The following is a 136,299-nucleotide window of genomic DNA, read 5'->3' on the forward strand; positions in this document are numbered from 1 at the left end:
TAATAAAGATGTTTTATTTGAAAAAAATGTGTATCGTTTATTTCGCATTTCATAGAATTAAATTACTACCAGAAGCTAAACTGATCAAAACACAGTGTTTTAAGAGCTACAAACTGCACAGTTCTATGTAAATGTCATAAAAATATATTTTAAAAATGTCACCGTTTGCTCTTGTTTAAACTCGTATAAGTATATCGTCTAGGAGCTTTGCAGAAAAGAAAGCATTTTACGTACAAGCTATTTATTCTGTTTATCAGTCGGAACACATCGGATATTAACCATTTAGTCAACAGCATTACCCGAGAGGTATCGATACTACAACAAACTTTACTGCGGTCCTGTTGAAATGGCTGCTTCCATAGGAGAACCTGTCGTGCTAGCAGATGATATCAAGGATAATAATATCCTTAATGTTGATACATGTATTACAGAGAGCGATGTAATTGTTACTCAGAGTTCTAACTTGATCAATACATACAAGGTATTTCTTCCTGAAAAACGAAAGAAACTGTCCTGTTAGTGTGGAGAAAACAACGTTCGAATTTCCTTTAATATTGTCAGGGACCTATATACTTAGTATATTGTTCAGTGCATTTGAATAATATACAGGTTGGGCACACACACTACCAAATGGTCATCAAATTGTAAGGTTGTCTTATATTTTTAGATTGATGACCAGAAAGCTACACAGAGCTGGTCAACAAAACACAATGAGCACATTACAAGTCCTGTAATATGGAGTGAACATGACCAGAAATTTATCACTGTTATCAATGAGAGGGTAAGGGCATGCTCAGAGTTCTGTTTGAGCATTGAAAGATAATTATAACCATATTTAGGAAATTCCTTTTGTCACTATGATCTTTTTATTTTATTTTTTTTTTCAGGCATCATTATATGACATGGATAAAACTTATATGTATATGAAATTCTCTATAGCTGTTAGATAATCACATGTATCTTTTCCTAGACTGTTAGAGCATGGGATCAACATGAACAGAACTTTGAGAAGTCAGCCACTAAAAATGTAAGTGTATATAAACAAAAATATTTAATATATATTGATTACTACAATTAAACACTGTCAAAGCAAATCCTTGGATTGTGATTTACTGTTTATAGCTATTATTTGTATCAAAATATTTTTAGTGATTTTAAAGAGGAAGCAAATAATCATTTTAAATACTACTATAAACTCTTACACATAAATATGGATTAGTTAAATTTACCAATATTTGAGCATGATAGTTTAAATAATGAAAGTGTGTTTGGATTTAATACATGTTCTTAGTAAATTTCTCCACAGGCTAAATGTCCAATACAGAAGATCCTTCCAGGTAACACTACAGAACCAGTCGTGGTGTTTAAGAATGGAGCTGTGACCTTTCTCAGTAAGGTCAAGGACATAAAAGAAGGTCTCCTAAGTGATAAAGATGAGATTCTGTTCTGTGATCTGGTGAAGATAAATTCTGATCTATGTGTACTCTGTCTGTTGCGACAAGAGGTAAGATTACTTAATATACAGGGCTCGACATTAACTTTTTTTCCTACTTGTCCATTCGGACAAGTGACCAAGAAATTTACTTGTCCCAATTTCAAATTCACTTGTCCGAAAATTTTCAATGAAGTTCAATAGTTTCAACTTGAAAATTAAAATTAAGTCCATTTATTTATACATGTCATGCAGTTGATTGATTTTTGATGTTATTGATAAATACAACAGACACATAAAACGAAATTTAATTTAGGCTTTCTGTCCTGACAATAACATAAATGTCCACAAGTGAACCTGTCAACATCAAACAATATTCACACTTCAGTTCATATCTTCCATGACTTTTCATTTTAGTATGATTGAACTTCGATCCCGATCGAATGTGAACTCAATATTAATATAGCGACACATTTTGAGATCGAAGTTTGGATTTTGTTTACAGCTTCTGTCTTGAGACTACCAATTTAGCTTTCAACAGTCGTTCTTTTTTTTATTTAGAAACCCCTTTACATTAAAATGCACTTGTCCAATCGGACAAGTGCCCAGCAATATTCACTTGTCCGAATTTATTTTTCATTGGTACCGGACAAGCGGACAAGTGTTAATGTCGAGCCCTGTTAATATATGTCTCATGGAAAGAACAGTTCTAGTTTTACAGCCATTTGTATATGAAATTTATCTTTCTCTCTTTCTATATATAAAGATGTTAATATGGCTTATTTTAAGAAAAAAAAGTCAAAAGCAAAGTTTGCACATTGTTGCCTTAACTGGCTTAAGGGTGGTATGTTGATATTGGATATAACATCCTTTTTACAGAACAGTTTGCAGTTGATGAGTCATTGGTACAGGAATGAGGAATGGATTCGACACTCTGAATCTGTCACGATGCCAGTAAACACAGAATTTGTCTGCTGTCATACTAGTGCTGGTAGAGATAGCATCAAATTATATATCCTGTGTAAGTATGGCTTTAGTCATTTTTCGGTTGATTTTCTCTTTGTATGTCAATGTGAGCAACTGGACCTAAAAAAAAATAAAAATAGCAGGGATAAAATTACTGGGGTGTATACTGTGCCTCATGGGCCTCTTGATGAAAATTTTTTCCAAGACAATATAAGCAAAAAATATTTACCGTGACATGTGTATTTTTCAGGTTTAAATGGTGATTTGTTATGTCAGACTCTGTCATTTCATCAATCTTCATCACAAGTGTTACAGAACATCCCTGGAGTCACCAAGGCAACAAAAATGGTGGCCCTCAATTCAACTCACATAGTGCTAGCTGGTTGTGTCAAAGATAATCAAGGTAAGTTCATCTCTTGATTGAATCTTAAAAGATAATTCATTTGGTAAATCATATAAAATCTTATTAAATGACTCAAAGTATATTCAATAATCTTTTTCTTGTATTTTATTAGCATGACAAAATACTCTTCATTAATAAAATTTTGCTTATTTTCTAGAGATAATTGGAATATTTGACATAAAATTTGGAACATATGAAACTTGGAAGAATCTACCAGCTTCAAGGAAATCAACCATTAAAGTATGATTTTTTTAATATGAAATATTAATTAAATACATGTATTTCAAATATGTGAAAAGGTTTTTTTTTTAAATATTGCAGATGGAAGTGAAATTTTATTTCAGAGCTTTGAAATTGTGAGTTTGGGTACTGTAAGTCATGAGATCCTTAGTTTTCTTATTGATATGTATATGAACATTTTGTTTTGATATGATAGAAAGTTCTTGTAAATAGTAGGGAAGTAACCCATCACAGACTAAAGGTAACATAATTTAATTATCCAACAAATAGAAATAAAGATATGTATCAGAAAAATAAAGTTATGTGATTATATTTGTATACATTTTCAGCTGTTTGTTCTACACGAACATCTCTTTGTGCTGTGCCACAGGACCCTGTATATGTATTCCTACTCCTGTCATCCTTCCACATTATCTAGTATCTTAGGTCACCAAAAGGTCGATGTGCATATTCAACATGACCCAGCTTCCCCTGGACCTTTGACCTGGTCTAAATCGGTAGGTTCAGATTCATATATACTGAGAAAAACAAAAATAAGACTGCTTTAAATGAACTTATTTATATTAATAATCATGGGATTTTTCTTATTTCAAAATATTTTGATATGTGTTAGATCCAAAGCTATACATACTGTAAACCAACTTTTATTCGTGTGCGAGAAATTTTCGCGAAGTTCGCGAGAGCATGGTCATCGCGAATATTTCTTGCCATGAACCGGTCCTTATAGTATATTGGTCTATGAAAAGAAGATGCAAAAAGGTTTGATCACGAAAATTAATTGTTGCGAACTAATTTATCCCTGGTTAATCGCGAAATAAAGTCTTCGCAAAAAAAAGTTGGTTTACAGAATATCATTACAACATTCATACCCTTCTTTTATAATTCTTATGATATCTTTTCAGAAGTCACCCTCACCAAACACTGAAGCTAACAAACTGTTTTCAGAGTTGCAAAATATATGCACTTGCAAGGTAAATCAATTACCGGTAACTAACCTATTATCATTTTTTACTCAATAGAAAAAAGAGACATCACCCAAAAACCCATATTAAGCAATTGATTTTTTTTAGAAATACATAATTTTTCAGTAATTTTTAAATATGATGACTGAAACTATGCACTAATGAAAGACAAGTTTTTTTAAAAAAATTCAGACACAGAAGGAATTTGAGAAGAAATTTTCAAACCTTCTGAAAAGTCACGGGGATGATGCCAGCAGTGTGATCAGTGAGACTTCCACTATGGAGCAGCTTGTCCAGAGATGTGTGTCTGATGAGAAGTTCTGGCCTCACAGCATTTTAGAACAGCTTCTTATTCACAGACTGTTGCCCAGTAGGTTAGTACATATGTCACACAAGTTCTGGCCTCACAACATTCTAGAACAGCTCCTCACACACAGACTGGTGCCCAGTAGGTTAGTACATATGTCACACAAGTTCTGGCCTCACAACATTCTAGAACAGCTCCTCCTTCACAGACTGGTGCCCAGTAGGTTAGTACATATGTCACACAAGTTCCGAATACTCAAAGTATTGTAGAGCTCCAAATGTCAAATACATGTAATTATCATGATACAATTGTTTGATATTTTTAAGTAAGACAGTTATTTTGTAAATTTCATTTAATATTTATCTTGATAATCTTTCATAATGCAAATATTTGCAAGAATAAAATTTTCATGAGCAGTCAGTTACACTAAATGAAAGGGAAAAAAAGACTGACTTACAGTACATAAAATACTAGAAACTGGCACCCAGTATGTCAATTATGTATGCAGGATCAACCTCTAAAACAGAGACTTGTTTGAAATATTCTATCTTCAATGATCTGACAGAAGATTAATATTTTCAGATGCATTAAAGACATAGCAGAGGGCCTAGTGAAACATGGGGACTTGACTCTGCTTTTACAATGTCTGAATTCTGTAGAAGATATTCCGGAAGAATCTCTCTGTGTGTTCACAAATTTTGTTCTCAGGTTAGTTTATGGTGTGTTGCAATGAGGTTTTGTTTGAAGTAATGTTGATAGTTTTAAATTATAAATATCCTTTATCTATTCTATGAGGATGCCACAGAAATCTTAAAGATGTTTTTATTTTCAGTGCTGATGATGCAAAGGTTTCAGAGGCAGTAAAATTAGATGGATACTCAGGAACCAGCAAAAGCAGCCAGTCCTTATCAGAGGGCAAAGGTCACATCATGTATCCTTCCTAACATAATAAACAAAATGAAATGAATACTTTGGAAGGATATTAGTATCCATGTCAACTACAGGTTATGGGGGTGTCACTCCTTCTGTAGAGGGTTACTCTGCTGTAAACTTGGATGCCTATTACATAATTTTGAACATGTTCTCCTTAAAAAAGTCTCAAAAGTAATATATGAGGATCCAGCTTCTTGGTATTTAGAATTATTATAATTAAAATGATTTAATATCTTCCTTTTTCCTTTTGAGTTATACATTTTCAGTCTTTTTCCCAGATCCTAAACAATGGCATCATCACAAGTAACAAGTATATTATGCATAATAGTGGCTCAAAAGAAATCGGTATATTTGTATATAAATCATGGTTTTGTACAAATTATTCTGTTGATGTTATTAATTTACATTTTTTCCCCTTAATTGTTCTATAGAAATAAGATCGTTAAAAAGTCCTACAATGATATTTTCATCATTGAGTGTCTCCATCATGTTACCTTCCAAAATGTTCTGGTAAGATTTTTGCCATCCATGCAGATATGTTAAAGAGAAATTGAGTTTAAGGGTTGTGTTAAACCTTTGGTGTACATGTATTATGTTTTCTTCGTAGATGTTGCTGGAGTATTTGTGCTACTTGCTCAATAACCGGGAAACAAACAGCAATGCAGCACCAGATCTTACACAGGTATTTTTAGTATATTGTGTTAATAAGGGGGTATCATTGTGCAAATACATGTATATCTTATCAATTTATTATAAAATAGACAATGTCACAAAACAAATGTTGATACTTATTACCATATCATCATATTTGATGAAATACTTTAGAGTTGTTAGGTCACCTGAGTAACTCAGGTGACCTATTGCTATCTGTTTTCGTCCGTCGTCGTCCGTCGTTTGTCATGTGTTAACATTTGAACATTTTCAGCTTCTTCTCTGAAACCACTGAACCAATTTCAACCAAATTTGGTATACAGCATCTATGGGTGAAGGGGAACATAAATTGTGAATTTCATGGTCCCTGCCCCCCTGGGGCCTGGGGGATGGGGCCAAAACCACCAAAATTATTGCAATCTTTAAAAATCTTCTCCTTTACTCCTGGACATCAAGCAGGCAAACTGTCGGCATGAATGTATTGAGCATTGAGTCCTCTACCAAAATTGTGAAATTCATGGCCCCAGGGTCAGGGGTTCTAATGCTAGGGCGGGGCTATATAGATTATATAGTGAAAATGCATTATTTCTTTAAAAATCTTCTTCTCTGCTCCTGGGTATTAAATAAACTAACTTCGTACATAGTTATGATGAGCAAGAGTGCCTCTTCCAAAACTGTGAATTTTATGGCCCCAGGGTCAGGGGTTCTGGTGTTTGGGCGGGGCTCTATTGATTATATAGTGAAAATGCATTTATTCTTTGAAAATCTTCTTCTCCGCTTCTGGGTATTAAATTAACTAACTAAGTACTTAGTTATGATGAGCAAGAGTGCCTCTTCCAATATTGTAATTTTATGACCCCGGGGTCAGGGGTTCTGGTGTTAGGGTGGGACTCTATTGATTATATAGTGAAAATGCATTTATTCTTTGAAAATCTTCTTCTCCGCTTCTGGGTATTAAATTAACTAACTAAGCACATAGCTATGATGAGCAAGAGTGCCTCTTCCAAAATTTTGAATTTTATGGCCCCAGGATCAGGGGTTCCAGTGCTAGGGAGAGGCTATATAGATTATATAGTGAAAATACATTAATTCTTTGAAAATCTTTTCCTTTGCTCCTGGGTTTTATGCCAATTATCCAAGTATATATACAGTATTTATGATGAAGAAAGGTGCATCTAGCAAAATGATTATTTTTTTATGCCCCCCCATCCCTGGGGCGGGGCGGGGGTGTTACGTAGTCTGAAAATAAATTAATGCTTTGAAATCTGCTCTTTGGTATTAATCAACCATTTTATGATAAAATTTGCAAAATTTTGAAATATATGGCCCCAGGGTCCGTGGTTCCTTTGGGGTGAGGTGCAAAACTGGTTATAAAGTGGAAGTGCATTTTCTCTTTGTTACTCTGATCAACCTCTGGGTATTAATTAATAGAGTAAGCATGCTAAATTTATAATTATGATAAGCAATGGTGCCTCTTTCAAAATTATGAATTGTAAATTTCATGGCCTCTTGTTTAAAACACGAACCAAAGTTATTTGTTTGAAAGTTGTTACACGATACTCAGGTGACCTATAAGGCCCGTGGGCCTCTTGTTTTAAGTTAAGCATTGACCCTTTTCTGTTATGTCTTGCATTGATATCTTTGTTTAATATACCTTTGAGAATTTTTTCACTCATATGGGGATGCTACCACTTGCCAGTCAAGGCCTGCAAATTTAGACCTGTTCTCAGACTTTGAGCAGTGGGGGTCTATTTTTGTGCCAGCACCCACTGCAACACAAGACCACAGTTTATATGGTCTCATATAAATGACCTGTCTCCACGTTCCACAGTTGCATTCCAGCCCACAACATGAGAACCAACTCCTTACTCTACAACTTACAGCACATGTTAATATGTTTTACAAATACCCTCTATTTCATGTACATAGTGTATGTTAATTGTGGCCCTTTTAAAAATGAACCTTTTTTCTTAATAGGTATGGGGTTGATTTTTTTCATTTATGAAAAATAAAGTAATCTTAGGTGCCTGTTGGTTAATTTTATGAGCTGGCTGACACATTTCATGCTTAAACAATGAAAATAAAATAATTCAGAATAATTCAGTCTTAGGGAAAATACATTTTCTTTCCATCTTGGTATGTGCCCATGGTAAAGTTTGATTTTATGCTGGTTGGGAGGTGCCCTATTTTAAAGTGTGTGTATTTGTGTGTTCCTGGTGTCGTACTTCATCACATTCTTCTCTTCATATCACAGATTGTGAACTTTGTCTGTGTGCTGATTGATGCCCATTACCAGCAGCTGGTTATCTCCCCTGATTCCCACCATGTGTTGATCAGCCTTCATAGCACTGTGGAGAAGCAGGTACATATCTCTGATGAAGACAGAAAATCATTAGGGTTTTCTACTTGCTGAATAATGGTAATATCATATATAATGTCATTATATCTTTAGGCTATACTAAAACCTTGCTCTTGTGCATATATACATGTTGGCATGATATAATTTGTGTCAACTATTTCAGAAGCTTTTTTTTTTAAGTTTGATGTTTAAATGCCATGAATCCATCTCAGCCTCTTATACCAGTGGTACAGAGTGAAGACAATAAATAGAATGAAAAAAATCAATAAACTTGTGTTTATTTGGATTTATCTAGCATTAATTCTTGAATAGCACTAATTATTTTTTCCCATCTGTGCGTCCATTTGTCTCTCCAGGTTTGCATATATATTGGTTTTAAGGAGGTTTGCCACATATCAAATGATAGATTTTCTCTGAAAAAAAGGCCAAAAAATTATGTAAAATGATTAAGAGCTAAATACATGAGTTTTGTCTTCTGATGATGATTTCATATTTTCATCTTGCTCTAAAACAAGGGAGATGTGGTATACTATCTTATATCATATGATTCACTAATCTCTCAAATTACAATAAATATTCCTAGTTCTCCCCTTCCAATCCACCTCTTACAGTAGTTAATACTTTAGGGAAGTGATTAAGGTCCTTTTTGGCACATTTATGCACTTAAAAATTCTCTAGTAACTTCCTAGAAAAGTACTTGACTTGTCGATAACACAAGGAAATTCCTTCTACCCCACTGTTCCGTAAACAGCCTAAAACTTAACATTTATTATTTCTTCCTCAGTCCTTGTATGTTTTATTTGTAGAGGGAATACTTTGCGGCGTTCCTGACTTTGGACGTCCTACTCTCACAGCTGAAAAGACAGTTTGCCATTCCACGCCCTCGAACCGTAGGGAAATACTGCATGGAAGTCTTGCATGTTTATTGAAATGATACGAAGGACAATGGATGATTTAGCTAAGCTCTTAGATTGAATCAGCTGCCTTAATTATGTATTTGTTATAGGTAAAATCTAAATATAACAAAAGATTGAACTAATATATATATGTATTTTCAATCAAAGTGTCAAAGTGAGTTGGAAGTCCCAATTATTTTTTTCCTGTATATATTTTAATCTCAAAATCTTCAGATATTTCCTTTTTTTCTACTGGGTCCAACTGAGTTTGAGATATTAAGAATTGACTTATATTGATACTACATATTATGTTATTAAATTTTTGCATTTGTAGTGACTATGACAAAGTTTAAATATAATTTTCTGTGAATTTATCTTGGTCAATTACATAGCTAGTGAATACACATGGATTAAAAAATAAAATATAGCTGATTTTCTGCATGATTAAGGAATAGTGTGTGGCATACAGTCCAACATCAGAATATTTTTTGCATTGATTTATGTACAAAAAATGTATTTATAATTATGTTAATTATCAAATTTTGGACACCCTTGTTAAGTTCTTCACAATAATTAACTACAATGTTCCTTAGAGATGGGCTACCTGGTTTGTAATAAAGTGAATTTTATACAAACAGATTAATTGCTTGTTTTACTTTATTGTCCGTTGAAAAAAAAAAAATTCGTAAGAAAATTTTTGTCTGGAAAAAATGTTTGTTTACATATTAACAAATTTGTGGTGGAAATTCACTAGGTCATTTTATTAGTTTGCTATTAATGGCCGCTAGCAACAAAGATACCATATCGCATTGAAAATAAACTACGGGGCCATCAAAATAGATCATTAACACATCGCTTCAGCTCGAGGCGCGGTAAAATTAAAATTTTACCGATCTTCTTTTGATAATTAAATGTAGATAATTATATAATAATAAAGCGCAAACAATTTATCGGGGATAAATATTAGTGCAGTCACACTGAATTTCGAAAAGTGAAAAACGTTGGGTGTAATTTAAATATTTACTATTTACAGTGGGATAAAAAGTTTGTAAACAAAACATATTTAACACATGTGTGTCAGCTGTGAAATCGGGTTTTCCCTTCACACTCTCTCGAGGTGGCGCACTGAAGAATTACACACTTGGATGTGCGCGACGATTTGACCATGCTTGGATAAACTCGAAAAAAGGTTATGTTATGAATGGATTTACTACACAGGTAAACGTGTTTTGGTATAAGCAGTGTCTCTGCAATGGATTAATTTTTAACTTTCTGGATTTTTACCCTGTGTTGTGAATGAAAGATTTTGTAAGGGCATGGACCAAAAGGAATCGGGTAAGTTTGCGTTTTAATTTTATTTCATTGGGAGGAGAAAGTGATATGATTAACCTGGGTCGGGATTTTCCGGGTAGCATATGTACGTGACACGGTTCTTGTAAACATCGGACACCACCGGTTGACAAGTTGATAATTTACAACTAAAATAAACCGTAGAAACTGAAATTGACAACTGAAAATTGTGAAATAGGTCTTGTTAAACCTGTTTATTGTAATGTTAATTTATTCAAAATACCCAGCGTAAAAAAAGTGATTTCTCACCGTAAATCAAGGTATTATATATGCGCACTGAAGTTCCATACTCTTTCAGTACAAAGCTATGATTGTGATGGAAAGAAAATCGTATTTTTAAGGGAGCAGTTTATTTGTAAAGGCAAAAAATACTAGTATTAGCAAGCACCTTGTAGTATAAGAACTGAAGGTTTGGGGTTTATAATTTCATCTCTGTTAATTAAAATTTGTTTACAAGGAGACAGTGAGCAATATTTTGTCAAATATCATATTATAAACTGTCAAAAATTTCCATTAAATATGCAGTTAAAGATGGGTGTCTTTTGGGCCAAGGGTACCAGGGGGAGGGGGGGGTCTACATGTACACAGGTCTTTCAGGTTAAATTCAATAGGTGTGAACAGAGCAGTAATGAAATATGTCTTTCTATTAAAGGAACAGATTTATTCAGATGTTGGTCGATTTTTGCTTTATGATTATAATTCTCTATAACATGACTGTCACAAAAAAATCAATATGTACATGGACAAAGCTAGTAAAATGAATGGATCAAGAAACACATAATCACAGTTCAGCTCAACTTACTTAATTACCACCATGAAATATACCTTATTCAGATTATTTCAAGCAAGAAAAAAAAATGAAATTCATAACTTATTTGCATCAGAACTAATTTAAATTTGGAAAAAATCTATAAAGTAACAGTACCAATCATCAGGTTTTTGAAAAGATGTGTGTGTGTGTATAATAGGATGTGTGTGGATGGGGTGGGGGTAGGTCTGGGAGGGTATATAAAAATTGTTGGATTGCACCTCTCAATATTTGATTTTTTGGACTGATTTTCTGTGTAATATATGTAACAATATTGAATTAAGACAATATAAAAATGCTAACATATATATTTTTTTCATCAGAGGTTGAGGTGTGGCCAGACATAACCCCCTCAGAACTGATCCAGCATGCTATCCTGTTCTACAGCCAGGGTCCACTGAATGGGCACCTCACAGGTAAAAAAACTACATAGAGTAGGGAGGGGTCAAGGAACTGAATTCTTATAGTTACCATAACTTGCAGTGGCCCCTTTACCTATTGTTCTTTGGAACCAAACTTTGTCAAAATACTAGCTAACATATCAGATAATTCTATGTACTACACGCTTTCGTTGGAAGGTTCGTTAACAGAATTAGAAATATGAGTTTTTGAAAATTAAATATTAAATACATGTTAGTATATTAATGCCTATTATGTAGGTATATGTATTATATAATGCAAGTTCATTACATACACATTGTGATGAATGGCCTCTGAAAATTACTGCTGTTATGGAGTAAGAGTAACATTAATAAAAGTTGTAATTAATAATTAAGTGCCTATAGTAACATAAGTAAATGTTAACAATGAATAATTAAGAGCTTAACAAAAGGAGCAGTAATTTTAGACTTGGTGTTGGTTGAACAAATTTTAGTGGTGTATAGGGACACAAGACTTTTTTCTGCATTCTTTAACTTTGATGAAGAATTACAGTGTATACACCATCAGCAGTATGCATGGAACTGTCTGACTATGTTTCATAAAAGTTTGGAGATTTAATAAAAATAAAGAAAAGGTCATCATTAACTAAATTTAATGTCAATATTAATTCAGATATTTATTATTTTTTATAGAGGATCAATTGCAACTCAGTTGGTTTTAGGGTAGGGTGGTGTAATTTCGACCACCTGGTTAATTTCGACAGTTCATAAATATCTTATTATATTTTGTTTATGACGTATAATTGTGTATGTACATTTGTAGTATGCAGAAAGAAAACATATTTTGAATATATTGTGTCCAAAATAATTTTATTTCCATGAGCGTTATTAAGATCATTATTGGAAAATTACATCAAAGAATAGGCTTTATCACCCGAAAAATTACTGACGAGTATATTTTTTGCCACTACGGTGAACTATCACCTCAGAAATATCTTGTATGGAAAGACAATCAATGGATATCCCTGGCGTGACATTTATCAAATATTATTTTGAAAATGAAATTAATACCCTTATAATTTATAGTATTTAGTTTTTTACAAATTAAATTGCAAATCAGCTTAACAGAAATCGGCCAAAGTTATCCCTACATGAATACGGCGTCACTGGGTAACTTCGACCAATGTAAAATGACATAATTTACTAATCTGTCACCAGAAAGAATTCATGATAGTCCGGAAAAAATAATAGAATACGTATTATATACATTAATACCTGGTAGAAACTAGTACAACAATAGTGAAAAATCATTTGTTTTATTTACATGTGGTTTAGATGCCTGCACATGTACATTTGTAGCATACATTAACCAATTGGCAAATCGGCGCCATAGATATCTGGTGCACTCGATGTCTTCAAATTAGGTACATTTTGAAAATTGTCATTTTTTTGGTCAGTATTTTTACTTGATCTTTTATGCTATACAGCAGAAAAATTAAAATTCATATTTTATCAACTAAATTAGAGCTGATGCTAATTATGTCCTTTGTATTGGCCCCATCGGTCGAAAATACCCCGTGTGCGGTGGAAATTACCCAACACACATATCTTGTAAATCGAACGCATTTATTTCATAGAATGACCAAAAATATATGAAAAATCAATGTAATCTGAAAGATTAAAAGTATTTCGAAGGTAAAAGGATCCAGTAAAAGTTGTAGCATAACATTACAGTGACATACTTTAACAAATCTTAAGTACAAAAAAATAACCGGTCGAAATTACACCACCCTACCCTATGTGTGCATGTTTTATTGCATGCAGTCACATCTGTGCAGATTATGCATTGACATGATAAATTACCTGTGCTTCTTTATTGCATCTGTTACCATGGTTAATAAACTCAGGAACTTATCATGGAAATATGCTCTGTTTTGCAACTGAGCATAATTTGGGTGGTAATACATACTCTTTGGACTTCATTTGGAATTAAAAAAAAATCTTTTATAAAAAATGTTTAATTTAATCACCAACTCCAATTTGAATGTACACTAGTTCACGCAACAAGTCAGAAATGAAATATTATATCATTAGGCACATTTAAAATATTTTTGGGTTGATTTCAGGAATGTATGAGACTATGAGATAAATTAACATGAAGGAAATTGGGGCACGTACATGTACCTTTTTATAAAATTGATCATTTCAATATTTAAAAATGTCATTATCATGTTCTACTGTAAATTATAAATTGATATTTGCTTCTACTCTGTACAAATTTGAAAAAAAAAATAAAACTTTCAAAATGATTGCTAAGTACAGATTATTAAAAATTCAAATTAACTGGGAGTCTTGGTAAAAAGAAAAAAAAGATTCACAATTAAGAAATGCTATCGCAATAGGGATGTAACGGTACACTTCCTCATCCTGCTAGGTGTGAAAGCCTGACCCCCCAGGATATGCCTACAACATGTTACTCTATATTTGTATAAACATGATGTACAGGCTTGCCTCAGTGTTATGTTCATATTGCCAAGCAAATACAATTTTCATCACTTTTAGTACGAGAATGGTTGGGTGATATTCCTGTTACAGAATTATAAACCTGAGTTTGTCACACATCCATGCAAGAAGACACCCATCTCTCACTTTCTATTTTTAGGAAACAATTTTTTATTTTTATTTATATATTTGTGGTTGCTAAAATTAATTGTACCATTGGAGTTCAGTGTTTCCAAATTAACAATTAAAAAAATGTTTATTTTTCCCCAGATCATTGTAAACATTAAATAGAAGTCCATCTGATCTGTTGAACAGATCAACACCTTTTGTCCTCTGATGGTATCCAAAGGTTCCCCTATCCTTATACAAATCATGCTGATGCACGCCTTCTTTGGGCCAAAGTGATTAACTGTAATTTTACAGTAATTTTGACAACTCTATTATTTAGAGGGCTGTAGAAGTTTAAAACCCAAGGGATTGTACCGATCCATTCAAAAAAGGTCTCAGTTCGATTTATAAGACATTCAGAACAGAGAAAAACAGATTGCTATCAATTTATTCCCAAAATCTATTAAAGACTGACCATTATGTAATATTAATGTAAGTGAATGGCTCAAGATACCCATGGCTCAGTATAGCCTGTATTTTATTTTGCTGAGATGTTAGCACTCTCATAACCTTTTAGATACCCTATAGTAGTGTGATGTGTGCTGTTGACAGCCGAGACAGTGTTGACTTTTTAGGATTGTACGTTTAATGGGGACTGCTAGGAGTGACCAGGCAGATCTTTATCTTTAGACACCTGTTAAGGCTTTAATTCAGTTCCTCTTTGCCATTTTTATTGTGCAATTTTCATGATAAAAGTTTATCAGAAGAACAAATATGAATCTTTCTAATAGGAAGATAATGTGTCAGATGTTATTGAATATAAGATGGACAAGCGGCCTTCCTTCATAATTATACATAATGACTTGTCTTACCAACCTAGAAGAGCAAGGTTTATTTTTTGTTTGCCTTCTATGTATATTAAGTACTCCCAGTCAAAGTTAAGGTCATGTAAGCAAGTTCATAGATTCAAATATACATAAAATTACATGAGTTGAAGATATCTAATTTAGCAAAATTTCTTCTTGAACAATTTAAGAATTTGGATCTCCAAACTTTATTAGTGGGTGCATTTTTGGGCCAGTCAGTCTGAATGTAGGTCTTGATGATTACCCTCCCCCCTTCATTCATTTAATGTCAAATATTTTTTGCTGCATAGGTAGGGCTCTTTGAAGTTTAGGATCATTAAATTTTTCATCAAGAATTTAAATGAAACAACTCCAAACAGGTCACAATGACCTACATTTTAATCTTACTTACAATTGATTATTATCAAAACTTTTTATACTGTAGGACTTTAAATTATCAAAACTTGTCAGGTAATGTGTCTTGGGGCATTGATGTGTAGCTCACAGTTCTTCATCTGACTGTCAATAGCTACTACACGTATAAAGTTTATTTTTGTGAAGCAACCCTGAAATCTAGGCATTTTTTACATCTGAAAAAGGGGTCATAGTGAATTTTTAGCTCTACTGGTCAGAGACAAGAAGAGCTTATGCGATAGTAATGCGTCCGGCATCCGTCCGTCTGTCTGTCTGTCCGTCTGTCTGTAAACAATTTTTCAAAACGCTACTCCTCCTACAGTTTTGGTCTGATTTCAATATAACTTGGCACACACGTAGACTACACTAAGATACATAAAATAGAGCATCGGTTTTTGATTTCGATGAACGGTCATGCCATGGTTACTAAAAATAGAATTTTCTGTGAAATTCCTTTCAATTGCTACTCCTCCTACAGTTTTGGTTTGATTTCAATATAACTTGGCACACAAGTAGACTACACTAAGATACATAAAATAGTGCATAGATTTTTGATTTGAATGAACGATGTTGCCATGGTTACTAAAAATAGAATTTTCTTTGAAATTCCTTTAAAACGCTACTCCTTCTACAGTTTTGATCTGATTTCAATATAACTTGGCACCCAAGTAGACTACACTAAGATACATAAAATAGAGCATCGGTTTTGATTTCGATGAACGGTGTTGCCATGGTTACTAAAAATAGAATTTTCTGTGAAATTCCTTTCAATTGCTACTCCTCCTACAGTTTTGGTTTGATTTCAATATAACTTGGCACACAAGTAGACTACACTAAGATACATAAAATAGTGCATCGGTTTTTGATTTCGATGAACGGTGTTGCCATGGTTACTAAAAATAGAATATTCTGTGAAATTCCTTTTAAATGCTACTCCTCCTACAGTTTTGATCTTATTTCAGTACAACTTGGCACACAAGTACACTACATTAAGATACATAAAATAGTGCATCGGTTTTGATTTCGATGAACGGTCGGGTGCGTAACATTACCGCTACATTTTCAAAATTTTCATTACCGCTACATAGTCATTACCGCTACAAAACACCTTACGTTACCGCTACATAGAAAAGTATACATTACCGCTACATTGCCTCTTTCGTTAGCCAGCCACTTATGCGTGTACAGTACAACCTATACATGTACATGCATAAGACCCGTTCCTCCTGCTCACCACGGGGAGGTGAAAGTAGGACTTTGAACAGGATGGTTTTTTTTTTTAGCTAAAATCATCAAATAATTCGTCGAGGTCTGTTTTGCAGCTGCTTTTGCAACTCTTTTCAACGCATCTCCACAATTTTGAGTTTTTGAAAGTCTTATTTTTTTCTATATTTATATAAAAAAAAATCGATAAGTAAGCCGGCATTCCCTCGATTTGTAACAAAGTTCAACTGTTGATTAGCACTCATGTAAACCGAACTATACCTGGCTAAATCGATATGTAGCGGTAATGAGTTGTTTTTGGCTGATTCAGTATGTAGCGGTAATGAGTTGTTTTATGCCGGAAAAATGTAGCGGTAATGATCGGTCGAAAATCTGACAAAATGTAGCGGTAATGAGTTGAAATTTTTGGCAATGTAGCGGTAATGTTGACCTCCCGAACGGTCATGCCATGGTTACTAAAAAAATAGAATTTTCTGTGAAATTCCCTTAAAATGTTACTCCTCCTACAGTTTTGATCTGATTTCAATATAACTTAGCACACAAGTAGACTACACTAAAATACATAGAATAGTGCATCGGTTTTGATTTCGATGAACGGTGTTGCCATGAAAACTAAAAATAGATTTTTCTGTGAAATTCCATTAAAATGCTACTCCTCCTACAGTTTTGGTCTGATTTCAATTTAACTTAGAACACAAGTAGACTACACTAAAATACATAGAATAGTGCATCGGTTTTGATTTCGATGAACAGTGTTGCCATGAAAACTAAAAATAGATTTTTCTGTGAAATTCCTTTAAAATGCTACTCCTCCTACAGTTTTGGTCTGATTTCAGTATAACTTAGAACACAAGTAGACTACACTAAAATACATAAAATAGTGCATCAGTTTTTGATTTCAATGAACGGTGTTGCCATTGTTACTAAAAATAGAAATGTCTGAAATTCCTTATAATGCTACTCCTACAGTTTTGGTCTGATGGCAATGGCTTCTTTTCTCATCCTTTGTTATAAGTACAAACCAGTAGAGCTACAGTCTCGACAGAGACTTCTGGTTTTTTCATATTGTAGGTATCTTCATTGTCACGCACATTTTTGATAGTATGGGACTCAAGGTCATCAAAACTTGTCAATTTCACACATCAGTATTTATATAAACACTTGTTCATTTTTTAATCTGTTCTCCAAATTTTTTACATGTATACATTACATGTGTACATATGAAATTCATATTGCTTTGTTCGCTTAAAAATGACAGATGGTCAAACACCTACAAGTCATATCTATAATGTACAAGAAATTTGTGTTATATGTTCAATCATAATTACAGGGGAGAGGGCCAGAGACATCTTTCTTCACTCCAGACTACCATTGACAGTGCTCAGCAAGATATGGTAAGTTATTTTTTATTGGGTTAGAGAAATGTCTAGTCTAAAACCAAGATGAAGTTAATTTGAGGTGTTGAGGCCTACTTGACTTGCAAGTCTCTTTTACTTGCTTTGGAATATCCAGTCTGTTTTTACAATTGCTACACTGTTTCCTCCTTGCTTGCCTGTTTGTTAGTACAATTCTGCAAAGTATTACAATTTTTGATCAAGTGGGACCCATAATGGCTACCACTGGTTTGATTTATGGATCTGAACAAATAAGTAAATCTATCAGAAAGAAATGTTGGGTGTCTTGTAATATCAAATGCTGAGACTTGCACTTTGTTGTTTTGCACCAAAAGAAAAGCTACTGTACTTTTTTGACTTACTAGACTTAATTTGACCTTTTTAGATGTAAGGCAAGATTAATATAACCATACTGGTACTTTATTTTCTCCTGGTGAAATAAGAGGAAAATGATCATTATCTATTTTGCCTATGACAGGATATGATCTTTAATAAAAATAGAACACACCAAAAATATTCATTTTGAAATAACATTTTGTTTCAAATTCTGTACAAAACTTGATCATTTTCAAGGAAATGCTATCTTATGTACATAGATAAGAAATATATAGGTAAAAAAAAATACAATACAGATGAGTTCATAAAGTATTGATAGGGAAGTAAAATTTTTGACATCCCCTATGCCCTACCTAACGAATGTAACGATTACTTACAACAGTTGACATGCTATCATTGCAAATATTTATTGTATGTAATCTCGTAACATAGAGACTGGTTGTGTGAATGCGAGACATTCACCAAGTCTCAGGCATCTTTGGTTGCTAGATTTTTGTCTTTTCATTCAAAGATGAAATATTTTGTAGGACTTTATGTTCCCTTTCAAATTTTTGTTTGATGAAAAGTATTCCTGACCTTTCTAAGCTCATTACATACCAAGGAGAACTGAGTTACATGTTGGATATGCCATGGATATCCTAATTCTGTGCCTCTTATATCTATATACAACATAATTTAATATGGATACTTGAGGATCAATTTTGGCCACCTGTTTATTACATGTCATGCTTAGAAAAATTAAAACCAAGTACTGACAATGCATTGGGTTTTCCTATGAGTATCTTTGAAAAAATGCAAAGTACAACTACATGTTCTATTAAAACTTTTAATCAGATCTTAAGAACTTTTACTTGCATCTTTTAGGAATAAACGAGCATTTGAAATGTCAATTATGCCAGTATTCTATACTGGAGAGAGGGAAAGCTTGTTTTATGTACATGTATTTGTGAAAATTTTAATTCAAATATTTATGAAATGTGTCATCCTTTGGCACAAAGAATCCCAGTTGGCATGAATAATGAAAGTAGAGAGATGTCATTAATATATGGCTATAAATAAAGTTGTAACTTAGGTGGTAGTTCAGGGAGAATTTGTCAAGCCTGATTGTTGCAGGGATTTTTTGTGACTATCTCATTAGCATTAATTCATTTGTAACATGTTAATCTTTTGAGTAGAAACAGATTGAGTCATGGTGTTCCATAGAATGGACTTAAATATTTCTTGGAAGACTATGTAGCCAAGTTTTTGTTTTGTGCATTATAAATTCAACATGATGAGGCTCTTTATCAGTAAAATTGCCAAAGATGAATTTTCATGCACCCATAATGATAGAGTCATGTGCATGTTCTTTTTACTCTGTCTGTGTGCAAAAAGTTTAATCTTTACCATAGCTTTTGATTACCCATGGCTTTCATATCTTGCATGTGTATTTTTGAATGACAATTAAGACCTCTCCTTGGGTACCAATACTTTTGACCTCTTTACCTTGACCTTGGATTTTGACCCAATTTTGACAAAAAAATGACCTAGGTTAACTTTGGCAATAACTTTTGAATGGTTGAAGAAAGGACTTTTCATACTTCATAAGCACATTCCTTGGGGACCTGAATAAATTTGACCCTTTGACCTTGACCTCAGAGCTTTAAAAACACTTTTGCCATAACAATTGAATGTTAGGTACTATAGCTGTCATATTTCACTTATTTAATTCTAGTGACATAAGGCCTTCTTTTGGGCACCATTAATTTTGACCTTTTCACTTTGACCTTAGAGAATGACCTACTTTAAAAACCTTAACATTTGCCATAATTTTAATTGGTTGGTGCTTTCACTGAACTAGTCCATATTAACTGCATGGATATTTATGGACTTTAATGGAATTGCAATAAAAATCATAATCCCAGTGCCTGATATTCTGAGAATATATGAATTTTCAAGGCAACATATATAAAGATTCATGACATTCTTTATTTTATAATTCCCTTCCTTGTTCTATTTTAAAGATTCAGATTTTAAGACAAAAATCTTAATTCATGCAATGTGTGCCATACATTATGCGAATGGTTTTACTCCAAATATTTTTTTCCTTGAAAAGTTGTAAATATTTATAACATCTGGTTGACAAAAATGTAGCATTATAATGTTACCTCAGGGAAATAATGATTGGGAAAAAAATCTTAATCTTGTGAAATAAAATGTATTTACAGTGTCTTTAAGTATTTCTTAAAGTGCATCTTATAATTCTAAAGTTATAATATTTTTAAAGGAAAATATTTTTAAGTTCTCTTTCAAGTTGAAGTCCTGATAGAAATACTTTGATTCAGGACTTGTCTCCTTGCAGACTGTCTTCAAAATGATTATGTCTCCGAGGGCCTTATCAGGGACATCTGAGAGTTTTCTGTTGTCAGTCTTTTGTAGTCTATCTAAAAATTATATCATACCGAGGTATATAAAAAAAGACAGGCAGTAAATCAAAAACAAATTCCACTGCCTCATTCACCGGCGAGAATTAGCACACACTTGTCAGGAAGAGGACCATCTGCATATTAAATTTTTTTATCAGTAAATACCTGTATATAAAGTAAAGAAGTAAATTTGTATAGGTTATTTGTAAGGCTTTTGTTCTGTTTTTCCTGTCAGGTATGCAAATAATCCCGTATTTGAACATCATGTTCATGGTACGTTAAACAGACTTACTATGTAGAAAACTGTGAATAAAAGTTATCTTAGAATATGAATGGAAGAAATCAGGCATATGCACACTTTTGATCATGTTGATCAGTTTATTCCCCTTTTTTGCAGTTAAAGAAATATTAATGTGCATAAAAAATGTTGACATTTCCTTGCAGAAGTTTTTTCAAAGTCAGTGAACATGTCTGATAATTATTTTTATGAATTAAACAAAATTCATGTACATTTGAATGAAAAATAAAAATAGGAAAGAATTTTTAATGTAGAACGTACAATAAAATAATTTACAGGCTTGATTACTAGAAAGCAATTATTTTGTAGATTTGATTTGTTTATATATACTTTTTGTATTTTGTACTTGAATATTTTATTTTTTTTGATAATAAATACCTATTCGACAATTAATTCTACTGTCATGTTTCGGGAGGACGTGTTTTTGTTTGGTTAGGATTATCAAGGTTTTATAAAGAAAACTAAGGATAAAATGATTTGATGAATTAGAAATTAATGAGTGGCACTTATGAGAAACCTGGGCAGGACATTGGGCAGAGGTTAGACAAATTATAGGCTGTTGTTTTTCCTCGTATAAAATTAACACAGGAATTGTTTTCCAGCAGTCCCTTTTATTTCTATATCTGTGTTAATGATTCTTTGACATTCATTATACATGGATAAGAATTTTAAGTGCTGTATGAAATTAACCAATATAATAAAGAATATGAAAAGAAACGTTTCAGTAAGTAACCTTGAGAAAATTTTCAATTTTTTAAACTAGCTTACGATATTACAGATACATCGATCGAGACAATATTGTTTGTAAAATTAGTGGATCCAGTTTGTTATAATTTGTTACGATAAATCAGTTTTTTAAAACTTTGTCAATAAACTTTATGAAGAAATTAGAATATATAAAACAAAAGAAAATTAATGGCACTTTTTGAATGTTTTCATTCTATTGACAAAGGAGCTAAATTAGTTTAAAAGACATATAATTCTAGTCTCAAGTTTTCACAAGAAATTATCATTTCAGATAATCAGTTTGGTTTTTCCCTTCGTAAAGTAAAATATAGTAAAATATGTGTTCAGATAACAATAAAATGTTGTTTTTGTGTAATAAAAATAAATTTCTTAGTAAACATTTATTTGAACAATCAATCATGGATAAAATTATCCCGATATTGACATTTATTTTGTTTTTGAGCACTTAAATTATACACTTCTACCCAATTGTATCTCAGTCCTCTTTTAAATAGGTTAAATAGGTCCTGTATTGTGTGTTAGAATGAATGTTATCAGGTCTTAGTTGTACTGCAATAATATCTAACAAGGAACATTCACACCTATTCAATCTCGTAAAAAGATCAATTAGAGTTAATCAGTTAGTGGGCTGAAAAGACTGAATAGTATCGATGAAATGTAAATTGAGTACAATGTTTAAATATCTGTCTTTTTTAAGTTGGGGATTTGTGATTGATTGAGATTGAAGGAGTAATGATTTGTATGTCAAATATTTGTGTCAAGTTACGGACAGCCCTCGGCTATTAGGGATTCCTATCGGAGATTTACATCTTTACATTCTGTTGACTGTGGCATCCGAAATTTCACGGTACTAAATTTCTCACATGACTGTGTTTCTAAGTCTCCTGTCTTTCAACTGAAGTTGAGATGTTGGGAATTTCTTTCAGAATTTGAATTTAAATAAAAGTCGATGATTAATATTTATATTTTGTGCAAAAATAGATTTTGAATATAAAATGCAAGAGATCAGTTATGGAAATAAGTAAAATTTTGACTACCTGTGCATCCTTTTAGATAAAGACAAAGTTAGCATGCATGTATGTATATAATAGACATGTCTAGCTTAATTACATGTACAGTTACCAGTTTTAGCGATTTAGATTAGCAGTTTTGGAGATTTTGTATGTCCATTCCAATTCAACCAAGCCAATCAAGACCAAAGATTCCTATTCATGTGTATATAGGAGTGTTCTTGTTACAGTTTTTATGAAGCCTTTTTATGAATTTTTAAAAATATTCTTTTGTTTTTAAAATGTCTCTTTTCATTATTGCAAAGAAGTTGTATGTCTATTGGATTCTGCTTGTGACCTCACCAAGTTTGGGTTAATAATAGGAATAGATGATGTCATTAATTCATGCTGATGATGTCACCATATCATTTTTAATAAGCAACTATTATTTTTTATATAAAACTCAAACAATGTTACAGTTACCAAGTTTATTATATACAAAACACATATTGGATCATGGGGACTGACAACTGACTTACAATGTGTTTGAAGACCTGAGTAACATAACATACAAACATATAATCTTTAAACTTGACAGCCAACCTCTATCTCCAGGACAATTGGTAAAAGATAGGCTATAAATGAAAAAGCATACTTATATATACATGGTTATAAGAATCAAACAAGTTTTTTAAACATAAAGAATGCACAGTGTTAGATGACAATTTGTTTTAAAATACAAATGTAGTAAACAAACATACATATAGAAAACACACACATTAACACCCAGGAGAAAACTTGGGGATTATTGGTTAAAATATGGAAATTTTCAAAAAGGTTTTATCGTCTTTTCATTACAATCATTACCATGTATGGGACGCGCTTCTGTATATTCAGTTTAGATATCATATTGAAGGACTAAGTGTGTCTTAAAAAGTACATAATTGCTGTAAAAGCTACAAAAGTGTAAACCATAAAAAGAAGCTATTTTATTAAGCCAATACCTTGATAAAATATATCATTTCCCTTGTATTTGAAGTCTCTTTTCCATATGATATAACATACAGATTTTATATTTAAACAGCCAACCTATCTTTTTAATTGAACAAAATTTAAATCACAAGACTTTGCCCCATTTGTTTCTCAATGGTCATTTATCATTTTGTTGATCATGATGCTTGTTTCTTATTCTTTTTGGAGCAAAAAAATAAAATAAAATAAAAACTTAAAAACTATAAAAAAAGTTCATTTATAACTGAATTATTTGTAATAAAATGAAATATATTGACATCACGGCACATTTAACAATGGAGTGTGACAGCAATCAGATTTCAGATGGTAATAGGTTTTTTGTAATGAGGCCGATATTCCTTGACACCTTTATATACACATCAGTCTATATATATATATATCTGTATATAATATCACCAAAAGATAATAATTTTGATGCTATTCATCAGTCTCTGTTATTGTTAAAAATTTTGAACATGAAATGTGGTGTTCATTATTTTTTTATTACCCTTTTGTTCAGTTTCTCATTTTGTATTTTAGACTTTATGACAATTTGTTTTCAAATGGTCACAAAATCATTCATAATATCAGTGGTCAACTTCAATGTGTTTTTTTGTTTGGGTAATGTTAACACCCCAAAGAAAAGGACTTTGCTGTGCTAAAACCAGATTTTCATCTAACACAAGAGGCTCAATTCTCTTTCATTAAATAGCATTTTATTGTATATGAGTCACTTAATGCTTTTGTAGGTTCTGTGTTTCAAACCAGAAATTTGAGACTTGCTAGAAATAAGGTCATTCCAAGTTTGTTTTTTCCCTGTGTTTAGCCCATGTACACTTTGGTTTTTGAGCCCCCCCCCCCCCTCACACACACACACACAAGTCAAAAGTCCAGAAATTGAACTATTTGTTGGAAACCTCTGAATTCTTTCAATTTCTTCCAAATCTATCAAGCTTTATAATATTTGGCATTTATCACCTTCATTTGCAAATAACCATCTTTCTGAGTACACAGCAATGTAACTTAATGGTGTTCAGTTAGAGCAAGTGTCTAATGTATCAAGGGGAAAAAATGTTATATTATCTACATTGAAAGCCTTAATAAAAGGATGAACTAAAGAAGATCTCTAGACAGTGTGATACAATATGTATAGATGTTATCAACTTTTGTCACACCTTGTTGGTGCAGACCTGCACCCCGACTTGTCGAGTACTTTAAATCTTACCCAGTGATTGGAAAGAGAATGATGTTCCTGGGTTCACTAGGTTATCTGACAGAGATGTCATCCAGTGGATCGATCCAGGTTTTTTGTCAATGGAAGTGGGACGCAATGTCTGTAGGCTAGGGTATGAAATAACCTGCATCGGTATTGGCCAAATATAGAATCCACACCTGTTGTTCAATTTGCTCAATTAAAAGGGAAAAGAAAAAATTTTGTTAATGTCTGTTTAAAACTCTGACAGTAGCATTGGGTGGAAAAAGAGACCATATTTGATTTGATTTTATTTCCTGATTTTATTTTCACCTTAAAGGTTCTGATTTTCTTGGTGTAGTGATTTTGTGGCCAGTTAACCCATCTATTGCTTCAGTTTATTAAAAGCTTTGTATTTTCTTATATTAACATTTCCAATGTCTTTGTCCAAGATAAAATTACAATTAGTAAATGTACTTTATTTCTACATAAATCTACTGGTTCATCGATAGGCAAGGTTAAAAAAAATCCCATGCGGGGCGGGACAATTAGAGACAGAAGTGGGGCTTAGAGCACATGGATTGGTGGAATCAAGAGCAAGTAAATTTAAGGAATAACTGTCAAATTTTTGGTTTCATGACGATCATGATCAATCGATTGGCTTGTGTGATAATTTTATGCATAAACGTTTGCCTTCAGCATTTATGCAAATTATCACGCAAACTACACGATTGATCACATCATGAAACCCCAAAAAAAATGACAGTTATTCCGTAAATACATGTATCTTTAATCCTTAAGACGTTGTTGAATGAAAAAATACAGCAAAATGAGAATACTTTGTGGATTAGGTTAATTGGTTAAAATGATGGTAGATGCTTCAGTTACCATTGAGAGTGTTTCAGATTGGGTTGTATGATTTTGGAATTTTTTTTTCAATGAAATCAAGGGTAACATACATGTACATTTAAAATTTCATGAAGTAGCTAGTATTAGTTAAGTATTTTACATGACAGTTTATATTCCTGTATATAATTGATTTTTTTATGACGATGTGTCATCTGTCTCCACTATGAGGATGTACGATACCGTTAAGCTGCCTGTATAACACAGGTATGTGGCCATTGATTAGAAACCAGTGTAGATTTCCCATTAATAATCAAAGTCCTGATAGATTTTATCTACACACACATAATTGACTTATTGGGCAGGGGGAACTTAATGGTCTGAGGCAGAAAAGATTTTGGATACCTTTATCATAGAAACTTCCTGTTCTTTATGGTTCAGTATCTGAAGGAAAATGATAAAGAGCCAAAGGGTCGCAAGTGTCAATTCCTCCATACATCGCAGCTACCTCAATATAGAAAGTTCTCTGTGGCCTCTCCATTAGTTTCTCAGTCTAGGTAATTGTCAATGGCTCGATTTAGTCCAAATTGATTAATTTATGCTATAAAAGGCTTATGTTAAGGCCCGTTTCATAAATAGAGCCTTATTAATTTTCATGAAAATTCAGTCTTTTCTACAATGAACCCATTACCCAGGTGTGTAACAAATGGCCATACATCTTGGTGTGTGACCTTCTTGATTCACTGGAAGTAGAAAGGTGTGTGATTGAAAGTAATTTCCCCATTAGGATAGATATCTACTGAAAGAAACACATTAAAATTTAACCAGGGCATAAGGTATTGAGCCTGAGAATTTTCTGAACTAATGGGTTCCTATATCTCTGTAATATTTAATGACCCGGTTATATGTGATATCAATAGACTAACTGCAAAAATCACTTCATTATATCAGTTATTCCCAAGACCCATTTAACTTTTTATTTGAACTTATTGATGACACAATATATGTCAGTTTGTTATAGATAGAAGTTCACAGAACCTTTTTTGTTGTTTTTCTGTGTTCGGTAAAAAGTCCCCTTGTCCTTGCTGTATTTGAAGTAAGGTGTTGATCATGAAGATGTGTGGCAAACTGTTGCTGGGGTCCTTCTTGTTTGCACATGTATATGAGTGAGATGTTAATGAAAATATTATAGCATGTTATATAGATTTGGATGTTATCTGCTTTCAGATTCTTTGAAACCTTCACAAGAATTAAGATCAATTTTATATAAAGTCTGGCAAAAAAGATTGAACCTTAAAGTCTTAATAATCTTTATTGATAACCATGCAATTCTGCTGTGGAAAAACAATCATCTTGTTTCCTGGACACTTTTAAAATTACTTCACTTAAAGGTTAATATAGTGATTAAGGAATGATTGAACTAAAGGACCACTTTAACAGTGTCTTCTAAAAAGACATTAGAGCATGCAGTGCCGTGCAACAAGGATTAGAAGAATTGCAAACTAACTTATGTACCATACTCAAAGTCAATTCTTGCACAAGTCTCTTCATTTATAAAGAATGAAGTTTTCCGGGGACAGATTGCTGCAGGAGGTTTTATTGATTTCTGTTATTGACACGTATCCAGTTATTACTGTCCTGTGAGATATTTTATGGACCAACTTTAAAGTTTTCTTGTTTAATGTATTTGTCCAGTACCTAGCAATGAACAAGTGGCCTCTGTTTTTTATATCTGTTTAATGTTGACACAGACTTTTCTCTCTAAAAATGCCAGTACTGTACCAAGAGATATAAACCTGGTTGTTTGGAAAAGTCCTACTTCTAGTTTCACATGGTGGTGATGCTCAAGATCTTGCATTTCAAGATTTAAATATTTGTTATAATTAGTCAACTTCACGCAAACTTTAAATAATTCTAACAAGCAATTACTGTTTACCCACTTATTTTTGAAGGTGTATTATCAACAGTTCTACTAAATATTTGATCATTTATCTCACTTTAAAATCTGTACTGAGTGTTGACTATTTGAGTCTTATAATGGTAAAAATTGCAGGCTGATATCCGTTAAATATACAAATATTTTAGTAAGGTAGAGGGTTTTTAAATGGCAGTATTGACATATATATTGGGATTCATTCATGGAGAATGGGCCACCTTGCTAAACCTTAAATAGGATCTGTGAAGGCTATTGTAGAACTGCCAATCCCTCACTGATCCTTCCAAAAGTGGATGACTTCTCTTGGCCTCGCGTCAACAGAGCTAGTCTTATCCACAGAAACTTTAACTGTTCTGAAAGAATTTGATCTAATTACTGTGAACATTTGAAACTTAGATAAAAGATAATTACTCAACACAACATTTAAAGGCATATTTTAAGATTGCTATTAAAAGAGAGTGAAACAAATTGTGTAATTTTAAAGAATTCATCAATTATTACAATTGCTTAATAGTCAGGTATCTTTTAATGGTCAAAGGGAAATAACTCTCTTTTTTCTTTGTCAGGAATCTAGCAGACGTCAATAATGACAACCTTTTAAATGTTGGTGAGTTCATGGTAGCTGTGCATCTCATCAATGGAGTTCTCAGAGGAAGACTGGTTCCAAAAGTTTTACCAGAGAACGTCACTGTCACAGAACAAGCTGAGGTGCCAGTTGAGGTCCCCTCAGCCTCGGAAAAGGAGGCGTACAACAAAGTGTTCCAGAAATATGACCAATCAGGAAAGGGGTTTATTACTGGTAAGGTCAAAGGTTGAAAAAAAAAGGGTTACCTTAATAATTGTTGTAGTCCTATGAATTGCAATCATTGTGAAATTTATGGATATTTATACCCCACGCAACTAGTTGCGGGAGGTATAATGTTTTTGACTGATAAGAAATGGAAATTAGTCATCAAAGTCTGTCAGTCAGTCCTCTTTTTAATCAACTAGTTGCGGGAGGTATAATGTTTTTGACCCGTCCGTCAGTCAGTCAGTCAGTCAGTCAGTCGGTCAGTCAGTCAGTCAGTCCGTCAGTCAGTCCTCTTTTTTTTGTCAGCGCAACTCCTCATAAACCGCTGGACAGAATTTCGTCAAACTTTGCAGGTATTTAGGACACAATGTGTAGATGTGCATATTACTAGGAAATTCCATTCCATTATTTCTGAATTTCCGCACTTTTTAACTTAGGCATTTGGCCATACCTTGAATATAGAGATGAACAGTTTGTCAGCGCAACTCCTCATAAACCGCTGCACAGAATTTCGTCAAACTTTGCAGGTATTTAGGACACAATGTGTAGATATGCATATTACCAGGAAATTCCGATTCCGTTATTTTTCCAGGAATTTCCTCACTTTTTAACTTAGGCATTTGGCCATACCTTGAATATACAGATGAACAGATTGTCAGCGCAACTCCTCATAAACCGCTGCACAGAATTTCGTCAAACTTTGCAGGTACTTAGGACACAATGAGAGATGTGCATATTACCAGGAAATTCGATTCCGTTAGAATGTAGCACTTTTTAACTTAGGCATTTGGCCATACCTTGAACATAGAGATGAACAGTTTGTCAGCGCAACTCCTCATAAACCGCTGCATATAACTTAGGCATTTGGCCATACCTTGAACATAGAGATGAACAGTTTGTCAGCGCAACTCCTCATAAACCGCTGCACAGAATTTCGTCAAACTTTGTCGATATTTAGGACACAATATGTTGATGTACATATTACCAGGAAATTCCGATTCCTTTATTTTTCCAGGAATTTCCACACTTTCCAACTTAGACTTTTTGGCCATATTTAGAATATAGAGATGAACAGTTTGTTAGCACCACTCCTCTTAAACTGTTGTTCATAGTTTCTTATATCCCAAAGAGTTTTGCCTATTATTCAAGAAAATTTCTCCCCCCCCCCCCCCCCCCCCCCCCCCCACCACCACTTCAAATTAATGTTTGGATTTGTATAATGCCAAGAAATTTTTATTCCATTACTTATCTAGAAACTTCATTCCACATTAAAATGTCCTCATATGTAAGACATTTTGATGTAAAGATTTTTTTTGCAATTACTGCCCTTTTTGATCTATACTATATATTTAAAGTGCACTGTGCCTTTCATTATGTGTTTCCCCGTCAAGTTTTGGGGGAGCGTGGGGTATTTAGCTCACTTTTTCTTTCATTTGTCACGCAACTCCTCATAAACCGCTGCACAGAAAAACTTTGCAGGTATTTAGGACACAATGTGTAGATGTGCATATTACCAGGAAATTCCGATTCCATTATTTTTGCGGGAATTTCCGCACTTTTTAACTTAGGCATTTGGCCATACCTTGAATATAGAAATGAACAGTTTGTCAGCACAACTCCTCATAAACCGCTGCACAGAATTTCGTCAAACTTTGCAGATATTTAGGACACAATATGTAGATGTGCATATTACCAGGAAATTCCGATTCCCTTATTTTTTCCGGGAATTTCCGCACTTTTAACTTAGACATTTGTCCATACCTTGAATATAGAGATGAACAGTTTGTCAGCACAACTCCTCATAAACCGCTGCACAGAATTTCGTCAAACTTTGCAGGTATTTAGAACACAATGTGTAGATGTGCATATTACCAGGAAATTATTCCTTTATTTTTTAAGGGAAGCACTTTTAACTTAGGCATTTGGCCATATATATAGAGATGAACTGTTTGTCAGCGCAACTCCTCATAAACCGCTGCGCAGAATTTCGTCAAACTTTGCAAATATTTAGGACACAATGTGTAGATGTGCATATTACCAGGTAATTCCGATTCCTTTATTTTTCCGGGAATTTCCGCACTTTTTAACTTAGGCATTTGGGCATACCTTGAATATAGAAATGAACAGTTTGTCAGCACAACTCCTCATAAACCGCTGCGCAGAATTTCGTCAAACTTTGCAGATATACAGGACACAATATGTAGATGTGCATATTACCAGGAAATTCCGATTCCATTACCAAATTTAAAGACTTTTAACTTAGACATTTGTCCATACCTTGAATATAGAGATGAACAGTTTGTCAGCACAACTCCTCATAAACGGCTGCACAGAATTTCGTCAAACTTTGCAGGTATTTAGAACACAATGTGTAGATGTGCATATTACCAGGAAATTCCGATTCCTTTATTTTTTACGGGAATTTCCGCACTTTTAACTTAGACATTTGGCCATACCTTGAATATAGAGATGAACAGTTTGTCAGCGCAACTCCTCATAAACCGCTGCACAGAATTTCGTCAAACTTTGCAGATATTTAGGACACAATGTGTAGATGTGCATATTACCAGGTAATTCCGATTCCTTTATTTTTCCGGGAATTTCCGAACTTTTAACTAAGGCATTTGGCCATACCTTGAATATAGAGATGAACAGTTTATCAGTGCAACTCCTCATAAACCGCTGCGCAGAATTTCGTCAAACTTTGCAGATATTTAGGACACAATAGGTAGATGTGCATATTACAAGGAAATTCCGATTCCTTTATTTTTTCGGGAATTTCCGCACTTTTCACTAGGCATTTGGCCACACCTTGAATATAGAGATGAACAGTTTGTCAGCGCAATTCCTCATAAACCGCTGTGCCTTTCATTAAATGTGTTTCACCGTCAAGTTATGGGGGAGCGTGGGGTATGTGAGCTAGCTCACTTTTTCTTTCATTATAATAATTCTTAATAGAAGATTGAAAGTTTAGTAAATTATCCTCTTTTTGGAAGACAATCCATTATCTTTTTTAGACCCTTTGCAGAACTAGTCATTGGCCACCATATATAACAAAAAAAAAAAGAGAAAAAGTAATTAAGAAAAACACTACCAGAAAAAAAAAAGAATTACCATGAACCCTCCAATCATGCTTTTTATAAAAAGCAATTGAGAGTATTAATCTTCAAAAATCCCCAAAAGAAGATACTTCTATCTTAACCCTTAATAGTGTGGTCTATCGGATAACTTAACAGTTATTGTCTGGAGGTAATAAAATGGTCTAGACATCCAAAAATTCACGATAAGCAAGCATTTAACACTTTAAGTCAATTAAGCTTTAAACATAGACTAGTGTGAAATTGTATGTGTTGAATAATATTTCCTAAGGAGATATTTTCTTGTACTAGTAATTTGATGTATTTACACTTCATTGTGTGATTACTTTTCTTTGTCTAAAAATATTTTGACAAATCCATGAGTGAGAATATCTAAGTTGGTTCAATATTGAATTAAAACATCATCCTACACATAAGCCATGAATGACTGTGTAAAGTAGACACATAGTCTTTAAGAACCCTACTCTTAGGAGTTTAAATTTTCCCCTAGATGTCAAATTCCAACGATAGAAGAAAAATTAATGATCTGGAGATCATAAAATTTTAAACATTGTGAAAATCAAGTTTCAATAGTAGATAGAAAAAATAATTTGGCCATTTAATAAAACCCATGCATGCTTATTGGAGGCAAATGCACATCTCTCAAAAATAGAAAATTTAATGATTTGTAGTATACCATCTTCTTGATTCTTAAAAAGGAAATTAAATAATATGGTTATTTTCTTCAATAACAGGTGAAGATGCAGTTGAAATTTTCAAGGAGTCTAAGCTGGAATCGGAGAAGCTGGCCTCGGTTTGGGATTGGAGTGACCTAAATAGAGATGGACAGTTGAGCAGTGATGAATGGCTTGTTGCCTGCCACCTCCTTAGATATTTAAAAAGTGGTTAGTTATTATTTCTGTCAATAAAGTCTATATGTGTTGCTCTGACCTCAGTCTGATTAAAATCTCACTTTTCACTAGCTCATTTATTATATTTGTCAAGTGTCCATCAGAATAAAGCAGTTAATGGAATAAACTTTGATTTTAATCAGACTGCAGGAACCTTTATATTTTATCAGATTTCTTATAAATTCTACCAAATTGCTAATTAATGTCATTGCTTTTTTTTCTGTGTTTCACAGTGCAAAAAGTTACACTCAGGTGCCAAAAAGAAAAAAGAAAGATATAAAACTTGCATTTTTAAACCATTTTAAATGTTCTCTCTAACATTTTGTCATTGTGAAGTTACAACTCAGACGTACACATATGCATATACACTTGTAGTATATACACCAATATAAGAGAAACAAATGCGGAATATGAAGTGAATTTGGGGGAAATTTAAAATAAGTTTATCTCAGTTTAAATTGTCTTCAAACCCTTACACATTTTTAAAAAACTAAAATTCTAAAACTTTTACTTCAAATATAATAATTATTTTCAAAAAGAGTTGATATTGATTTGAATGTATAAACATGGACAAAACATTCAAGCTACATGTACCAGGGTATATTGATTATTAGAAAACTCCTTGAATCAATACAATCACACATACATATGTACAACAAATAATGTTTAAGGAAATCCTTGGTACTTTATTCATTGTAATGCCATAAAATGGTAAATGAAGAGAGAAGCAGGCCCTATAAGTTATCTAACTAATCACTTTGACAGCATTATTGGTTATGTCTAGCTTGATGTAAACGTATTGACAAATTAATCCAATGAATGGAAATTCATAATCAATACTTTCAGGGGGTTATAGATTTTCACTAGATAAAAGTAACTCAAGGTTTAGTGGGATCATTATTAGAATTCAGTTTTATGAAAATTTGGTAAGAATTTATCCTTTGGTTTTTTGTGATTATTGATTTTTTTGTAAGTAGAAAAAAATATTTATAGTGGATAAGCTATCAAACTTTTTACTTTGGCACTAAATGGATTTTTTTACATCATAAAAAATATGTACCGGTTTTCTGTAAATTTAGAAAAAAAAAACATCAATTAGAATTTATTAAATATGTCAAAATTAAAAATTAAAAAGATTTTTCTTCAAAAAATAAATTTTGTTTATATAGACATTCATTCTTAAGTAATTTTCAAATCATTTATCAGGTAAATGAATGCCTTAATGATTTTCAGTTGCTAACATGATATAAATTTACGCTTCGATGTTGTTTCATCACAATTTATCAATTTTCATTGTCCAGAGTTTAAAGTCTTACACATTATAAATAGTTGGATTTGAGGCTTATCATTGCAGAATCTGCCTCCATTAAATGTTTAAACCCTTTATCAAACAAAGGCATCAAACATTTCATTAGAATTAAATAGAGGGGTTCATGACACAGGACAGATATATGCAGTTTGTTTTTATTGACAAACTAAAAAAAATATTCAAGTTTGTGCAGATTTGGGTGAATCATTAATTGGCATGTTTTGTATATCTTGCAGGAAATTCCTTGGATGGTATTGTAAATCCATTTAATGTGGTTCCTCAGAAGGTTTCTCCAAATTCACTTTTGGCCCGAAAAACTAGGTAGGTTTACGTTTTATTTTGCAGCAGTTTGTAATTTTATATTCTGCAGTGACATCCATTATTCAGCATAATTCTATCACAACAATTGATATTTTTGGCATGATAAATTTTTAAAAAAATTCAAATTTAGTGTTACATTTTGAATCGGTAATTTATATTGAATGGTGAGAGATCGGATTTTATAGATGATAAATGTTCATTACCAGTAGGTTTGGTGTCACTTTTGTTCACACTGTTTATATCATTATTCCTTAATGAGCACTTTATATAATGCATAAATTTTTGTAATTTTCAGAATTGAAGAATATGAAAAGCACAAGCAAAGGCTTATGCAGTTGAAGGTATGAAAAACATAACAACTTTGGTCCTTATAAGCAACCCATTGTTCAGAGTTAGCCATCTTTAATTAAACAGATTTGCATGCTAGAACAGTTGACTAAACTGATTTTTAAAAAAGGAGCAAAAAGCCATGACCATAGTGTCTACTTTTTTCAAAGGGACATCATCTGAGTTAGTAAAATTTAGTGAAGATCCATTTTGAAAATTTCAAAAATTAACTATATAAAATAGAAATGAATTAAGGGAAAATATGTACTTTAACTAGCTTTTAGCAATGACATTAATTATGGTAGACTAAATGGAGTTTTAGGGGTTTTGTTTCTAAAGATTGATGTAGTACTCTTGGTATCCATAAATGTTCCAAAGTGTGAAGGGTATGGGAGGCAAGTAAAGTTTTCTAACCAAATCAAATAATAAAATGTGTACAGATACCATAAAAATCCAGAGAAACTTGTAATTGTTTTCAGATGTCATACATAGGGAGCTCTGATCCAATGCCCTTATCCATCAAACTGTGGTCCCAGTAATGTTAGACCAAGTGATCCCCATAGAACTATTTATAGGGTCTTGACCTTTGATGAAAATCTTATTGTCCCTCGAAAGAGTTTTTTGTTTGAACATGGCTGGGTAAAATATGTCTTTGAACCACGAGCTGTTCCAAGTTTTCTCTACATATTTGAACATTGTACTTTGCCTCTCAGTGGGTAAAAACAAATATGGCTTAATGTTCCCAGATGGTCATTTAACTTCTAACTATTGACTTTGGCTATAAAGCTCTTACAGAATAGACAAGCTATTCATATTATCACCAATGTTGCAAGTCCCCCTCTGAAGTAGATATTATTTGAAGACAAAATGACATATTTGTTTTGACCAAAGATTTACAATCTCTTTGAAAACTTATATGACATTTGAAGGGCATGAAGTGCCTGATTTTACAATGTTTTTAAACAGGAAAAGCGAAAAGTACAAATCCAGAGAGAAAGTCAAAGACTAGAGCTGGTGAAAGAAAAGAAACGACTTCAAGAACAATTGGTATGGATTTTTTTATCATTTACATGCATGTTTCAAAATTGGTTCTCATGTGATTCTTTTTTCTTCAGTTTGATTTCTTTTCTGTAATATATTTGGAGAGTAACTTGTACATGCAAGTCAACCTACTACAGATTTTAATGCATTATTAAGAATACATTGATTCCATTTGTGTCTAAGCCATTTTTTATGAATCTTTGTAATTTTTTTAGGTCACTTGTCTGAAAAGTAACAACAATAACCCACTAAGTGAAGAAGAAATCAACCATCTTGTTCAAACTGACAAGGATAATTTGGAGAAACTAGAAGAAATAGTTGCAAGGTATATTGAGTTAAGTGGTTATGTAATATGATATTGATTTTTTAAAAATGTGGTGGTAAGGAAATACATTACCTTTTTAGGGGGAGGGGGGATGGTACCTTAGGCAAAAGCATCGATATGAAATTCCTCCACTACTTAGCAAAATTATATTTAGATGCATTCGAGTCTACAATTTCATGCATCGTTAAATAAGTTCAAATTTTCTGTAGAATTCTTGGTATGTTTTCTTTGCAGGTTAAAGAAAGAACATGAGCAGATCAGACAGGAAACAGTTCAGGTGATTCTGGGAGAGCAGAAGTTACAGGTGGAACATCGTCTGTTGAAAAACGAACTGGACGAACTCAATAAGGTGAGAGGTCAAAGGTGACTTCAATGTCAGAACAGCTCTTGATGGCAAAAATATCTTTCTTTTTGTTAAATAAACCTTTCCTGTATTTTAAAAAAGTAAAATGCCTTTAAAGGAAACTTAAACTACAACAGTAATTTGTTAAAGTCTAGCTCCAAGAATGGGAGATTACCTATGCCAATTCAAGGGTTCTCAATATAAATGTAACCCAAGAAGGGACAAATCATTAGTTAAATCTGAAAACATTTTTGTCTGCCTAATTTCTAAGGTAGATTCCAAATTATCCTTAACACTTGTAGTGTTTACTTCTAAGGTGATTAAACTTGACTTTTGACTCCTGAACTTAAATTGGTCTCCCTAAATACAGTAATTAGGTCTTACTTGGCATACCTTGAAGAAGTTACTCCAAATGCTTATAAACCACTGCATGCCCATTAAAACTGCTAATCTTATTACAAGGAATTTACAATTGTAAAACTCTCAAGTTGCTTGTGCAGTAGGTAATTTTGATTACTATTGGAACACTGTGTTGTATTTTGCAATCATTGTTTAAAAATATTTCAATATTTGCTATATTTGTTAGTTAAAACAATTCATTTAGGCAGCATAGTATGATTTTTGAAACCTTAAAAATGGTTTTTGCTCAGTTAAGTATATATCAGATATAAATTCATGGCTTACTCTATTTGAATGTTTGCAGAGGTTAGGAAGTCAACACACAAAGGCTACCAAAGATCCTGATCCATTCCATCAACTGTACGAACAAAGAAAAGGTTTGTTATTTTATTCCGTGATCATGTAGAGCCATAGTTTAATACAAAAAATTTACTGTCTCTCCAAAATTTTAAAGTTGATGGAATTTTTATTCAGTTTGATCAAAAGATCAATACAGTAAAACTCGTTTAGTACAAACACAGACAATGTGAAATCACGGATATAGCGAAGTTATCTTGGATCCCCAGCTATATAAATTTGATTTTACGGATATAACAAATTTTAGCAAAGTAATTTTTTGTGACTTTGTTATAACCGAGTTTTACTGTAGTATCCATTTTTTTTTTTTACAAGAATTGTAGTTTAGTTGGTTGTTTTGGTTTTCTTTCCTTAGCATTTGCTCCTTCTATTTACTACCTTTTTTTGTGGCTGATATATTTTACAGAGGAGAGAAAGAAGAGTAATTTATCTGAGGGGGAGGAGCCCGAGGTCCATCTGCCATTCAATCCATTCGAGACCGAGTCCCTCCATCACAGTTCTGTCTCGGGCTCACACTTATTTCTGAGTCCAAACTCACTCAACAACAACAATACAAAGCACCCACCGGAGACTCAGGCTTTCCTGGAGAGTCTTCACGAGTTTGGGGAAAAATTTCTTGGATCCTGGTCAGACGAAGAGTCAACCTCAATGTCAGCTACAGACGAGATGACAAACCAGGGGGAGGATCCAGTGTTTAAAACTGTAGAAGGTGTGGAATTTAGTTGTTATAGTAAAAACTCACTTATTACACAAAGCAAGGGATGACAGATTTTGCTTTGTTTTAAGTGTAATTTGGTATATCAGTTAAGTTTAAAATGAAAATCACTTTGCTTTAATTGTCAATTGATTATAAGTGTGTTTGCTATTGAGCTTGTTTTACAGTAGTTAATACATAGGGAATGAAAATCATTTTGTGTAATACATGTTAGAAAAAAAAGTATCAATATATTATTCCATGTTGTCTCTGTTGACCTTGTCTTTGATCATGTTGTAAGTTGTCTTGTATTATTACCCCACTGTTGTGTATTTACAGTCTCGGACGACAGTGACCCGTGGATGGGTCTGAACTGGTGCCAGAATAAACTGGCTGCCCTCAGTGACCAGAAATTCCATGACCTGCACCGGAAACTGGTGGACCTCAAAGCAGAATTCCAAAAACTGAACCAGGAGTCGGGTGGACAGCTAGTGTTTGTAAGTACATGTGTATTGGATTGTAGTGAAGTACTTTATCTCTTTTTGACTACTTCAGGTTACAAGGGTATGTACTTCAAATGAACAGATAGTGGAGTGCATCTTTGTTTGGCAATAAGACATGTCTCTCTTTTCATCTTGTGGAAACTGGCATAACATGTAGCAGTTTTAAAAAAGGATTTTACTTTTTAGAATGTACTGCTACTATTTTCTGATTTTATAGATATTAATTGCAAAGTGTAGTACTAAATGCTTTGTTTCAGTTTCCATTCTTATGGTCCAAGAAAGTCTTCATTATCAAATTATAGATATTTTATTTATTTATTTTATGGTTGTTGATGATTTTCACTGAAACCAACCAGTGAACAAAAGAATAACAGATAAAATGTCTTACAATCAAATGCCAGATTTTTATGCAAGATGTGTGCAAACAGCTTGTCTAGATTTAAATTGCAGAAAAGCAAATAGCTTACAGTGTGATCTATATTATAATGATGTATTTAAGCCTTATGTCTGTATTTACAGACTTTATTTCTCTTGTCATTTATATATAGAATTTTTTTTTTTTCATTGAAAATATGACCCCTTTAATCTGATCAAGCTTATAAACAGAGCCAGGTTAGACACATCTATCCCCTCTGTCTTCCATTATGCCAGGATAGTATCCACTTATTATATAACTTACAAATTTAAATTTTATAAATGTCTTTTTTAGTAATTTATAGACAGAGAGTCTATTTTAAAATTTTGAAAATAAATCTTTTTAAGATTTTAATAAACTTTTGCACCTGAGGTAAAAGGGGGAAAAAGAAAGAAATAAAAAACCTGGATTTAAAGTGTGGAATGGACATTTTATCAAACAATGTCTGAAGAAATAGGACAATGCTTGTTTCTCTCATAGCAACACTTAAGATGCCCGTAGCCAGAATTAGAGATTTAGTTAGATATGCCCACTCTTCTGTAGGTATAGACTTCCATTTAATTTATTATCTATTTTGCCCTAGATATCTTTTCTACTTGCAATGCAGACCATACATTGAATTTGTTCAGATCTGTCATCTTTTTTATTTTTTGCTTTTGCAATTATATTTGTGGGAAAATGGGACCGTTTTCTTGTATATCAGTTTTTTGCAGCTTCTTTTCTTGAAGACTTATTCTTTTCATAGTAAGGTTATATAGCCCGTATTTTTATCTGATGTTTTTTTTTCTTTTTCAAAGTTCTTGAGATGGGCTATCTTGTCTTTTTAAGCATAACATGTATCCATCCAGTATTTTTTTTCTTTTGTTATGCCGGTACTGTAGGTGTAAGGTTCAAATACTTTTCAACAGACTTAAGAAAAAGGATCATTGTAGAGATAAAATAACACCCAAACAACCACATATTTGCGTTGTACTGATTTTGACCAAATTTGGCATTTCTCCTGGTTGGGACAAAATTACGCGCATTCTCCTGATTGGAAGGTTCGCAAACAATTAAATAGACAATGGCACTTCTATGCCTTTTAAAAACACAAAAGAAAATGGAATTATAGTCTTTGCATACATTATTCTGGCCATTGTATCAAGCATTTAATTTTATTGAGTAAAAGACCCAGTTGGCAAGAGCATATTCAATAACGTTTCAATTAATCTTTCCTCACTTTCAAACTTTTTGTGTGAATGGACTTGCTGGAGAGATTTGGGTAGGTATACACTTGTTTGGGCAGCATAGTTTTGATCATTGATTTGAAGTTGAACATTTTTGTTGGCTTATTAATGAGAAAGTTAAGGTATGTAAATTATTTGTTGTTTTGATCTGAATATTGCGTCAACAACAACACTTTTTTATTATTTACATAATAATAAAATTTTGGATCATACTTTATATACATGTAATTTACTGTAATGCTTAAACTATTCTACCCACAAATTAAAAAGAAATGTTAATTGTACATGGAAAAAAATTCAGTATTGAATTAAAAACCATTAAAAAGCTGTAATGCTAACTATTCTCTGCTAAGAAATGTTAATTGTACATAATTCATTAAAAACCATTAAAAAGCATTTATGAGTGGACAGGATGCTGTAATCCCCAGCATTCTATGAATATATAAAATATACATTGTGATTTCATTAACTGCTGTTTGCTGTGCCACTCAATTTTTACATTTTTAAATTGTTTGAATTTGTTGCTACCGGTATATTAAAGAAATAAAAGTTAAAATATGATAAGTTGCAATAAAAAAACCCACATCTATCCCTAAGCAGTTGTCTGTGGTTTATTCTGTAGGTCATAAACCAAAATATTAAGAAGCCTGACAACTGAGGAATTGTGTATTATCACTTTTATTTACACACCTTTAGATTTATCAATCATTATTTGAAGATTTCTCCATGACTAGTTAAGTTCTATACAAAAATTGATAGAGTTATTCGCTTTTATATCACACAGTGTTATGGAAAACCATGCACTATTGAAGAGTTTGAAAGACCCAATCTCTGAGCAATTTCCATTCTCTTGTCAGCACTATGGTAAACCTCTAACCAAGTTGACATAAAATGAACAAAACAATCTGTCACAATCTGGGAGTAAAATTGTGCATGTTTATTTGATTTGTTGTAGAGATAAAATATTTGTCAACTAAACTTTCCCTTTGCAAAGTTTAAAGACCAGTGGTTTTAACTGGGGGGACAAAGTCTTATCAAAAATGTTAAATTCTTTAACCCCCTTTTGAGAAGAGATTTTGAAACTAAAAGCTCATAATCCAATATTATGACCAAACAAGCATATTCAGTTTGACTCTAATATCCCTGGGGTTTCTGAATGGAACTGAGTCTCAGTCTGATTCACTCGAAAGAAGAGACGCAAGAAGAGAATATTTTACTATCAAATTGAATATAAAATACAAGCTGTTGACAAGAAATAGCAATATTTGATGGGTTTTCTTTGCACGGAAGTTTCATTGGTTGTAGACTGTTATAGCTAGGTGCTCAATAGGGTGTCACATTACACCCTTTTATCTACATGCAGAAGTTCAATACCACATATGTTTGGAGTGAATGATAATATTTTGGTTCGATATATAGCCTTTAAAAAGCTACAAGTGTTTTGTATTGAGCCTCATTTAGAATAGAAGAACCTATATGACTGATATACAAAGTCGTTGAAGAGAGACGTGCTACTATTACAAATCTAGATCCACAAATGCAGGATTATCTGAAGAGGGCAGATTTCTGTTTGTTCTTTTGGATAAACTTTTGAAACTTTGCTTATCTTTGAACTGGACTCAGGCCAAAGACATTTTTGAGGTTGAGAAGTGACAATTTTTACATTGTAATCTATAAGGAATTCAATGCAGATGGTTTTAAGTTAAGGATTATAATAGAGTGATGGAGATCGAGCAATGTGCATTGAGCTTGGATACAAAGAAAAGAAGTAAAATCCCTGTCAGGGTAGTTATTATTAAATTTTCATTCTATTTTTTAATAAAATTTTGAATTAAGATTTGAATATCACTGTTTCCAAGAGATTATGTCATATCATGAAAATAATGAAATATCTTTTTTAATAGGTAAAGAATTGGGTCTGTATTTTTCTTAAAAAGATTTGCTAACATTTTTTATTCTTTTTCAAAAGAGCATTTTTTGGTTGCCCAATGATGTTTTTAACTCTAGAGTTTTATTTTTTTTAAACAAAAGTGTGCAAATTAACTTTAGCTTTGCATGTTGAAATAAAGGGTGAAATAGATTCTTATTTTCTTGTGGACTTGAAATGGGAACATCTAAGACTTCTCAGGTTCCCTGACTGCTATATTTTTTAAGGAAGAAGTTTTATATCCAATATGTCCACTGCAAAAATTTAGATAATTTCTAATATAAACTAAACGGATTGCCATACTGGTCGATAGTATATAGAATATTCAAGTACAAGTATAAATAAATATGTGTACCTTTCAGTGATAAATATGCATATAACATTTCTTTAAGTTACCACAACTGTTTGAATGCTATGAGAAGTTAAATTTAAAAATTGCATAATCTTCCTTAATGTGCCTGTATGAAGTAAGCTAGCACATCCCAGAGAACTTTTGATTCAGATATATTTTCTCAATTCTTTGACATTTTACCTGTGTGTACAATAACTTAATCTCTAGTTATACGTTTTCACACCTGACATTAGATTGCATGTGTGCCACCAAGCTAAGGAGTTTGTTTGATAAATGGGGAAATGATGTTCTTGTATCCTGTGACATATGCTTTACACAGAGTTCCCAGTCTAAGACATTGTAATACAGTCTGTATGTAGGTATATACCAGCTGGAACTTTGACTGACAGGTAGGCAAGGACTCCTGTGTTTATGGCTTTTTATTTCAGTCACATCATTTTTTTGTTTTTTCAGGCATATATATTTAGGCATACTGCTCGACTTTTCTTACTCTCCTATTTCAATTTATCGGGCTGTTTACTTCAAATTTTCAAAAATATTGGTTTAATGTATGCATGAGAGTTTTCTTGACATGTAGCTTTGTTTGCAATTCTTAGCAAATATTTAGAACAGTCAATAAATGATTGATGAAGTTGTCAAGTCAACAATATTTCTTATTTTTTCATGTCATATTTCATCAAATAAAATCTCTAATTTTTACAATATAATTGGTCAATTTCTTAAGATTTTGTCATATTCTTTACATGAACCCGTTAATAATCATTCAATAACTTTTGTTGCACTCTGCATTGAGAACAGGAAATGTAGTTTTGATGTCTATTATATGGGTACTTTTGCTTCTCTTGTTGCATTTTGTTACTGCATTTGTGTTGGTCCTTTAAATCTTACATAAAATTGGGAAGAAATTGATTTGAATATATTGCCTAGCTCTTGCAAAGTAATTCATCTTCTTGCTTTGTACGTCAACAAACAAAAAAAAACTTCATATAAATGTTTAGATGAACTAATTAAAAATGCAAAACATATGCATAAAGCCTTCATTGAAGGAAACAAAGATTTAAGTGTTAGCATCAAGATCAGGTGTCTTGTGTAATTATATGTTTTTTCGATCTGAATTTATTTCAAATTCTAATGAATATAAATATTTGGGACAATAGTATTTTTTTGGTTGTTTAGAACCTATGTAAATTCAACACCTTAACTACAACACATTAAGGACACTGGTAAGAAGTATTAGGTTAAAAAATTAATTTGTTTTTATTATTTGCATGTAAACGTCAAGGTAAGTAAAAAAAAAATGTAATTTAAGAAGAGTTAGTGATCAATTAAAGTGACCAAACACCTGTTAAGTAAGCCAAGGGCTCCTGATGCATCATATTTCATTGAGATAGCTGTCACATACGTCGCTCAGTATAACATGCATAGTGATATTGAAGTATTTGACATCATTTCTAAACTTTCATAACTTGACCGCTGGTCAGTTTTGTAAATTTACATTGGGATTTGAGTAGTCTTTGAGGTTCCTATGTTTCTGATGTCCAGCGCCTTCATGCCGTTGTTGTACAGGAACAGTTACATGTACCCTGCCCCGATTGCTTCGTGAAGTGTCAACAATCTGAACTTTATAACAACAATACCATACAATGCCTACAAATGCTCCACGGTTGAATGATTTAACTGAGAGAAGTAAAAATTCAGTCTTGGCCTCTCCCCTTCTGAGATTTTTTTTTTGACAGTACTTGGAAGAAGCAACCGTTTTTGGACTTTGGGAAATTTTTTTCGCAAGGAAATGTGTTGATTAAATTGTGTTATATAATTAGGGAAAAAACAGAAACATGGCTTTATCTGTATTGAAAGGATTGACCAAATTAAAGGTAACTCAATTTCTTTTGCTTTTCTTAAATTTAAATTACATTTTTAAAAATATTATTTATGTTTAGACTGGGTATCATCATTTGATCCCTTTTCCATTTAATAGGATTCCAGTACTTAGACATATTCAGCTACAAAAAATAGATTTAATTTTGTCAATATTTAAAGAAATTCTTTGAAAATTATGTGGAGGATTTTTTTTCAAGATGTAAGCTCTTTTGAAGATTTTGTGAGTCATGTCTTCTTCCTAATTTTGTAAAAATTTGAAGATTTTGCAGCAGATGGTAGATAATTTTTTTCATTGACCTATTTAGCAAAAAAAAAACTTAACAAACGGTTCAATTCAGGATATATAACATACTTTCGGAATATCAGATGACTTGTGTGAAGAATTTGATTGCTTCGCTAAGCAGTGCGTAGAGTAGTGTATTACGGGATTGATTGAGGGTTTAATTGAAATGCTAGGGTTAAAAGACTAGAGGGAGTTTTGCATGATTGGTTTACTTTAAAACTAATTTACAAGTAAAATCAACATTAAACAAATACATCTTTCACCCGTGCCTGTTTCTAAACATGGAATTTAAAAAGTAGGACAGGGAGAGATTTATTCATTAGCATGCTTGGTTGGAGAGAAAGAGAGAGAATATTCCCTCCCCTAGAGATGAATGAGAAACACAAAATAGGATTTTTCTTCAGCATTTAATATGTAGTATATAGCTGTTTGATTCATATGGACAATGCAAAGGAGACAATGCAAAGTGTTACATGTATTAGAAAGGAGAGAGAAAAGGAAAACAAAATGAAAAGAAACAGATTTTTTAGTTTAAAAAAAAGAAATCTCCCTAAAAATGAACTGCATCCTTTCGTGATTCTTCCTTTCATTTTAATTATCTCACTTTGTTGAATACTTTTTCTGCTTTTCATCTATCTGCAACTTTCCATATTTTTTACTCTGTCTCCAGAATAACTTAGCCAATGTCAACACAACTTGCCACAAAGCATCCTTGGCTGAAGGTTTGTTCAAATGATGGGCTACACCCTCTTTTATAAGGAGTTAATTAGTATAAGAATTGATGAAACTTGGGTTGCATCTTTTAAAAATCTTCTTTAAAACACCACTGGGCCAGAAAAGTAAATTTATGTGAAACCTTTATAAAATGTAGATACAAGTTTTTACAGTGCCTGACCACTAGGCTTAAAATAGGGCAACAATGGGTGATCAAAGTTTTGCAGAGGAATATGTAGGTAAAAAAATCTCAAGAATAGGACATCAATGATTAGTCCTTTTAAAATCTTCTGTCGTTAAACAACAGGGCCATATTCAGGTGAACATTGTGGACCATGGGGCTCTGGTTGTTTCTTTACTTTGTAAATTAATTTACTTTTATTTCAAATTTTTGAGCAAATTCAATCATTCACCTTTTTTGTTATTTATATACAATTAATGTATTTGGGAGATGCATGTGTTTGAATTGTGCTAGTTATAAGAAAAGATGCCATTTTTGTGGCAATAGGATACATAGGAATTTTGTACATTGATAGCTTTGCTGTTCAATCAAAAGAGTCAATCTGCAGAAGAAAATATCACCTCATATGGTGATTAAATCTTAAATAATATCTAGACTGATAAATCCTCATACCATTCTAACTAAGAGAAAAATATCAGATGCAAGTACTTTTGGTCTTCCTGAAATGATGATGGTTAAAGTAATACATGTATTTGTTTGTAAACTAGTAGCTGTCTGATTGTCTATAGGACATTTAATTAAGTATAAACCTATCTTTGATGTTGACTAATAATGACTGTAATAAAACGACTGGTTATTGATTTGACAAGGGGCAGACGATCTGTGATTGATTCCTAATCATCGCTGTGCACCCGAGGTTACGAAGCATTACAGGGAAAGTTGCACCTACTTAGGTGTATAATAGCCCTGTAACTAGCTCTGTAGTATCCAATGATCTCTTAATAATAACTGTGAATCATTGTCCGCTGATACACAGTAAACTGTACTGTAAGTATTTAGTGGAAGAGGAGGATTTTAAATGTTATTTTTTCTTCTTTGTCTATTTTTTCAATAGTAGGAAAAAGAATTATTTTTTTATCATAAGTTTTGTAAGCTACCAGTTATAAAGATATTCTTAAATTTTTGAAATTAAGGGGGTTTTAAAAAATGTATATCGCCTGTTTATGTGGAAATTCTAAATCTGTCAACAGCCATAAATCAGTGATTAGTTCCCTTTTGAGAGTTAGCGTTACCTTTCCAAGAATTTTTAAAAATCTTTGAGAAAATGGTGATATAGCTTGAGTATTGATTGTTGTATATGTCAATCCTTCCCCTGAATTCCTGCCAGATCATAAATTTGGAGAGCACCCTGTGTATTCATTGTCACAGGTAGATAGCTTGCAGCTAGCTATAGGTAGGAATTTGATTCGGATTACGTTTACCATTATATTTCTTAGCACGGGTAAGTCATTATAGTGCGTGTAGGTTTACTTCACTTCTTTTGACGAATTTCATGGCTAAGTTGGTAAACGCCACATATTAGTTTAAAATGAATTCATATATTTGTAATTCTAATTTAGTCTTTGTCAAGATGTTTGTAAAAAATTTAAATGGCATTCATAAGGTCAAAATTTTGATAATTAACAATTCAAATTACATTTGGTCAGCTTTTGTTCTAATATTGTAATCAGTGGAAAGAAAAAGGGCAAGTTTCGTCAAGTCTTGAAGAGGTATTGAAATATGTGTATAGAGATTTTTGTTACCCAGTAAGAAAGACCAGGTATGTTGACCTAGCCAAACGCACCCCAGTTTTATTATATCAGTTTAAAGAAAGCCTCCAAATCAATAACGCATTCCATCTATGTATTGAGTAAGTAATGTCACTATTCAGGTAGCACAATAACTTTGAATGCATTTTATTATGAACTAAATTAAAAAAAAAAGTCTTGGCATTTTCTTTCTTTTTTTTTTCATGCGGTATAAGGAGTAAAAAATGAGGTGACAAATTTAAATGTTGAAGTCGTATAGGAGGAAGTAATAAATTCCTTTCTTACTTGATTTCGTTTTAGTGATTTCTGATAGATGCATATATCTTATAGGTTGGTAACACATGTTGAGGCAGAATTGTGTTCTTTTTTGTGATAAATAGATTTTTTTCCTTCATTTGTATCATTGATTTTGACAAGAAGAATATTTGATATCTCAGTGGATATAAATTTGCTCTAAGCTTAAAATATATTGTGATATAATGCTTAATTTATACAACTTTGTAAGCTGATTTTGTTTTGAAATTATCACACAAATTAGTGTTCTATTTATGTACATGTAATAGGAAATATTATTTCTGCATGTTGCTTTAATTGGGTACAATTTCTCATTACAGAGGAACCCGTCTGACTATTTAGCCAGGAAAAAGGAAAAAGAGGAAGAGGAACAGAGAGAGAAACAAAAGTTCCCACGACGATCCAAGAGCTCGGCCGACAAAGATTACACAGCCAAACGCAGAAGTTACGTTCTAGACAGGAAGAATGAAGATAGTGAAGCAGCAAGGGAGAAGCGATTAAACCGTCGGTCCCTAAACCTCGAAAACAGAACCGAGAAATCCAGGGCCCCTGACAGGCCACTGTCCTCGCCTTTAAAGAGTGATAAACCTGAACCCAAATCTAGAACTTGTCCAGAAACCGAGACCTCAACTTCCACCAGTCCCACTCGCCTAGCTTCTACAAAGAAAACCCGAGCTCCCCCTCCGCCCTGTTCTCCAAGTAAAGAATCTAGAATCCCGGTACCATCTGGAGCAGGAAATCCAGAGAGACCTCCAAGAAGAAAGAAATCCAGCAGCGGTGAAGAACCTGCATCCCCAAAGACTACAGAAAACAACAACCCTGGGTCTCCAAGGTCATCTTTTCTCTTCAGCGAAGATCAGAAGGAGAAACCTGTCGAATCTGCTCCTGCAGAAGAAGTCTTTGAGTCTGCTGTAGAATCTAATGTCTCTTGTTCTCCAGAAAGTGTAACTTTAGAAAAAATTCCAGAGGGTGTAATTCCAGAGGTGTCCAAAACTGAATCTGAACAACTTAACTCTGAAAGAGCAAGTGAAGAATGCATTACTGTGATAGAAAATAAAACAAAGGGTGAAACATTGAACTCTGAACTTAATCCCAATGAGAAGGAGAGTATACTTGTGAATCATTTAGATATCAAACTCATTGAAATTGTTCCAGAAGTTTCTGAAGAAAAGGAAGCCCCAAGCAAAGCTGTGTCTTTCTCTAAAGAACATATTGAAATTCCCAATCCAGACACGGTATCTTTGTGTAGTATAGACTCGATTCCCCCAGATCTGCCAAATTCTGCACCACCTCCACTTCTACCCAAACAACCGGACACTGCTTCCATTGGAGAAGAAGCTGTGGTGATAGCACAGGAAGTCAAAGTCACTGAAACTTCTGCTCCTGTCATAGAAGAGGAAATTTTAAAAACTGAAGAGGTTGCGGTAGAGAGTTCTGGACAGCCTGAGCTTAGTGACATTAGTGATAAAGACAATCTTATTGAAGGATCCATTTCTACCAAAATGTCTGTTGAGGTGGATTCAATAGTACCCAGGGAAGGATCCCTGGAGATCAGCTTGAAAGAAGAGAAAGAGTTTAAGGAGGTGGACTCGGATGCTGATTCTGATTTATCTGACCTTCTCAATCAGAACGGCTCATTCACTCCAGGTAAGCTCATTATTACTGGGACGAAAGCTATGTGAGGTTAAGGCAGGAAAACTGAAAGTAGACAGTGATGTATGATTATTAGAGTTTTATGATGAACGGTAGCATAAAAAAGTCATTTAGAGCCCAGTTAAGAGCGTAACTAGATGATTTCTGATTATTTATGATGTTTGGAAAAACAGGTTATTTTAGATAATATAAAATCAAGGTTTTATACATACCATAATATTTTGTCATCGATATTAAAAAAAATAGTAAAATAAAATTGATGGATTTCAATGACTTGCATATTATGAATGATATGAAAGGTGTCTAGTCAACTTGTAAAATAGCAATAGATATTGAAGTTAAATGTTTAATGGAAGAAATCTGTATTTTTGAATCAGGGGATGACAAAACTGACCACCATATTCCTATGAACCTGCTGGATGGTGAGATAGAAGAGAGTGGGGATATACAGCTTTTGTCTCACAGCACCTCTGTCCAGTCCCCCACATCTCAGGCAGACTCAGCCTTCGAGGACATGGTCAACTCCAACCAGGTCAGCCTCAGCAGTACCCTGGAGGATGTCAAGGACGAGGTCATCTCTGACACTGTGGAGCAGGTCAAGGTCACTCTGGCCGAAAGTGAGCCAACTTCTGAGTCCTTGCCCTCAGATGAGATCAGTGTTACTAAGATAGAAGCCAAGCCAGAGTTTGTTCCCATTGCCTCTGAAGTCTCCTACCAGACTCATTCATCCTACGTAACAGAGGTACCTAACACAGAGACCAAAGTTTTTGTTAAAAAGGCCCAGCAGTTTTCAGAGACTGTGAATCAGCCCCCCAAGATGACAATCCGATCCACGTCCAAGGAGATGTCAGACGAACACCTCCAGAAGGTGGACGGAGAGAGGAAGGCGGTCATCAGTCAGTCCATGGTCAAGAGGAGGGGCATCACAGAGTTTGCAGTGGTCTCAGCCAATGATGGTAAGAAGTCTTTCTTGTTTTTCTATGCCCAGGGATGTTTTAATGCAAATTACTCACATCCATTGACCTGTGCCATGGAACAAGAATTGATGGGCACTTTCAAATCTATAGTACTTATATTTTTATATTTTACTTTATACCTTGAATTTATTTTGACTTGATTCATCACCTACCTGTACGCAACCATAAAGAGAGATAACCCTTAGGACACAATTTTCACAGCTGATTAATTCTTAGGGCCATACAGAATATAAAGGATTGGCATGTTTGTAAAGAGCTGTATTTATTAAATATCTTGATTCTAACACAGAGAGAGTAATTGAACTTTTATACAGTTTGTACAATTAATTTATTCAGTGGCTAGATCACTTTTTAACTTAGGCATTTCACTTGAATATAGAGATCTTCAGGTGCAGACCATACAGGTATTTAGGACACAATATTTACTAACCTGTTTTCCTGATTTAGAACCTGTATTAAGGATTTGACAATGTCAGGTATTTAGGAAGTGTGCTTACCAGGAAATGCTTTTTTCACTACTGTCACCTTGAGGTCAGCGCAACTCCTCATAAAGGACAGTTTCTAAACTGTAAGTTTTAGGACACATTATTAGATGTGCATTTTCTTCATTTCCTGGTTGTGTTAGAGATGAACAGTTTGTCAGCACCATCTATCTGTTTTGTGTTTATGAATTATGTCATGAAAAGCTTTTTCAAATTAATGTGTGGATTTTATATGCAAGAAAGACAACTTTTTGAAATGTATAAACACTGTAAGACATTTTGATGTAGTTTTTTTTTTTTTGTTTTATCTGGGGTTTTAAGTGCACTGTGCCTTTCATTATGTGTTTTAAGAGATTTGATGGTATTTTTTTCTGATTCATTTTTTCCTCAAAGAGAGATAACAATTGAAATGTATCATGTTTGTGCTGTATTGAAATAGAGAGAGATAATTGAACTTTATACAGTTTGTACAATTAATTTACATCTTCATATGTCTGTTTTCAAAATACAAAATATTGTCACTTTAATTGTCAAGATTTTTAACTTAAGTTTTATTCTTGATTTTCTTCATTTTCTAAGGTGTTGCAGATTACACATTTGTGTTTATGAATATGTATGAAAACTTTTCTATTTAAAATCTTGAATGTATACACTGAAGGTTGGTTATTTTTTTTTGGATATATGATTGGCACAATGACATAACAATTGTGATTTAATGCAATAGCATACAGTAATAATATGTGAACATTATTTTTACACAATCATTTTGTCTGTTTAAAATCTAGGAACACAAAGTGATTTAATGCAATAACATATAGTAATAATGTGTGAACATTATTTTTACAATCATTTTGTTTTAGGAACAAAAGAGTATAATGGTAATATGAATGACTAGTATTCTTATTATGAGTTGGTTCTTTAAAAAAGAGGAATTTAAGTTATGTAATTCAGACAACAACAGTGAAATCATTTGAGTCGATCAGTGTCTAATTCTTGAAATTATGAAAACAGATAAGCAGTGGAATGTTGTTAAAAGTAAAGAATCAAACACTAAGGTCCAGGCCTTGTCTTATTCCTTCAATGACACTATTGTGTGCTAATTGACCAACAAACGTGATTAAATCAACAAGTTGTTTAAACTCCTTTGGCCATTTTCTGAGGGCTAAAGTCTTTGACAAACTGAAATGGTCAACTGTTATAGACATTAGATAACCATCACTTCACATGTCTTATTATCCTCTACACAAAAAAGCCAGTCTTGTCGAGGAGAGTTGGGTCATTGCTTGCTAGGGGGTTGACATATAGAGAGAAAAAATCCCATTTCTTCCCATTCATTTTGAGGAATCTTGCCAAACAGGTTAGTTTTCCTAGGCATGTTGCTTTAACTGATCTTTATTGATGTGCTTTTTTAGATGCATGGTGACCAAAAAAGTATATACTTCCATGAAATTGATTTAGTTCTTTGGAATTTTAATTATTAATTAAAGGCTTTTGCAGGTAAATTTACAGGCATCAATGTAAATAGTTGCCTGATGTTTTGTATTGATTAAAATGTTCACGTAAGTTTACACACTTGTATGCATTGGAGGAATTAATAATACTGCATGCGTTAACGATTTTGCTATTAGGTTTTTAATTTCAAAGAACTGCATTCCAAGCTGTAGAAAAAAAAGTGACGTTGGGTTACAGTTTGTTAAAAAAAAAAGGTATTGTTTTGAAAGAATTGATTTCATCTATTGATTTTGAGGCAGATATACTTAACTTTGAAAAGTCCTGTGTGTGTAATATGGGTTTAGTGGGTATTCTAAGCGGACTTCTGCATTCAGGTGGTGGATGGTCGTATATTATTGGATTCTCTTTTGCTGAGACAGTTTCTAAGTGACTTATCACCTCACTGAATAGCCATGTTTGTTGCCGAATTTATGCCAAATAAGCGGACTGAATGGGAGCTATAGAAGGGTGTGTAAGGCTTTTATGCGACCCAAGATAAAACAGGAACTTTGGCAGGATGCCGGGTACAAACTAGCCGTACCTTTGTAACGTGATTACACAGGGAACAAAAATTAACTGCAATTCACTGGAATTGTGGATCTAAGGAGTCATTATATCCAGATTGTTTTGTTTATTTGTCCATATAAGGAAAATAATATAGCCAGTATCTACCTTCATTTCTGTACTACACCTGTATTAATCTTTTAATTTGTTTAATCACATTACCTGAGATATTAATCTACTTGTCCAAATGTTGATTTTGGCCTCTGTAATCTCATAAATTAGTGTTGTAAGTGCAGGAACATATTCATACGTGGTGTAATATTGTAAAATTGAGCCATTAGTTATGAGAATTGTTCTGTGATCAATATCCAAACCGGTGGTTGGCAGCGAGTGAAGAAGTGCCAGGATGCGGATATATTATGTGCAGAAAACAGGTGAGATAATGGACGTAACTCTGTTTCCAAGATCAACACCATAAAAACGGCACTTATAGTATTCCAATCCTGGATGTCGATATACCTAAACCTCAAGGGTAACGGAACAAAAAATACTAGGCTGAAACATTTGCACTATGCTTAATTTGTAAGTAAATATGTGATTTGAGTTTAATCATACTTCCAATTTATTTCCAGAGAATTATTTGTCAATTAGAAATTATTTTCAAATTAACGTCAATTTATGATGTGCTTTGATTAAAATTCTCCTCTATAGTCCCCCTCAACAAAATTAGTAGTGTAATGCATCCAAATATTTCAATATACAGATAACCCCCAAATTTGTTAGGAAATGAAAATTTTGGAGGTCTTAATTATTTCTCTTAAATAAACACAAGAACAAAGTGAAAACAATTAAGTGGTAATGAGCCAAGTCGTTAAGAAGGGGCAATTATTGTTGCTGACAAGGTAAGTGAGGTTAATTGGCATTTTACAGAAATACAGGTATAATTAGGTAAAGCCTTAGTTACTTATGCAGAAGTTCGATTTCACCAGCTACTGCTAGGCTGGTCAAGGAGTTGGTCACTTTAGTGTTGTAGCGTACTGCAGTTTGGGAACTGAGAGAGGGGAAAAAACATTATTGTCATAATTACTTTTGGTAATTATTATTCTAGTCCCAGATCTACCTTTATTTAAGGTATTGATCGTGCATATATCTGCATCTATACTGGAAGTTGCATGTTTAAGGATCATGGCAGTAGCTGAGGAAAGCAAAGTTAAAATCACAGGTATATATACAGATAGATGAATTCTTATCTGATTCAATTTATTGTTGTGGATGGACAATTGTTCAGTGATAGGTCAACTATTTGTGTTATGTGGGATTTATCTTATCAAGGTATATAGGGGTATGTTCGTACTTTTATACCAGTAGCTATATGGGTCTGGATGTTCAGGAAAGACTAATTATTAATTAATGGACAATCCCCAGTCTTCTCCCTTTCTCATTTATGGTATGTAGCCTGTCTCAAATCATCAGTTACTTGCTTAAAATAACTGTAGATTTAGTTTTATTCACAAAGTAATAAGTTTGATGGAATAATGTAATGCAATTGTGTCTGTTTGTTTGTGAGTGAGTGAGTAAATTCTGTGCAAAACAGAAGTGACATAATTTTTAATTTGATATGGGTATTGTTATTATTATTATAAACACATAATTATCCCCTCGCAACAAAGTTAGATGGAATAAAGTAATGCAGTTGTGTCTGTTTGCAACTCCTCTCATACCACTGAATGAAATTTGATGCAACTTCCACAGAATCTTTATTACATATTGCCATTGTGTGTGAAACATATTTTGGGTTTCCCGGCCACAGGAAAACATAATTTCACCAGTTAAAACCATATGGGAATCAATGTGGAGCTCATCGCTCACAGTACCTCTAGTTTGCATTTGAATCAATGTGGAATGCTCTGCAAGCTCTTATGGTACCCTTGTTCATGTACATTGCACTTTAATGTTGTGAAAGTTTTTAAGTTTGGTAAAATTTTCATTTTTCTTTTAGCAAAAAGATTGTTAAAAAGGCCTTTACATAGTAAAAAGTATTGGTATACATTTTTGCAAGAGTGACTCTAAGTCTCTTATTTTGTTTAACTTCTGATGGTTTAAAGAAGTCATTTTTCGTCAACTTTCAAAAACTAAAAAAAAGATAATTATCATGCTTTTCATATGAACACCATGGGGGAGAATGCTATAACTGCTCTTATGAAATTTACAGATATATAATCCTCTGAATAAATTTTTCATAGAATTAATATCTGCCATAGAAAGCAAGAGTTGTAATTGAGCGTTGAGCAATAAAGTGTCATTGTATACCTACAAAAGTTTACGGTATATATATATCTAGAAATTCATTATCTCTTCATCTGAACCAGTAGAGATATGCGTGGAAATTTAATTTATAGTCAGTCTTGAGGGGTTTTTAAATAATCAGAAAGTCTAAATACCCTAAAATTTATGACAAGTGAACATGAATGAAGGCCTGATCAGAGATTAGAGAAATAAATGTTTTAATCTGTAGACAAATCAAGACATGTAGGATGTATATTATAAACTTTGTCTTAGGGAAAACGCTCGCTGCCCACACTCAAGGCAGATTTAATAAATGAGATGATATTCATATATGTAAGAAACAGCATTTACTGCATAAATATAGTACATGTATGTGTTTTTATTATTCTGTTTATGGGGGATTCTTTTTTAGAATAAGATAGAAAGATGTAAAATAAAGGTCTGGTATCATTTTCACTTTCTCTGAATATCAAACTGTGATCTGATATGACTTCTTACTTTAAAAAATTCTCTGCATATGCAGTATGATATATGTTGCGTTACTTTATATAAAGGGCAAGATTTTTGGCTTTTGTGTTGGTTGTCATGCAAGTTGTAGGGGCTAAGGCAAGCCACTAAGGCCAGATGTAACCTCCAGGCCTGTCGTCGTTATCAGAAGGGTTGACATTCATTTTTTCACCCTTTCTAGACAATATTTCCTGAATTGTCAGAGATGTACCTACATAATTAATTTTACCTGGGCAGATTAACGAAACAAACAATGCCCCAACATGAGGGTGAGGCTTATCTAGATCAGAGTGAAAAGTTTGAACCATTTCAGACCAGGTGCATCAGGCAGAGAGATACAGGGTCTATAGCTACCAATATATACTTGACTTGAAGAGGGAGATTATTGAGTGAAATTCACCTGCTTACATATCAATTTTAAGACAACACACCCGTTTTGCCGACTTCATATTTTCGCTGAATTTTTCTGGCTGAGGAATATTTTCTGTTTAAGTGCTTAACAGTATGAAATTCAAAGGAGATTGCAGTTGAATGAGGAATTGATTTATGATCAAATATTTGGAGAGATTTTATTGTTAATATTACAAAATGGCATACATTGAAACCTTTTCATCCAATGCGACTCTTATTCTTCATATTCCTGAAACAGGTAAGGTAAATACTCAGTATAGAAGTGCCAGGCCCTCTGAAAAAAAAAGTGTTTTCAATGATCCATCAATGGAAAAAAAGGCTGTAACATCTAGTTATTCTACTTTTAAACCATTTGGTTTGAATAGAAAGTAAACAATTGAGGCATTTAATTTTTCAAAGAATTTCATTCTTCTTATATGTAATTAAAAGATAGAATATAACAAGAATTTAAATACAACTAAATAAATATTGAAAATTTCTTAAAGAAGGATATATATGGGTTGAGTGAATTATTAATTGTCCGAGTATGAATATTAAAAAAGAACATGCAGATCGTACCCAAGTGACATGGATCAGCTAGGTCTTAAAAAGTTTTGCCCATTTTTTAAAATGCATGTTTGAGAGCTGAGCTATAAGTAGACTTCTTATCTTTGTGTCTGTCAGACGGATATCCCATCAGGTAGGTAAACATTATAACACCGCCCCGAACAGGTCACCCCCATTTACGTCACTGTCCTCAATTTTGCATTCAATTAAAAGACAAGCGCCATTACTGTTTTAGTGCAATCATAATTTGCCGGAGGTGTCATTGGTGAAGTATTGTGTGCTTTGCTTGTGCATATATATCTCTGACAGGTATTAAAGATTCATTTTTTTTTTTATTTTTCATTTGATGACATTGTGATTTAAACCTTCAGGTGTACTTGCGTGTAATTAATGTGTCTGAGTCACATTCTTTTTTTACTTTGAGGAAAGAGGATATACATGTACAGGTTGTTAGATTACGTTAAAAATCTTCTACGAAAACTTTGGGATTAACTTACCAGACTGTGTTAATTTGAGGATTAAAAAAGGCGTTTAATTTGACTGAAGAATTTTAATGGTATGTCTCTGTGTTGTACAGTTACCCTGAATTGAATCAAAGTTGTACTTAAATGTTAGATAGTGTTACCTGTTTGAACGTCTGCTTCTATTTGTCTTGGGAAAGGTGGCCTGGGATTTTATTGATTTGTTTTAGATCTTGTAGGGTAAAACAAAGTAGGCATGCATCGCTGATGGAAAAATATATGAACTGACAATCTGCCAGTGATCAGTGCTTTTTTTTTCAAAAGTTACCCTTGAAGTAGGTTAAAATTTGAGGTTTTTATTGGAAGGTTAATGAATAAAATTTTGTGTTTCAGAGAGTAAGCAAGCAGACGTCAAAAGCAGTGTTGTGTTAGAGGCAAATGACCAGAAAGATCTTCCTTCACCAGTGAAGTCCAAAGGTACACCAATAAACTTTGATGAAGTACCTCCCAAAGTAGACCTTTATAGTCAGAATGTTGTACAAGAGGATGGAAATACAGACACTGTAAACAGGGAGTCCATAGCAGACTTAAACTCCACCAGGAAACAGTGGGAGACCATCCTACAGAGTTCTAGCAAATCTGAGCCAAGTCCCGCGAAGGTAACTCCCAAGAAATCGAGCACACCAGTCAAACACTGGGAGGTGAAACTTCCGTATAAACCCAATCCGTCTTCCAAAGTGATTCCTCAACCAGAAGTCGAAGACACACAGCCAAGAAAACCATTCAAAATGGAGGAAGACCCTTACGCAAATGAAAGTGCAATTGAACGTGAAATTCGTCTGGCAAATGAAAGAGAGGAGATGCTGCGCAAAGAACAAGAAGAACGCATGGAACTTGCCAAACGACAGAATGCCTCAAAAAATCAGGTCAATACGAAAATGTTTGAAAATGAAAACAACAACACGGAGTTCAAAACAATGTACCACGAGATGACAGAGGCTGATCGGGGATCCGAGCTTCAGAAACGGGAGACATTGATTCAACAGGAAATAGAGGAGCAGAAGGAGAGAGAGGAGGCACTGACAACAAAAGCCCCGCCGGCTGTCACCCCTCAGGTCAGTTAGGGTCAAAACACAGTTAAATTACATATAGATCACAGGTTACTAATCCTATATTAATTGAACATTCGTAAGGTGCATGATTGTGTAGCTGTGTAGAATGGAAAAGTTTTTTTTAGCGCTGAATATAAAGGAATATAAAAGGAAATACTTTAATATTATGAATAATGCATTATAATATATGTGTTACTATAAATTATTAATGTGGAAAAATTTAAAACGACCACTAACTTGTAGATTAAGCTCATAAATGTATGTTAAAATACCCAGTAGTCAAAAAAGGGGGTTTTAAAAATGCATTTAAAATTTGATGGAATCATAAGTTAAAAAATTACTGCGTGGGTGACTTGTTTGTGCAATTGCAAAACTGTTTGATAAATCACCACAGATGAAAATAAACTAGTAAATGGATAAGTCTACAGCAGTTGCACTAAACGCCTGGTTACTTAAAATTCTGATAAAGAAAAATCAGCCATCCTACACAAATTTTTACCTTGACTTGATATGTGTCATTGAACAATTTGAGACAAAGTATTGGCATCCAGTGAAATTTATGACATACATACCTGTTCAATAAAATCTTGGCTGGGATTTGAGCCCAACCCAGGTTTGTGTGAATAATGAAGTCGGATAAAGTATTTGTTGGGTATATAACGAAATACACTGAAAGTTTACAGCTTTTACCTCACCCGATATCATTAAAGATTACTCTTTTACCGGGTAGGTGAAAAATTTTAAAATGTGATGTTTTTTACCAGTGAGAAAGCATGTTAAAATAAATTGTTAAATAACCACTGATGCAGATTAATATTATGAAATTTAAAAAAATTCAATATAAGAAGTTCTCAATTGTTCTAAGACTCCTGCATCATTTAAGAGTTATAAATAGAAACCTAAAAGAATAAGAATTTTTTGTTTTAATGACAACAAAAAGTCCTACATAATGTTATATGTGCATTAGATGATATATGGGTTTTATTTAAGTATTGCATTAGCCGTCTTATTCTTTATCAATATACCTTGAATGAAGCTTTGTGTTCGTGATTGATTTTATTGGCAACTCACACATGTTACACAGTTTTTACAAGGACTGAATATTTTTTTCCACAGGTTGAAGAGAACCCAGATAGCAGTAGAGAGAGTCTCATTGCCAAGGAAATTCGGCTCCAGAAGGAACGAGAGGAGGAAATCGCCAAAAGACACTCTCTGAATAAAGAGCCAGAAGTAAAGGAACCAGAACCGGAAAAGGTAGAACCAGTTTCACAAGAACCAGAAAAAATGGAGGCACCAGTGACAAACAGTAAGCAAGTCACATATGAAGAGGCAATTCAGGAACCTTTTCATCATGAAGGAGAGAGTCTTATTGCAAAGGAACTACGCGAGGCAAAAGAAAGGGAGGAGGAAATTCGTAGGATGAGAGAGCGAATGCATGGAGGCAGCAAGCCTAGTCCTGCTCCTGAAGCAACCAACAAACAACCACCACCACCCAAAACCCCTACACAAGAAACTGTGAAAAAGACATGGCAACTATCTCCAAGTGTTCAATCCCCCAAAGTTTCTAGTCACACCCCTTCACGCTCAGTTCGTGTTCAGCCCATTGCAGACTCGGCAGAAGAGGATGAAACAGACTCCAAACCAGTGGAAAGGAAGGAAACTCCTATTGAACGTGAAATCAGAATAGCAAGAGAAAGGGAAAATGAACTGAGGCGTCAGAAAGGACTGCCATTACTTTCTGAAGTCGTCAAACCAGCAGGGGACGATGTCTCGGAAAAGTCTTCAGTGAATGAAGAACCTGTGTCATATAACTACAGAAACAAGGTCAACACTGCAGAAGGAACAAAGTCCATGAGAAACTTTGCAACATCACGGCTACAAAACGAAATTTTAAAACAGAAAGAAAGGGAACACAAGCTTAGAGATGAGGGAAAGATTATCTCAACTTCTGAGGAACACATAGGGACATTAAAATATGCAGAAGTTGCTGGCATTCCTAAAAATGAAGGACCAGTGAAAAGAAATTTTGTAACAAGGAAAAGTACATCAAGCCTTCCCCTCCCTGGGGATAGTCCAAGTTCATCAAACACCCCCTCCGAAAACGGTGATGTGGAACCCCCAAAGATGTCCCCACAAATCAGCAAGGAAGAGCCAGTCAAGTACAAAAGGCCAACTGTCAAAACTGGTGGAGCCTCTTTTTCATACAGGGAATCTAGAAATCAGGCCGAGTCCAAAATCGAGAAAGAACTGCGGGAGATGAGGGAGAGAGAGGAGGAACTAAAGTAAGTTCTATGGGGAAATAAAGTTTATTACAATTTTTCAATTACAACTATGAATACTTGTTTGATTAAGTTGTAACTGTCATTTTATTTTCTGATATATATGCAGTGATTGATATATTTGTCCTAAGTTTATATAGCTGCGAAAATTAATTTTTGCAAAATTTGATTAATTAGCAGGAAACTGATTTTCCTTTAATTTGTAAATATGAAACTCATAAAGAAGTAAATTTTCTTAATAATTTTCTAATCATTTGCCTGAAAAAAATGTTATCATTAATTTTTGTAATCTTAACAAGCTGACTTTTCATGTTCATTTTTGACAGGAAATCAAGAGGGGGAACACTGAGCCCACCTACGAGTCCGAGAGACAATAATCTCAGCAGTCGGAAGGCCCAGTTTGAACAGGTGTGATCAGTACCCAGACTACAACAAGGTCAACACCACCAATAGCTGTGGGCGAATGAGTCACATGATTCATGTCACATGATCTCTTTAAATTGTCAAAGCTTGGTGAAAAATATATTCAAGACCATATTGGTTTATTACCTTGCTTCAATACAAATATCAAAATTCTTAGCAGTTTTAATGCTGTTATGAATCGATGAAATGAAGAAGAGCTGTATGACTCTGTGATATACTTTATATTTTTTTTTAAATATCAAACTGAACAAAAAAGAGATGTACGTAGTCACTGTGGTCAGATTGTTACAATATTTTTACTGCCACAAATATCAAATAATGGAAATGGCTTTTTTACTGAATGAGGAGGAAATATTTGTACATAGATTTTATTATTTTTTTGATTTCCATATATTGTGTAAATGAATATAACAGTATTATCACACAAATATAATTATGCTTAATTTTTGCAAAACATATATTATGTAACATATGGGTTATAATATAAATATATCAACTGTTATGGAATACAAAAAGTTGACAAATATTTCTTGTTTGCTTTGTGAGTGTGAATACTATGTATCCAGAATAATACTTGAGAAAGTAATGATCATTTCATTTCCATTTGAGGCAAATAAAGTACATTTTCATTTATAGCTTGGACATTCATGAGATAGTGACATGCTTAAACTTGAGTCTCACAGTTTTGTCAAACAGACATGATGAAAATGATTTATTACACGTGTACATCTGTGTATTTTTAGCATCAGAAAAATAGGTTCATTTCAATGTTAAACAGAATCTCTTTCAAACAGGAAGTGATGCATTGGCCATCTTGTCATTTGTCAACAATACCTGTAGTCCAAAATATTAGTGAAAACATTCTCCATTTTCAGTGTTATTTTTATAGCTTTTTCAAGTTTCATATTTATTCAGAGAAAAATTGTGATTTAAATTTTTACAGACCCCAATATGATGCTAAATTTATTTATGTATCACACACACTATATAAAAGTGTAATAGTGCAAATAATCAATCTTTTTATTGCCATGTTATGATATTAAAATAATTATATTGTTAATAAAATGTACAATGTATATGTTATTTTTTAAATAAAATATATCTGCCACTATAATTAGTGTTTTCCATGTCTTAGGATTGCTGAGAAGGGCAGGGGTTCATATATAGCCTAATGTGAACTAAGGAGCTCTAAATTAGGTTTATCTTTCAGGATGGAAAGTAGCATGCATAGGTTTTGATCTGTTCGTCTTTGTGTCTACAAAAACTATAACCTTTCCCACATCTCTTGATTGGTTGGAGCAATGGTTTTTCATATATTTCACAATTGTGATTCTTGTGACAAGACCTCTCATTGGCTACCAACACTTTTGACCTCAGAGTGTAACCAATTTTTGCAAAATTTTACAAAACTTTTGACCTTTAATTTAACAAGCAGCAAATTCAAAGTATAGTTGTCCCCAGCTTTGTGGATATGATGTCATTATTTAAGGAAATATAGCATTTTTTTAAAGGTAGGTCAAATGTCAAGGTCACAGGGTCAACAATCATACAGTGAGGTTGCCAATAACGAATCGCACCCGTTAACGAATCACTTTCAGATGAAAATTCTGTATTTTTCTTATCAAAGTCCAATACTTAGCTTAACCTACCCTGTCATGCTGAATTATTCTTGCTTTTATCATTTATCTTGAAATTATTAAATTCAACTTGTTCAATGTAATAATTTTTAAATAAACATGAACAAGCTTTTTTGTGACGCAGACCAGAAGCGTACAAGCAAGCAGACTACTTTCACTTTTCGGTACCGCTCCAAAGTGAATCGTACATTCTAGGTAAACAAATTTGGTGCAGATGCTTAATAAAACAAGCTAATTCAGAGAATTCGTGTCCCCCGCTTAGGGAAAAAGTCGGCTCCCCCTGACTGAATTTGTAGAATTATTAAATGTATACATGTACAGATGTATACTGAAGCAAATAAAATACATGTATGTCAATATGCATATAAAGATTTGATTGCTTATTCTTTATTATGTGTATAGAAGATTTTTTTTATATGGAATGTTTATCACACTGTAATGATGATTTTATAACCTCATAAATTTTTCATTTCACATGCTGAATACTACCATTTAGTAAAAAAAAAAGTATTTAAAAAAAGAAAAAAAGAAAAGATCGACCGAGATTTGATCCCGGGACCTCTCGCATTTGAAGCGAGAGACATAACCACAGGACCACGGAATCGCTTTACGCGGTGTGAAGTATATGTAGAACTGAAGTCACATACATGTATATATTCATGTTTTCATGTTCGGTATTCTCAAAATTTTACACAATCCATGGTGTTTGATTTATTTAGCCTTTATTAAACAGTTCTAATAGATGTAATAAGAACATAAAGTCCGCCGAGAACCTGTTTTATACGCAATAACTCTCCTCATGCCCCTGCGCTAAAAATAGCGACATGTAATACTATAAATACTGATAAAACAAACGGGGCGGGGCACTTTGAGAGGGGCGAGAGACGTCCTAGGGAGTTTTGGTATAAAATTACATTACATAAGCTCAAAATCTTCTTGAAATATCGCCCGGAAATGATAGTATTACACACAGACAGAATGTGTAAATTTACGACCTTGAACTTTGACCTTTTGACCTCAAAATCAATAGGGGTCTTCATTAGGCCACAGGGAGTTGTTATATAAAATTTCATTGCAATAGCTCAAATGGTTCTACAGATATCATGTGGAAACAAAAGTGTTTTAACAGACAGAATTTGCTTATTTATGACCTTTGACCTTTTGACCTCAAAATCAATAGGGGTCTTCTTTAGTCCATAGGGAGTTGCTATGCTAAATTTCATTGCAAAAGCTCAAAGGGTTCTCGAGATATCGTGTGGAAACGAAAGCGTTACAGACAGAAAGACGGACGGACGGACGGACGGACGGACGGACGGACAAACCCAAATTAATATCCCCCACTTTTCAAGCGGGGGACAATTATGTGTCTAAAAGCACTGAAAGCGTCATACAATTTCTAAATCAGAAATTAATAGTATTCGCTTTAAAGTTGGGGGTATTTAGGTTTCCAATAACGAATCGCTGTTTCAAGATATATGAGATGCAGGGATCCTGCCCAAATTATAATTTTTCGTATGCGGTTTTTTGCACACCAGTTACAATTTAAAAAAAACAACAGAAGATGTCTACCATTGGAGGAAATTTTAGGTGTTGGGACTCGACATTTTGGAAATATAATTGTTCCTTTCAGCTTTAGGTATCTCTGAAGCCAGGCTCGAAGGAAGTAATTTCAGTTGGTGGGGGAGGGGTGCAGAGCCATACATTTTCAGTTGAGGAGGCACTATCAACCAGCAAAATTCCTTGACAATTAATTAATCAAGCATAAAAAAAGTCATCGGACGGTTTTTTTTTTAGGGGGCACAATCATATATCTAGCGATATATTTTCTATCTAAATAGCGGCAAAATTATGGGGAGGGGGCGTGGTAACTCAAATTCAAGGAGTACAATTCTTGAATCAAAAATTAATTCTTCGGCTGTTTGAAGTTCATCACATATACACATGTTTACGTCCTCTTATATCAACTAGTCATTTCCTTTCCCAATATGAGTTCAGTGTTGTTGTTTTTGCATTAATTGTCGGATGCAAACAACTCAAACAATTCCTAGCTTTTCTACTTTGGGGGGGGGGATATTTTAAGGCATAGTAAAACGTTACGTAAGAAGGGTATTTTTAAATTTACACGGTCCCGAACCAGAATAATCAGCTTTATGTCACGTGATTCGGTAATGGAGAAAATGATCCGCTAAAGGATAAAACATCATTCATACAAGTATAGCGATAATTCTTTATTAAATTAGTGGTTATTGGGAAAATATATATGATGTTATAAGTAAAACATAGTACCACCAAACAATGTTGTAAAATGAATTTAACTCAAACTCAGGTACGAAATATCCAAGCAAATTTACTAAGTGATTCGATATCGGCAACCTCACTGTAGTACAATATGAAGCGCATTGAAGTGGTAAAATTTTCCGTTTGGATGAAACGTTCTGAGTCATGTTTTGAACGTCAATTATAACATAATGACAAGCCCATATTTTTTAGAAATGAGAAAGAAATATTCGTCGTTATGTTTTAGGACACCCCACTCTTCGCGACAAGCAACATGAGTTACTGAAATGAAGCTTTAAAAAGATCACTAAACCATCCAATCGGTAGTAGCGACGGGCGGTGTGTACAAAGGGCAGGGACGTAATCAACGCGAGCTTGTGACTCGCGCTTACTGGGAATTCCTCGTTCATGGGGGTAATTACACCCCCCAATCCCTAGCACGAAGGAGGTTCAACGGGTTACCCGGCCCTTTCGGGCCAGGACAGATACCTGAGAAGGGAGAGTTAGAGACTCCCCGCTTCTGTAAAACACAAATTGCAACGAATATTTGGATATTTCTGAATTTATCATGTCTGTTGAACTTACCAGAGCACATGTTTCGGTCGAACACATGTTTACTCAGTGTTTATTTAGACTGTCAATTTGATTGGCTATTATATTTATGGAAAACCTGTTCTACAGGTATTCGAATAAACAAATTGACTGTTTTATTCATTTTTTAAGAAATGGGCGTGTCATCCTACAAACAACATTCTAAAGATAGCTCAAAACGTTCCATTTGAACGGAAAATTTTACCACTTCAATCCGATTCATTGTATATTTGAAAATACCTAGTCACAGGTAATAAATATTTGCAATATGAAAGCCCTATCCTTTCTCTTTCAAAAGTATGACGTTTAAGTTTTTGAAAAGTATGTCAAACTTCAAGTTCATTATTAATGATGTCATTATTTATGGCATTTGGTATCAAATATGAATGCCATATCATATCATTTAAAAGTAATGACCAAAGTTTGAATTAAAAGAAAAATAGGTCAAACATGAAATTCAAGGTCAAAAGGTAAAAAATCATAGCATGCTCGGAAACATCTTGTCACAGGTAATGCACATGTCAATATGAAACCTCTTTTTTCTACTCCATCAATAGTTATAAGAAATATAACATTTTTTAAAGGTGGGTCAAATGTCAAGGTCACAGGGTCAACAATCATAGTATATTTGAAAATGCCTTATCACAGGTAATAAATATTTGCAATATGAAAGCCCTATCCTTTCTCTTTCAAAAGTATGACCAATTTAAATTAATGTTTAAGTTTTTGAAAAGTATGTCAAACTTCAAGTTCACGGGGTCAAAAATCATTTAGTATTTTTGGAAAGGTCTCTTCTATGGAAGGGAATTACCGCCAAAAGTCTATGTATCTTGCTTTTATTCTTATTCTGCCTACTTCTTTATGCTTTGTTGTTATTGTAATTATATGTCACTTTATTGTTTTCATATTCGTCTTTATTACATTTCACTTTGACCTTTATCATTCTTCATTTTGTCTTTACTTCTATGTTGCTTTATTCTTGTAAATTCATTCTACCTTCTTTTTAACTTAAACAGTTTTTTTAATAAATTATTAGCATTATCTCTACTACGAATGTTAATTCAATTACGCTAACAATGAAGTATATTCAATGAAGACGAATGGAAGTTGTCAAACCGTCAAAATTTAGTGCGGCATTATAACGCTAGGTGGCGTGGTGTTCGCTACGAGTGTTGGTAAAACTAGGTAAGCAAACCCGGGTCGGGTTATTTGAGATTCTTCAATAGACCTTAGTACTTTATCAATCGAACTTCTGAAGGCCGGATCCGATCTCCCGATCCAATGATGGAAACTCCATATTTATTTTCTCTGGGCACACAGGAAAAGCAGCTTCTTTTTTTTCAGACATAACTTTATACTATACTGAATATGTCCATTTAAAGGCCGACCCACATTTTGTAAGAGTAAGGGTCAAGTAAGTAAATGTAGTACGTACGGTAGGAAGAAAATTTAAATTTGATTCTATAGAAGAATTTGAATCTAACTCAAAACCAACCCCGCCCCCGAAATAGGATTTCATTGGCGTCGGAAGCTAATAGAAAGTTGGGTGGGGGGGGGGGGGGTAAGTGTAAGAATTTTTTTAGACCTTCAAGAAAAAAACCTGACAAGCAAAAAAAAAAAAAGTCCATTTTCCAAACACAAAAATCCTATTTCGTGAGAAGGGGTGGGGTGGGGGTGGGTTGAAGGTTCGAACTCCAGTGCCAAAGTTTTTTTTTTTTTCCAAATACCACCACTTTCCCCATTTTAAACATTTACTGCATCGTGTCCATGGAAAGTGAGGGGGGGGGGGGCTAAACCTACGCAAGAATGTTCAATGTCTATACTAAGTCTATCTTCGGAAAGAAGTGGAGGCTATATGCCCCCCCTCCCCGGTTTCGACGCCTATGTATTTTAAGTTTGGACAATTTCCTGGGGTTTATTTTGCGCTTGTCAAGTTGTTTTCAGCCGGGTAGCTTGAATATTTATTCTCTTGTTGCCCCCTCCCCACATTCAAAAACGATGCTACGTCACTGTTCTCTCGCCTGAAAAATATAACTCTACTAAAGTTATTTGTTGGATATTTGAATTACAGTTTAATTGTATAAAAATGTTAAATATTTTGATACTAGTTAACCCTTATAAATTGGGTTGTTTTTCAGAACATTCCACTGAACTGAACTTTATTTCACGACAGATAGTAACTGCTGATGCGCGTGATTCTAGGGACAGGGCTTTGCAAAGGAGTGAGGAGCGTTATGGGTTGGCAGGTGCGGATCCAGAATTCTTTTCCGGGGGGGGGGGGCAACCAAGTAAAAAAAAATCCAATCCCAGAAATTTCTTGACAAGCATAAAAAAGAAGAAAAAACCTAAACTCGTCCAAACGTCAAAATTCTATTTCTTCGGGGTTGGGGGTAACTTTTTTTCCTTGTTTTAGTAACCTTGTTAATTCCAGGGGGTCCTAACCCCCCTCTAGATCCGCGCATGGAAAGCGAAGTCTGAACCAGACTACATACACCCAGGCATACTAGAAACCGGTCTTTTTTTCTGCGTTAATATTTTATATTAAAATAGCACTTTTCAATAAAGAAAGAAATATCTTCAGTACGCACCGTGTTTGTCATCAACCAGGAGAGCTAAAAAAAATCTTAAAACTCGAAAATTCTATTTGGTGGTGGTGAAGGGGCGGGGGGGGGGGGTCGTCAACTTATTTCAGTAATAAATTTTACTCATATGCCACTAAGTACATGACTTTTAATATATAAATTGACTATTAGTACTACAACAAAAAGTGTAAGGGATAAGGGATGGGGGGCAATAAGCCTTTCGCTGAACTTTTCCAGCAGTAAGAGTTACGTTTAGGAAAATGTTTCGTGGCCACCCTCCCCTCTACCGATGAAACTTACCACATAGGAGGTCGTCCACCCGGAAGTCAGTATATATATTGAGACTTTGGTGGTGTGATTGTACATTGTATAATTTCCTTTTCGAGAATTTTTCACTCAAATGGAGAAGCTCTTGCTGGTGGAGAGCTGCAAATTTGTCCTATATACTCCGCACTTATAGCCATTGAGCAGTGAGGGATCTTTTTTTCGTGCCAGCACCTACTGCGACACTGGACCTCAGATAATTAGGTCTATAGTTCTCATCCAAAGGACCGAACTCCACATCCTGTAGTGGGATTCGAACCCACGACGTATTGGTCGACTACTTACTATTGTACTTCGTGACTCTATATAGAGCAGACGCCGTAACCACAATGCCACTCTGGCGACTGCATCCAGGGGGGGGGGGGGGGGGGGGGCGGTTATAGAGTCACTATCCGTATGTACTCGTGAAGATTATCTATCTTTAACTAAATGGTTAAAATGATTTAATTATAAAACACTATTAAAATGATATTATTTAAATATTTATTCATATAGAACCAGGGACCTATATACTAGTATATTATAGAACGGATAAATTTTCTTCAAAAACTGAAAACCTTAGTATATATAAACATGTTTTACGATTTAAAAAAAAACTATTCAGGGGAGGGGTTCTAGGAATGGGGGCGAATGGGGGCGAATTGCTATATATAGCGAGATTTCCCACGGAAGACTAGCTATATATTGAAACTTCCTCGGGGGGAGTCCCACTGTATAGTCTTCCGAAGGAAGCATCACTATGTAGTCAGTCTTCCAGGGGAAATCTTACCATCTAGCGAGACTTCCGAGGGAATGGCATGTATCGGGTACATACCTGGACTTATAACAAACATCAGTCTTTTAAAAATTTAAGTTTGATTAATAAAGTATTAAGGCAGAAAATTGAAAAAAAAAAAACTCGAATAACCCCGGCACGGGTTTGCTTACCTAATTTTACCAACACTCTTAGCGAACAACCCTGCCACCTAGCGTTATAATGCGGCACTAAATTCGGACAACTTGTATTCGTCTTCATTGAATATGCTTCATTGTTTGTGTGATTGAGTTAACGTTTGTAAACTTATAATCAATTAAGAAACTGTATCAATTTAAAAGAAAGTAAAATGAATTTACAAGAATAAAGCAACATAGAAGTAAGGGCAAAATGAAGAAGGATAAAAGTCAAAGTGAAATGTAATAAAGACGAATATGAAAACAATAAAGTGACATATAATTACAATAACAACAAAGCATAAAGAAGTAGGCAGAATAAGAATAAAAGCAAGATACATAGACTTTTGGCGGTAATTCCCTTCCATACTCTTCACAGGTAATATGCCTGTGAAATATGAAAGCCCTAACTCTTCTCATTCAAAAGTTTGACCAAGGTTTACGTTTTTTTGGCAGACTGACGAACGACTCAGATTTTTTTGTCCCTCGCTGTCCCTCGCTTCGCGAAAGCAGGGTCAAAAATACCAGAATTCTGTCAGAAAAACTTTGATGCAGAATAAAGTGTGAACATAATCTTTAACTCATTAATATGGCACGCCGATTGGTTCAAAATTATTTTCTGCACAACGATCACGATTTTATACACGAACTAGAAGAAAAATTTACACGAGTAAAATAAAAATGCACGTATCGGTAAAAATTGCACATAGTTTGAAAGATTGTAACACAGACATAACGAAAAATACACGAATCCGAAATTTTTTACACGATTAAAGGGTTTAATATGCTCAAACAAAAATCGAAAATTGCACGAGCAGAGGAAACTAAAAATTACACAAACAATTTTACTGCGCATACAGCTGCGCATATCATTACTATGCACATAGAATATTCATCGTGTTCTTGGTTTTCTGTACTCTTTATCTCTTCATGTATGCTAAGCTGAATGTTATCGAGAATGGAAGTTGCTTTTTTACAATCCGATTTCGAATGAAGTGTTTTCTTCTGATCTATATGCGAGAGTATTTAAAAGCTTTTTGAAAATACTATGTTTTTCTTATATTGACCGAGATCAAGGATGTACTTATATATATGTTGCCGGACAAGAATGAATCGCACGTTTGTGCTACAATGCGGGGTAAAAAAAAAAGTACCATTGCATATGCATGATGCACTCGGCTCGATCTAAAGTACCTAACGATGGACGTACAGTACGGCTGACAAGGATCTTGATTTAAAAAAAAAATCATTTGAGGAGATTTTTTCCCCATTTCGGAATAGGAAAGTATTCAGTTGGCTGGATATATACAAATGTATACATTTTTAAACTTAAAAAGTGAGGATTACCTTAGATGTACCGGTATACACAACGTATTTTTAAAGTCAAACATAAAAATATCTTATTTCCATTTACATATGTATCCAAACCTATAAAATATCCGATATCAATTTGGTTGGATATCTGTAGCCTATTTTTTGTTATGATTTTCTTCCATGATATTTCATATTTTCAGTTATAAACTTCTAAATAAAAACAAGGCATTTCTTGTAAGCGTTGCCCTCATTCGTAATGGCGATTACTTAATAAATGGTTTCATTTTTAATAAAAAGGACCAGATAAACGGAGAATATACTTATATACTCTATGTGCTTTGTACATGAGCTTTTGTGTTTTGTTAATTAAATTTGTCCAAATGAAATAACAAAACTCTACTCAAATAATCCTGGCTATGGAAAAACACATGATCAGTGGCGGACCTAGTTCGTGGATCGATTGGGGTCCCAATATAAATTTATTCAAGTTTCAAATCGTTGGACATTAATGACACACCAAGACTTTTAAAACATTGTGAATTACTAAATACATCTACACACAATGTTACACATAAATAAAATGGGAATGGATACTGCAGTTTGATAATAAATGGAAAGAATGTAGAACTTGTTTTATCATTCTTGAAAAATGCAAATACATCATGTTCCAAATAGAGCACGATTTTTGCAAATATTTTCCAAGACAACAAATTCTCTTTACATTTAGAATTCGTATTCATAAAATTTAAATAATTTATTATTTCCCAAACACTAAATTCAAGTTTTTGTAATAACACTTTTTAACCCAAATCTATGGCCATTATAACAAGAACACGACTGTATAATTATAAAATGAAATAATCGTCAAACAGGCCTGTAGAACGCCCCCCCCCCCTACTTTTTTCTGAGTATTATAGACTTTGCAACAGTAAATTTTCCTTACATGCTGGTTGACCCCCTAACCTCCAATTTTTAAATATTGTTAGGTCGAGCGCAAATTCCAGGATATGGACGGTTAATTACAATTTTTATCGTTATAGTTTTAGGTTGAATTGCAATCCTGATTTCGATCGACTACTTCATGTTCGCTTAAATTCATAGAAAAAAATATTTCAGCCTGTAACAGCAGGAGGGGCATGTCCCTCCCCCTTTTCGTTTTCTTTTCTTTGGCAAACATAACTTTTTCTATCGTAAATATCCACTGAAAAGCCCCATCCCCTTTTTTGTTTGGTAGTTTAAATCTAAGTAATATAAGCTTATGTGTTTCGAAAAGAAGGTGGAATATTGAAGGTGCCTCACTACCTCAACGAAATAGGATTTTCGAGTTTGGACACTTCCCATCCCCCTTCTTTTCGCTTGTCATGCAATAAGGCTTTTCAGGTAATTTTGTCATAAAAATTCTAACCCCCTGCCCACTATCAAAAGCGATGCTATACCGGTATTATATGTGTTAGTATGTTATAATTTTAAATTGTTTTAACTCCTTTATATGCATTTTACCTATTCAAAGCAAACTACATAAAAAACATAATATATTAAGCTTAAATTCACATAACTAAAACGACAACATACAATTTTTCTACATTTACATGGATATCTATGAAATCACTACACATTGTTCAAAATTAAAGACTACATGTTCTACTTTGTCACATGCATAGTTATATTAAAAAAAAATACCGGTAATTATATTCGATCGTTTCAATATAAAACTTAAAGTTGCGCAATTATTTGCCTTATTTTTATTTTTTACTGTTTATTTCCAAAAAGTTTTCTGTCAAATTCCACAACCCAGATGATCGCAACATTGCTTCAAAATCTCTGTATAAATTGCTACTAATCCTTAATCAAAAGGTATTATTGATGTGTCAAATAACTATAAATCGATTAGCGTACAGGTGTCTTTCATTCCATCACCAGCAGGGAGGGTTCGATCTCTCTATATGAAAAGGTCACGCATCCACATCCTTAATTATTACCGACGTACACACAGTGGGTGGTGGAGGAGAAGAGTTTGATTTGTTGTTAACTGCCCTGTATTACATCATATGCTGTTTTTAATAATTTTTATGAAGACCTTTACTATATTAATGTTTTACGCTTTCAAAAGAAATCGCTATATAGACAATGATACAGGAATGACATAATTTAAAAACCTAACAATTAAACACACAACTGGTAATATGCATCCCTTTTACGTTATTTATACATGTGTAGAATGTTTTTAATCGGGGGTGTTCATATTCCATACTTAAGATTGTGTGTAAATTTATACATGTATAAAACACATCGCACATATTCTTGAGAGTATAGCCTCTGGCGGAATTCTAAAAGTCTGAATCCTTTTTAAAAAGATTAAATAAATATTAACAACACGTTACTCATCCTTTAGGATAAATTTATAGGTATATGTTTCAAGCATCCAAGCTACACTGAGCTGTTCTCTAATGAATATTAATGAAATGTGCGCAATGAGGATGCGTCGTATATTATGTCGATGTTGTATTCTCACTCGTGCAGTTTTCGTTTTTACGTTTGTGTAACTTTCTCATTATATCGTCTAAATATTTTGTTGATTGTGTAGTTTTTCTGTAGTATGTGTAAATTTCAATAACTTTGTGTATACTTTCCTCACTTTGTGTAAGTTTTTACTTACTCGTGTAATTTTTGTTTAAGGTCGTGCAGAAAATAATTTTGAACCAATCGGCGTGCCATACATTAAGGTTATTTCGCATAAAATCAGCTCAATGTCTGCAACCTTGTAGAAAAAAAATTAGCTGCTGAAAGCTCAAGTCAAGTAAAACAGACTAGCAGATCGGGGGGGGGGGGGGCGCTGGTGTCATTGGTGTGGGTACTGTCACTAGCCAGCGGTCTCAGAACTGCGTTACGATTCTGAAAAGTGGTACAGACCAGACACTCATGGTGAGAGAAGTTCAGGGCACGGTAACTTTAAAAACATGCACAAAGAATGACAACTCAATTTTAAACATGAGAGGGGGTGGGGGTTACCGAAAAAAGCCAGAAGGTGTCCAATTTTTTTTCAGTTCGAGGAGAATTTTCAAACAATGATGAGAAAATCTAGAATTCTGCTCAAAAGTTTGTTTTTGTTTTGTCCGACGTAGCATCGTTTTTGGAAGGGGCGGTCAGATATGGAAAATAACTTCTACCTTCTGGAAAAAAATTGACAAACAAACAAAAAAAAAAACCTCAAAAATCCTATTTCGGGAGGAGAAGGGGGTTCAACTTCTTTCACAACCAATTTATAACTAAAATATGCATAATACTTCATAATCCTTATTGACACTAAAGACAAACTGTGACATATTTTATCTGCAGATCTAATCCAGATCAGAAAATTAGAACTACCAACTTAAGCTTTTCAGATCAGTTAAGAAATGGTAACTCTAAAAATACAGTTCCACGACATACTAGTATTCAGGAAGTGGTGTTAATCAAACGTGGATTATAAATAAACCTTTTAGAAAATGTGTTTCTTAATTGAATTAAAAATATGATTAAAAGACGTCCGATACAAGTTCTATTTCGTGTTCTGAATTTGTTTTAAGTTAAAAAAAAATAGACTTGATAGGGTAGTTTCTTTAAAAACTTGTTCTCTTTGATTGGAATCAAAATTAATCATCAATCATTGCGTCAAAGGACAGTAATCTGAATAAGAATGGCACTTTATTTCAATGGGCAAAAAATACAAATGCAATATTTCAGTCAAAATATTTTTAAAGTCCAATTTGTTTTACGTAATTTTATTCAACTGAAACTGGCAATCGTTCTAATTTACTTGGATTTGAAAAACAGACGGAATAGAGTATTTTTATTCACATTTTCGAGTATGCGTGTTAATTTGTCTTTGATATACATTTTGTAACCCAAAATTCACAACCCGGTAATTATCATGATTATGTCGAGGTTAAATGGATGGTATGACTGCTTATTGCCAACTGTTCACTGCTTACTGCCAACTGCCCTTGCTTTTAGATGAAATTGTCTGTTTCATTATCTTTAATTTCTTTAATACGCATGCTTAATTGATTAGATTAGACCCTATGCATGATAGATTATATTTGATAACACGAAGTGGAGGATTTTTTAAAAACATTGGAAACAAGGAATGAATAAATAGGAGGAAATAGTATTCCCCTTTAAATACAATATATTAATATATTTAATTGCCATAATTTCCTTGCAGACAAATAATTCAATAGATTTTTTAACGAGGGGGGGGGGGGTATTTAAGGCTTCTAGAGGTCAAAAAAGGGGGCTTAGTATAGGGTCTTGGGTTATATTTGTTGGTATATGCATTTACTGGTATATTAGAACAAATAATGAAAAATCATAAAATGTCTTTTACTCTACGTAAAAACAGTTGATCTTAGGCAAAGAAAACAAAAAATATTACTAGATATTTTACACTAGGCAAAAGTTATATGCTATTATATATCTAGTATAAATACATATACAAACAAATGTGACCCGAGACCGTTCTAAAATTAAGTTTGTTCTTTTGTCATGCGTGACCCCCCCCCCCCTCTTTTTTCCCGCGTCCAAAAAAAAGCTGCCAAAATTATTTGGCTGCAACAAAATACAGAAATTTACGAAAGCCCATTGAGCTCATTTTCGTAGGTTAAAAAAATTAATTTTTCGCGTTATAACGCGTAACTTTCGCGATATAACGCATAACTTTCGCGAATAAACGCGTAAATTTCGCGTTAATACGCGTAACTTTTGCGTTATAACGCGAAACTTTTCGCGATATAACCGTAAGTTTCGCGTTATAACGCGAAACTTTTGCTGTTTAACCAAGACATTTGCATAAGTCTTAACTTTCTTTTGATTTTGATCTAGTTTATTCATTACAAAGAAAAGCAAAAGGCCGTTTTGATCTTGGACCATCACAAGCTACAATTTTAAAGTTTTCTTGCTATTGCATCCAACCCTTTCAGACGTCTTTTTTTACACTCTCAAGAGAATTTGAAATAAAATTGTTAAGATCTCAGAAAATTAACAAAATAAGGTAAAACTGTCAATTGTGTCTCACCACGTGGGTGAAAATTGGATGTGAAATTTTCCATTGCCTCCGTTAGATTCACTGTAGAAATACGACATCGTATTTTGAGGTTGCGCCACGTTGTCATTCCGTTGCTTACGAAAACATTGACAATTAATTCAAAGTGTAAAAACTCTTTGTTTGCTGTAGATCTTTAATTGTTTTGATTAATGGCGCTAGTCCACAAACTTTTCAATAACCTCTCAGATATATAAATATTTGAGAAAATTTAAGAAAAAGTAGACCCCTCCTCCTCGATCAATTTCTAAGTAACAATATCCATTTATATTCATTATTTAAAAAAATCATATGACACGTTAAGCTCATGAAATGACACATTGTTCACTCACTTTTAAGCTATGTTTCTACAAGGTATAATTTTCAATTAAAAACAATGGATTGCTTAATTTATTAGGGGTACAATTGTAGTGAATGTTACCGATAAAAAATGCTTGAGAAAGTGTCAAGTGGAGACTTTCCTTCAATAAAATAATCAGTCTAAAGAATTTCTTGAATTTCACAACTAAAAAACATGTACAAGAAAGTAAAATTCATTTTATTGATTGGTAGGGTTTTGAAATAAAAAAAAATTTGATGACTAATCTATCCTATTCTCGAACCATTCTCGCATCATTTCTCCAAGACATCTTCTGAGGAAATGATAATTTATTGATAAATTCATGAAAGATCTTGTAAGCGTTCATGTTCTTATCTGTCAATGAAGATCAAGGTTCCTGAAAAACATTACTATATGCATATAAATTCGCGAAATAACGCGAAAAAATTATTTTTTTAACCTACGAAAATGAGCTCAATAGGCTTTCGCAGAAATTGAATGATTTGTTTTCAAAAGGAAATACTCTTTTTCCGATTTATTCCTTCCTCGCCTTTGCACTTGAGAAATTCCTAAATCCTCAAAATGTTATTATTGTGAGAACTAAGCACTCTCTGTTTTTAATCTTTAAACACGTGACACCCCCCCCCCCCCCCACCCCGGACGAGTTTGTTGCTTCGCAGGGGGAAGATGTTTTGAAAATAAATTTCCATTTTCCGTTAATTTCTGTATGGAAATATTTTATATCTCTTTGTTTTTACAAGTATTAGTTATGTTTTACATGCACAGTTCAAGAGTCGGGACACCCCTCTGGAATTTGTACAGTTATTTGATGTATAAACTTAACCATCTAAAATTGACCTTGGACCCTCCCCCTAGAAAACGCGGACCCATGTTAAGTTGGAATGAAACGTCATTGATATGAAGATGTCCAGTATAAGAATTCAACCCACCCCCCTTCCGCCGAAATAATTTTTCACGTTTAGGAAAGGAGTTTACGTTTTTTTCTTGTCAAGAAATTTCTGGGTTGAATTTTTAAACTGGAGTGGACCCCTCCTTGTAAAAAATATTGTGGATCCGCGCCTGGTTTTTTGAAAAATCACATGAATATAAATATGAAATTTTATTCAAATACGTGTGACAGTAGGCAGTAAGCAGTGAGCAGTTGGCAGAAAGCAGTGAACAGTAAGCAGTTGGCTGTGGTATATGGAATTCCATAAGCATGGGTCTTTGACTGATGAGTGGAATTTAATTTTATATGTAAGTGATTTAATCCTGCTAATCTTAATAAGAATTAAACTGCATTTTATTGCATTGGACAAGAATGCAATGTCAATCAAATTAAATTAATTTCAAGCTCTGTTGAAAAAAAAATCAACATTAATTTTTGTTCGTTTCTAAAAAATGTATAAAAACAGAGTGGATGGGAACTTTTTTTAAAATACATATGTTACAATAAAGTATGGAATGCCATATACGACAGCCAACTGCATACTGCCAACTGCTGACTGCTTACTGTCAACTGTCAGCTGGTTACTGCCAACTGCTACACATATTTGAATAGATTTTATTTTTATATTGATATTTATGTAAATTTAATAAAAAGGCACGGATCTATGGGACATTTTTTTCCAAGAGGGTCACTCTAGTAAAAAAAATCCAACCCAGAAATTTCTTGACAAGAAAAAAATACGTAAAGTCCTTTCCTAAATGTGAAAATTTATTTCGGCCGGGGAGAAGGGGTTCTTATGCGTCATACCTTCATGTGTATGACATTTTTCATACCAGCTTAACAAGAATCCACATTTTCGGTTGGGGAGGGGGGGGGGGGCCTAAGGTCCCTTTTAGTTGATTTATTTTATACATTAAATAACACAGTTGGTTTAGTTTGTGCATTAAATAACTTTACAAATTTCAGAGGGGTGTTCGGACCCCTCTCTCTAGATCTATGCATGTAAAACATATTCTATTTGTACAAACAAAGAGATATAAATGTTTGATCGGCGTTTTCTAAGTGGAGGGTCCAAGTTCAGTTATACCGGTAGTTCGTTTAGTTTATTTAACATATGACTGTACAAATTTTAAATGCCCCCCCCCCCCCCCCCCGATCTATGCATGTGAAACATTAACACACAGAGATATACATCTTTAATTTGAGGAAATTTTTAACTATAGAATATAATGGAAAACGGAAATTTATTTTCAAAAGCATCTTTCTCTGCGAAACGACAAATCTCTTCAAAGGTTTTGTTGTCTCCGGGGGAGGAGGGGGGGGGGGCTTCTTTAAAGATTAAAAGCAGAAAATAGTCATTTTATTACCTATTTCAAATAGGAAAATAAATAAAAAAATAAACAATGTACTTTTTCAGCCACATATATTGAATATTACATAAGATAAAACATATTGGTCATTTATTCAATTCAATTTTACCAGGGTGACCTCCTTGGAAAAATGTCCCGGATGCATGCCTTTTTTTCCCCTTTTTGTGAAAATTCGCATAAATATCAATACAAATATAAAATTTATTCAAATATGTTTGGCAGTTGGCAGTAAGCAGCTTACAGTTGGCAGTAAACAGTCAGCAGTTGGCAGTAAGCAGTTGGCTGTCGTATATGGCATTCCATAATAAAGGGATTTGTTCTTTTTGATATGAAATAGAATTAACAATCAAAAAATATATCGAAAGGACTTTTCGACAAAGTTACCAATGACTATTTTTTTTAATCCAACGACTAGTTGGGATAAGTGAAAACTTTTTTTTTCATCGAACAATTCGAAAACATCCAGAAGAATCAAACCCTTGTCTTTGACAGAGGAGTAAGTTTCTTTATCTACATGAGAATTACTACAGTTTATCTTAATAAGAATTGCACTTTATTGCAATGGGCAAGAATGCCATTTGTCAGTCAAAATAATTTAGTCCAATTTTGTTTTATGTGATTTTATTCAAACAAGATTGAAACTGGCCATTTTTTGTATCGTACTCGAATTTGAAAAACAGAAGGAATGGAAGTGTATTACTAGAGTAAGGCTTTCTTTTCGTAACTAAAGTATATAGAAACAGGAAGATATCAAAAAATTGAAAGAAGCAATAGAAAATGTCAATTTTGTAATGATCACTGTATAGAAGATGAATATCATTTTTTGCTTGAATGTCCTGTTACTGAACCTTTAAGAAAAATATACCAAAACATATTATTTCAGATCTCCAAATACGTGCAAGCTTACTCAATCACTCAGCTCTCTTGATGTCAGTGTTTTAAATGGATTAGGAAAATTTATTCTCCATGCAATGGAATTAAAAAATAATGAATAATTTAATTGTTATGTAGTCATGTATGATGTATTATAGTTATATTTCATGTAAAATGTATAATTTAGAATACATTCTGCATTTGTTGATGTTTGGGAGTCCGACAGATGGACACTACTACCCCACCACCCCGACACTCGCGTTGTATTCACATATATGTTTATTGTGCTTATACTATGAGCCATATGGCTTAAAGTTATTCAATAAATAATTATATATTATTTCATCTTTATCATGTACCGTATGTAAGGGGTGTTAAGAAAGTTCGTTCCGGGATGAAATATTTTTAAAAATTTCAAAGTAGTGCTTAACTAAAGAGATGAATTCTCAAGTTTGACAAAATCACAAGAGTGTGCTTTAGTTTTATAGCAAATCATTTCTAGCAGGAAATTATAGGATCTTTCTTCCATATGAAAAAAAAATTATATCTTTAAAGCACCCGAATGATAGAATTGTCGGTCATTTTGAGTGAAAATAAAGGATAATTTACTTTTGTTTCTTCATTGCTTATCTTGCATCAGATAAGCTGATGAGCGTAGGTATAAGAACGATATATCACTTTTCAAAAGAATAGGTTTGTCATTTTGAAATATTTCACAGATTTGATAATTTTTGCATAGTATTTGAAAGGATGTTTTGACCTGCGTGCTTAATATATGTCACAAATATGCATCATCCATGATTTTTCTGAAATGACATCATCTGTTTTAATACCTGCCCTCCCCTTATTGATTCAACAAAAGACAGTTAAAACCTTATCAGTAGCAAGAATGGAGTCTGTAAACATGAAATATCACAAATTGTAAATATCTTCTCATCGTATTTCTTTTTGAAAATAAAAGAAAAATGTGGAACGAACTTTCTTAACACCCTTTATATATGAATAAAGTTTTTTTGAGCCACTGAAATATAAATGATTTCCAATGGTAACCGTCACTGCATTCTTGCATGAATATGAGATACTTTTCAGTACATTGCCGCTACAAGATCGAAAAGGAGCCCCCCCCCCCCCCTAACTCTAGTTTTGTTTTGAATTAATTTTTCAAAAATATAATTTCGATGTATCTAATTGAGAGTTGAAATTCATCAAATATTGCATAGCATATTTACAAACAACTTGTTAACGTAAATATAATAACGTGTAATATGATAAAAATAATTTTTCATTCCAGTTGTTGGACGTCATTCTACACTTCACCAAATATTTTACAACAAATCAGTGATATTAAGGTCAGACGACACGTTCTTCAGAAATGTTTGTATTTCTTGGTATTATGTAAAAATAATTCATAATTGTCTTTCTTCTGTGATTTATATAACGCTTTCAATATGTTTTATAAATATAATTACACCAAAAATTACGATATAAATCATTCAAGTACGGAAGCGTATTAGTGCCACGCAATATTTGGAAATTTTAAAGCCAAGATTCAAGTTGGAATTACCAACTTTAGAGTTGGAAAACCCAACATTAAAGTTGGAATTACCAACTTTAAAGTTGAAAAAGCCAACTTTAAATTTGGATTTACCAACTTTAAAAGAAATGTTACGTGGCAAAAATACGCTTCTGTATTCAAGGGCCCGTAGGAAGCACCTTTTTTGTTGGGGGGGGGGGCATAATCCAAGCATAATAGAACCATGCTTTCTATAGTTATTAGTATTCTTTCAACCCATTGTTTCTTGTCCTGGTATCTTTAAGGTATCTTGATTTTTGTGCGGAAAGTTGCATGTTTTTAAAAGTACGTATACTTTATTCTCCAGGCACGTAGTGCTCATCGATTTTGAAAGTAGGGGGGCCAGCCAGAGAAATTTTTTTTTTTACTTTATACATGAAAAAGTTGACAAGCAAAAAAAAAAAAAAAAAAAAAAAGTCGATAATCCTATTTCGGGGGGGGGGGGGGGGGGGGGGGGGGGTAGAGGCAAACTTTTCTTACTACCAATTCCTTTCAATAGCCATTTTTTAACTTTACAATACTATATTTCCTTCATTTTACAATACTTTCGTATAAAAAAGAATGTGTTAACAAAACTTAGCGCCGACAATCCCGGTAAATGTGATAACCAGCCACGTGCTATTTCGAATTGCCTCTGCTCAAAATAGAGTCAAACAAAATGTTTGAATCCTTGAAAAATATTAACAGACTTGAAACTTCAAACATAGATATCAAAGACTATGAAGCTTTTATTCCAGACCGTCTTCGGAATCCAACGGGAAATAAAATCAAGAAGGCATCATTCGAGGAAATAAATCCTCACTTGTACGAAAGTGACGCCAGGATGGCGGCCTTCCGCGTCCCAAGAGAAAAGATTGTACCATATATCCAGGCCCTGCATTACGTATTCTTCGATAGTATTGGCAAAGAACCACAGTATAAAGTTACTTGGAATGAAACACCAAGCCACTGGGAAAAAGAGAGCACAGGTAACGCTATTTGTATTGATGTTCAGTACAAGGATTCAGAAGAAAAATTATTTCGAACTACCTTCTTTATTACAACTGGCACAGTGCAAGTCCAGGGGAATAGCAAGGACATATTTGTTAACCAAATTTTTCCAGTGTTAAAAAACGTGGCAAACAGCATTCCATCAGACTCCACCAACGTGAAAGAAGTTGTTACATCCGAAACAACCTACACAAAGGAATCTACAACAACCCAATCTGAGGTGCCATTAAAGACAAGTCAAATGACAGTAGAAAAAGATACAAACGTATCAATCAATCAGATAGAAACAAAAGATACCCAGAGTCAGACAATTTGTCAAGATGTGAAGAAAGCAGACTCCCTAGAAGAAAACTTGTTAAGTGTTACAGATAAAATATACACTCAAGTCACCAACTTGATATCCAACAAGTTCAGTGAAATGTGCAATGCCCAACATGTTTACGAAACCAGATTAAAGAAAGAAATGAGCGAAATAAAAGAAGATGTGATGTCTCTAAAGACAAAATTTCAGAATCAGAATGGAGATAAGAAAAACGAGTCAACAGATGTAAAATATGAGAAACTAGAACGTGAGAATAGAGGACTGGGTGAAAAAATTAAGATGCTAGAGCATAAAGTCAAACAGTTTGAAGACAAATACAAAGACGAAAAGCAATCTCATGAGGCTACGAAGAATACAATGAATCGTTACATAGAAGAGGCTAAAAAAGAAGAGGAGTATTTAATAGCACGAATGGACACAAAAACTCAGGAAATTTACGAGTTAGAACGTGCAGTCCAAGCTTATAAAAAGATAATTAACAGCAAAGAAGAAGAATTGTATAGCATGAAGCTCCATGTTGGGAGCATGCAAGATAACAAAGCAGGACAGTTTATGATGGTTGACAAAACTACACAGTCACCTAACAAGGCTAGAGAAAGCGATAGAGCGACCGATACGGATAGAGAGACCAAAGATACAAGTGATGCAAAGGAAAAAAAGCCATCGATCCTTTTGATTGGAACATCAAACTTAAAATATATCAACCCCCAGATATGGACCCAATATACAACAGATAAAGAGACCGCCTACACTGTAGAGAGCGCTATCGAAACCGTTACAAAGTATGACTCAAATCAACAGCCTAACGCCATAGTACTACATACTTTGACAAACGAGATTAAGTCCCAGACGATGCTGAGGGATGTGCACAGAAAATGTTAGCTCTAACAGAAATAACAACTAAGAAATTTCCACAATCAACTCTCATCATATCGCTTGAAACACCAAGGAAGGACAGTGTAGAAAGAAACAACAAGGTGGAATTAGTCAATGTTATTCTCAAACAAAAGTTTAGAGACAATGAAAAAATAATTCTTTGTGAAAATAACAACTTCATACTAGATGGGAAACCAATATCCAAGTTCATAGAGACAGATGGAGTGCATTTAACGAAGGAGGGAGCGGCAGTGTTAGGGTGCAATTTAAAAAAAGCGATCGACAAGGCATGCAGCTACAAGAGACAACCGTTATATAAGAGCAAGAATGCTCCATACAAAGGAGCAAACCCATATCGTCCGTCCTGGAAAACAAACCAGTACATGAACCCATATCAAAATAATGACTGGAAAGACTTCCGGCCTTACCATGCTTACCGAGGCAGACCCTGGCACTAAGTTTTCTTTTAGCTATATCATAACACATAGCTTTTGTGGATTTTTAGTCAGTACACAAATCTTTATTAAAAGAGATTGTGAATTTATAATCAGAACAAATCTTTATTGATAGATTCTGTTTGTTTGTTTTTGTTTTTGTTAAAAAAGAAAAACAAAACTGTCCATATAATTATTCAAGATAGCTCATTATATTAATTGTTATAAATACAATGAGTAGAGCTGAAACCTATTTAAACATATGTACATGGAATGTGGGAGGTATGATCACTGACGGCATAAATAAATGTACAGATAACAAATTTATAGATCAGATAAAAAATTTTGATATTGTATTACTCACTGAAACACACATAGGCTATAATACTACCCTTGAAGTGGATAACTTTTCTTACTACCCAGTTTGTAGAGATAAGTCAAAGAATAACAGATACTTTGGAGGTTTAGGAATTTTAATAAAGAAAAACATAAGAAAGGGCATTTTAGTACTTCAAAATACAAACACAGAGTTTCAATGGTTAAAGCTTAAAAAAGAATTCTTCAATTTTAAATCAGACATATACTTATGTTTGATCTACATTCCTCCCTACACATCAGGTTATTTAAGAAATAATAATGATATACTAGAAATACTGGAGAGAGATATTATTAAGTATAGAGATATGGGTGATATTATACTTACTGGAGATTTTAATGCCAGAACTGGTAATGAACCTGATTACATAAAAGGAGATAATACCTCACACATTCCAATTAAAGAAGACTTTTATAATGTAGATATAGCAGTTGGGGATAGGAAAAATAGAGATATCACATTAGATAATAGAGGTAAAGACTTGTTAGAAATGTGTATAGCAAATAAGATGAGAATAGTTAACGGTAGAATTTTTGGTGATTCATATGGAAAATTTACTTGCCATAACTATGCAGGTTCAAGTGTTGTCGATTACTTTATTGTAACAGAGAAATTACTTGACGATATTATGTACTTTCATGTATATGATTTTTTACCATTCTCTGATTGTCATTGTAAAATTTCACTAAAAATACTATCATCTTTTACAAGGGAGATAAATAACAATAATCTTCAAGAAATGCCTATTCGTTACAAATGGAACTGTGTTCACTAATAAGCCACTACCAGAACTTTTTTACACACCCTATTATCCAACAAGACATACAAACCTTTTTAAATAAAGATATACAAATGAATGAAAAGGAAATTAATGAAGCTACAAATGATATCCATAACATTTTTGAAAAAGTAGCAAAATTATCACTAAATAAGAAGGTTCATAAAAATAAACAAGTTAACAAAAAATGGTTTGATTCAGATCTTTGGAAAATGAAGAAACAACTTAGTGAAAAGGCTATCTTAATATCTAAATTTCCTAACAACCCTTTCATACGAGGGTCTTATTTCAAAGCTAAAAAAGTGTATGCTAAATTAAATAAATACAAAAAACGACAGTTTGTTCAAAATATTTTCGACAAGTTAGATCAACTAAAGGAAAATAATCCTAAAGAATACTGGAATTTAGTCGCATCAATCAGAGAAGCCAAAGAGGGGAATAAGGAAAAAACTGAGAAATGTATTGAACCAGATATGTGGCATAACTACTTTAGTACCCTGTTTAAACTGCCTAATAAGCATTCAGAGAGACTACAAATTATTCAAAATAAAATTAAGGAACTTGAAAATGGACCAAACTTTATATCGTTTAGTAAACTAGACTTTAAAATCTCTTTAAAGGAATTACAAAAATCTTTGTCTAGTATAAAATCTGATAAAAGCCCTGGCCTGGATAATATTACCAACGAAATGTTGAGAGTAGCACAAATTTACATGAATCCTTGTATTCTAAAATTGTTTAACAATGTCTTCACTTCCGGAATTTATCCCAGAAAATGGGTAGAAGGTTATATAACACCTATTTTTAAATCAGAAAATCCCCGATTACCCCAAAATTAGAGGCATAACCATTACCAACAGTATTGGCAAACTTTTCAATATAATACTTAACAATAGATTAGATAATTTTTTATCGGAAAATAACATCATTCACGAAAGCCAAATAGGATTTTCAAAAAAAGCTAGAACTTCGGATCATTTATTTGTAATGAAATGTCTGATCGACAAATACACCAACAAAGGTAATAAACGTTTGTATGCTTGCTTCGTTGACTTCCATAAAGCATTTGATACAATAATACACGAAGGCATAAAACTTAAACTTCTTCAATTGAATATAAATGGACTATTCTACAAAATAATATGCAGTATGTACAAATACAGTTATATCTCGATTAAAATTGATAATAAATTAACCCAACCTTTCTCACCTGAACTAGGAGTAAGACAAGGTGATGTCTTAAGCCCGAATATATTCAAAATATTCTTAAATGATCTCGCAAATTTACTAAATGAAGATGTTGTTAACTCAGTCTCACTTTTCAAAAAGCAAATAGGAGCTTTATTATATGCAGACGATTTAGTATTATTATCTGACAACCAGCTAGCCCTGCAACAAAAACTTGATATGTTATACAAATATTGTAAAGAATGGTGTTTGGAAATCAATGTTAACAAAACAAAAGTAATTATTTTCAACAGAAGTGGGCATTTATTAAAAGAAACATTTTCAATTAATGGTATTAATATAGAATGTGTAAAAACGTATAAATACCTAGGTATAATACTCTCAAATTCTGGTTCTTTCAAAGAAGCAAGGTGTAATTTATATAACAAAGCTTTAAAGTCATCATTTAAAATATACAAAGATATAAAATCAACAGATCCACCCATTAAAACTTTACTTCATCTATTTGATCACATGATCAAGCCAATAGCTACCTATGGATCCGAAATATGGGGTGTATTGTCATCATCAATGCAAAGAAAAGAAAAATGTTTATTTGATATATTTAAAGATTGGGAGATTGAAAATCTTCATATGAAATTTTGCAAATTTATCATAGGGTCTGGGAAAAGAAGTACCAATATTGCAGTTCTCTCTGAACTGGGTAGACAACCAATATTTTATTCTATTATTATAGCAATTATATCTTACTGGCACAGACTGGAAAACATGCCTGAAAACTCTTTGTTATACAGTGCATACAAAGAAAGCATTATCTTGGACAGTTGTAATGTAAATAGTTGGTTTTCAAATGTAACATATTTCTGTAACAGAATGGGCATAGATTTGTCAAGATGTAAATCAATGAAACTAATAACTTTAAAGAAACATCTGAAAAAAATTATTAGAGAAGATTTCCTTCAATATTGGTTTAAACAAAGAGATGATGGTTGTCTATCGGGTAAACTTACAACATATTTCTATATAAAAAGAAGTTTTGAAATTGAAAAGTATTTATTATTAAAAAATTTTGAACAAAGAAAAATTATATGCAAATTTAGAGTGAGTTCACATAACCTCAGAATAGAAAGTGGAAGGTACGAAAAAAAACTAAACTCTGCTGGAGAGCAAACCACCCTTGCAAGAAATGAAAGAATTTGTAGAATGTGCGACATGAACTGTGTGGAAGATGAGATACACTCACTGATTGAATGTCCATTATATAAGCATGATAGAGATGACTTTTTTAATATTATTGCTAAAAGTAATAAAAATTTCTATACTTTAACAAATAAAGAAAAATTTTTATGGATTATGTCTAATGAAAATGACATGTTGCTTATCAAGCTGGGTAATTTTTTAATCAATATCTTTAAAATAAGAAATAGCAAATTATGCAATGTTAAACAAAGAAACAAATAAATACAAAAGAGTAATATATAGAAATACTTTAAACAAACTTTTATTTACAGTATATTGATTATGTATGTTGTAATCCCCAACTGCTGTAACATCATTTATCTTTTGTTAGTTACTGCTATCAATTTTGAATTTCTGCTTGTATGTTTTTTTTTCCTTATTACTTGTATGCCCTGATGGGCCCCAAATTGGTATTAATAAATCTTATCTTATCTTATCTTATCTTATCTTATCTATAAAGTGGGGGGGGGGGGGCAAACAGCTTTTCAATGAACATTTTCAATAGTAAAAGTATTGTTGGCAAAAAAAGTGGGGGGGGGGCAGGCCTCCCTAGCCCCCCCCCCCCCCCGGTTGCTACGTGCCTGTTCTCCATAAAATGTAGGCAAAAGCCTGTCCACTTCTCGAAAGAGAATACCTATACTTCAATGAAACTTTGTTGGGAAAATTTACATTTTTGAGGAACATGTCGCCTGACCTTAATTTGTGCATAAATAGTGTTTGGAGAGAGAGAGAGTCTTTATTTAGGAAAGGTTTTCATGCAACCATGAGAGATCACAGGCGCCGGTCGGAACCGGGGGGGGGGGGCTAGGGGGCCACTTTTTTTTGCAAAAATAGGCATTGAAAATTGGAATTCACCTTTTTTGTTGGTTTAGCCCCCCCCCCTTTCAATGTGCTTTCGACGCCCATGGAGATAAACTTAAAATATATTGATCTACAACCAGTCACCACGAGAGATCATAAACATCATGGTGACTGGGGTTTTCCGGGTTGGAATACGGCACCAATCCCACTTTTGTTTTTTTCGCTGATAGAGAAAATTCGGTTTAAAAGCATGTCAACGACTGGAGCTGGAGAACTTCTGGATGGCGATGGTCCTGATAGGAAAAAGATTAAACCAAATGAGTGTATCAGGTAAGCTAATTTCAACCAATGTTATCATGTCATGCTACAGTCTACAGTAAAGAATATGATTTTGTTTTCATACGTGTATTGCACATGTTCAGTACTTGTTTCACTTCACTGATTGCTGTTAATTTTCAAATCACGTAACGCTCTACTGAATACAAAAATATAAAAATCCATACGCTGAATACAATTTGTACACATACCGCGTTTAGATAAACAGTAAAGTACCTTTGCTAAATATAGCAAAGGTGTTTAGTTATTGGCCAGTTTCTGAATTGTCCCATTTATGTACACGTCACAGGTAAGTACAGCACACGTGTACACGGAAAAATTCACAATGCCGTTATAAAAGAACTATTTCTCTGCTTGACTTTAGTTTGCTGCCCGGGTGTTTATTTCTGAGAGAAAATAATTATTTTTAGCTTACACATGTCATGTAATTAATGACACCTCCATTTAAACCCCCCTCCAAAATGAGATATTCTGATCCGTGATGGCTTATTTATACAGTTGATAACCAGACCGTCACTCTTTCTAGGGCAATCATGGCTAGGTAGGCATGTAGGATGTCAAACTTTATGCATTTAAAATTTTTCTTTCTTTCTTTTTTTTTTTACATATCCAAATTTAAAAGATAATTTTGATATGTGAGCTACATATATGATTGTGCAATAGAAGTATTTGAGAAAAACCTATTTAATTTTACATTTAGTTTGTACATTGTTGAATTTCTGATAAATCTTTTTTAATCAGTGCATAGTAGGAGGAGGATACAAGATAAAATTTGGCTTTAAAGTGGTCATATTATTTAGCAAACTTGACAGGAAACAAAAAAAACATGAATATGCATGTAAAACTAAAAAGACATTAAGTGCAGTGTAGGATACATAATGTACAAGAAGACATGCATCCTGAATAATAACTTTATCATCATTGATAAAATAGAATTGTTTGCAATTAAACCATATCTCAACAGTTTTAAAATATAGTATCTTGAGGGATGATCCACCACTATGAATTTATTTTTAAGGTTAAATGTTCACAACTTTTTTTTTTGCTAAATTTGTTTTAAGAAAATGAATAGAAAAAACTAGATTTTGTTCGGTAACGGGTTCGTTCGCCCGATCTACCTGTTCGCGGGAGTCCGTTCGCGCAGGGTCCGTTCGCCCAAAAATTTCTTCGCCCAAAATCCTGTTCGCCTTATAAAAGTTTCGCCCAATACTTATATATATATTATATACTAACTTATTTGAAATAAAAATTAACATATATTCTTATTTCCTTTACGAACTTGCGTTATTTTTTCTCGAATTATTGTACCAGGAACAATGTTTATTTAGTCTTAATTAATTTTTGATTTGATTCTAATGTATTTATTAATGACTTAGTGTTTGCACAACAGTTAATTAGATGACTAATATCAATGTTAATCGGAGGGATACACCCGTGTTGTTTTTACGAATATTGGGGGCTATGTTTTGACAACAATTAAGTATGACCCTATGTGTCAATATGCATAATCTTCTGACAGTCTGTTTTATTTCGAATGTACCAAAAATGTAAGAAGAAATTCATTATATTATATTCTACATAAAATTTGGGCGAACGGACCCTGTGCGAACGAGAAATTGGGCGAACGAACTCTGGGCGAACAAGAAATTGGGCGAACGGGATATCGGGCGAACAATTTTTTGGGCGAACGAACATGAAACCATTTTGTTCTATAAACATAGTATAGAGTACTATAGACACAACCAGCTTTGTTAGACCAATTAAATTTTTTATTTTGAAAAAAGGGAAACCAATACCCTTTTGACATAATTTTTTTGTAAAATAATGAGAGGGCATGGATCCAAGTATTTTCTTAGGTTCAGATTACTGAACTGTATTATAACACACTCAGGTACATAGGAAAAAAATCAGAAAAAAGGCTTTTAACTTTGACATTGAACCTGGGAGAATCTGCATGAAAATGGACAAATATTGATAATTCTCCTGCATCAAATACTACAGAAATTCCTGTTCTGATTTTTGGTCCAATGCAGAAAAAAGTAAAATGTTATATTCAAATATACCTAATACTTTTTTAAGGCTTTCTAGAATGTTAGATTTCAGCATAACAGAGAGCTAGATGATATCATTCAATTATGATTAAATTAAAATATTTATCTACTTGCATTAGTACATTGCAGGAATTCCTCAATCCTGAAATGAAGACTTTTTTAAATTTAAAAAACAATTTCCTTCATTTGCTAACTGTTTCTTTGACAGGGAGGGCATACTTCTGGGATATGGAAATCCTCTGTTAGACATATCTTGTAATGGAACTCAAGAATTTCTTGACAAGTAAGTTTTCATAGATATAATTTATGCCAGAGTAATTGCTGAAGCCTGAATTATCTCAACCATGAAATCAAAGCACTTGCCATTTATCAGTAAATCTATCTGGCCTGATAAATATATAAATTCATATTACAATACTCAGTTACTGCAAGTTAATAGTGATGATGTAACATTTAAAATCTTTTAAGTAATGTTTTAACAGAGTAGTTATTTCTATAAGGTATGGCCTGGAGAGAGATAATGCAATCCTCGCAGAAGAAAAGCATAAGCCCATGTAAGTAGTTCCAAATATGTATTCTGGTCTATATAACCCTTCAAGTAACACTTGAAAGCTTTGCTGTTGATAACATGTCCATAGGAGTTCATTTATATATAATATATCATAGTTTTGCAATAGATCCCATAACAGGTGGGGAAGGGTGGGATAAACAGGAGAAGGAGAAAGAGAGGGGATTGAAGATGAGGGAGAAGGGTGGGATAAACAGGAGAAGGAGAAAGAGTGGGGATTGAAGATGAGGGAGACGGGTGGGATAAACAGGAGTGGGAGAAAGAGAGGGGGTTGAAGATGAGGGAGAAGGATGGGATAAACAGGAGTGGGAGAAAGAGAGGGGATTGAAGATGAGGGAGAGGGTGGGATAAACAAGATTGAAGATGAGGGAGAAGGGTGGGATAAACAGGAGATGGAGAAAGAGAGGGGATTGAAGATGAGGGAGAAGGGTGGGATAAACAAGAGTGGGAGAAAGAGAGGGGATTGAAGATGAGGGAGAAGGGTGGGATAAACAAGAGTGGGAGAAAGAGAGGGGATTGAAGATGAGGGAGAAGGGTGGGATAAACAAGAGTGGGAGAAAGAGAGGGGATTGAAGATGAGGGAGAAGGGTGGGATAAACAAGAGTGGGGGAAGAGAGGGGATTGAAGATGAGGGAGAAGGATGGGATAAACAGGATTGAAGATATATAGAACAAATGGGAAAAACAAGAGTGGGGGAAAGAGAGGGGATTGAAGCATGAGGTGTAGAAGGATGGAAAATAGAAAGAAGTGGGAGAAGGTCAGGCCCCATACAAGATATTGAAAACATTTTGTGTGAAACTGTGAATGGAATAGGAGATTTTATGATATTTACATGTTTAAAATAGGTACAAAGATATGGTTGACACTTTTGGGGACCATGTAGAGTATGTTCCTGGTGGGGCCACCCTTAATGCAATCAAGGTAGCACAGGTAAGTCATGGATCTTCACATCTTTGTTACACCTTTTCTACTCCAGGTAATCAAAGTAAACAGGTGAATGTGTAGGGAAATATTGCCAACAAACTTGTTGTTTCTTTTTTATACCTAAAATCTAGATTTAAACAAGATGTGTTTGTGAAACACTATGCCCCCAATGGTAACACAATTCTGAAGGTCACAGCTGAAGTCACATAATCAAAAATGTCTGTACCAATGGAAAGGTCTTGTCATAATGAACAATCACGTCAAATATTAAAGCCTTACCCTTGACAGTGCAATAGTTATGGGCTAGGTTAAAGTTGACAACAGACAGACAATATAACCAAATATTGGCAATTGTAAGATTAATTGGATTAGGGCATTATTTTCAAAAAACTATGTTGATGAACGAAAGAGAATTCCATTGTTCATTCAGAAATGACTATTATCAAAGTGGTTAAGTTATATGATTCCTACCAGGGTAATATATTAGTTTAAATTGCAAATCTAGTTCATCAAATAAAGTTTCTCTGTCCAGTGATTTATAATTATGTTCATAGCTAAGCTATTTTTGGTTTTAGTGGCTATCAGGAGTCCCCCAGGCCACCACATTCTTCGGGTGCATCAACAAGGATGAGTTTGGTCAGATCCTGGAGAACAAAGCTAGAGAGGCGGGGGTCAACACACAGTTCCAGTACACTGACAAGGAGCCTACAGGAACGTGTGCTGTCATCTGCACTGGAAACTTCAGGTAGGTCCCACAGAAAACCTGACAACAGGGCTAGCTTTGTCCTGCTCTGGAAAAATAAGTCATGTGATGATCAGTAGAAAGTATGCCTGTAAATGTGCTTGTTAGTATAAGTTTTGGGGCTGAAAATTTGGCAAGGTCCTGATTTTCCTGGGCTCCCTGAACCCCTCCCTTGAGAAAAATCCTCCATTTATTTAGGATTGGCATCTCTAACAGATCCATCAGGAAGTGTGTAGTCTTGATTTCTGGAAGTACATGCCAGAAATGTACTCCCTTTAAACAGAATAAATGGCATAAGTATGAAAATAGTTTTAGACAAAATTTTATTCCCTTGGATTAAAATGTCAGTTTTCAGTGAAATTAAGAAAGAGTTTCAGTTTTGAGAGTACATGGAGGTTTAATTAACACTTGATGAAAAATATTCATAAATGACAAGTACATGTATCAGGTCATATCCTTGGGATCTTGGAACTAGTCCATTTATACACCTACAAGTTACAAGTGAAGTGTGTAAAACCTGTGTAAAACAATTACTTTTCCCTTGAGCTTCATGTGCAAATGTCCAATAAGTGACAATAAATAAGTCAGACAGAAAATTGAGCATGTTTTTGCATGTTATATGAAGCTTGTTCAAAACAGTTATTGTAGATTCCTTATTTTTTTGTGAGTACTTATTATCGCTTAAGGCCTCTTCAAAGTCAAATCGCGAGAATAATGATTCGCAAATGGATGGTTTGTCAAATTTTCTGATTTTTTATTTTTTTATTGTAGTCCAATTAAGTTCAAATTTGGTATGGTAAAGCAAAAAGTAATTTTATATTGTTTGTTCTGGTTTGGAGCTGGGTGGTGGGGTAGATTCCTTAAGTTTATATAAAAATAATTTCAGACATATATTTAAAATGTTACATTGTAAAAATACTGGTATGAATAGGTGGAATAATTAGCTTTCCTTTGAAGAATCTTTATGTGTGCACATTGAGATTAATTACCACCTCTGTCTGCAAATGAAGTTTTTTTGAAGTTAACATTTGGAATGCTATGCACACTCTGAAATGTGGATTTAAGTATAAATGTTTTTTACTTTATTTTTGTTGAAATACCCTACTTTATTTATTTTTTTATTTATTTATTTATTTTTTTATTTTTTATTATTTTTTTTTTTTGGCTTCATGAAAATTCAAGAATCTGTGTGTTAATTTTTAAGGCAGTAGGATAAAAACTTCATTATTATCATTACTGAAAAAGTTCTTATTATAAATTAAGAATAAAATGATTTGTCTGTTAATTAATCCCTTGGGATTATTATGATTCAGAAAATTTAGAAGGCTTATCTTTATCTGTCACTTTAAGATTAATGAAAACCTTTGTCTGCAACTGCTGTTTGTTTTGAAGTTCAGATTCCTTCATGATATATATTTGCATTCAATAAAGGCTGGCATTTTATATAACACAAGCTCCATTATTGTTTAGATATACATTTGGTGTGTTGTTCTTTACTGCCTTATGTAAAATAAATACAAGGATATTATTTACAGGTTTTTGGATATTCAGGAGTTATCTTGAAATTTTAAGAATACAGTTGCTGTTTCTTATTCGTCATATATTTTTTAACCAGAGAAGCTGCAACATTTACATTTCATGGCGGGGCCCTTCTGACTACAGTTTTCTATTATCGCTTAAGGCCTCTTCAAAGTCCCTAATGATTCGCAAATGGATGGTTTGTCAAGAGATTTTTTATTGTTTTTAGCACCATAAAAATAAAAGCAAGTAATTTTATTTTGCGAGTTGTGTTCTGCGAAATTATACCAAAAATAATTTCACACATATATTTAGGATTACAGTAAATAGTGGTATATAGATGATAACTAGGCGTCAAAGCCATGTGTGCCAATTTAGCAGCAGCCAACTGTTTTACAGAGGAACATCTGGAGACACCAGCACACTGGAAACTTGTAGAAAAGGCCCAATATTATTACCTTGCTGTAAGAGAATCCTATAGGTCTGTCTCTAGATCATGACTAATATTATTACCTTGATATAAGTCAGAATCCTATAGGTCTGTCTGTAGATCATGACCCAATATTATTACCTTGATATTGTTAATCCTATAGTCTGTCTGAATCATATATTATTACCTTGATATAAGTCAGAATCCTATAGGTCTGTGTGTCTGTTTGTTAGTAACCTTGAAGAGAAGGCCCAGTATTATTACATAGCTGTAAGTCAGATTCCTATAGGTCTGTTTGTCTGTTAATAAAGGCCCAGTATTATTATGATTCAGAAGCTATAAGTCAGAATCTTGTTCGTCTGTTAATAAATATATTACTACCTTGCTGTAAGTCAGATTCCTATAGATCTGTTTGTCTGTTAATAAAGGCCCAGTATTATTACGTAGCTGTAGGTTAGAATCTTGTGTGTCTGTTTGTCTGCCTGTTAATAAAGACCCAGTATTATTACGTAGCTGGTAGTCAGGAATCCTACAGATCGGTCTGTCCCCTCCTATTTTTTGTAAGAGAAGCCTCAACATTTACACTTTCATGAATTGAGACTTCTGATCTACAAATCTATTTCAGGCATTTCCCCTTACTGTTAGTCCCCCCACTGTTATGAGAATCGGTAAACACGCCCAGGAGTCTGGTAAAGTGTTTTGTATGAACCTGTCTGCACCATTCCTTTGTCAGTTCTTCAAAGAACCCATGCTCAAAGCCATGCCATTTGTAGATGTTCTGTTTGGAAATGAAACGGTAAGTCATGGTAATGCATTGTCCATTATAAGATCCTTTGTGAAGAAATTTGCAAAGAAATTTGTAAAATCTAGCATGACTAAATATAATATAACATCTAGAGTAAAGAGACTTCTTTTCATCCTTGTATGTTTTGTTAACAGTTGATGAATTAATTATTATCTTTACAGGAAGCAGAGACCTTTGCCAAAGAGAACAACTTTGGGGTAAGTGTCTAGTGACAATAAAACAGTAGCCAACCCTTTCTGTCCACACCATGTGAGTGTTTAACTGTAGCAGTAATCGGTCGATATATATTATATTTCAGACCACCGATATTGCACAGATTGCACTAAAGCTAGCCGCTCTACCGAAGGAGGACAACAAACCCAGGACCGTGGTCATCACTCAGGGATCCAATCCTACTGTTGTAGCTAAAGGTCACCTTTATTTATATGTATCCTTGTTTGTCAAAAACTATTGATTTATTGAATAATATATTTTCAAACTTTTTCATATAAGCCCATCATAAAGATTAAATTATCAATGTTTTATCGTTTTATCTTTTAATGGAAAGTTTGATAATAAGAATGGAGATTTAATTGATCTTTCCAATTATTTTTTTTTTCAAAAATAAAATGGTACCAGTATTGCAAAATATCCTTCTGACATCATTTCACTTTGCAGTATTTTAAAACATGTACTTCATCAAAGTGTGTATTTGTTATAACAGATGGTAAAACAACAGAGTACCCTGTCATTCCTATTGCTGACAAGGATATAGTAGATACTAATGGAGCTGGGGATGCCTTTGTTGGAGGTAGGTGACATTACTGTAAAACACCAGTATTAGTATTCACATTTCTACAGTCTTCAAGGTTATGTCCCTTGACACAGCAGTTACATACGAGGGTTGATCCAAAAGTTCGTGGAATTTCTTAATATTTCATTCATTTATAAGTGAAATTGGTTGAAAATTACATATGAGAATAAAGACACTTGTTGAATATTTTAGATTAAAAAATATTTTAAATATTTTAATAGTAACTCTTTGGCAGTTGCCATAGAAACGGATGTTTGGAAATGCGGGGGAGACATCAACGCGTTTATTATCATTTTAATTCTTAATACTTGAAATGAGAATTAAACCGATCTTCGTGTTTTTGAAAACAAAAATTATGTCATTATTACGATTGCTTGATCTTTTATAAACCTTTGTGTGTGTATTTTACTGATTTTCCTGGATATTTTGTTTATTAGTTAATAATTTATTGTTCATCTTAAGGTTGTTAGACGACGTCAAATTTCAGTCAAGTCATAAGTTTTGTGAAAATCCCGGGATCGCTCTATCTTAAATGCGTTTATTATTGACATAGACTGAGGAAAAATGCATTTAGCCACTGGTTTTCCAGTGGCGTAAGAAAATGAAGAAAAATAGAACCTTCATGGACGTTGATTAAAGGTGTGGCCGCCTTTTTGAGGCTCTGTTTTAAGTGTTGTCCCCCTTGATAAATTGAAAGCGTTAATAGACGTTGTCGGCTGACGTACTGTTCTTGACATTGCTACTGAAATCGGAACATCATATGGAAAGATGGGGGGTATTTTGAAATATGAGTAAAAAATGAAGATAAATTGGTGCGAGAGCATACCCAGGCTTTTCTTGAGAAAAAAAATGGAGAAAAGGGCAGCATTTTGAAAAATTACGTGTTCGAATTTGACATTACGGTAAGATGATTCTATAATGTGACGTGACATACCTAACTTGACGTTACGTCGAAGTCTCCCCCGGGTTTCACAACCATCCATTTTCAGAAAGCTCTTGTGACCTTATTAGTAATTGGAATGTGGTGAAATTTTCCAGTATTGTTGCATTATGACTCTATTTTATAAATATGCCTATTGTTTGCTCTTGTCAAATCATGATAAAATTTTAGAAAGAAATTCCACAAACTTTTGGATCAACCCTCGTATTTTAATGGTACATGTATCTTACACTATTTCTTGTTTAGAAATTGTATCATACGCTTGTCAGCTGCATTTCACTCATTATGGGAAACTCAACTGGCATTGTGTATACCTGGATAAAAAAACTGAACATATTTTGGAAAAAAATTAATTTAAAAGTTTAATAATGTCAGAATTTATTATAATATATTTATTAACAGGTTTCTTAGCCCAGCTTATTAAAGGCAAGCCTATAGAGGAATGCATTCGATGTGCAAACTATGCAGCTAACCTTATTATTCAACGATCAGGATGCACCTACCCAGAGAAACCCGATTTCCACTGAGAGCTGTACCGCAGTGGAGAAGAGTATTAAGGGTAATGCATGGGCATGTCCAAGAGGTTGTGCAAATCACACACGAAAAAATCTCTCTCTAGTGAATCAAGTGCAGAGACTATCACTTCTTTCAATCACCTTAGACATTAAACAATTAAATATGACTAGGACTCTCTCATACAAAGACAAGTCATGATGCAATTAAATTATTGAAATTTTTATCAAGTACTATCTATGGTATATATTCTGTTCACAATTTTATCAGGTATTATTTATGGTCTACAAACTGTTGTATATTTCTTTTTTTACAATATGTTATTTCTGGAAATTATGATGACATCAGTGCAAATGAACTGAATGTATTAAGTATGTTTTGTATTAAAATCTGAATAGTTTTGTTGTTTACCTTGTTTTTAAATATTCTTTACACATGTAAAATATTGATGACGCAAAAATATGTAATTGCAATCCCTATCAACTAGGGATGTCAAAGTGTTAATTTTCCTTAGTGGAACATTCGATTGCATTATTCGAACGATAGTTGACTATTCGGAACTTTTTTTGATTGCAGTTTTTTTAAAAAGCTTATTAATGAAAATAAATTGGTAAATTGAAATAAATTATAGAAAAGGGGAATTGTAAACACACAATATCCACACCTCAGGTGATATTGTTAAAGATATATACTGTTCAATGAATGATTGCCCAAGCTATAAAAATGCCTTTTATACATGTTAGATTATTGTTATTATAATTATCGAAGCATAAAAACTTCACGGCTATGCAAATATTGTGTGTTCCTAGCATTTGAAATTCCTAGAGTATAAATAGAATTGGTACAAGTCAAATAATATTCATAATCCAGTATAGTGTGAGAGCTATTTAAAAAAAACTAGCCTGTTCGAAAAACACATGAAGTATTTTTGCATAATGTACTACAATTAATAACAAAAACGTCAGTGATTGAGAAATAATACTGTATTTTCCATATGTACAATGTGGAAAATTATTGATATAATTTGACTGTGTTTGAGCTCTTATAAATTCGTCTGGGGACGTACACTATATAGTTTGAAGAAGGACGCTTTTTCAATTTTGAGATGAAAATTTCATTATCACCTTTGTGTTTTTTACATATATCTAATATTTGAATGTTGTTTCATTATTCAATCGTCACTGTATTTTCCATTCGATTGATAGTCGAATAGTTGACTGTTCGTTGACATCCCTACTGTCAACCAGTCTCACCAGCTGTGTGCTTTCTGTCATGATCGGTCAATGGAAAAATGCGTAAATGAGTATGAAATGCCTTTAGTCAGCAAGATAGGTTGTATTTGCCAACATGATCAGTGTATCAATCATAGAAATTTTGAAATGCTGGCTTAATCAGACTAAACAAGACTGTTGATATCCTTGTTTAATCAACTTGTTTGTCAATAGCTTGCCTCCATTTTAGAAAGTTTTCATACATAGAGCATGCTCATGTTTATTGAATCAGCTGAGAATCATAAACCCCATGTGCAGGTGATGTGTATATTGAAACATAAATTGAGGGAAGTTGATGATAAAAAAGTCATATCACATAAGTTTTGTTCTTAGGGTATCTCTAATGTCTTTTTCTGGTAAAATATCCAGATGTGTCAAACTTTGTTGTATCTATTATTTCAATTTCACTTGCAAGAGATACATTAAGTGGATATTTGAATAGAATTTATTAATATTATTACTTGGTACCTGGTGATAGATTTTCAAATTACATGTATGTAATCTAAATGTCAAGTTGAAGGCCACAGCAAGTCTTTTCTTCTTCTCATGTATAAGTTTTTGAATAAATTCTGCTTCTTGTGAGTGCAATATACATTGTGGTTGCTAACAACTGGTTCATAACTACATTGATAACAACCTAACAATGTCAGGCTTAGTGATATTTAATTCAGAACTCTTTGAGCATATGTTGAGTTTGGGATGATACCTCCAATCAGAAATGCAGGCATCTTTTAATATAAACTTCAAAGTACTCTTTGGTGTACAATCAGAATGTTTTTAAGCAAAATGACAAATGACAAGGTAAGTAAATTCACTAGTTCTATTTTTATTGAAAAAGCAACTGTATGTATCATAATAATTATGATGCCAAAAATCCAGGATTTGATTTATTGTATGAAGTGTTGAATAGCCAAACGTTTTAATGCCATTGGTTTGGGGACCCAAAAGGAACCCAAATAATTTTGGATATATAATGAATACTTTCATATTTGCTTTTCAAGTTCCTTAGAACATGTCATTAAATAAACTTATTTCTTTATTTATCAAATATCATATAATAAGATATAATAAAACAGAAGGAGAAATAGAATAATACAGTGCACTTTGTTAAATTCAGCTAAAAGAAATCAAAGCATATCTGACCAGATTTAATGATTGATGTGTTATAAAAGTCGTATGTTATTTCTTTAAGAAAAGTTGCCACAATATAAATGTATGTTTTTGCCAATTTTTAGGTAAATTTATAATATAATATTCATAATTTAATTCAATTAATTAATTTTCAATGTATTATAATATATTAATTCGAGTCCTTTTGATTTCCTTTTGGGTCCTTTTGGGTTCCTTTTGGGTCCTTTTGGGTCCTTTTGGGTTCCTTTTGGGTCCTTTTGGGTAAATCGACGCACCCCCATTGGTTTGGGGATAATTTTGTGCTTTTCAAGTTCCTTGGAGATTTACATCTTATTTTCACCACTTCTCGAATAGGCCTTTTCTTTATTTTATCCAATTTTAGCAACACCTAAACCACCCATTGCGCATGCTCAACTTTGTACACGTATATTTCCGGTGGTATAGTAAACAACAACAATACAAAAAGCCATGCTTAAAAAAGTCTTTTTATCTCTTTTATTAGTCACTTTGGTGGCAAAAGGCAAAAGGAAATCAAAAGGACTCGAATTAATATAATTCCATTGAAAATTAATAATTTGAATTAAAAAACTTAAACTAAAAATTGGTAAACTTTTAATACGACTTTTATAACACATCAATCATTAAATTTGGTCAGATATGCTTTGATTTCTTTTAGCTGAATTTAACAGTGCACTGATTATTCTATTTCTCCTTCTGTTTTATTATATCTTATTATATGATATTTGATTAAAGAAATAAGTTTATTTAATGAAATGTAAATGATTCTCTTTAAAGGATGTTTTAGTTTTAATAAAATATGAAAGTATTCATTATATATCCATTTAATCTCTACATGGTCCGAATAGTCGAATAGTGAGGTTATTCAAGAGTTCACAGAAATTCGTCATGATTAGTTTGTGTTCATTCTATTTGATCATCCTACACTTTAAAATACACTATAAATACACTACATTATAAAATGTATTGCATTAATTTAAGAATTTATGTGCTTTGATTCAGCAGTGATTTCTATCATAACTTTTATCTATTTATTTTGCAGCTGGCCTTTGTGCAGGATGTCAGGCCACAGTAAAAGGTATACATTCTATCTACTTTAAACATGTTAAACATACTGAAGTAGTTCTAAGACAAATTTATTTTACCGGGAGTTAGAATTTCTGTTTGAAGAAACAAACACATTTGTTAAGTGTCCTTTATTGAAGTTTAAACTTACTGAACACTCCTGATATTTAAATCAAAATTTACTTTAATTTTAGAATTGTCAAGGACTTTGAAACATACAACAAATGAGCCAATCAACAAACGAGTTCCAATGCTAATGTCAACTGTCTGCAAGAAGGAAAACTTTAAGCACTATGAAATTACTCCTTCAGTCATTGAGGAAGCCTGCAAATTAATAATGAGTATGTACAAGTTTAAGGAAAGGATATGGGTACTTAGCTAAATTAATTAAGATGTGATATCTCAGCTGGGCTTTTATCCTAATTATTTCTGTCCATAAACTTGGCATTTGTTTATTTGCCTTCAAAAGAATGTGACAGGTGTCAATGAAATTGTGACAAATCTGATAAAGCACTAGTCAGGTGACAGTAAATATATTGATAATTATGCTTATATCCCCCCATTTAGTGAAGATCAAAGTTCATTCGAAGACCCTCAGATGGGTCCCCCCTCAGTCTACCATTTAGGGCTGGACCACATTTAACATTAGAAGTCAAATTTTGCATTATAGTATGGAGGGTAAAATTGTTAAAAGAGTCATCTTCTCAAGCCCTCAGGAACTATTAGTCATGCATTTGACAGTATAACAATGTAGCGTTATTGAAGTTCTTCAAACTATTCAAAGATGTCAGTAGAAGTTGAAAGTATTGTTGTCTTGTAGAAAACAATGGAACAGCTATAGAGTCTACCCTAGTGAACTACTACAATGCCAAAAATCGTAAGCACCACTCTTACCTGGATATAGTTCAGACGATCTGTAACGAGGTCACCAACTCCTGTCCTGGTGGAGCAGGAACCACTGAGGAGGTCCCAAAAGTGAGTATATCAACACGCCCCCAACCCCCCCCCCCCCCCCCCCCCCACCCCCCGGGAGAAAATGGTTACTTATCTAAGAATTACCGGTAAATGATTACTGAAATCTCTGGAGAGAAAATGCACTTCCTCGTCATAGAATTGAATTTGATAAGTTTGAGTCAAGAAGATTTTGTATTCATATTGGTTTTGAGAATTCTTTTTCAGTTTTTAGTTTTTTATAATTTTTTTCTTGCGTGTTTATTTCTTGGTTTTAGCAAACAAAGTAGATGAAGTTAATATACAATAACCATGAAAAAAATGAATATATAATTCGATTCATTATCTGATTTGTAGCAAGGAGGAATCGTGTATAACAGAGAGACTGATGATTTTGACATCATACCAGGAAGTAATGTTAAGATGATACGGCCCACCAAACAGTCAACACACGAGGAACTGTAGCAGACAGAGACTCTTTACAGCATGGCCTTCCAACTGAAATAAACAAGGATCTGTAGAAATCCAGCAATTTAAGATATATTGCAAATATATCAAATTTCTTCATCTGTGATATCATATGTAACATGATGCATTTAAGTTTGTCGTAGTAATACATTAAAGTATTTTTGTATGAAGCATTTTAGACATACATGTATTTTTATACAATATAAATTCTTATTAATAGTTTGCCTAATATCCTCTTCATGTGTGTGTGTGTGTAATTTTTCTACTCTCTGTTTTTCTTCATATTTTATAGTAAATGAGTTAGTAGTGGTGCCAATGTTTATTGTAAAAACACCACTTAACCATGTCTACAGGGTGATGCTAAATCCATATTTTACTATTGCATATCTACAACCCTTCTGTGATACACAATTCTACTGTATACTTTTCTGTATTTTTATTTTTTGCAATTTTTGTAGAATAAATTATTGAACCTATGGATAATTGTTGCTCTTCATATATGATAAAATGTATACTGAAATGCAAAAGAAACGCAACACCCTACTTGAGGGAAATAATTATGTAAAGAAAAGAATTTTGTATCTCAAAATTATGGATATCTTCAATCTGGTAAATATTTTTCATACCAGAACCGAAGTCAAGTTTGAGTCTGCTGAACAGAAATCAAAAATTGCATGTGGCAATATTATGGAGTTTTAAGAATTCGTGCTGTTCATCTTATTTATAAGTAATTCAGCAATATTTCAAAACATAAAATCTCCTTTCGTTTCCTGTAGCGATGCTAAGGCTTCTTAAAAATGGCTTAAGTAAGCATTTCCATTGCTCTAGCTGGAAAATCTCAAAGTAAAGGTGATGGAGAGTTGATGATGCAAAAATACACTACATTACGCCTCAACGGTGTCTTATGTATCATATGCATAAATGATAGTCCTTGGACCGGAAGTCCAAGGGTTACTACAATGCATTACATGTAAGTTAGAGAAAATCTACCCAATCATCTGAAAAACAGGCATTTAAAAATGGCAAAGAAAAATTCCTTCACTCAGATCTCAATATTGCTTAACCTATTGTATCGTAGAAATTAAGCTACAATTGTTGTTTAGGGCAGTCATACACGTTGTAATCGATTGGCTGGCAGTCATTTCCTTAGTAAAGTTAAAAGATAAACATTTAACATTTTTATCAAATCTCTGATGTTCTGAAAAGTAAGTTTAGCCTTATTGTATTCTTTTTAAAAAATCATTAGATAAAAAATTAGAACATTTGTACATTACTGCTTGTTGCGTTTCTTTTGCGTGTCAGTATATATGGATGAATATGTGAATTCCAAATTGAAAACCTAATCACTAATCATGCTATGATTGAAAAGAAAAAGCTTGGATCCCAAGTTACTGCAAATCCTACCCTAACTTAAGAGTATATGTGCAAGACATTTAGCATTGTACCTAAATTAGCAGTGGTTTATATCTGACAAAAGTAATACTTTTTATATTATGCTGCATTAAGGGATGTATAGAACTAACTTTAGTGTGAGACTCTGCATTCCTTACATAGGTATAACATTGGTTGAGATGAACTTATTTTTGATGCACTTCAGGTTATACTATCATGTCAAATAAAAGCTATGGATATTAATACATTGTAGTAGGCAAATGCCAATGTAACCATCTAACAACAGATGAAGAAGTCTGCATTGTGTATCACTTGCTGTATACTGTAAACAGGCAGAAACAACCATTTATAGCCAAAGTTGATAAAGCTTGATCTGGTGTTCAGATCAACATCCTTTATCAGTATTGGAGGAGCTTACACAGGTACTGTATACTCAAGTTAATTAGTTTGGTTAGGATACATGACCACTTCTGACTAACTGGGTATACAGCTCGTTGCACTTTATATTAAACTTGGATCTACAATGAGGAATGGGCACAAAGAGGGCTGCAGACAATGATTGAGGCACTATCATATGATATTCTACCTCTCAAAGGGGGGAGGATATGTACATTATCCAGTTCCAGGGGGCACAAATGACCAGGTGTATTATATAATATAATAATAGCACTAAAAACAGTCTCTTTTTTTAATTGAAACTTAAAGCTCATGATAAAATACAAAGCTATGCATAGCAACAAATAAAATTCAACCTTCACTGGCTAGTGGATAAAAACAGTCAAACCTCAGTTATTGTACTGTTACAAACATACAACGAAGTCACAGTTGAAGTATACTCAAAGGAAGACAATATCACTGTTAAAATATCTACATGTATCTGCATGTTTAAAATAAATGAGAGAAAATCTTTGAAATTACACCTACTTCACTGCACAGTACAACTAGACAGGACTTTAACATTAGTATTACATAAATATCTGCAAGTTTCAAAATTTCAAATATTTGTCATGTACAAGAAATATGAACTGAAACTGACCAGCAGTTTCTTATCTCAATGAACAATGTGCTGATATTTTCCATATAGAAATTAATATACTGACTAGTTTAAAACTTAACAATGTAGCACCTACTTTATCATACTAGCATACATCAAACCAAAGTTACTGTTTAATAAGGTCACAATTATGGATGACTGGAAAATTGCCATGAATTTAATGCTTATAGATTCAAAAACAGTACATGTACATGTACTTTAATCAAATGCACTTGTCACATTCAAACACATATTTTCACCTTAAATATCTTCAATGAAAAAATACTGTGACAGCAATCATATTTTGGTCAATACAGAAATGGAATGTTAGAATATAAATATATGCAACATGTAAATTAAAATATTTTTCATCTTAATCACAGACTTTTTTTAACATGTTTAACAGTAAAACGGCTTCAGAAAATGATCAACATTTTGAAATAAATACTTAATTTGAATAATTTTTTCAACATGCATGTATATTATTTCACAAAAATAACATTTGCTAGCAATTTATAGGAAATAAAATGACCCCACATCATGTGGAATGTACATGTCTACTAAGTGTTGTAAAGGAATTTTTAAAGCATGTCATCAACATTTATCATTTGTACGGGCTCTAACAGCTGTAAATATTTTGTCAGCAATGTAGTAGATACTTGTTTAAGTATTGAGGAAGCTAAGCTACATAATCAAAATTAAAACAAGGAAAAGATTTTAATGCAGACGCAGGGTTCCGAAGTAAAAGTTGGCTTGCAGTGTGTAAATATTTAAACATATAATTGTGTTTGGATTGAGAAATCTTTGTATCATTTTAAAACAATAAATCTTGTATGTAAAATACTAGTATCAATGTCCACAAAGATACAACAGGAATATGGAATGCTATTTTAAGTTTGATCACAGTCTAAGACTGCATCAAATCATTATACGACTGAAAGATGATTGGCAGACATTTCTATATATAAATCCTTGATAAAATATTGCATTCTTAAAACATACGATATTAAAACTTTTCTCAATGCCATCTCCCCAAAAACAAGATGACTTTCATCACCTGACACTTATCGCCCTACAAATCCTCTGACCATATTTTAATAAGTTATTCTTGATTATTAATTCTATTACTGAGTTGAGCCATAGAATAAATCAACATACAAGACAATGTCCATTAGCTACTACATATGGGCTGATCCTATATAACTGTCTATATGGTCGATGAATTATTCCACATCTTTATCTTTCTTATGTTTCTTTTCCTTTTTGAGTTTTTTCTTCCTTTTCTTTTCTGCTTTCTTTTCTTCTTTAGTCAATTCTCTGACCTCCTCAACTGGATTTTCCTCTGCTGTTTTCTTACAGAACTCTGAAGTACATAAAGAACACTTAGACACATTTAATACTAATTAATAACACTTCCTTACTATATTTCTCCTTAAATCAATTATCTATTAATATCTTTCAGAACTAGAAAACTGACCAGTCAGCAAGGGCAATCATGAGGGTGGAATTATATGAGGATGCAGCGATATTATGGAATGATTAAAAAATATATGAAGAAATAAGCAACAGCAAATGTATTCTTAAAATTTTCAACATAATTCCTGAATATCCAAAAACCTGTAAATAATATCCTTGTATATTTACATTAGGCACTGGCAGTAAAGAACAACCTAACATTGAATGTATATATAAACAATAATGAAGTTTGTGTTTGTGTTATATAAAATGCCAGTCTTCAATGAATGCAAATACATGTATCATGAAGGCTTGACCTTAACTTCAAAACAAACAGCAGTTGCAGACAAAGTTTTTCATTAATCTTAAAATGACAGATAAAGATAGGCCTACTAAATTTTCTTCAGCAGGCTAGATAATTAATCCTGAGGGATTAATTGTACCTCTCTCATCATTTTCTTCTAATAAAAGTTACAATAAGAACTTTTTCAGTATTAATATTATAATGGCTTAATCCAACTACCTTAAAAATTATTATTATTCTTGAATTTACATAAAGGGAAAAAAGTAAAAATAAAAGATATGTCTTCTTTAATCTATTTCTTGTTTTTAGAATTCAATGAAATCATAACTCATTGTGTAGGTATTTTAACCAAAATAAAGTATAAACATTTATATCTAAATCCACATTTCAGAGTGTTCATAGCATTCCAAATTGACTGAACTTCAAAACAAACTTCATTTGCAGACAGAGGTGGTAATTAATCTCAATGTGACAGATAAAGATAATGCTTTGGATTTTCTTCAGGAGGAAAGCTAATTAATCCCAAGGGACTCATAGCAGCATTCAGTTTACAATGGAAACATCTTCAGCAGTTATCTCTCTTTACTAAAGCATTCTTATATAAAGTTAAGGAATATACCCCACCACCCCAGCTCCAAACCAAGGGTCATAGAGAAACAAACTTAGCATCAAAATATGTCTTTCTGCCTATTGAACTACCATACCAAATTTGATCTTAATTGGGCAACCATAAAAAAAGTTATTAGGAAAAAACAGGAAATTTGTGGACAGAAGAAAGACAGACGGACAGACAGAGTGATTACTATAGGGCACCCGCAAATCCTTGCGGGGCCCTAATAATTAATAAAATCGCCTTTATATTGAAATTATAATAATTTATACTGTAAAGCCCACTGTTTTCTTCCATTTTAAATCATTAAATTTATAATGTGCATTCAGTTTACTTCTTTATAACAGGTTTACTGTAGTTATAGAGAGATACAATACTGGGTAATACACTGCATAAAATCAAAACATGAAGTAAACACATCATATAATGCAATCTTCAATATTGTCTTTATTTTTTTTTTAAATTAAGTCAATTAGAATTATTTACATTATATATGCCATTGGATAACATTATATGACTGAATTTTTTTTCTTCTCATGAAAATGAAATATTATTTTAACACATGTCACTACTTACATAAATTGTCAATTTCACATACACCAAACACTACAACAAGCGCACATCACATGTACATCTAACATAACATTTCACCAAATAAACATATGCAACTTGACACCAAATCACCAAACAAACAATCTCTCTTGTGTAACATACTTTTTATTTCTATGCCCTCTTTTTCTAGTATATGAAAAAGCTTGCATGCACATTGGGCAACTTAAGATTCATTGATTCTATGATAAGAAAGATAACTCTCACAGAGTTGATCCCTAAAGCATTATACAGTTCAGACTGAATTATAATTTAAATCTCATCTAAAAATATCATATTTACGCAAAACTTTGTTTTGTAATTGAGCGAGTTTTATAATCCCGAGACCTATATTATATTGTAGACTGGGCCTCATTTGACCCTAACCTGACCTTAGAAGCATGATTTGAAAAGTCTTGAGAAATGATACCACTGTTTATTTACTTCAGTTTTGAGGAGCTAGAGTTGATTATTTGTCAGTTTCATTTTCTGAATGTACAAGTACTTTTGGTCTGTTTAAAACTTTGAATTAATGTACCCCTCCCCCCAAAAGAAAATGTTGTTAAAATGTACAATTACATGAACAGTTTAATCTGAGTGAGAATGATTCACATTAAAGGTACACAAGTCAACATAAAGCTAGCTAGTGCAAAATTATTTTTTGGTGAGTTGATAAATATAATAAATACATGTACTGTTTTAATGCAGTTTAATATGTTTGATTAACATAAGTAAACAAAATTTACCAATTCTTTGCTTTCATAAACCCTAAAACAAGTGGCTCACTCTTACTGCATGACTTTATTAATAAGCATATAGCATAGACACTCATAGGAAGTTGAATTAAATCTTTCACTTCAACTCTACTAGAAAGAAATATAAGTAAAAGCAAGTGCAAAATCTAGAAAATTTACTTAGAGCACTCCTCTTGCACTCAAATTTTAGTATTGGAAGCAAATGAAATTCTAAATTTTCTGGTATGAAGTTGAATTTTTTACAAAACCCTCACCTTTTTTGGATAAAATTTCAGCAATATCACGATCTTCCTCCTCATATCTGTAATTAAACAAAAGCTTTATCATCGAAACTGAGACAGCAACATCTTTTCACTGTACATCTTTGATAGATATTTATCTATGTAATATAAAATGTTTTGACTCATGACAAACCAGTACAATTATAGGGTTCATCACTGTCTACAGTCTTCCTTATCTGACTTTTACAACAAGATTAATTTTTTAGCAATCAGTATTATGACAAATCTTATGAACAAGACAATCTAATAAACCTTATCATAAAACAGTAAAAGTTGAGTCCTTATCACAAAAATATCTTTTGATGTACAATTACCAGTATGAGATAGCAATCTTTTCTGTGCAAAGAAATAAAATCATCCGTATAAAGGGAGATAAACTTTGCTGCATAAACTTATTTTGCGATTTACCAGGGATTTTCATCAGAAGAGGAGCATATCATCATCCTTGGCTAGTGAAGATGAAAAATCACCAGATAATCACAGCACTAAATGACCCTGTCCAGCCTGACCCTGACTAGTACCAAGCTGTCTGACCAGTATCTATCTGTCTGACTAGCCTTCTTGCATGCGAATAAAAGTTGGTTTACAGTAACATCATCTGTATAAAGTGAGATAAACTTTGCATTATTTTACCAAAGATTGACCATCAATCTGACCAGTAAGCTAATTGACCAGCCTTTTTGACCATTTCATCAGAAGAAGAGTGGATCATCATCTTTGGCTAATGAAGATCAAAGATCCCCAGTTAACCACAGAGATAAATGACTTTGTCCTCATTAATCAAGAATAAGGTTCCTCTCCTGAGTCATCCTTGGCTAGTGAAGATGAAAGATCACCAGATAATCACAGTGGTAAATGACCCTCTCCAGTGTAACCCTGTCCAATGTAACCCTGACCGACCGGCCGATCTGAGCGTTACCTGATGCGGTCCTCATCCTGACAGTCCACTATCAGACTCCTCTGGTTGACCACATCCAGCAGCTGTTGGAGGAGCAGCTCCTCCTGTTCTTTGTCCTCCTCAGTTTTAGTGTCCTCTGTCAAAACAATATAACACTGCTTACTATCAAACATCACTTCAAACCTCTCCAGTAAAGGAAGTTAAACATATCAATTATTAAATTATTAAGAACTTATCAAATGAAAAAAAGAAACCAGGAGAAACATGTATAAACTAGGATACATGTATGTGTGTAGATGACAGGGATAGCATTTTTCAGTATCAGAGGTACAATGACAGAATCCCTGACCTGTTTTGGTGAGGAGTTCTCGCAGCTCCCTGTCAATTCTATGCTGTTGATCCTCAAGTTCCTGAGCTCTAGATCTACAATCACATAACATCAGACATTTTAACTTCCACTGTGTGTCCTACTATGATGTTATAGAGAATTTGTGTTGATCGAAACCATTATTTCTTTGCTTTCTTCGGGACGATCAAATCATTCATCTTTAGATACATCATTGGTAAAAAACTTGAATCCCTGAATATTCCCACATGGCCTTATTGACATACACTTATTTTGTTTATTTTTTATATATAGTCTACTTACACAAACTCTTCGGACGAGTTCGTTTTTGTCGTTGACAAGTTTGAACCATTCTATCATCAGCCCTTCATCGTCTTCCTCGCTGTGTTCTACAAGTATAACAGATACACGTGAACATACTGATAAAGACCAAATCAACTGGACACTGTGTTCTATAAGTTTAACAGATTTACATGAACAGTCTTAGAGTCTCCAAAGTCAACAGGACTGCTTCAAGGTACAAATATGATTGTAAATACAAAATTTTTGATTAAGTTGCTTTAGTTACACACTCAGGCAGCTTACAACTAGACTAATACATGTAAATAGAGTGATATTCTTCATTGCAGTAAAGCATGACAAAAGTGGCAAAAATGCTCAAGGTAAAATCTGCATGATTTGGATTAGTCAGGGGTTGCTGGATGTGCATATGATTCCTGCTAAAAGTATACCTGAAAATCTATCCAAATAGTCTCCTCTTAAATAAAGTATCCATATCCTAATGTTTGATGGAGCATCATCGATGAATTTTCAAGAAAGCAAAATCATGTATATCAAGGGTTTTCTTTAGATCTACAGGCTTCATAGTTAATAACTGAAGCTGCATATGATGAGTTAATAATACAGAAGACTGTAAATGCAACAGTCAATATCCTATACATGGTAAACCAACTATTACTAGCAGTTCAAGAGTCTGGAATCTATTCATGTCAAACTAGAAACATTCTACATTCTGTTACATAAAACAGGGTTGTCCCAAAGTCAACAGTGTGAAAAATAAACATCACTGCGTTCTGAAATTTTCACTATCATTTAGTACATATTTTAGTAATATACACAGCAAATTTCAGATAAATATATGCATAAATAAACAAATTATGAGATTTTACACACTTACGGCGCATGGATTATAACGTCAAAGTGCTAAAACATACGTTTTCTCATGCTAATTAGAGTGATATTCGATTTAACTTTAGGAAAGCATTGATACACAAGTGGCAAAAAGCCGAAGTAAAATGGCATCCTCATGATTTGAAGATTTATTAGTAAGTTACGGACAATATTCTCACCATCATTCAACTAATAGAAAATATCATATGTGCATATGTGACAGTGTCTTTTGCTATTACCAAAAGCATGTTTTGCAGGGACTCGATCAAAAAAAAAAAATTCTAAGAAAATATTTCATTTGTATACTTAAGATATGGTGATATTTTTATGTTTGATGGTCTCTAAAGGTGTCATTACAACATCGAAATAAAAAACTTTTCCGGTGCAGAAAGCATAAAATCATTTATGTGTGTTGTGTTTACCACTTTCATTTCGAATGCTACAGACAAAAATTAACCAAATGCCTTAAAATTTTTGAAGACTACAAAATTATTGTGATGAGATAATAATCCAAACTTATGTATTCAAAACTTTAATTTTGAATTCAAACTTGTGTATTCTTAAATAAAACTTTGGTTTTATACCGTGCGCCAACTACCCCGTGCACATTCAAGCATAATAAAATCTTTATTTTTGCCTATATTTTATAAAAAGAATTATCATGTACAAATAGATAAATAAACATTCAGCTTTGTGCGCCGATTACTTTTTGAGAAAAACGCTTTGTCCACGATTTTACGGGACAACCCTCGTACATGTATTGTGATGAATAGTTTGCGGCAAGAAACATTAGCGATTACAGGAGAGTCACCAAATTCTCAGGCTTATTTATATAAAAATCATTTATAGTAGAATAGTACTTAGCCATAATTAGAAACTCTTCCATTGAAAATGTATGTATTGAACAAAAGTTAGTGCAAATATTTATATCCTTCCTCAAATGATTAGTGAGTAGAGATGATGACTACTAAAATAATGGTTAATATACTGATATGATATTTACCACATTCAACCATCCAAAGCCACTATTCCAAACAGAGACAACTTCTCTGTCATAAGGATACATAAAGAAACAATGATATATTATATACAAAGTCCATTAAATAATACTTAAAACTAGTGCTACATGTAACTTGGACAATACTGGTATTTAATTTTTCTAATCTACCATGGAAACTTTAAATACACCTATATGGACATTTTAATACATGTATATACTTTATTTTCATACATTACAATTTTAAAGTTAAGTCAAATCCATTACTTCATAAATCTTCAACCTCTCCCTCCGAAATAAAAATGACTTTCTCAGGCACATGAATACTAACTCTTGATTCGTTGAAATAAAAAAAAAAAGGATGACATAATTTAAACAGGAAAAATAAACAGATCAAAATAAAAAAAACCCTCTACTAATGGGCCTGTGCAATTCCTTACTAAGGGGAAGTAACTAAGATCATGTGCCAATAGATGCAACTTAAATTGAGCTTTCACTGTTACTCAAACTTGATGAACTTGCATAGCATGTTTGATAACCTAAAGAGACCCAAAGTGCAAAAAAGAACAACATATCCACTGATAGATTTCATCCTAAAAAAAAATAGTCATTTGATTTTGAAAGATGCCACTCATTGAAAATTCCTTTTAAGTTTCAAATTATTTATAAAACCGTATTGCATGCAGATGTGAAATTGACCATTATATATATCCATAAAATTGATATATGACCCATCATCATCAATGAAATTTTATACTACTACTTTGTACATGTAGTTATAAATAAGGTAAAATTTGTTAAACAGCACACCTAAATTGTCATTTTTCACGCCAGGGTTAGTTGCATAATTTACCAAACAGTGTAAGTGACATTTCTCAAAACCAAATGACAAAAACATGCACTTTTTTTCCAAATGTGTTGTGTCATTGAATCACTTTACCCTAGAAATTTTCTATCCATAGCGGCTGGATTCTGGATTTGGGACTGCTGGGATCTGAAACTGTTAGAGTGGAAAGCAAAGGATGAGGGTTAATAAAATATGAAATGTGACCAAGCAGAGCAGCACTTTGGCCAAAAGCACTGAAAAAAGGAACATGTTACAAATGTCAAATGACTTCTATAAATGCTGGGAATGAAGGTATATTTCAAAAGCTAAAGCCTGTCACCAGTGGAAAGAACCAACACATGCATATGTGGTAATAAATACAGATACTTGAATGTGTTTATCATGTCCAATTTCTTGGACACTTGTGCAGTTATAAATTGTATGGATGGAAGCATTGAACGGATTCTAACTCAGGGAGTATTTACTGGAAAAAGTCCCTTAACACAGAAGAGATAGGAAGCAATAAGCGATAGTAACCCTTTCTGATGGACTGCTCCAGATTTCGGCCTCGGACCTCCAAGTCTGTCAGGCGACTATCAATTTCAGCCAGCTGATGTTGTATTTCTTGGGGTGACAATCTCTTCATATCGCCCTACAATATTTATAACACAAAATATTAAACTTGTATCATCAAAACATTCTTTAAGATTCCTTCTAATCAACAGTTATTTCTTCAATTTTATGAACTTGATTTTGAATTCTAAACTGGATAAAATCATACACTGGAAAAATACATTAGATATTGTAATATGAAATAACTATCATAGAGATATGTATCAGGTACTATTTGCTGGGCATATAAATAAATACATATACATGTGTACATTCCATTATTTCAGTACAGCTATCATTGACACAGAATCATATGGATTTGAGAGAAAAAAATCTTTAAAGAAGGTAAAAAATAGAAACATATCCTACTAGATATCTTAGAAAGTATTTATACCAAGAGTTCCCTTGCACATGACATATAATACAAAATAAATAATTCTGTTACTGACACAAATTGTTCATACAATATAAAAAAAAATTAAATCAGGGTCATATGAGAAGCATGTTGAGGGTTAATAGAGTTAACAAAATAATCCACAAAAAAACTACAACTAATTATAAGTATTCTTACCAGCTACCGATTTCAGAACCTCCATTTTACATCTATCCAAAAGATCCACATTTTTCAAGTTTTGAAATTTTTGCACGTTTTTGCTTTGATTGAACAATTCAAAAAATTTCCATTGATGATTAAAAGCATTCACACTTAAGGGAAAATTTTAAGGAACTTAGATATGTATGAAGAAAACTTACAAAGGTTTTGATCTCTGTTCTGGGCATGGTTGGCCTGGGGGGTGATGGGGCTGCAGTTTTCTTGGTAGAAGCCAGTTTATGGGAGACAGCGGGAGACAGTCCATGATGAGACTTATGTAGTGATGTGGGGCTCATTGGGGGTGGTCGAGGGGGTTTCTCTGTGACTTTCTTCTCCTTTTCTTGGTCATGCAATTTGAAATCAAACCTTTTCCCGACAGAAATTTTCTTTTTCTCTGGCTCAGATATTTTTGGTTCATCCTTGGGCAGTAACCCTGGAGTTATGAGACGTTTTGTGACTTCCTCAACCTCTGTTTTGACTGATGTTTCTGTGGTGCTATCTTTTGCCTTGGCTTTTTCTGGGTCCACATATCCCCCCTGCCGAGCTGCCTTTCTCTTCTCGGCTTCTATCTGCCATGCTGGTCTTTCATCTTTAATTTGCGTCACATCCATAGAAACTACACTTCTTGAACTCTTTTCCTCTTTTTTGTCCAATAACAAATCTGCAGTTTTTGGTCTTTCTTTCTTTTTCTTCCGTTCTTCCAGAGCTTTCTTCCACGCCGGTTCTTCATCACTGATGGTTAAGTCCTGCTTCACAGATGTAGTGACTTCAGGCTTATCAGATTCTTTTTTATTGCTGAAAAATGGCTTTTTCTCTGACAGAATGTCCACTGATTTGGCCTTATCACCCCTGGTCTCTGTCTTTCCATTCGTCTCTCTGAACACATGGCTCTTAACTTCCTTTCGTGTATCACTGCTAGCTTTCTCACTTCTCCAGTCATTTTTACTTTCCTTATCCTTTGGAGATGTCACAGTTTTATTCACATCGTCACTGGATTCCTTCCTACGACGAAGGTCTGCCAGATTTTTCAATAAACCACCTAGGACCTTAGGATCATGTGGTTCAGGACTCACTGGGCTCTTTAACACAGCCACTGGCTCAGAGCTGCTACTTGTCCTTACACCACTTATATTAATATCTTTAGGTTTTCTAACTTCATGAGATTCCTGCTTTGTTTTACTACTAGAGAAGGGTTCGGATTCCTTATTTTTAGAGGATAACCCTTCCCATTTACCCTGACTACTCCGACTGTCTTTTTCCAACAGTTCAGACAGTCTGTCTTGTTTAGGGGAGACTTCAGCACTAGATAATGGAGATTTCACAGAAGGCGGGGACAGAGATTTCTTCTCCGACACAGGAGATTCTTTTTTGGAGGTCACAGGCAAGTGAGGTGGGTGGTTTTTAGGTAAGGGCGGGGGTGACCCTGATTCATGATGAGACTTAGAAGTTCTAGGAGACTCTGAGTGAGATGAAGGTTTAGATGGAGCAAAGTTTCTGACTGCAGGCTGTGGCTTAGAATTGTCTGTGTCAATTTTAGATACAACACATGCTTTTGGGGCAGCAGAAACAATTTTGGACCTGAACTCAAATTTGGGAACAGAGGTACGTTTTTCTACTTCATTCTGATTTTTATCCGATGTATCCATTTTTTCTGTTGAGGATATCACATTTCGAACTTTAGGTACAGGTCTATTGGAGTCTGCTTCCACTCTTGATTTTACTTTGTGATCACCATTTAAGTCAGAAGTATCCATTTTTTCTTCGTGTCTGTGTTTAACTCCACTATGACTTGCCTTGTGTTCATCACCGTTGTGCGACAAGAAATTTAAGGATTTAGCTTTATTTGTTCTCGTATCATGTTTTTCTTTGTGTTCTTTTTTCGGCTCCTCTTTCTTGCTTTCCTCCGTTTTCTTGGCATCAGCTCGTCTTCTCCAGAAGTCGGGCTTTTCAGAATCGTGTGACTTGCTTTTTTCAGATTCCTCAGAGTCAGGTTTTTTGAGAATTTTTGCCGTAGGAGAGAGTTCACTCTTACGGAAACAAGATCTATGATAAAGCTTTCCATGTTCAATATGTCTTTCCAGCAGAAACACTTTGTTCTTACATATTCCACATTTGTCTCCCATAGACACTTGTTTCTCTTTGGCCTATGAAAAGAATTATTTAAAGTTTAAAATATTAAGTAACAGCATTCAGGGCTCACAGAAACAAGGCCTTATACATGTTGTTTTGCAAGAATCAAGTGTTCTTATCTATTACTGTTCTTACAAGTTTTGAACATGATAATTTTAAATCTACATCTTTAAGTAATGAAAAGTTTGTCTAAATATTTTAGCCTGACATTCATTTTAAACATTTCATATTTTTTAGCTTAAAAAAGTCCTATTCCAAAAGATTTATTTCCTAAAACTTAACTTTACCAATCCCAAAAAAATGAAAGTAAAAAGCAACATCACTATAAATACATCAGAAGTGTCTGAGATGAGTGAAGTCTTACCGGGGAGTCATTGACGGAGGCCAGTGTCTGTCGTTTAGCCTCCGGACCTGACTTGTCTATCTCCTGATGTCTCTTTACTGACTTCTTCACTCCTGGTCCTCCCACTACAAATAAAGATTACAAACAACCATTAACCAGACATTTTAATTCTAAAATCTTTTTCACAATAAATTGTAAAACTAGGATACAGATTAAGAAACTGAATTTTGTGAAAGTAAAATGTAACTGTCAAATAAACTTACATTGTGGTTATACTACTAGACAGAAATAAACTTATATTGTGGTTTGTTGTGAAAGTAATTGTAATACTGTGAGACAGAAATAAACTTACATTGTCAATTTGTGGTTTGTTGTGAAAGTAATTGTAATACTGTAAGACAGAAATAAACTTACATTGTGGTTTGTTGTGAAAGTAAATGTAATATGTACTGCTAGACACAAATAAACTTACATTGTGGTTTGTTGTGAAAGTAATTGTAATACTGTGATACATAGGTCACCACGCTCAGTTTGTCTGGAACTTTAATGGCCACCATATCCGGAGCATCCAGTAAAGCTGGAATACCCAGCTCTCTATCCGCCACTTCAAAGGCCTGTTTAATATAATAATAAACACATGAAATAACTTTAAAATTGCACAAAAATTTCAGCTAATTAGTAAAAAAATTGTCAATTAATACAACAGGAAATACATAAATTTGTTTGTTCATGTACTTACCAAGCTGTTATTTTCAAGGACATTTTCTTTGGCAAGAGCATCGTAATCTCTGAAATGAGGAAAGAATGAATTAAGTTATGAAAAAAAGATAGATATGTTTTGAATTTACTTCTTGTACAGTAAGCATCATGAATCACTCATGTTATACATTGAAGCCAAATTCTACAAGTTATTTAACACCCTGTTAACATAAATGTCAATTAAAAAAATTATCTAGTTAAAACTTAAATAAAGAATATATATTCTCTGTAGTAACTTCATTACTTTTATTGAATAGTGTAATTGATCTGAAGTAAAGCTGTACAAAGATAATTATGGAATCAAAACCATAAACACAGCCAGGAATTCTGTGCCAACTTTCAGAATTTTTTTTTTGGCATGGCTGGCATGCAGTTAATTATACTAATTAAAACATTTTAGGAGGAATGTATGTGGGTTTAAAACAAACTGCATTATCAATATAGACAATGAAGGTTTTGTTCTCTTGTCTCTTGGACATCCCACATATGGCATACTTGTATTAAATTCAATGTTAACCCTTGTGACTGCTTCTATCAATTAACGGTTCACAGTATATATTTTTAAAATATCACATAATTATCTCAATTACCGGTATGTATTTAAACTGCTTTAGTTTAAATGCATTATTAATTTTTTTTACTACAAAGTTCTAAATCAAATTATTTATCAATATACAATCAATTCTCTTTTCCCAGAGGGGAAGGGGTGTGATGCTGGTTGGGGGGGGATATTTCATAAAATATTAAGACTGTTCAAAACAATATTTGCAATGAATGTAGTGCAGATTCAAGGCAAAAATCTTATTTATATATAGAAAAGCTGAAAAAATTCTATTTGTCAATCAATTGAACATTATTGTACAAACTAAAAGATTTTCTGGCCTTGGTGAACAATATCTGTCTCTACAGACCACATACCAACACAGTATAAACCGGTGTTCAGGGCTCCCCACAAAAATGCAGGCTATGCAAATTAAATAACTGAGCAACTACCGACTGCATAATACACTTAACAGATTATTCCATGCATTTAAGACACAGACTAGCTGTCTTTAAATAGCAGTTTATTGTTAAAAAGAAACCTGTTTTATTGAATGTATTATCAATGGGGTATTTTTGTAACATCATCATCATTCAGTTTAACAGAGCATTACTTGGTAAAAAAAATCACTCTATTTTTTATACCATCTAGAGAGTAATTTAAATTTTGTACATCTATTTCAACATATAATTAATTAAATTAAAGCCTTAGGCAATTTATTAATGACTGTACAGTAGCTGAACTAATTTCAAATTAAGACACGTCTGAATTTTTTCGGCTGCTGTTTTAACTTACATGAGGTCCGGGCGGTATCGATGGATGATGGCACAGAAAGCCAGGCCGCTCTTCCAGGAGGACGTCATGTTGACGACCTCCACATCGCGGTACCCGTCCGTCTGCTTCTTACACCACAGCTGCAGGGCTTGCACCTTGGTCCCCATGTCAGCTATAGGAGAACTTCATTAAAAACAATATCTCACTCTCTACTTCCTTCTGTGGTGACAATCTTTTCCTACAGTGACAAGCAGTGTAGCCTTAATCTACAGTCTTTACACAAACACACAGTTAGGATACACAAATGTATCACTGGAAATTCCACTTAAAGGAATTCTATACAAACAAAGACACGAAATGAAAGTGTAAGCCTCTGACATTCCCATATTTTCATTATCAAAATTATTACATGAAAGGAATTTAAATTTACCTTGTGAATTTTTTACACAATTGCTTGCACTCAGTTTGTATAAATAATCATAACAAACCTCTAGAAATGCTGTAAAAAGTAATTCCAAAATTTAGCTAAAGAGTTCATTCCAGGTAACTGCTACAGGTAGTTTTAGGACAGGTGTTTTCGCGCCAATTACATCACCACATATATTTAATAACATCCTAGAGAATGATCACAATATTTATTAAGGCCTTGTGCACAGGAAACTGACTTCATTCATATATACATGATAAATGTCATACTCTAAACTTTATTAAATACGTGAGTCCAGCCCACCACATTTTTAAATGGTCAAACACGACTGCCAAATTATTTCTTATCACGTGCCCCATACATTCATCTGTTGCCTTTGTGATGTCACCAAAACAAACAATGAACTACACCGGTATACATATACAGTGTACCTGTATATACAGAGAAGCAGGCTGAATCTCTCTACATAGATTAAAACACGGAAATTTGCCAGGCGAAAGGAGAGTACTATGAACTCTGATATATTATACATGTACATCTATACACGTGCCATAAATGTTGCTTGATCTATTGATTTCCTTAACTAACAGTACCTGATCATGAATAAGTTGTTCAATACAATCTATGTGTATACTCTCAATGAACTGAAGATAGTCATGCAGTTTATTGATTTAAGGTTGCCTTGTATGTATGTCCACATCATAACTATGTGTAACTTATATGTCTGCATGACTTCACAAAAACATTCAGACATCTTTTTTCCTCAGGCCTTCATGTTTCTTGACAGAGTATACTCCATAAATGATACAATCAAATATGGTAATAACTTTCTTCCCATCCATTATGGGACTCTGTTTTATAGCCTGTTAAAATCATTTTTATTGTTTAATAGGTTCTAATTGGGTCTCTCTTTACAATCATTAAGATTTACTAGTCGGTAAACATCGTCACTGATGTGTCTATTTAAAAACTTGTATGTTTCTGTTAAATTCACACCACTGAGAATTATATAGAGGGGTATTCCACCCACTCAGAAAGATTAAATTCCTTTTAAATAATTAAATTCATGATTCATTGGGTATATTCCAACTTTATACAGCCAGCCTCTTAATTATGTTTTTACAACCCCCCCCCCCCCTTCTATCCATTTAATTTTGTTGTTAATTAAGTATGAAAATGTCTCATGAAAAGCCAGTTGCCTCTCTGCTTTTAGTTGCAATATGGTTAAATCAAATCACAGAAGGTTTACTCCAAAACGTTTCTGAAAATGTCAAAAAAGAAGTTTGAACTACTCCCCCCTCCAATTTTCCATTTTTTTGCAAGTTTTTCAGATATCTTATCAATCATTTTTTGACTGGCTCCTTCATTTTCTAATTAAAACTGATAATACATGCCTATTTCAGTTTTGCCATCAAAACCTTATATTTATACAGATAACCATGCATATCTTCCTGTTACAGCTGACTATGTAATATATTTGATCACTGACATAACAGCGATTTGCAGAATTCTTATATTACCAGTTTATGTAGATTACACAAATAACAGTCACCAAATTTGGACAAGACAAGTCTCAAAGCTAGAGATTTTATGCAATGCCAAAAAATACCTTGTACACTTCAAATAATGCCCCATGTCACTCAATCATAACAAAAAGTTTGCGCTGATTGACAGGTGCATTCAGCTGAGACTTTATCAGCTGTATGTGGTTCCTAGTTTTCATTGTAAACTTTGCAGATCTTTATCCATTTGATTTAACTGTCCCAGAATCAATTGAATATAATTTATCAAATGGTGAAAATAAGTATGGATAACAATCATTTTTCTTTTCTTAAATTGCTATCTAATGTTTGCAATCTACATGTATATCAAATTTGAAATTTATAGTTACCAAACAACTAATGAAATCATAGTTTTACTTATGACTTTGAACGAAATGCCTGCAAAACTCCGTCTGCACTTTAGAATTACAAGATGACGTTGCTTCCATGCAGCCAAATTCACAACAAGGTGAAGGTTTGATGGAAAGTTCTCCGAGAAAAGAATCCCTTGATTAAAACTCATTTTATTTGTATCCAACTATCCAACAAGAAACCTTTGACAAACTTAAGGAAAAGCAAATTCTATGCAGGTAAATGAAACATGTCTTGGAAAACTGTCTTCCATTGATCATTCAATCTTTTCCTAACTGTCATGTACTTTATCTGGAAACTACAATGCCCTTATGTTAAATGCTTGTTGAAATATGAACTGATACCCTTGAATGTTCTTACTTATGAAGTGAATGATGTCATTTAGTGCCAGAAAGAGAGCAACATTTTTGAACAGTTACTGTAGATAAACACATTGCTGAAAGATTTAATTTCACTTTTAAATTATATCAAATAGGAGAAATATATTGCATTACCAGTGTAACAAAATATTTTGATACTGCAATATACTGAACCAAGGTTCAATATATCACATAATATTTTGAACCCCAGGTTCAATACCAGTATTTTATAGGGGAGTTCAATATTTCGTAGCCATATTTTAGTGAAATTTTGAATCTGGGTTCAAAATATTGCAGGGTTCAATATATTATATGACACCAGTGGTGAGCAAAATGGATCTAGATAGATCTATAGAAAATAGAGCTGACTACACATCCAGATCTAATGAAATGCTACATAGCAGTTTTAATAGCTAAAATATCATAGCTCTACCTAGACCTTTATAGCTGCTGTGATCTTGAATGCACCCTGAAGTAACCTTATGACCTTAGAGATTCATACCTCATGTGAGAGTCTCAGACCTGTCAGACCAAACTGCACCCTACAGAGCTATCAAGCACGCAACTAACAACACAGTCGCTATTTTGCTATTTGGGGTAATACTTAATAGCAGCTTACCTTCAGCTTAAAAGTCTGTAGGCACATTCTCCGTAGACCAGTAAACATTTCTTATAAAACATCGGCGATTCAGCAGATGTTACGTGGTTTAAAATCAATAACTCCTACAAATATAAAACAATCATTGTTACAGCTCAATGAAACGAAGTAAATAAATTTCACAATACATGCATATACACACATAAAATTGTGGATATATATACACAATATATACATGTACACTGTATACCATTTATATTCAATGGTTAATTACTGGCAATAGGAAATATTCGACTAAGAGTAGACACTTGACCTTATATACAGAAAAATCTACTTAAATTTTAATGTACTCTGTGTATATTTGTGAAAATTAAACCACTAAACGCTTGCTATGAACAATACAACAAACAAACTTACAGTATAAGAACTAAAAAGGGGAAAAACTTACAATTATTTATGTATGCGACTATCCCCCCTCTACATTAGATAACTTGACACACCTGCGTTTAAATTTTACACAAGTGAACGATAAAATTATAGACACAGGAAGTAATTGCTTAAGAAATGATACATAAGTTTACAATGCCTATAAAGCCCTGATGCTTTTACAACACATACAAGCGTCAATATTTACCCTGTCTGGAGGGTATATTTACATTACGTGTAAAGTGAGAGGATAACCTAAGTTATCTCCCCTTTGTTCTATAGATAACTGAACAACAAGGTGATAACAAGTTGTTTTTACTGTTTTACCTTTATTGGATCTGATACTTAATCCAATTAAACAGTGTCAACAATCAAATAAATATGGTCAATCCTAAAATAAATTCATTCTCAGTCAACTAAATGAAAATCTGTAAATCAGTGTGTAAATGATATGGCTTATAAATGGTTTGTGGAGACTGGACTACAATCTATATATTTATAATACATGCATTATATATATATTATGGACTCTTTTCGTGTTGAGTATGGTTTGTTATTCACCAGAAAAATATCAATATTGATATTTTTCTGGTGAATAAAAAACCATATTTAACGAGGCCCGATCTAGTTGAAAATTACGAAAATGGAATGATAAAAATTTTAATTCTTGGAAATATATTTGTATGTATTATGCTCAGAAAAATTAGAATGAAAATTTGTTACTTTGCCTTTATTGTAGTCAAATGGGGGCACTGTCAAGACATGGACCATTTTTTCGTGTTTTTACACACAATTACATACTAAAACGCTCCAATAAACATAGAAAATGACAATTTAAAAAAAATAAATGATGAAATGTTTTGTTTTTCATATATATCATGCAATTTTCAAACTTCTTATAAAAAATGAAAAGAAAATTGGGGGTAGCCTTTATTGCAGTGAAAAGGGGGCATATCAAAACACAAACTTAGTATTTATTTTATCCAACTAGATACTTTATAAGTCGCAATGGTTTTACATAACATCTACAAACAATTGCAATACTTTATTAGTTTCTAAAAGAATAATTCAATTGTGTTTTATTATGAAAAATTTTTCTCTCCATGCTTTATTTTTTTCTTAACACGCAACATCATTTTATTTGCGACTTTATTATATTCAATTGTGACGGCAGTCTAGGGTACTGTGACGTGCCTGAGTCAACGCTGCGTTAAAATTTATGTGCAGATCAAGTAGATCGGGTCTTGTTAACACCAAAAGAGTCCATAATTGTTTTATTATATAATCCGGATTTGAATAAATAAGACACTGAAGGTGCATGACAACACAATTTTCATTTTCGTTTTAAATATCCGGATTACAGTTTATAACCTCTGTGTTTTCCTTTTCGAGCTTCGCCATGTGTAAGATGTCCAAATGTGTAAAAATAATTTGCCATAGGTTTGTCCAACATTTTCAGGGTTCGAAATTAACTTTTTTTAGCACTAGTCCGCACGGACTAGTGACTTCTAGCTTCCACTAGTCCGCAAACTATTCTACTAGTCCGCCCTATAGTATGTAAAAAGAATAACACAAATCTTAAAATTTTATCAGTTATTCAATGAAATATGTGTCCACACATCAGTTGGAAGCATGTGGTGAAAGAAAGAGGGTTTTCAACTTTCAGAAATCTCCTCATGGTCACGTCTTTGTCTATTGATCACAATGTAGAAAACGCTTTATCATGGTTGCGTTTCTCATTTATTTTCAAACGTGTAAGAGACTCGGAAATAAAATTAATAAAATGTGAACATATTCAAGACTTATATCCGGATTTGCACTAGTCCGTGCGGACTAGTACCTTATAAATTCTGCTAGTCTGACACAATTTTTACTAGTCTCGGACTTACGGACATGAGTTAATTTCGAACCCTGATTTTTCCAGCTCAGATACTCAGATACTCCAGCCATTGTTTACAGCGTTGTTTGAGGTGTTGATTATAACGTCACAATGCCGCTGCACTGACCCTCCGGTGAATATGGACTCAAATCCAGTGAATAATTATATGTAGTATTAAGAACTGTTTGTGCTTGTATAGATTATATAGGGACTATAAACAGACTACCAGGGTATATAATAAACATAATTATCATCATTCATAACTTTTTACAAAAATTGTGAGTTCCTTTTCCAACTGGCGAAACTATCTTATGATTTATCTGTTTATGATGATTATTTTTTTAAGCATTTTAAAAATAAAACATTTTATGAACACTGAAACATATTTATAAACATAACTGATAACATAATTAAGTAAATAAACTTAAAACCAATAACATAATGTTTATAATTATCTTCATAAACAGCTGACTGTTTTAGTTATTCTATATACGGTACATAAAAAAATGTATTTTTCTTAAACTATATTAAAAGCAGAAATTTTCATTTAATAAATTTATACTTAAATCCCTGTGTAGTATCTAAAGAGACTTTGTGAAGCTCTAGAATGTAAAAAGACTCAAGGCAAGTGTGACTGCACAAAATGGGGTGCTTACTCCTCTATGGCACCCAATCCCACCTCTAGTTTAATGTTTGAGAGGTCCATGTTAGCTCTGCTCCCCATTATTATTGTTTCAATTAACTTTTGCACCTGAATACTTTATCTACATATTTCACTCAAAAATTTGAATATTCTAGTACAATTGATTCTTAATAAAGCACCACAGCTTCTATAGTATATAAATCATGGTGGTTTATTGACGAGTTTGGTGATCAGTGGTGGTGAACACATAGACAGAATCACATTCACTTCACAGTTATCTATCCTACAGTACTGTGCCTCTTATGCAAGAAAAATCAAGAAAACTCCAAATATCACAAGATTTTAAAGTCATAACCTACAGTTTGAGCTTGTTAAAATTGTGTGATTCGAATCGAACAATAAATATCCAAAAGTACAATATATTTCCAATTAATGTTTGTACTCCAGTTAGTACATGTAATAAGTCCATCTCCCATCAGAAACCCTTAGCTAGCAGTTTAGCAAAGATGATTTAAGTCATTTAATTAGCAGTTTAGCAAAGATGATTTAAGTCATTTAATTCAGAAAAAGTATGTTTATCAGAAAGAAATGGATGAAATTATAATTAATAGAGTCAGCTAATAGCAGAAAATATCTATACAAAATGTCATTCAAGAGAACTAAGATATCAGCTGATGCATCAAACATTTAGCTAGATATTTCACCAGGACTTCTATCTTATATTTCATCTTAAAAAAAAATGCAGTGTATTCAATAACACATTGCAGCATTTGCCTTCAGCTAACTGACATACTTTCCTTCCTCCAATATGAAGAAGTAAAATAAGTTCCATTGAGTTAAATCATCATGATATCAAGTAGCTGCAGATCTGTAGCTCTCCGAAAAAAATATTTTGATAGACCGGAGAGCTACAGTGCCACCCACTGAAAAAACTGTATATTTATTGCACACAAAAAAGTGCTCTCGATTCTTAATTAATTCTTCCGAATTCTTACCTCAATTGCAAATAAGGAAAGATTTTAAAATATTCCCTTATCTTCTATCAAATACTGTCGTAGTTGACATCTGAATGAAGCATATTGGACGGAATTATCTTTGAAACCAAAATGGCAATATAAATAAGCAAAATGTTTGATGATTACAATGTCAAGGTCAGGAGGACTATCATCAACAATTATGAGGAATGTTTGTAGTGTTGTTACGACTATCGAAAAATCGTCGTTTAAAGGCCCAGATCGGCGACAATCGATTGTAAATATTATCATCAATAGATCGCTATATTTTTGAAGCCGTATTTTTCAAGCCGAGCAGGTTTAACTTTGATATTCACCAAAGGGACTTCACTCTTATCGGCAGTATACAAAATGGCAAATGTGCATGGTGAAGAGGTTGATGCCGAATTATATCCATATCCTGGTGTATTGTCTATTTAAAATACTTCTCAGGATGAATAAATTTAACCTTTTTTAATACTTCAAATTATCAATTATATAATCGATTGTGTTCTTCCGATTCAATTTGATAATCGATAGTAAAATTTGTCTAACTTTACAACACTAAATGTTTGGTTGTGGAAACAGAGAAAGAATATGTTAGGAACACACGCTTAATATTAAATAATTTGAGATTATAGTTTTAAAAACATGGAGAAATAAATCGAGAACCGAACAAACTTTTTTGTGCGCAATAAATATATAGTTTTTTCAATGGGTGGCACTGTAGCTCTCTGGTCTATCAATATATTTTTTTCGGAGAGTTACAGATCTGCAGCTTCTAAGATATCAAGTATTGATTTCCTGTACATTGGGTAAAACAAGAGTTACTATTCTTTTGTAAAAAATAATGTTACCAGGTACCTTTCCTGGACCAACATTTCATAAAAAATCTAATGTTTATTTCATCAATATCTTTAAAAAACCAAAATACACAAATTAGAAGATAACAGTACAAACAGCTGTATTCTTACAAATTTAAAGCTGAACACGATTCATAAAAGGAATCTGTCCGCCATTTTTGTTCCCGAGTCTCGCTACTCTGCAGACCCTTATAAAAAGGGCAGAAGTTAGTCACTGTTCAGTGTAATCAGCTGACACCGATGTAGACGGACGTGTGCTATACAGAACTCGAGAATGATAACGTAATACTTTGTCTAATGCAGGAAAATTAGATACCAAATAATCAACAATTATAGTTGTATAAGTTAGTGCAGTATACAAACAACACAGATAAACGTAACTGCAATAAAATATAAACAAAGGTAATGCAAGATAAACAGCACGAACATGGGTCGCCATTCCATGTCGATACCCGTGACAATAAAGCAGTCAGGTGTAACAAATGCAACGAGTATATCCTGGTATTGATGTATTGTAGATAATGCTATCAAAAATGGCGTATTTACGAGTCGTGTTCAGCTGTAATGTTGCTATTGGACTTTGTCTTTCACGACTATGATGAAACTGATGATTAACCTTGAAATTAATACAATGTTTTACAGATAATTTTGAAGGAAATCAGTCTTTTAGTTCTAAAAACAAGGATATTCAATGGTCAAAGCAGAGACATATGGTTTTATATGTCTCTGGTCCAAGCAAAGACAAAGGTAAGGTAATTTGGGGGAAAAAAGGGGGGTGTCACTGTGCATTCAAAATATTTAATGAAAATTAAGCATCCCTAACTGATATTAAATATATGTCTATCAAAGTTTAAAACTTAAGCAAGTACCATTGCTTACAACCCGAGGAGTCCGAGGAAATTCAGATCTATGATCACATTTGTTTACAGTCCGAATTTCCTTTATCTTCATAAAAGAAACAAACATTACTGCGTCTCAAACTCAAAATAAAAGAATTAATTTACATATTACTATGCATATAATTTTATCATAAATTATAAATACTTACAAAGTGCTGAACCTTGTGTCGTAAACCACGCGCACCGCTTGTACCTGCGCGGGCAATGCAGGCAATGTTGGGCAGGTGGTAAAACTAGTACTCCGACACTTAAAGTATCGACGCGTTGTTTTATTCAAAGAAAAATTAAAACGTTTTTTGCTCAAGTCCCATAAGGGACTTGAGTTTTTAAAACGATGCAAGGTCATCGACTAACTCAGTTCAAAAACACGAAAATATATAATTTAGAAACAACAAGAGGCCCATGGGCCTTAAAGGTCACCTGAGTATCATGTAACAACTTTCCAACAGTTGAATTTGATTCGTGTCTTAAACCACAGGCCATCATCAGAAATTCACAATTTTGAAAGACATTATTGCTTATCATAACTATATACACTTCAGCTTACTTTGGTTACTTGATTAATACCCAGAGGTAGGCTAGATCAGACTGAAAAAGAGAAAGAGCATTTCCACTTTTTCAGTAATTAAAGTGGGCACCCCATCCCACAGGAACCAATGATCCTGGGGCCTGGATGCACATCTTCAAAATTTTGGAAATTTTATTAACTTTGTTTCATTATGTTGTTGATTATAAAACCAAAGTGCAAATTTTAAGATATTATATATAAATTATTTTCAGACTTAATATAAACCCCCATGCAAGTATCTCTATCCCAGGGACCATTAAATTAACCATTTTGGAAGAAGTAGCTTTATTCATCTTAAATATGTAATAAGATCGTAGGCAAAATACCCAGGAGCAAAGGAAATATAAACATTAGAACACCACCCTAACACAAGAAGCCCTGACCCCAGGGGCCCTGAAATTCACAAATCTCGAAGAGGCATATCCTTCCTCCTCATAAATATGTACATAGTTCATCTAAGTTTACCACCCAGGTGCATTTTTTAAAGATTTTTTTTTTATAAAAAGAATTATAAAGAATTTATGCATTTTCACTATATAAATCAATATAGACCCCCCTAACACCAGAACCCCCAACCAAGGGGCCATAAAATTCAAAATTTTGGAAGAGGCAGCCTTATTAAACATAACTATGTACTTGGTTAGATTGATACTCAGGAGCAGAGAAGAAGATTTTCAAAGAAATAATTCATTTCTACTATATAATCTATAAAGCTCCGCCATAGCACATGAACCCTGATCCAGGGGCAATGAAATTCACAATTTTATAATAGACAGCCTTATTCAACATAACTATGCACTAGCTTGGTTAGGTTATTTAATGCCCCTGAATAGCGAAAAGGAATTTCAAAGAATGTATTCATTTTCACTATATACTATATAGCCTCGCCCTGTCACTTATAGAACCCCTGACCCTGGGGTCATAAGATTCACAATTTTTGGAAGAGGCAGCCTTATTCAACATAACTATGCACTTGTTTAGTTTAATTAATTTCCCTGAACAGAGAAAAAGAATTTCAAAGAATTTATGCATTATCACTATATAATCTATATAGCCCCGCCCTGCCACTAGAACCCCTGACCTTGGGGCCATAAGATTCACAATTTTGGAAGATCGGGGCAGCCTTATTCAACATAACTATGCGGTTGGCTAGTCAGAGAAAAAGAATTTTAAAGAATTTATGCACATTGGCATCGGAAGCAAATTGAAAGTGGGGGGGGGGGGGGCTTGGTGTAACAAATTTTTTTTACAATTCCAAAAATACTTGACAAGCAAAAAAAAAAAAAATGTCCATTTCCCAATGCAAAAATCATATTTCCTGGGGGAGGGGTTGTACTTCAGTACAAAACTTTTTTTCCGAACATCAAATCTTCACCCAGTTTTACCTATACTGCGAGATGTCTGTGGAAAGTCAATCTCTACCCAGAGTTGTCGTTCGCTTCGCTACAACTATACACTTGGGTAGTTTATTTAATGCCCTGGAGCAGAGAAAAAGAATTTCAATGAAATAATGCATTTTCACTATATAACCTATTTAGTCCCTCCCTTAAGTACTAGAGTCCCTGTCCCTGGGGCCATAAATTTCATAATTTTGGTAAAGGACACAATGCGAATTAAAATCATACCAACAGTTTGACTACCGGGTACTTGATGTCCATGAGTAAAGAAGATTTTTCAAGATTGCACTAATTTTAGTGGTTTTGGCCCAACCTCCCGGGGGGCAGGGATCATAAATTTCACAACTTTTGTTCCCCTTCACACATAGATGCTTTATGCCAAATTTTGTTGAAATTTGTTCAGTGGTTTGAGAGAAGCTGAAAATGTTGAAATGTTTACACACAATGAATGATGCAAGACCAATGACAACAGACTCATGTGACCTAAAAATCGAAAATCGTAGTCCTTTAAAATGTAAAGCATTTACCAAGAGTGGTTACAACAGGGAAGTATAACATCGTTTTTGAAGGGGGGCAGCCAGAGAAAAAATTCAAAAAATACAAAGAAAATTAAATGTACATCAGGTACTGTAAAGGAAGATATCATATAATTTTCACTGCAAAAGCTCAAAGATTTCTTGCGATATTGCGAGAGAATGAAAGTCCTAAAACAAAAAGATTCAATGACCTTGATGATTGAACTTTTCACCTCAAATTCAATAGGTCTTCCTTGGGACATGGGAAGTTGCTGTGTAAAATTTTTATTGTAAAAGCCTTTAGAGATATCGTGTGGAAACGAGAGTGAAATACACTATATGGACGGACAGACAGACAGACGGTCGAAATTAATACAATGTACTTTATGGAAGTGGGGGACAATTAACATTGCAGGTTTGGTTCCTTTTAACTTGTATATTTTAATGTGATGTCCATTAAGACAAGATCTGATAATGACAAAAGGTATTTCACATTTTATTACATTTTCAACAGTGAAATACTGTAATTTATCCATTGAATAAAAGTGATATCCTATCACAGTGTGAAAGGATATCAAAATGATATCCTGTCACGGTGTGACAAATATCAGAAGTGCGGGAAAAATCTCGATGCTCCATCCGATAACAAAGAATGTTGTAAAAATTACTCCTTGGTCCGTTAGAAAATAAATAAACCATTCTTACATTGAATAAAATTGCCAAAGATTCGCCAGATATGTTGTTGAAATCGTTGTTTACAACGTTTTCAATATCTCACAACACTTAGCTACATGTATGACGTCTCAACTGCTCAACTATGACGTCATGTACATGTAGCCTATGACTGCATTAGAAAAAGACAGAGTAAAGGGAAAAATCTTGAAAAGAAAATGTAATAAACAGAAAATTCAATGTTTTGTCGTTGAAAATGGAATTTATTTCACTCGTGAGACAGGATTTTTTGATATTTTCACTCGTGCTTCGCACTCGTGAAAATATCAAAAATCCTGTCCCACTCGTGAAATAAATTCCATATTCAACGACAAAACATTGAATATCCTCTATTTATTTTTTAATCAGTAATCGAATGACTTATTCACTCTATACGTTGTAACAGTTAAATCTTATCAACTTTTGAATGACAAATTTATTAATAACTTTTTATCAAACGTTTAAATGATTTGTCTGTTGCAAGTATCATTAAAAATTTGTCAATAATCTAGACCCGCTAACAGGACCCCCACTTCAATATACCCCCCTCTCTTCTTTTTTTGGTCCCCCGCTGAAAGAGGGGGATATTAATTGAAGTTTGTCCATCCATCCGGCTAGCTGTCCATCTGTCTATAGTTTTGTCTGTAACGCTTCTGCTTTAACAAGATATCTTGAGAAGCCTTCGAGTTGCAATGAAATTTTACACAATAACTCCATATGGCCTAAGGAGAATTCATATTGATTTTGAGGTCAAAAGGTAAAAAAAAAAATTCAAGGTCATAAATTCAAAAATTTGTCTGTTTTACAATTTCATTTCTGCACGATATGTCTCAAGAAGCCTTTGAGGTTTTGCAATGATATTCATGTCACAACTTCCTTTGGATTAAAGAAGGCCCCTAATTACTATGAGTTCAAAAGGTCAAGGTAGTAAATTCATACATTGTGTGTGTGTGTGCGAGTGTGTGTGTAATACTTTCATTTTGGTCAATATTTCAATTTGACATTTTATACCACAACTTCTTATGAACTAACTCCCTATGGCCCCTCCTGCCCTTCTTAAACTGAATCCAAGGTCAGCACATTCATTTCCCCTTTAGCAGGGGATACATATTCTCAGAATAAGCTTTTTTTCAGAATAAGCTTTTTTCTTCTTCAATTTTTATCATATTTCATGCGAATTTGAAAAAAAGGACTTCTCACAAGGATATATACATACGGTAACTACTCTTAGTATACAAAGTGTTTATTTTGAATCAATGATTTTTAGAAATAAAGCTGCTACTACAGTAATTATTTTAAGATATCTGAATTATAAATAAATTATTTGATTTATTGCATTGTTTCGATTGCATTGTACACACCAAATTAATTAAGATCTGGTGATAAAAAAGCTCATAATCTGACAGTGTACATTAATTTGGCAGTATACATGTAATGCCATAAACATGTAATACCAAAACTTCTCCTCTGCTTTTAAGGGCTTGGAACCTTCTGCTTGAAATAACATGTAAATATGTTATTTCAAGCAGGCAGCATTAAAAGTTTTGAGCTTTTTTTGTTTTGCTCCTTTTAAACTACTTTTTTCATTCAATTTCTTTTTTTTTGTTTGTTTTTGCTTCTCTTTTTTTATTTTTTTTGTTTTTGCTTGTCTTTTCTTTTTGCTATTTTTTTTTTTGAAACTCTTGGCTTTCATTTTTTTTTTAATTTGTTTTTTCTTTTTTTTACATTCACTTATAATTTTACATTAACAAAACACAGTGTTACATTTACAAATCACAAAATAACATTTTCGAATTAAAATTTTACTTTTTTTTTTAGAAATACAAAATGTTTACATTAGATTATTCTCAAAGATAATTGTCTCAATGGTTACATTAGAGAAAAAAGGGCTGATGTGGGAGGAAACTGGATCATCCAAGGAAAACCCATGTGTCTGAGTGGGAGGCCCCATACTCTCTTCTCAACTCTTGACAACTCTTGTCAATTGCAGAATTCCCTATTAATTTAATCTTGAATAATTTTAAAATCGTAAATCTTTGAAAATTATGTGTGTATTGTAAATATAATGTCTCTTTACAGTATATCTGTGCATAACTACTACCGATCAGTATAAAATAAGATAAATATTAGTTATTGATACTTTTACCAAATAACATCCGAGTAACCGGGTACTCGATCGGAAGATGAAGCGATTAACCGGTTACTAAAAATCGTCCGATTTGCCAACACTAGTTTTTATGGTCTCATTTGAAGGACCGCCCCATTAAGTCGCCTTTTACGACAAGCAAAGGGTACTGAGGATCTATTCTGACCCGGATCCCCACGGGGACTTTTTGTGTATAAAGCACGTCAGTGCTGAAGTTCTTCCAGTATACGGTTAAAAGATACAACTCATTTGAAGGTAAACTGAATTATAGGCCCATGTTCCTGTATGACTTTTATAGCTACTCATATCCCTATACAGTAAGGGTCAACATACTTTAGTGTTACAATTTTTACATTGATTTACTTTAAAGTAGCTTCACTAATTCTGTAAGGCTGTAAATGCTCTTTTCGACATCTTATAATATTTTTTTTTATAAAAATTCATTGACACTACCCAATATAGAATAAAGCTCTCAACAACAAGAAAACAAGACCATGCACAAAATTTAAAATAAAAACAGTTGTAACCAAAGGAATTATATCTTACCATCTTTTAGTTAGAGGTAGTCTTCTCTTAACAGTAGCTGGGAACAGGGGGTTACACCACACCCCAACTCTACAGTAGAATTGAGACATTAGTCATTAAGAGAGGTCACAGTTCCTATAAAATGAGATGAGAAAAACACCACCTTTTGAAATTGATACCAGCCTAACCCCTGACCTATTACTAGTAACACAAAAGGTAAAATACTAAAACAAGTGTGTTGAGACTAAAAGTAAAAATAAAACCAGAGGCCTATGGGCTACATCACTCACCTGGGCACATAATCTAGGAAAAAACACAAATCAGTTCAGTATTGGAAAGTTTACCAGAGATGGGGAAGGGGGGGCTGAATTTTATACTACTCAGGGATGCCTCCAAATTAAAATAACAAATAACTTTGCTGTTTCTAAAAAAAATCAATTTTTAAAAAAAAAATTCTCTTCTTTTTTATTTGTTAAAATTTGATTCCCTAATTGTAACCCCTCCCTAACTCAAGAAGTCATGATTTGAACAGACTGAAATCTTTATTCATGAGGAGGCTAGTTTCTTATGTAAACCTTTGATCTCCAATTGTGGTCCTACAAGGGGTCATGATTTGAACAAAAGCAGACGATGTTTTATATAAATATCACTAATAATTGCTTTACTTTTCTTCAGAAGAATTTTCAAGATTTTTTTCTATGTATTTCCATGTAAAACTTTGATCAGCCATTGTGGCTATTAAAGGTTATTACTATTTTTAGGGTTTTTTAAAAAAATTCACTGTCTGGAAGATTAGGGCACACTTGCTACGGATCATACACACCAATATAAAATTTTGATTATCCTTATCTAGGAAAAGAAAATCTTTTTGGATGAATTGAAAATGATTTTCAAGTATATATAATTAAAGTGTCATTGTGCACACAATGCACTTTATGTACATTATTTATAAAATAACAACTTTGCACTCTTGTCCATAGGTTCAAAATGTAATTTAGTATATACACAGACAGAGAAGAATTGCTTTTATAGACCTAAAGCTTTTTATTTTTTTAAACAAAATAAATGACCCCAGATGTATGAATTTATCTTTAATTTTTAGCCTATAAATCTTTTTAAATTTACTTTACAATAAGTTCTAAACAGTTTGACTGCTTAGATATTCCAAAAAGGGAAGATTGTTCAAAATGCTCAATTTGTAAAAATTTTCTGGCAACCATAATAAAGTATGTTTTTTTGCTAACCTAAGATATACATTCTTAATAATTGTGAAGAAAAAATAGCATATAAACATATAAATTTTGAAAAATATTTAAAATTGGTTGAGCATTTGATCTGAAAGATTTTTACAGAATCAAAATAATTTCAATTTTTAAAAAAGAAATTTCAAATATTTTCTTGACAAATGAATATTTATGATTTTCCTAAGTTTTAACAATAATTGGATGTGATTTGGTAACATAGCTAAATTTAATATGATTTACAATTCTATTTATTTGTAATTTTTGATTTGCATTTTTAAGGTATATACTCCAAGACAGTTGCATGAACATTAACCTGCAAAGATATGTTTTTTATGGGTGTTTTGGTTAGATAATGACTTATTCAAGATATTAAAATCAAAAAATAAAGAGTTTGACAGAAAATTCTGAAAATACGGACCTACCTTTAAGGGACAATATCCCTCTGCTCCACATTTCACGACTTTTTTTTTTAAAATTCCAAACACTGATTTTCAGCAACAACTATAACATTCAATTCAAATAAAAAATAGTTTGAAGTATGAAGCGTTGCTTACTTTTTCAGAAATAAATGATATGTCAAATCATGATTTGAAGAAAATTTGATATGGTCATTAGAAAGGTCAATTATTTTTAATCTCACAATTAAATTAGAAATATGAGGTATATATAAAAATAATATTTACTCTCATACCTATCTAATTCCCTTTAGAAAACATACTGGAGCGATGCTTTTTAAATCAGAATATCAAATTGTTTTCTGTGCATGTAAAATAAAATGCATTCATAAGCAAGAGTTATCGTTCCATTATCGCCCTTGAAATTCTTTTTTAATGAAATAAAATATTAATTAAATGTTTATAAACGATTCTGCGGCTTTTATTTCTGTACAATTAAAAGACTTTCACGTTTAGAAATAGATTTTTTATCAATTTACACCGTTTAAAGGAAATGAGTGTAAATGTTTTAGGTAAACTATTCAAAATAGTTTTTGAATATACTAGCAATACAACTAGAAATCAATCTCTGAACCATGGGATAGATTTGCTTGAGTTAACAATAAAATGGTTCATATGAAAAAGATTTGTAAACTCTGGCATTACAAATTACTGAATTTCATGACAAAATGTCTGCAGAAAGTTATCTTTCTTATCTCTAGAGTTATCTCTCTTATCAGAGTATCAATGAACCTTAAATTACTACACTATCTGAGAATGTTATGGAGAGGATATTTTAGATGATTTTTCCTATATAATGACCAACATAAAAAATTTTGATCATCCATTGTGGCCCTAACCTAAATGTAACCCTTGGGTTCATGATTTGAACAATTTGGAATCACTACCCAAGAATGATTCCATATCAATGTGGCTTTCTTGTTCTTGAAATTTATAAAGAAAGATTTCACATATAAATTCCTAGGCATATTTTTAATCCCAAATACTGTGGTTTAATTAATTTTCGTTGGCTTCAATTTGATTTGAAAAAAATTAAATCTACACTAAGTAAGGATGATTTCACATTAGTGTAACCTTTACAGTCTCAGTGGTTTTTGTTAAAAAATTTAAATCTTTAGATTATTTTTAAATGATGTACTTTACACTAATGTAATAATCTTCCCTTGGAAGAGGGCATGGACCTTCATTTATAAACTTGAATCCCATTTACCCAAATACTCTGTGCCAAGTTTGTCTGACTTTTGCCAAGTAGTTCTAAAGATATACCAGTAAATGTGAAAGTTTACAACAAAGAAGACAAAGACAGACAATGGACAAAGGTTCACTTCTATTTTAATAGGGATAAATAGCCAACACTTATATCAATTGGGTCCCCTACTAAATTGGGGTTGTGATCAGTTTTCTCTCCTACATAGATACCAGTAAAGGCTATCAAGATTCATCTTCCTGTGCGCCCTTGCGAACTTAGCCTGGGACCAAAAGCTGCCCAGTATCCGTCTGCTTCCACGTGGAGGCATCGCATAGGACTTGTTGTGGAGAGGCTATGTACTGGCAGGGGAAGACATAAAAATTCCTTCCCTTTTCGCATTGCTGCTAGCCAGCGGTGATGGCTGAAAGTGAGAGGTGACAAGCACACAGACACTAACACCAACACACTAGAC

The 136,299-nt window shown here is 33.2% G+C and overlaps 6 protein-coding genes across 6 annotated transcripts; 5 read left to right on the forward strand and 1 right to left on the reverse strand.

Annotated features, from left to right (window-relative positions):
• The first annotated feature begins 338 nt into the window (after nucleotides 1–338).
• LOC134265526 (nucleolar protein 11-like) lies at nucleotides 339–9,292 on the forward strand. The gene is made up of 16 exons (XM_062747746.1): nucleotides 339–481; nucleotides 668–781; nucleotides 971–1,027; nucleotides 1,307–1,504; nucleotides 2,312–2,453; nucleotides 2,649–2,801; nucleotides 2,959–3,041; nucleotides 3,371–3,538; nucleotides 3,944–4,012; nucleotides 4,196–4,377; nucleotides 4,893–5,018; nucleotides 5,143–5,241; nucleotides 5,675–5,753; nucleotides 5,851–5,925; nucleotides 8,149–8,256; nucleotides 9,060–9,292. The coding sequence occupies exons 1-16, from the start codon at nucleotides 347–349 to the stop codon at nucleotides 9,180–9,182; spliced, it is 1,911 nt and encodes a 636-aa protein (XP_062603730.1). The 5' UTR covers nucleotides 339–346; the 3' UTR covers nucleotides 9,183–9,292.
• Nucleotides 9,293–10,019: 727 nt separating this feature from the next.
• Nucleotides 10,020–48,695, forward strand: LOC134265519 (uncharacterized; the record flags this gene model as incomplete). The annotated part of the gene is made up of 14 exons (XM_062747739.1): nucleotides 10,020–10,484; nucleotides 11,631–11,723; nucleotides 18,111–18,174; nucleotides 28,501–28,733; nucleotides 32,557–32,706; nucleotides 34,258–34,342; nucleotides 34,638–34,683; nucleotides 35,636–35,716; nucleotides 35,926–36,035; nucleotides 36,270–36,384; nucleotides 37,082–37,154; nucleotides 37,541–37,843; nucleotides 38,168–38,325; nucleotides 47,514–48,695. Coding segments are annotated over exons 1-14 (2,712 nt in total), but the record flags the coding sequence as incomplete, so codon positions are not given.
• Nucleotides 48,686–61,439, forward strand: LOC134265525 (titin-like). Its single transcript, XM_062747744.1, has 5 exons — nucleotides 48,686–48,840; nucleotides 49,224–49,802; nucleotides 56,905–57,626; nucleotides 58,740–59,905; nucleotides 60,229–61,439. The coding sequence occupies exons 1-5, from the start codon at nucleotides 48,696–48,698 to the stop codon at nucleotides 60,314–60,316; spliced, it is 2,700 nt and encodes an 899-aa protein (XP_062603728.1). The 5' UTR covers nucleotides 48,686–48,695; the 3' UTR covers nucleotides 60,317–61,439.
• A 25,937-nt stretch (nucleotides 61,440–87,376) lies between these two features.
• LOC134265527 (uncharacterized) lies at nucleotides 87,377–96,848 on the forward strand. Its single transcript, XM_062747747.1, has 12 exons — nucleotides 87,377–87,478; nucleotides 89,744–89,818; nucleotides 90,036–90,089; nucleotides 90,949–91,033; nucleotides 91,603–91,772; nucleotides 93,321–93,322; nucleotides 93,648–93,751; nucleotides 94,343–94,513; nucleotides 94,684–94,719; nucleotides 94,821–94,932; nucleotides 95,226–95,312; nucleotides 96,658–96,848. Exons 1-12 carry the CDS (start codon nucleotides 87,399–87,401, stop codon nucleotides 96,780–96,782), a joined length of 1,101 nt encoding a protein of 366 aa, XP_062603731.1. The 5' UTR covers nucleotides 87,377–87,398; the 3' UTR covers nucleotides 96,783–96,848.
• A 3,369-nt stretch (nucleotides 96,849–100,217) lies between these two features.
• Nucleotides 100,218–102,149, forward strand: LOC134265520 (uncharacterized; the record flags this gene model as incomplete). Its single annotated transcript, XM_062747740.1, has 4 exons — nucleotides 100,218–100,266; nucleotides 100,448–100,594; nucleotides 101,074–101,228; nucleotides 101,562–102,149. Coding segments are annotated over 4 exons (459 nt in total), but the record flags the coding sequence as incomplete, so codon positions are not given.
• A 1,589-nt stretch (nucleotides 102,150–103,738) lies between these two features.
• Nucleotides 103,739–121,520, reverse strand: LOC134265521 (MICAL-like protein 2). Its single transcript, XM_062747741.1, has 12 exons — nucleotides 121,397–121,520; nucleotides 118,100–118,316; nucleotides 116,744–116,792; nucleotides 116,477–116,618; nucleotides 116,026–116,129; nucleotides 113,693–115,675; nucleotides 112,865–112,979; nucleotides 109,638–109,723; nucleotides 109,338–109,455; nucleotides 109,010–109,124; nucleotides 108,064–108,110; nucleotides 103,739–105,460 (listed from the first exon to the last, which is right to left on the reverse strand). Exons 2-12 carry the CDS (start codon nucleotides 118,243–118,245, stop codon nucleotides 105,321–105,323), a joined length of 3,045 nt encoding a protein of 1,014 aa, XP_062603725.1. The 5' UTR covers nucleotides 118,246–118,316; nucleotides 121,397–121,520; the 3' UTR covers nucleotides 103,739–105,320.
• Between the last annotated feature and the right edge of the window lie 14,779 nt (nucleotides 121,521–136,299).

This window comes from Saccostrea cucullata, unplaced genomic scaffold (genome assembly GCF_032062105.1).
Source record: "Saccostrea cucullata isolate Sc308-1 unplaced genomic scaffold, CSIRO_AGI_Scuc_v1 ctg836, whole genome shotgun sequence".
Taxonomy (NCBI): domain Eukaryota; kingdom Metazoa; phylum Mollusca; class Bivalvia; order Ostreida; family Ostreidae; genus Saccostrea; species Saccostrea cuccullata.

Coding starts and splice junctions, on each gene's coding strand:
- LOC134265527 (XM_062747747.1), top strand. CDS start 87,399: ATGTCAACGACTGGAGCTGGAGAACTTCTGGATGGCGATGGTCCTGAT. Junction 89,819..90,035: donor ACTCAAGAATTTCTTGACAA/GTAAGTTTTCAT, acceptor TATTTCTATAAG/GTATGGCCTGGAGAGAGATA. Junction 93,752..94,342: donor CCCAATATTATTACCTTGCT/GTAAGAGAATCC, acceptor AATCTATTTCAG/GCATTTCCCCTTACTGTTAG.
- LOC134265525 (XM_062747744.1), top strand. CDS start 48,696: ATGTCTGTTGAGGTGGATTCAATAGTACCCAGGGAAGGATCCCTGGAG. Junction 48,841..49,223: donor GAACGGCTCATTCACTCCAG/GTAAGCTCATTA, acceptor TTTTTGAATCAG/GGGATGACAAAACTGACCAC. Junction 49,803..56,904: donor AGTGGTCTCAGCCAATGATG/GTAAGAAGTCTT, acceptor TTTGTGTTTCAG/AGAGTAAGCAAGCAGACGTC.
- LOC134265526 (XM_062747746.1), top strand. CDS start 347: ATGGCTGCTTCCATAGGAGAACCTGTCGTGCTAGCAGATGATATCAAG. Junction 3,539..3,943: donor CTTTGACCTGGTCTAAATCG/GTAGGTTCAGAT, acceptor ATATCTTTTCAG/AAGTCACCCTCACCAAACAC. Junction 5,926..8,148: donor CAGCACCAGATCTTACACAG/GTATTTTTAGTA, acceptor TTCATATCACAG/ATTGTGAACTTTGTCTGTGT.
- LOC134265521 (XM_062747741.1), bottom strand. CDS start 118,245: ATGGGGACCAAGGTGCAAGCCCTGCAGCTGTGGTGTAAGAAGCAGACG. Junction 115,676..116,025: donor CCTCCGTCAATGACTCCCCG/GTAAGACTTCAC, acceptor TTCTTTTCATAG/GCCAAAGAGAAACAAGTGTC. Junction 105,461..108,063: donor TGAAATTTTATCCAAAAAAG/GTGAGGGTTTTG, acceptor TATGTACTTCAG/AGTTCTGTAAGAAAACAGCA.